Source organism: Castor canadensis, chromosome 1 (assembly GCF_047511655.1).
Source record: "Castor canadensis chromosome 1, mCasCan1.hap1v2, whole genome shotgun sequence".
NCBI lineage: Eukaryota > Metazoa > Chordata > Mammalia > Rodentia > Castoridae > Castor > Castor canadensis.
Window position 1 is genome coordinate 15,036,731 of NC_133386.1, and position 144,179 is coordinate 15,180,909.

At 44.9% G+C, this 144,179-nt stretch overlaps 2 protein-coding genes across 5 annotated transcripts in view; one reads left to right on the forward strand and one right to left on the reverse strand.

Moving 5' to 3' along the window:
* Zbtb2 (zinc finger and BTB domain containing 2) overlaps nucleotides 1-18,676 on the forward strand; it is a 21,559-nt gene extending 2,883 nt beyond the window's left edge. For both annotated transcript variants that reach the window (XM_020176004.2, XM_020176003.2), the window contains exons 2-3: nucleotides 10,659-10,843; nucleotides 15,894-18,676. In XM_020176004.2, coding sequence (XP_020031593.2) covers nucleotides 10,671-10,843; nucleotides 15,894-17,265 — 1,545 coding nt within the window. In that variant the 5' untranslated portion in view covers nucleotides 10,659-10,670 and the 3' untranslated portion in view covers nucleotides 17,266-18,676. The remainder of the gene's footprint in view (nucleotides 1-10,658; nucleotides 10,844-15,893) is intronic.
* An 8,517-nt stretch (nucleotides 18,677-27,193) lies between these two features.
* Akap12 (A-kinase anchoring protein 12) lies at nucleotides 27,194-107,769 on the reverse strand. 3 transcript variants are annotated; one of them, XM_020175996.2, is made up of 4 exons: nucleotides 107,433-107,769; nucleotides 62,885-62,999; nucleotides 29,123-34,022; nucleotides 27,194-28,165 (listed from the first exon to the last, which is right to left on the reverse strand). In XM_020175996.2, exons 1-3 carry the CDS (start codon nucleotides 107,592-107,594, stop codon nucleotides 29,131-29,133), a joined length of 5,169 nt encoding a protein of 1,722 aa, XP_020031585.1. In that variant the 5' UTR covers nucleotides 107,595-107,769; the 3' UTR covers nucleotides 27,194-28,165; nucleotides 29,123-29,130. The 3 variants fall into 3 exon arrangements, with proteins under 3 accessions (XP_020031585.1, XP_020031587.1, XP_073928425.1); XM_020175998.2 differs by lacking the exons at nucleotides 62,885-62,999; nucleotides 107,433-107,769 and adding an exon at nucleotides 47,591-47,830; XM_074072324.1 differs by lacking the exons at nucleotides 62,885-62,999; nucleotides 107,433-107,769 and adding an exon at nucleotides 38,885-39,014.
* Between the last annotated feature and the right edge of the window lie 36,410 nt (nucleotides 107,770-144,179).

Genomic DNA, 144,179 nt, shown 5'->3' on the forward strand with positions numbered 1-144,179 from the left:
TCACTTGAGGACTGTTCTGCCTTTTCTTACTCTCCCTTGGGGAGAGGTTTTTTTTTTTTTGTCTTTTCTTTTTTGGTGCTGGGATCGAACCCAGGGCCTCACGCATGCTAGGCAAGCGCTGTACCACCGAGCTACATCCCAGCCCTTTACTCTCCCTTGGTACTTCATCCCTAGACCTACTCCCCTTTCCCCGTAAAAACTTTGAAACTTGGCAAGTAGTATGGTGCCAGACTGGCACAGGAAAGGAAGACTGGAAGACCTGCTAATCTGCTGGAGAGTCTTACCATACATTTCAAAATGCAGCTGGCAAAAGGGCATTTATCACGTTTCTGTTTCCTTATGTCCCTTGGTCCTGAATGACCCTGAAAACCTAAAAGGGAGTTGAAAAAAATTTTTTTCTGAGGGGAAAAATAATTGTAAATATTCTAAGCAGTGAGATTGAGAAAAAACCTTTATTCTCAGGTTATAAATTTTATTAGCAAATTATAAGCTGCTAAATAATATTACTTTGATTTGGTAGTAAATAATATTCCACATTTTTATAATGCTAACCATTAAAATGTGGAATGGGGCAGTGGCTTATGCCTATACTCGTAGCTACTAAGGAGGCAGAAATCTGATTGGGAGGATTGAGGTTCAAGACAATCCTTGGCAAAACATCATCAAGACCCCCATCTCAACCAATAGTTGGGTGTGCTGGGACACACCTGTCATCCTAGATATAGGGATGCTTAAACAGGAGGGTGTCCGGCCAGGCAAAAATGCAAAGACCCTACTCCCAAAGATGATTGTGGCCCAGTGCCGGTAGCCACACCCTGGGGGGCTGAGATCAGGAAGATGGTGGCTCCAGGCTAGGTGGGGCAAGTAATTGATGAGACCCTCTATCTCCAAAATAACCAGAGCAAAATGAACTGGAGGTGTAGCTCAAGCGATAAGAGTACCTGCTTTACAAATGTGAAGCCCTGTGTTCAAACCTCAATCCTCCCACCAAAAAAAAAAAAAAAAAATCCCCTCTCCAATAAAACATACAAATATATACACACACCAGGCTGAGCATGCATGTTGTAACCCCAAGACTGAGGCAGGCGGATCATTCTAAGACCTTGTCTCAAAAAAAAAAGAATTTCTTTTCCAACTACATATGTAGGTGAAACCGGATTTTCTTTAAGACTGAAACAAAACAAATACCACATCAGTACATTGGGAAACTCAGTGCACAATCCAGTTGTCTTGAGTTATGAAAATACAAAACGATGCCACTTCTTTGTTTTTGGAAAATTAAATTTTTCATAGAAACGTGTTCTTTGTTAATGTGTAATGGGTTGTTGGAATTGAGTTAGTATTGTTTCTGTTCCTAATAATGGTAAATATCAGTAATTACAATATGTATAAACAAAAGTTCTTTGAGCCTCCAATAATTTTAAAAAGCAACGTGGCCCTAGCACCAAAAGCTTTGGGAAACCCTGCCCTAAAATACTGAAATATGTCATTTAATTAAGGCTTGAACACTATTAGAACTCACCCAGAACTAGACCTGTAGGTGATGGTAATTTCTTCAAATTAATTTTTACAAACGATCATGTACTGTTATAAAAACGGAAGACAATCTCTACCTTGGTGGGTTAGTAGGAAAAGGTCAGATTTTTAAATTTTTTCTGGGTGCGATCATATGTAGATTTCCTTAAAGCTGATTGTAGTATAATGTCTTTAGAATCTCACTCTAATAGCAACTATCTTTATTAGCCATAAATTTCTGACCTGCTTCTACTTGATACCTCAGATGTCATTGTATCTGACCCCAACTTACATTTGGAAATTAAAAACCAATTTAAATGTTAACAGAGGCAAAACATAATTGAAAGGGCATCTCTTTTTACATATGCAGTGCTTTTCAATATGAAAATAAGTGCAATTAGGTTATGCCCCTCCTTCTTCTAGTTACTATGGAAGAGGGTTGAATAAAGAAATGTTAGGAAAAACTTACCTGGGAGGGTTGGAGAGAGGAGGGGAAGGGAATGTGATAGAGGGTTGAACTTGTTCAGGCTACAGAGTGCACATCTGTGGAATTATCACCTTGAAATCCTGTTATACTGTTATGTATGCTAATTTTAAAAAGTTACTGTACTATCAACTAAATAGGATTCATTTCCTACCTTTGAACTGCAATTTTAAAATATATTGAAATTCAAATGACCAGACTCATTGAGGTTTAGTTCATGGGCTCTACAACATTAATTTTTAATAGCACTAATTTAAAAGGCAGTTCTTATCCTGGTAAGTGGTCTAAACCACTTGAAAGAATCCATCCTCCTTGGGAGTAATGCTCCTGGTAGTGAAGTGCCCTGCGCATTACAGTATTCATTTATGCTTTACTTAAATAAAGTCAAGGACTTCAGAGGACCCTTTTAGTGCCCTTGAAGTGGGTAGTCTAAGTGGTGTTTAGTGTGTTGGAGGAGCTGTTATCTCTAGAAAGTGAATCATCAATTCCCAAAAGCTATTTGGGCTTTAGTTCTTATTCCAGAAGTGAAAGAGGAACTTACGTTGTCACAATGTAAAGGGACTGTATCAGTGGCACCTCCCAAGGCTCATCACTGACTGAGGCCCAGCCACTGCTAGCACTTGACCACTAGGGAGACAGTGCTGGAGATTAAAAAAAAAAAAAGCTTTAATAGTCTAAAATATATTTTATATTTGGCTTAGGAAAATGTTTACTTATTTTGACATGAATGTATCTTACAGCCTGTGAATTTTAAGCTCCATTTAACAGTGTTAAATGGTTGGGATTTTTATATAGGTCTTTCGTGCCCTGTCTCATTGTGGGCCCTTTGTGACTAGGATCTGTAAGAAGTTTTAGGAACTATGGAACTGACATGAACTGTGCACCAAGAAACAGGCTTCAGTCCTGACTCATTTGTTCGCCATTCGAACCTCTGCAGCAACAGTAACTTAAGGACACTGCTCCAGAGTCAGGTGGCCTGGCTTCTCTGAAGACCCTCAGGCACCAGTCACTGGACTTCTGAGCCCCAGGCCAGTGTCAGCAGGAGGCCTGGAGGGTGAGCAGTCTCCCAAACCCAGCTGCTCTTCCCCACCAAGCTGGGGTTTTGTGCTGGTCTTCTCAGGTGGAGAGTTCCTACACCCACCCAGCTGTAGGACTAAAAGACTAGGAGTTACTTGGGACTTTGACCTTCCCTACTCTCCCCCACCTCCACCTCCACCTCACCCACTGGCCAGTGCTGTTGATCTTTTATCTTCTAAATATCTAATCCTGCCCAGCCCCTCCTTCTTGGTCCCCACCCACCCCCTCTCTTAGGAGGAATAAAGAGCTCTCTTGCCTGTGCACCTTATGCCTCCTCCTAGCTCAGTTCTGCAGTGCCAGGAGGGCTGGCATAGATCATTACATTGTGGACCTCCCATTGTATTCCATGATGAGAATCCCTTCAGAGGCTTCCCGTTGTTTTAAAGATAATGACCTTAGTCTCCAGCCTGAGTTTGCCTCATTCTCAGTCGCTTTGCCCTTCGGAGTCATGGTAAAACCTGAAGTACCATTCAGAACTTAATGAGTAGCACTGGAAACGCCAGGTAACATTTTTTAATTGAGAAATTCTTCTAAAATATCATACACATTAAATTGAGTATTTTTTAGGTCAGTCAGTCTAGAATAAAAAGAAACAGCTTTCAGTGTTTTTCATTGTGCTAAAAAAAAGAAAAGAAAAAGAAACAGCTTTTATCCCAAATACCCAACTAGTCACGTGCTGAACCATGACTGGAACTCAACACTCTTGCGTTCTCAGAACATCTAGTTATTAGTTTACTTAGCAAACATTAGACATTACTCTGGTCAGCTACTAGGCATGGAGGGTGAAGTAGTGCGTGATAAAGATTCAAGGGAGCTTTCAGGAAGCATCGGGCAGGCTACGTAACTGGCAGGTGATACTGAGATCAGAGAGGCAAATTCGAGCACACACATCCATGTGTGAGCAAACATGGAAGTGTGTGACCACAAGGGTTCTCAGCTCTCAGTGCTCCTGTGTGTCAGTGACCAGCTTCCCTGAAAGAAGCATGTTAGAAGGTCCAGCAGAGGTTCTGCATGGAACCTTCCTGTCCTTGGTGAGTGAAGATGAGGCAGCCAAGTGTGACATTTGGAAAGTAAGATTGGGAACTGTGAACCCTGTAGACTGGAAGGGGCCATAATGATCCCTGTCCTGGGAAAGAAACTGCCACAAGCTTGTCTTAGCTCCTCCAGAAAGGTGAGGTGGCATCATTGTCTCCCAGCCATCTACTCGGATGGAACAACATTTGTTTGTATTTGTGTTTTTGCGTAGCCCAGGCTGGCCTCTGGCTCATGACCCTTCTGCTCTGTCTCCGGAGAGCTGGGATTTACAGGCAGTCGAAGCAGAGTTTTTGGTAATGCTTAGATTTCAGAACAAGCCAGACATTGCTGATCACTTTGAAAAGATCACCCAACTGACAATCTTGTGTCAAGAAAATAATTAGATTAAAAAAACTAAAAGATAACATTTTATGTTGCAGTTTGTTCACAATTAGAAAAAAATTTTCCTGTTCTGAATACAGTGCCAAGTGTCTTTCCTCTGGGAGGACATACTGTGGATTGTATCCTTTCTGCCTATTGATGTGCAAAAGCCCCCGCCCTGTTGGGCCTGTGAATAGCTTCTGTTTGCTGAATGAAAAGAGAGCAACACTGTTGCAGCCCCCAGTGTAGAGGTTTGTTTGTTTTTAGTTAAGTGTGAAATTAAAACTTCTGGAATCCTTCCACTTGGGTCAGCTCTAGAGTCCAGTGTAGAGTTAGTGGTGGTTACCTGGCGAATGGTTTAAGGCCAGAACTGGTGATAGGGAGCGTGAGGTGATGCAGGAAGCCGTTGCCATTGACTTGCAGACTCTGAGAATGAAGGCTGAGTTGAGAGCTCTGGCTTGCTCAAAGGTTGGATGGGGGTGCCTTGCCCCAAGCTGGGGATATAGAACAAGTTTGTGTCCCAGGGTCTCGCTGTCATTTGGAGAAGTAAGTCCAGTGAGGGAGGAAGAAGGAATTTAAGTTGACTTTTTTGTTGTTTTGGGGGTTTTTTGGTGATACTGGGGTTTGAACTCAGGGTCTCATGCTTGCTAAGCAGATGCTGTATCACTTGAGGCACTCTCCCAGCCCTAGGTTTTTTCAAGATAGGGTCTTGTGAACTATTTGCCAGGGGATGACTTTGAGCTACTATCCTTCTGGTCTCCTCCTCCAGAGTAGCTAGGATTACAGGTGCAAGCCACTGGTGCACAGCTTGAGCTCACTTTTACCTAGGTCAGGCTTAAGGTTCCCGAGGTGCCAGGCCAAGGCCACTGAGTCAAAGTGGATGCACTCATCAAATGGACACTTCAGAGAGAAAGAGTGAGTAGCAAGACGAATCCTGGGGGTGGAGTAAGATGCACTAGCGAGAAGTGAGATGCCCCCAGAGAGCAAAGTTGCCTGGATAACAAGGGGTGAGTGTTTATCAAGGAATAATGAAGTGTTTCAATGCCCAGAGAGGGCAGTAAGCTACCTACTAGGGGCCCCACTGAGCCAAACTGCAGTCTGGTGGGTGAGCAGACAGCCATTCCCCCAAGAAGGCACCCTGGTCCTCAGCCTGCACGGTAGGCCATTTTTGGGCAAATTAAGCTCATGGAAGTGAGCTTCCTCCTCATGAGGCCAGGAGGAAAGAGGAGAGGGAGGCTGGAAAAGGCAGTCCTGCCTGCTGAGCCCCTGAGAGTGGGGCTGCCCTGAAGGTTGAGGTGCCCTTCTCCACCTCTCACCCCATCCTCAGGCTAATTCTCATGGAAGGGTCTAGGCCGTTCTTTTTGCCTTTCTCCCTAAGAGATTTTTTTGGTGCTCAGAAACAACTTTTCTTAAATTGATCTGTGTATTTTTCTCCTGTGTGAATTTTGAACATATGACTGGTTCTGTGGTTTTCCTCCTTTATTTTTTTTTTTTTCATTCCTCTTGAAAGCCATGCACATGTGTTCTTCCTTCTACATTTGAGTGCTTCTGTTCAGTGTGATCCTGATCTAAGAGATGTTCCTAGATTGAGGTAGACTCCCTTGAAAAAAGAAACATTCAGTGTTTTTAACCAAGCTTCATTCTTATGACCTGAATAGAACACTTGTTAGTCTGTTTATGGAAAGAGAGAGAACCAAACATTTTGCTGTCACAGACATAATACTGTATATACCCACTGATATAAAAACAAAGTCCTCCAAAGATGCTGGTACGTTTGATGCCATGAAAACATAAAATTGCATACATCAAAACTCTTGGAGTTGGGCGTGTGGTTCAGTGGTTAATCTCTTGTTCAACATGTGGCTTCAGGACCTCAGCACACAAAAATAAAGATCTCTATAAATAAAGTCAAAGGAAGATGAGGATGATCCTAGCAACATATGTGACACCATGCTTATTTTCCTGTGTACAATGGATGTTAAGAAGAAAAGGACAAAGCTCATGAAGAGAGGTACTAAAGGAAATAGAAATGGTCAATTAATATAATGTGCTTCACATCGTCATTAAATTCACACAAAGTAAAAAAGTAATAATAGCAACAATTCCTGAAAAAGTGGTAATGAGCCAGGTGCCAGTGGCTCACGCCTGTAATCCTTAGCCACTCAGGTGGCAGAGATCAGGAGTATTGTGGTTCGAGGCTAGCCTGGACAAATAGTTCACATGGGTGTGGCAGAACATGCTCATAATATGAGCACTGGGGAGGCTGAGACTGGAGGATCAGAGTTGGAGGCCAGTCTGGGCTACATACCAGACTATGAAAGAAGGGAGGGAGTGAGGCCCACACTTCAGTGCAGTGCTTTTTCTGACAAATGAATCTCTAGTTTATCAACTTTATTTTTTGTTTATTTTTATGTGTGTGGTTCTGGGGTTTAGAACGGAGAGCCTTGCGCTTGCTAGGCAGCTAGGCAGGCACCCTACCACTTGAGCTACTCCGAGCCCTTTCAATGAACCCTAGTTTGAATCCCACTTTTTGAACTTACTGGTTCTGTAATCTTGACTAAGCCACCTCTCGTGCCCTTCTCCTCATTTATGAACTTGAAGAGGAGATACCTCAAATATTTCAAATCAGGTAGTGTGAAGTTAAATGAGTGTCATTTAGAAATGAGTGGTTACTGGTAAGCACTCCAGAAGTAATAACCCTGTCATTATCAAGGGATAAATAGTAGCATGGTGTTGAACTTGAGGCTCCTGTGGACCGTGACACCTGAAGGTGTGAGACTCGGAGCTGTCCACATGTAGGCAAGCCTGAGCAGTCAGCCCGCACAGGGCAGCACAGCGCAGTGGGACGCAGCAGTGTGGCTTTTGGTAGCCAGAGGCAGGTTGATAGGATGGAGAAGGACGAGTTCTGACGCTTGAAAAGAGAGCAGCCTCGAAGCTTCTGCTGATGTCCTGGTTAAGGTCAGGGTAGAGTGATGCATCCCTGCAATCCCAGGCTGCCATCGTAAGCCCATGTCTTCTCTGTGTCTCCCCTTCTTCACCCTACTGTTTCACCTCCTCTGTACAGAGGTCCCAGTTTCCCCTTGGGAACATTTTGCAAAACTGTAGTACTATGTATACCACAGGACAATATTGACCTTGACACCATCCTGCTGAAAACATTTCTATATCCACAAGAATTCCTCAGAGCCTGGTACCAGTGGCTCACGCCTGTAATCCTAGCAAAGATCAGGAGGATCGCGGTTCAAAGCCAACTCTGGGCAAATAGTTCATGAGACCCTATCTCGAAAATATCCGTCACATTAAAAAGGGCTGGCAGAGTGGCTCAAGCAGTAAAAGCACCTCCCTAGCAAGCACGAGGCCTTGAGTTCAAACCCTAGTGCGACCAAAAAAAAAAAAAAAGGATCCCTCAGGTTGCCTTTTGGTAGTCACCTCCTTCTGCTTCCCCTCCCCTGCCATTGCAAATCTGTTCTTCATTGCTATAATTTCCAAGAATATTATATCACAGGAATCACACACTATGTAACCTTTATGGATTGGCCTTCATCTCTGAGCATAATTCACCCAACTTATTGTATTTGTCAGTAGTTCATTGCTTTTCCATCATTGTTTTGAGACAGGATCTCACTCTGCCCAGGCTGACCTTGAATTCAAGACCCTCCTGCCAGGGCCTCCTGAGTGCTAGAATTACAGGCATGTACCACCATGACCACTACTATGGTTCATATTCATGTGACTGAGAGGATTTCCACAGTAGGAATACACCCCAGGGTGTGTATTCAATCACTGAAGGACACCTGGATCATTGCTAGTTTTTCTTACTATTGGGAGTAAAGCTGCAGTGCACTTGAATGTGCAGGTTTTTATGTGAACCTAGGTTTTCATTTCGCTGAAATAAATGTCCGGGGCTATGTGGTAGTGACATGTTTTGTTTTTAAAGAAGCTGCTCTTTCAACTCTAACATTCCCATCAACAATGTACGAGTGATCCAGTTTCCCCATATTCTCACCAGCACTTGGTGTTGTGACTATTTTTTATTTCAGTCATCCTGACAGGTATATAGTGACATGATGGTTTTAATTTACGTTTCCTAATCTTTAGCATCCTCTTAACAGCTAAAGCTGTTCGTTTTGATGAGGGCCATATATCACTCTCTCCTTAAGGATTCTACCTTTGATATCAAGTATAGGAACTCTTTGTTTTGTTTTGTTTCATTTTTAAGTGTAGGAACTCACTGCTTAGTCCTAGTACCCTACAATTTTCTTCCAAAAGTTTTGTGCTTTTGTGTTTTACTTTTAAGCCCATGATACATTTTTAGTTCATTTGTGTATAAAGGATGAGACAGGTCATGGTTATTTCTGTCTTTTTACCTACCTCCATCCTTCCTTTCCTCTCTCCCTCCCTCCCGTCTTGCTTAAGAAGTCCAGCTGGTTCAGCACCATTTGTTGAGAAGGTTTTGCTTTCTCCACTGAGTTGCTTTTGTGCTCTTATCAACAATCAGATGTTCGACTTTACCTAGATCTACTTCTGGGCTCCCTGTTCTCTTGCGTCAGTTTGCATGCCTGTCTCTACCAACACCGCCATTGAGTTCTGTACCAATACAATACATCTTGAAATTGGGTAGACTCATTTTTCCCACTTTATGGTTCTTTTCTAAAACTGGTTTTGCTATTCTAGTTTTTTGTCCTTTACATTTGGAATAATCTTGCCTGTATCTACAAAAAAAAAAATCTTCCTGGGATTTTGATGGGAATTGTGTTATCCTTCTATCAACTTGGAAGATTGCTGCCTCTATTGAGTCTTACTATACATAAACATGGTGTCTGTCCATTTATTTAAATCTTTGATTTCATTCATCAGCGATTTGTAGTTTTTCACATACAAGTCTTACATGTTTTGTTACATTTATACCTATGTATTTCATTTTTGAGTGACCGTAAATGTATTTTGGGGGCAGAGCAGTACTGTAGTTTGAATTCAGGGCGTCACACTTGCTAGTCAGGCACTCTACCACTTGGGCTACTAGGCCAGCTAATTTCAATGTCTGCATGTTCATTGCTAATATATAGAATTACACTTGGGTTTTTTGTGTGCTTATCTTGTAGGCTTATGGCTTATGACCTTGTCAAACTCGTTTGTTAGTTCTCTGAGGTTGTTTTTTTTTTTTAATAGATTCCTTGGGATTCTCTACCTTCTAATCATGTCATCTGCAAACATGGACAGTTTTGTTTCTCTCCTGTCTTTTACCTTTATTTTCTTTCCTGATTCATTGTACCTCTGAATGCTTCCGATGCTATGTTATAGAGAGAGCAGACTTCTTTGCCTTGTTCCCAGTCTTAGGGAAAAAGCATCCACTCTTCCTCACCATAAAGTACAACAGTGATCTATGTGTAGTGGGTTTTTTGTTGTTGTTTTTGGTTTTGGGGGATTTTTTTGTTTCTATGGTGGGGATTGAACTCAGAGTCTCCAGCTTTCCCTGAAAGTGCTGTACCACTTGAGCCATGCCCTCAATCCTGTTAGTCTTTTATAAATGCTGTTTAGCTGTAGAAAAGGAACATTTGAGAAATTTGATGAACCAGGTAATATCACTACTGTGAATAGATTCAGACTACGGTAGTTTGCTAGGTGCTGTGTGTGAGTAGTGGAAATCATAGAATTTGAAGTTCATTTCCAGGTGGAAGGCCTGGGGCAAATTACTTACACAGCTGAAAGCCTATTTTCTCCTCCTCCAAAGGGAAGACTAGACCCAATCCTAGTGGATTTGTCAGCGTTGTATCAGTGGCCCATTCAAGCGGAGGAGCTGGAAAAGACAGAATTTTACCCTGCGTTGCTTTGATTCCACCCAGCACTTTAATTGACCTGTGGAAATTTAGACAAATTCTGATGGCTCTTTAGAATTTGCACTGGGGTCTTTAAAAGACTAAGTGGTCCAGAATACTTGCAGTATCAAGGACTTGAAGGTAGACTCTCTGGGTTGTGACCTGGCATCTCCGCCATCTCCGAAGCCTGAGCAAATGCCACAGCCCCTTGAGGGCCAAATGAATCCTACACATACCATGCTTAGTTAGCAGTGCCTGACACATTAGCTGTGCCCATGTGTGAGTTAAGATTGGTACTATTGGTAGCTATAAGAGGACACATTCTTATTTGTGAATCACCTTTCTTAAAAATAAAATTGTTTACTTTGCAGATTTTTAAAAAAATGGATTTGACCAACCATGGACTTATTCTACTGCAGCAGTTAAACGCTCAGCGAGAGTTTGGTTTCCTGTGTGACTGCACGGTTGCAATCGGCGATGTGTACTTCAAGGCACACAAATCAGTTCTTGCTTCATTCTCCAATTACTTTAAGATGTTGTTTGTCCATCAGACCAGGTAACTAAAGTGGGTGATAATACCTAATGACTGTCGAATTCTTCCCCCCCTAGCCCCGGGTCCCTCTTCCCCCAACCCACTCTTTGCCTTCATCCACCCATAAGTCTCTCTGCCTCCACCTAGGCTCCTAGGTGCCCAGTTCCCTTGTGACCAAACCTGTCCTCTACCTTTGGCCTCTTGGTTTCTCATGCCTTCAGTAGCACTTGAGAATCACCAGACTTGCCTGCAATGCACAGCCCCTCCTGCTCCAGATTGCCTCGCTGGGTGTCACTTACGTGGATGGGATTGGCAGGAGCGGTCCTTTACAGACTCAGCCACAGACCTCCAGGGCCTCCTGTCAGTAAAGCGTGGATCCGCCTTTGCTCCTGCAGCCCCGGTCCCCGAGTAACCTGCTGACTTTCAATACTTGTCCTTGTCTCCTCCTCTAATGAGAAGCTTGAGGACACAGATTCCCCCAGTTTCCCTCTTTTCTGTACTAAGACACTTGCTCATCCATCTACCCTCAGTGTCTTAGAGACAAGAGCCTCCTGGGGTCTAAGGAAATGATGTGCCTCCCCCTCACAGCTCTCAATTTTTATTTTGCACTCTATTTTATACTTTTCATCCTTCCTTCCCTCACCCCAAGCCCTACACCCGCTAAGACAATGGGGACTTCCTTGACTTTGTCACTGCCCTAAGGCTCTATTCTCTATTTTACTATGGAAGCTCTTACACCTCTGTCCCTGTGTGCACTCTCCTCATCCCACATTCTTCCTGTCCATTTGCACTGTGGTTTACCCCCAGCACTCCACTGCAGACCTGTCTCCAAGGTCACCCTCCCCAAACCACTGCCTTCTCAGGCTCACCCTGTCCTTGCAGCACTTGCTGCTGTGTGCTTCCTGCTGCAGCAGCTGTCACCCACACTGGAACTGGCCGCCTCACTCTTCTGCCCTCTGCCCTGGACCTCCTGAGCTCTGGTCTCAAGCCCTCTTCACTCTCCTCGCACACTCCTGTGGAGGCCCATCTTCTGCGGAGGTCTTGCCTTTGTTGCTGGAAACTTGCATTTATAGTTCTGGCCTCCATCTTTCTGTCTCCAGAGCCTTGTTCCTGAGCCCCCAGGCTGCCTGCTGGTCATTTGAGCTGGCCCCTGCTTCACTGTTTATTTCATCAGGCACAGTCACAAGCCTTTTCCCTGATGGCCCCCTATTTTCTTCTCTTCCCAGCTGAAATTCTCTTACAAATCATTTTTTATCACTCCTCAGATCATATTTTCTTTAGAATACCTTTCACATTTGTCCTTTTCTCCTTTCTCCCATTTTCTAATCATTTATTTCCACATCACAGTTTGATTAATATTCCTCCATGCTTTGATCATAGCGTGCCTTTGATCAGAATCCAAAAGAACACTCACTACAATACCGCAGTGATTCTCATGCCCTTCATTCTGTCATTCAGGGCCCCACAGGCTTGGAGCCTGACCCTCTAGCCTCATTGCCTGGATCCCTCTGGAACACCCCGCCCAGTTCAGCTTGACCTTGCTGCCTTGTGGCTTTCTTACCTGATCTACCCCTTGCTGGTGTTCTGCCCATTCCCTAAGTCTCAGTTCTCACAGCCCTCTGCTTGCCCCTTCTGTAGTCAAGTGGACAGAGTAATTAAAAGTGAGCCCTTCTTTTCTCACGGGTCACAGCACTTTATTTGTGTCACTTAAAAGAGCTCTACGTTTTCCCCAAATTGTTATTTGTTTGCTTACCTTCCCTCCTTGTTTGTAAGTTTCTTGAGAGCAGAAACTAGGTTTTACAAGTATTTGTGGACCCCACAAGAGTATATCTGAGGCGTGTGTGTATGATAGAAAAGCCACTTGATAAACATCTGGAGGAACAGAGGGGACAGTGATGGGATTTCAGCCTTAATGGCAAGGACAGGTTTTTGTCCTGCAGCACTAAGAATGCACCCTTTAAACTGGTTGGGAGGCAGAAGCAGGAGGATCACAAGTTGGAGGCCCATCTGGGCTGCCTAGCAAGACTGTGTCAAAAAAATGCACCCTTTATCTTCATTGTGTTAGAGCTTTGTACTTAGTCTCAGTACAGTAAATTAAATAACTCTATAAAGGAAAAGATTCTAATTTTAGGAATAAAAGAAAAGAATCTAATGGACTTTTGTTAATTAGAAACTCCGCTTAAATGTAAGGGCGTGAATGAATGTCTTTGTAACAAGGGAAGGGGTCTTTACCAGTAGTAATGCACCAAAGGTGGCACGGGCCACTTGGGCAGCCTCCTGGTGGCCAGCATTGTGCACATCCACATGCAGGACTCAAGCTCACTGAGGCAAACACTGGCCGGAGAGTGGGGGCATGTTTTTAAGCGAGAACACAGCCATGTCTGAGACAGAGAGCAGGACTGGAATCTTCAAGTTTAGTTAGATGGTATTTTATGTCCTGTAGTTACCACTAGATGGCTCTACCTTTTGTCTCAGACTTTTAGCTCCCAAAAATAAAAGCACTAAAGGATAGAGAGGCCTTGCTCAGCATTATCTTAAAATTCTAGAGAAGGAAAAATTGAACCTGAGAATTATACGGAAGGACTTGTATGTGCACTAATACTTTTTTCACTTTTTCTTGCATAAAAGTGTTCTGTCAAGCAGATATGTGCAGATAACATTTGATGGAATGACTCTGGGAAGTGCCCAGAGTCCTGCCCCCACTGAGCTGAGAGGTTAAGAGAGGAGGCCAAGCTGCTGGGGAGTAAAAGCAGTCAAGGGTGGTGGTGACTGGAATGTGATGGAAGGAACTTTAAAAACTCCACCTATTTTTCTAAATGTGTATGTACACATATGCTTCTGCTTTTTAAAAAAAAAATTTTGTTAATTTTTTTAAATAAACAAACCAAAATAAATTGGTGCCTGGAGTCCTCCCTGGGCTCTAGGGCACTGGCTGTGACCTAGGAACTTAACTGCTTTCCTCCCCATGGGCTTAGCCAATTCTGCCTGGTTTGAGAGCCCTTCTCTTCCCAGGCCTAGCAAAAGTGTGGAATGTGGACTCCATAGCTCCTTCCTGTCTTTTCCATCAGGAACTGTACCTAAGTTATCTAAAAACTTTGAGAGGTATATTGTCAAGTAAGTTCACAAGCAATAGACAGGACAACCTATCCCGTGGGAGAATTACAAAACCCACATGAAGGATTTTCTGCTAGGTAGGCCTTTTCATGGATGCTAAGAAACAAAGCCACCTTTGGATTCCTCCCTTCCCCTTAGGCAGGGAGGGGAGAAGAGTAGGGGGCTCCCTAATTCTCCCTCCTTTTCTCCTGAGGACCAGGTCCCCCTGAGGACCACAGGTCCTATGGACCTGCTAGTCTGGGGTAATTTGCATCTCTGAAGGCCTAGAGTTTCCCAGGCCTCTTCCAGAGCCTGGGGGTCTGGCAGTCCCTTCTTCACCTGGAGTTGATTATTTACATTACTGAAGTCCTCTTCCCCACACGGAATCCCTGAAGCTTTGTTCTGACTATTGGATTCCCCCACAGTATCTAAACGTGTTATATACCACTCATAGTATTGATGGAACTCATCTTGTGCTGAAAAGAAAAACCACCTGTATTTGCATTCCCATTGCAGGGGTGTAAGTGACCTAAGGGAATATAAAAGACTCCAAGGAAAGACAGGAGCAGCTGTGCCTTTTTTTAAAAGAAATGGAAATAGTTATCCTCTTCCCTTTGTTCTGTTACTCTTGCTTTTCACTCTTTAGCCTCCATATTTCCATAGTCAAACAACATTTTCCTGGTGATTGATTTGTGTTTGTATACCTTCTTCACTGTTAAAATTGCTGTGTTGTTTTCCTTTTTTTTCCTGGTGGCACTGGGGCTTGAACTCAGGGCCTTGCACCTGCTAGGCAGGCACTCTTCCATTCCAGTCACACCTCCAGCCCTTTTTTTTTTTATTTTGTCTTTAGTTTCTCACAACTGTCCTTTTTATAAAATAGATTAAAATGTTAAATTTAGAAGAATACGATATGCTGTTAGTATTTTATTAGATTGAGAAATACCTGTTTAAACAATGAAGGGGAACAACCAAAGAGAGTTACAGTACCAAGAAGTTGTATAATTAAAAGATTATTATAAATTCTACAGCAATTCAAGGATGCTGTCTAAAAATGCATTGTCTCTGGAAGGTTTGCGCTCTGGGTGATGACATGTGCCTCACCATGTGTAGCTACATATCTTTGGTTTCCAGTGATGCATTAGAACTCCTGTCGTTACTGCTGGTCTGCAGAGTCCGTTCCTTCTGGTACTGGTGCTTGCTCAGGATGACCATGTTTCTGAAGAGTCTAAAAGCTAGAAAACTAGCTGTGCCACCTAGCACACTAGGTGCCTCTGATAAATCACTTAGCCTTTAGGACCTCCAGTTCCCTACTGTCAAATGGGAATCACCAACCATTAGCTCCCTTGTATCTCCCGCACAGGGTGCTTGTACTGCCCTGAAGGATCTTGGTATGGCCTAGATTCAAATCCCACTCCCACCACTCACCAGCTCTGGTATTGAGCAAGGCATTGCACCTCTGAGCCTTGACCCTACGTGTAAAATTGGTGGGTTGGTGGCAGTTAGATGGCAGAGTGGCTGTATAGCTCCACGGCAGATGATACCGATGAGTGTGCTGTCCCCAGCTAGCAGCACCAGGACCGTGGCAGGCCTTGCCTGTTCTCCCCACCTCTTGCCATGCCTCAGCCTTCATGCTGAAGAGAGTCGCATAGCTCCGGGAGCTGTGTGCACAGTTTTGGCATGGTGCTCTTAGACACCATTATGCTAGCCAGCTACCCTGTGTCATCTTCTAGATGAAGACCTCTCTAGTCAGATAGGTTGTTTGACTTACCTTAAAAGATTTGTTGACCTCTGGATTGGATCAGTAAAGACCCAGGCTTTTAACTCAAAGCTTGGCCTGGCCAGTGAATCCAGCAGTCAGAAACAAGAGATGTTCTTGTTTCATTTGTTTTCCAGGGTCCAATTTTTTTTCTTTTTCAGGCTTTTGTCGTTTGAGACATAGATTGATGTTCACTCACAGGTTTTTTTTGCTCGTTTCTTCCAGCGAGTGTGTCCGTTTGAAGCCCACTGACATCCAGCCCGATATTTTCAGCTATCTCCTGCACCTGATGTACACAGGCAAGATGGCACCGCAACTGATCGATCCTGTCCGATTGGAGCAAGGGATCAAGTTTCTGCATGCATACCCGCTAATCCAGGAAGCCAGCCTCGCCAGCCAGGGCACCTTCTCCCATCCTGACCAAGTCTTCCCTCTGGCCTCTTCCTTGTACGGCATTCAGATCGCAGATCACCAGTTGAGACAAGCCACCAAGATGGCCTCAGCACCTGACAAACTTGGGCGGGAACCCAGGCCACAGGCCTCCAGGATGAGCCAGGAACAGGTGCCAGAGGCCTCGCAGCTGTCCCAGCTGACTCCAAACCTGGCCCAGGTGAATCGGACAAATCTGACCCCCGCAGACCCCCTGCAGACTTCGTTGTCTCCCGAACTCGTCTCCACTCCCGTTCCTCCCCCACCTCCCGGGGAGGAGACCAACCTAGAGGCCTCCTCCTCTGACGAGCAGCCTGCAACCCTCACCATCGCCCATGTCAAGCCGAGCATCATGAAGAGGAATGGAAGCTTTCCCAAGTACTATGCTTGCCACCTGTGCGGACGGCGCTTCACCCTGCGGAGCAGCTTGCGGGAACACCTGCAGATCCACACAGGAGTCCCTTTCCCCTCCAGCCAGCAGGGAGAGAACCGCGTGCCCCTGTCTCTCTGCAGCAATGCAGCCGACCTGGGCAAAGATGCCATGGAAGTGCCTGAAGCCGGCATGATCAGCGACAGCGAGCTGCAGCACATCTCAGACTCCCCAATCATAGACGGGCAGCAGCAGTCGGAAACCCCGCCCCCCTCGGACATTGCTGACATTGACAACCTGGAGCAGGCGGACCAGGAGAGGGAGGTGAAGCGGCGGAAGTACGAGTGCACAATTTGTGGACGCAAATTCATCCAGAAAAGCCACTGGAGGGAGCACATGTACATCCACACCGGCAAGCCTTTCAAATGCAGCACTTGTGACAAGAGCTTCTGCAGGGCCAACCAGGCCGCCCGCCATGTGTGCCTCAACCAGAGCATCGACACCTACACCGTGGTGGACAAACAGACTCTGGAACTCTGCACATTCGAGGAAGGAAGTCAGATGGACAACATGTTGGTGCAAACCAACAAACCTTACAAATGCAACTTGTGTGACAAAACCTTCTCCACCCCCAGCGAGGTTGTCAAACATTCATGCCAAAACCAAAACTCGGACGTTTTCGCCCTAGACGAGGGCCGGTCCATCCTCCTGGGCAGTGGGGACTCAGAAGTCACGGGACCTGACCATCCGGTGTTAGCTTCCATCAAAAAGGAACAGGAAACTGTGTTACTAGACTGAATGTTACTTGTCTTTTTAAAAACTGTCATTTTTACAAAAATGCTCTCCCTTCTCCCAATTCAAAACCGTAGTTCTCTGTGGCATGACACAAACAGGGCCCTGTTCCCTTCTCCTCTTCCCTTCTCCCCAGCCCCACTTCTGTAAAGGCCTTGTGCGTTATAAACCTGGAATCTATTTACATTAATTCAGGGGCTGTTGGAAAGATAATGGTCAGTAGTACTTATAAACTTAATAGGTTTTGAGAAGTTTTAAGAGTATTTAAAAGCATACTTGGAACTAATTAAGGGTATATAACAAAACAAAACAACTAGAATATAATTTGATAAGCTAAAATTATGACTTTCCCTGGGTAATAAGTCTTCCTTGTCAGAAAAACAATGTCAGAAAATACAGCATGTTTCTTAGAGAGAAAGCTGGGCTCTGTACTATGCAAAAATCTAGAAAGTGTGGGGAAACTTTAAACCCAAGAAAATGTTTTTAGTATTTATCCTCAAGGTGTCTTATTTCAGAATGTATCCTTTGAGATTATGTGCAGTTAAGAAAAATCACTAGGTAAGAAAGCTACTGTAACAAAACACAGAAGAGACAAAGTGATAATGTGACGGCAATCTTAATTTTGGGGTAACCACAACAAGCTGTGAGCTTGTGTGTGCGAGAGGAAGCGTGGACACCTGCTGTAAACAGGTGAGTCAGTGCGCATGCCTTATCTAACTGCTGGCTTCTTTCCAGGTTCAACAACAAGATGCTGTGTTTTAGTTTCTGACAAGTGTGTTGTTTCAAAAACTCAGACTTACAAATACTATTCTGTAGATTGTCTTTCTGAGCAGAAAATGATGTGCTGTTCTCTAGCAGGTGCCAGTGGTAAACTTGTTTTCATACCACCCAGCTGTCCTTAAATCAGTGTGTGTCACAGGGAGAGGACTAGAGGAGCGTGCATCCTACATTGGAAGTTGTGAGAAGATGTAACTCCAGTGACTGTAAGTCAGTGCTGATAGTTCACTAGCACCATGCATTGAAGCATCAAAATGACAACGAGAAATCAGGACAAAAAAATCTAATTGCTGTTTGGGGAAAAAGAAAAAGCTTGATTTTCATGTGTGTTCTTCAGTTTATTTTTTTTTTCAACACCTGAAATTTTCTCCACTGGCCTAAAAGCAGTAAAAGTTGTCCGTTAATCTTCCCTTAGGCCAATAAGAGAAGGGTGTTACAGGACAAAGTAGGAGCCAGAAGTAAGGACTGAAGGGGAAAGGGAAGGGGAGAATAGTTATAGCTATACAGTATGTATATGTTAAAACCTGAATATCCTGTCATCCTATTGTATGTATAGTTGAGTTCTCAGATTTGTAAGTTTTTATACATCCTTTCATTGAATAAACATTCAATTAAATGGCATGTGATTTTTATCTGTATATTTGTTACTCAAATGGATGCTGGAAAGGGGAATGGAGAGCATTGCGTTAGGGGTCATTTTCTGGCTCTATCATCTGTCTGGTGGAATTCGGGCGATTCCAGTCCTAAGTGGAGGATTCCACATCGTCAACTGAATGAGTCGGTGAGTGATTGCATTGGGCTATGAAATTGCAGGAATCAAATGAGTGGGCTCTGTGAAGATGCTGGGAGCAGTCAAAGGTTGACCAGGGATGGGCGGAAACACCATCTTAACAACTTTCTGTACAGAAGGAAAAGGCCAGGAAGTGCTTGCCTAAAGATGTCACATAATAAAAAGAGCCTTATACCAAGCTAACGTCCCTATCTGAAAGAGTAATTCAGGTTACGCCCTGCACATGACCCCTGTGAAGCCACAAAAGGATTCAAGATGCAGCTAAAAGGCAGGGTACTGGAGACCAGAAAATCCCAGGAATCACAAGTGCAAGGCTGAGGGCAAGATGTCAGTCATGCCTAGTACAGCTCGATAGTTGGCAGAGCGGGAAGAGCAGGCACTGTGTGCATCTATTAGTCCTTTGTGGTAAGCAGTGACTTTTAGCACCAGCTTGTGGCCACCTTCACAGAAGCAGGCCTGCAAAACTCCATCTCCCTCCCAAAATGAAGAAAAGAGCTCAGTAGACACCCCAAAGCCCACCCTATCTCTGAATGCTCACTGCCTATTCCAACCCCTATAGGTTATAAATTTAACCATCTATTCTGAGCTTTTGATGGTACCCATTTTTAAAAGCTTTGGAAATCACTGCAGTGGCATAATTAATGTGAACACGTACACTTCAAAATTAATTTGAACTGTCATTCTAGGTCTACCTCTTACTAATATTACCAGTGCTATTACTTTTCCTTCACAGGGAAACCAATAAAGAGGTACTCACTTTTTTGTGGCATATTTCTAAAGAGCAGATTTTGGAAAGCACTGTAGGGTTTTACTTGTAGGAATGAGGCTTTAGCAGGGAGAAAGCTTTGCTGTTCAAAAGTAGCTGTGGATGATATAAAGTAATGAGGCAGAATGGAGTCCATTCACCTTGCAAGAAAGGGAAAGAGCTGAGACATCCAAAATAAGCACCAAGCTGGGCACAGTGGTGTGTGCTCGCAGTATCAGCATTTGGGAAATAAACAGGAGGACTGAAAGTTCTTGGCCGGCCTGAGACCCTGTCTCAAAAACAAAACAAAACAAAACCTAATGAGCCAAGCTGCTATTCTCTGGAAAATGAACAATACCTGCCTTGACAAAATTCCCATCATGAAGATGGCCCCTTGTGAAGATCCACTGTCACCTGGAATTCAACTGGGGGAAGCGAGATCCTGGATTTGGTGTCTGCCTGCCAGGTAAATTTACTTCTTCCCAACAATCCTGACAGACATATCTCCCAGGAGACATGAGAGAAAACAGGCCCAGAGAGGCTAGGCAACTTTTCTACCCAGGCAAATAGACAGCTAGGATTCAAACCCCAATGTGGCTTACTCAAAAAAAGCAGTGTTCTTTCTATTTAACACCCAAACATAGGAAGTTAGGAAGTCTGACCGGCACTTTCAATTGACAAACCTGTGTCTTGCAATTGACAATTGTGTGTGTGCGTTACTCAGTATTGAACCTAGGGTCTGGCATATACTAGGCAAGTATCACAAGAACCATGCCCCCAGCATGAGTTTGTTTGTATTTTGTTTTTTAGATAGGGTTTCTGTAACTTAGCTCATTCTAGCTTCCAACTCCCCATCCTCCTGTCTTCACCTCCCAAGTAGCTGAGATTATAGGCATGTGCCACCTGCCCAGCAACAATTAACAAATCTTTGATTCAACAACAAAGGAAAGGAAGAAACGAGTAGAAAGCATGGCTTTTCTTGCTAATCCAGTCTATTTTTGTGGCACTCTACAGCTCGAACACCACCACCAGCCATTTTTTACTTTACTTATTTATTTTTTGGTGGTACTGGGGTTTGAACTGGCCTCACACCTGCTACACAGGCACTTGAGCCACTCTGCCAGCCCATTTTTGTGTAGGGTATTTTCTAGATAGGGTCTCAGGAACTATTTGCCCAGGGCTGGCTTTGAACCACGATCCTCCTGATCTCTGCCTCATGAGTAGCTAAGATTACAGGTGTGAGCTACCTGCTCCAGGCCATTTTTTGCTTCAGTTATTTTTTGGATAGGGTCTCACATTTTTGCTGCGGCCAGCCTCAGACTGTGGTCCTCCTACCCATGGCTCCCCATAGCTGGAATTATAGACATGATCCACACCCACTCCCTTTCCTCCTTTAAATTAACTCAGGTAATTGTGTGTGTGTGTGTGTGTGTGTGTGTGTGTGTGTGTTTAGCTCTACACCTAGATTTGTCCAAATTATAAAGCAAGAAAACACTATTTGCCCAAATATGCAAGCATTTCTGTGAGCTAGACATATTGGAGGGAAGAAAAGGGGAAGGGAAACTTTTTCACCTATTAATCTACTTATTCTGCTATTGAGGCAATTCCCTTGAGGCCACAGTAACCTTAAACTTCAGTGCCACCCAAACTGGAGGGCTTGATGAAGCCCGGCGCCAGCCCTGGTCCCGGGGGAAGAGTCTGATTCAGTCCCAGTCAGGTGGTGCCCAAGGCTTTCTAATAGATTCCCCAATGGTGTGGATGCGAGGAGCCCCACTTTGAGAACCATAGAATTGCTATGTCATTTCTGCTACAAAATTACTGTCCTTTCTTGGATCTACTTGCTCCTTAGAATAAAACCCAGAGAGACACACTGATAAAGGGATGGGAAGGGCCCATTCCATTGCTACCATGCTTCTTTCTTTGTGACACAGAGCTCCACAATAAGACACGTGCAATGTACACTTCTGTACCTGCACCTCAGAGGAAGTGTGTGGTTGAAAGGCTCTGGAATTTATTCCAATCTCCTCATTCCAAATGTCCTTGTAATCTGTGAGCACAGAAAAAGAAAGAGCTAGGGGCATCAAGGGGTAGAGCGCATACAGAACAAGCACTAGGACCTGAGCTCAAACCCCAGTAACGAGAGAAGAGAGAGGGAGGGAAGGGGAGAGGACAGGAGGGATAAGAAAAGAAAGAGAAAGTCGGGGCTTACACACCTGTAATCCTAGCCACTCAGGAGGCAGAGATCAGGAGGATCACAGTTCAAAGCCAACCCCAGGCAAATAGCTCTCAAGACCCTATCTTAAAAACCCTTCATAAAAAAGGGCTGGCAGAGTGGCCCAAGGTGTAGACCATGAATTCAAACCCTAGTACCGCAAAAAGAAAAGTTAAAAAAAAAATTTAATTTCTCTTTTCAGTTGGAGATGCCCCAAAGCAGACAAAGGTCACAGGCAGAGAACTAGGAGCCTGCATGACACTTGGTCTGTGGAGACCTGGGGTGCCCACAAGATACTGCAGGTTTGGCTTGTTCCTGCCCATGATGTGCCTCCCACCCTAGGGAGATGCCCTAGCTGGCCACCACTGCCGAGAAGGCAACCAGGCAAGGAGGAAAGAAAACGGCAGGTGACACAGTGTGTCTGAACACCGTATGTATTGCACAGTTGCAAGGAAGATCAGTGCCATTATTCTGAATCTTCCAGAATGTTTGTAGAGACAGCAGCAGTTTATCAGCCAACAAAGTGCTTCAGTGTGCAGTTCATCCAGATGTCTTTCCTTCTAATTACTAATACATTTCAGTGCATTTCGTTATAGGACAACTTGGGAAGTATTTATACATCTTGAGATAAGGAGCCGGCGGAGACAGGATAAGTGTATTTTAAAGCCTTGTTTTTTTCAGTCACCAAGCCAAAGTTTGTGTATGAGACTTCAAGAAACTTTGTAAGGGCCCAGAGGCTCACACCTTAATCCTAGATACTTGGAGACTGAAATCAGGAGGATCTCAGTTTGAGGCCAGCCTGGAGCACCTGCTTTGCCAGCATAAAGCCCTCAGTTCAAATCCCAGACCCACCAAAAAAAAAAAACAAGCCAGGTGCTCACACCTGTAATCCTAACTATTCCCTCAGGAGGCAGCAATCAAGAGGGTCATAGTTTGAAGCCTGGGCAAATACTCGCAAGACTACCCCCCCACTGCCCCAAAAACAAAAGGAAAAAAAAGAAACTTTGTAAGGAGCCGAGAGTGTGGCACACACCTCTAATCCCGGCTACTTGGGAAGGTAAGGCAGTAGGATCCCAAGTTCGAGACATGTCTGGGCAACTTACTGAGCGCAAGCTCAAAATTAAAAAATTACTGGGTGTAGCTCCCTGGTAGAGCACTTGCCTGGCATGTGTGAGCCTTGGGTTTAGTCCTCACATCCCTTCCGCTGCACACAGAAAAAGAAAGTTCGCAAGGATCTGTGCAGTTATTTTCCATCTCCATGACAGCGCTCTTCATGTCCCTCCAGTTCAAATTCTCTTCTGGTTATATTCAGCTGTCAACATTTTGCATTCACCCCTGGATATCTCAAGTTGAGCCTTTCTTTTTTTTTCCCCGGCAGTACTGACTGGGGTTTGAACTCAGGGCCTCACACTTGCTAGGCAGGTGCTCTACCACTTGATCCAGCCTTTTTTGTTTTGGGTATTTTCATGATAGGGTTTTTCAAACCTCATGTTTTCTGCCTCCCAAGTAGCTGAGATAACAGGTGTGCACCACCAGCACCCAGCTGAGCCTTTTCAAAACTATTCTCTCAGCCAGGTGCGGTGGCTCTAAGATCAGGAGAATTGCAGTTCAAGACCAATGGGGTGGGGGGGGCAGATTTTGGGAGACTCCATACAAACAGAAAAAAAAGCTGGGTGTGGTGGCACGGGCCTGTCATCCCAGCCACAGTGATAAGTGTAAAACAGGAGAATGGGGGTTCAGGATAGCCTGAACAAAGAATGAGACCCTATATTCAAACTAACCAGAGCAAAAAGAATTAGAGGTGTGGTTCAAGTAGTAAAGTGCCTACCTTGCAAGCATGAAGCCCTGAGTTCAAACCCCAGTCCTACCCAAAACAAACAAAAAACTGTCTCCCACACCCCATGTAAGTGGCTCCAGCCAACTCAGAAACGTTGTTCAACCTGCACTGTTCCCAGGACAGATGGCTGCTGTCTGCTGAGAGCTCGTGGTCTTCCCCATGGTCCTCCAGCTCAGCTACTCACTTTACTAGAAGCCATGGCCAGCTCTGGCCCAAATCATTACAACAGCATGCAAGCCAAACTCCCCACCTCGTCCTGAAGTCCAAACACTGGGGACCACGGGCATTTTGGGTAGAAACTCCTTTTCTTTGCAAGGCTGTCCTTGCAGGATGGCAAGTATCTGTGACCCCAACTCATAACATACCATTGGCCCCTGAGCCCTTGTGATGGGCGGCACACATAGGGGAACAGAGTGGCTAGAGTCACAGCCTCAGCTCCAGTGCCTGGAGAATCACTAAGACAAAGGACCCCTGCTCAGCCTCTTAATGACGTCACAGGATGAATCCCACTCCTGCAGAAGCCCTGGTCATCCGGGCACTATCACTTCTGGAACATCTTTAAACAGAACCCAGCTTTTTCCTCTAGGTTTCTAGTTCCAGGAACAAGGTAGGCCCCAAAAGTGAGCAGGGATAAACAGAATCAAACACAGCGTGTGTGTATGTGTGTGTGTGTTTTGGTGGTACTGGAGTTTGAACTCAGGGCTTTGCACTTCCTCAGCAGGCATTCTACCTCTTCAGACATGCTTCCAGCTTACAATGCTTTTTTTTTAAATTAGCCAAGTCTACAGTACTTCTATGATACCAAATGATTTGGGATTGTTAGCACAAACAGAAGAAAAAGCATAGGGTGGAGTTAGCACGGGAGCTTTCTCCACGCTGCTCTCCAAACAGGTTACGCAGAAGCTCCTCTTAACTGAACCACCCCTGTCCTGCTCACAGTTAAGCAACCTCTCTCATCACTGTGGAATGCCAGTGAAGCTGTCTGTCGTGCTAAGCTGGAGGTGTGAGGTGTGACTATGAGAGCATTTTAAACAGTTAATGACACCACCAAAACCTGAGTCATCACTTAAAAGTCTCAGCTTGCTCAGATGAAAATTAGGGCAGATTATCCTAATTCCAATGACGGAAACTAGAGGTGGGGGAGGACGGTGGGGGTAAATTGGATTTGTATGAGAATTTTGCCAGGTGCACTGGGTTCCAGAGACCCATTGCTGGATTTGGATTACCTGATACTGGTTTTGTGTTCAGGTTCCAACCTCTTTCTATCCAGGAATCCTTGTATGTCTCCCATCTCCTTATCCCCAACCCGAGGTGGTGGTGGTGATATTTTTGAGACAGGGTCTCACTGTATAGTTCATACTGGCCTGAAATTTGTGATCCTCCTCCCTCAACCTCCCGAGTGCTGGGATTATAGGCATGAAAGACCATGCCTTTCTGGTGGAGTTGGAAAAAGGGATTATAACTCCAGTTCTGGTTATTGGCTGGCATTTCAGAGACGACTGTGACTCCCCAAAAATTACATAAAATTGTGTTTGTATTTAGAAACTCAGCCAGAAGTTTAATGAGAGTCTAACGAAGAGAGCCAGGACCCAAAAAATTAAGAATTACTGACAGAGACTTTTGTGAGTTCACCCCCATCCCAGATTCATTCATTCCACACTCTCGTGATGCTCTGCAGACAGCATCACGAAGGAAAGTAGTGAAAACCTATGCCAAATATTGCAACAGAGAAGAGCAAACACAACCAAATCCAGGCGGAATTACAGAAAGAAAATACATGGCATTTAATTAGACTGTATTTTATTTAATGAAAATTGGCCCCACAAACAACTAGGTATCAAATATTGTTCTCAGAGTAGAAGTAACTGCTATGCTTGAAGCTTATGCTGAAGCTAAAATCTCTAGCCCTATCTGTAGTCCCAAACATTAAAGAAAAATATTAGGACAAATTATCTCTGAGATTATTTGCCTTCTAGTATGCAGGGCTCCATAGTCATCATGCCAAAAAATTGCGAATTTGAGGCACTTTGCTCTGACTTCTGCAGTTCACATTTTACGTTCATATGGCTAACAGCAGTGTCAGACTTAGAAAACAGAAGTGTATTGAAGGCTACCGTTGGTGGTCATGTTAATAAAACAGTGTTGCTACACAGACCTGGATATAGAGGGATAAGGAAGCGATCCAGGGCACATTAGGTGGTGACTGTAAGAAAGCACAGCCAAGCAGCAGCTACCCACTGGAAAGCTGACAGTGATCTGACCGCCAGTCACTTGGTGGCCTGTGGGGAAAAAAGACAACAGCACACATTTAATCCATTCAAAGCAGCTTTGTCTCCCTGCTACACAGAGGAAGTTCGTGCACTGGACACCTTACAAATTGCTGTCAGCACCAATACTTTTTCTTCATCTTCAAAACTTGATACCAGCACTTGGATTTGTCTCAATTGGGAAAGTAAAAATGGAGGATTTTAAATCTAGGGATGTTAATGTTTAATAATTGTGCACAGGTAAGCTGGGTATAGTGCTGCATGGCTGCACTGTAGTCCCAGCTACTCTGGAGGCCGAGATGGGAAGGATCACTGGAGCCCAGAAGTTCAAGACCAGCCTGGGCAACATAGCAAGAACTCCCTTACTCCCGTCTCAAAAAGAAAAAAAAAAAAAAAAAATGCATAGGTGCCTTACTATATATTTGTGAATAACTTCTAAAAGAATATTAAATGTTTTCCAACTATGTAAGATCATATCGTGTCATGGGGTCAATTATTTATACAGTCAGACTTGCTAATATAAGAGAAGCTGTGTTTGATTTCAACAGCAAATTTTCTTGATGCTAATAGTTTTTCAAGAATGTTATGCTTTAGCCAGGCACCGGTGGCTCATGCCTATAATCCTAGCTACTCAGGAGGCAGAGATCAGGAGGATCACAATTCGAAGCCAGCCCAGGCAAATTGCTTGCAAAAAGGGCTAGTGGAGTAGCTCAAGGTGAAGGTCATGAGTTCAAGCCCCAGTACTGGGAAAAAAAAAAAATTCATTAATTGTCAAACATAAAATTCTTAAACTGGAGTACTGAGGTTGAGGCAAATTTAAGTGTATTGTCCAGGCCAGTTCTATATGTGAAAAGGTAAAACTTTACAGTAGTTAGGTGACGGTCTGTTGTGTAATTTTGTCCAACAAAATCCTTTATGTATGAGCATGACTTACCATGTTGGCATTTAAAAAAAATTTCCAAGATCTTTTAGGAAAAGCATTTGTAAGCCTTCTGAAAACTTCCTTCTAGAGACATCTGTCATAGTTTTAAAACAAAACTATAAACAGAAAACTGAGTTTTTCAGGAATTACCAGATGTAGGACTGCACCAAATTGTCAAGTCTGAAAAACTACTGTTTTATTTTAGCAAACGCGTCTCTGCCATGGTTTCCTTTAACCATCTGACTCAAACCAGTGTGAAGTGATGTCTCCATGTAGTTACTGAATTACAAGGTGCCAGCTTGTCTGTCGTCTTGTTGTCATTAGCTTACTCTAACAGAGTGAACACGGGTCCTCGGCTGCCTAGTAACTAATAAAATCAGTAAATCTAAGTGAAGCAAATGTTTTATTTAAATCAGCTGTCAAATCACAATTTATTCAAATGAACAAAATGCAACATTGCTCTTAAAAGAAGGGGCAACACATGTGACACAGACACAATCCAGTATCTATCAAAATACCATTTGGAAAGACCGGGATTCATTTTGTTCTCTGGGTGTGAATTCAGTCTAGCATATAAGAGTAGAATCAAAAACTTATAAATCAATTCTTCCAGCATAACATAAAAAACATTTTACTGCTCTGCGTTAAGAGTAACCTCCAAAGGACTAGAAAGAAAAGTCACAGTAACTAAGTGCATCATTCTCTCCATTTTAAAATGAGCTTTATTTTTTAACTCGCGGTGCAGAAGAAAGGGGCCAGTTTCAGAGTCCTACCACGCAAGAACCTAAGCATCAGTGAATTTCAAAAATAAGAATTGTACCTTCTTGTCAGCAATGCTATTTTCTCACACGTTGTCTTTATAAGTCAGGTTATAAGTGAGGCTTGGAGCTTCCCAAGGCTTCCCCATGGCTACAGGCCCATCATATATTGTGTGATACAAAGGACAGGTGCTATACTGCCTGTGGTCTTAGACATTAAAGAAAAAAATATACAATAGATACAGAAGAAGGGTTACTTAAAACATACATATAAATACATAAAGAATGATACTCCAGTTCGAGAAGTAGAGCTAGGTATTGCCAATGTCAGTTCCAGGCTAAGACTTCAGGATCTTAAATCAGGAAAATTATATGGTATCAAGAGAAATAATAGGTCGTCTTGAAAAAGGAAATGTTTAGCTGGCTCTCGCTCCTGATGAAGCCTCAGGATTGTCAGGGCACTCTAGAAGTGAGTTTGGTGGGTCTTCCTGCTCCAGCTCTCAGAGTTCTGTGACATTGGTCTTAGACTCTCATCAGCAGCGTTTTCTTCCTCGACTCGTCTTCACATTCTGGTCTTGCAAACGCCCAATGCGTGTACCTGTAGAAGGAAGTAAGGCAGAGTAAATGCAATCTCCTTTTTCTCCCTCATTTATGAACAAGTCAAACTACAGCCACCAGCAACCATCATCTAACACCATTAGAAAAAAAGACAGTGATGTTGGGCTGTCACAAAACCAGTGGCTTCAGTGACACTTCCTGCCAGGCTCACGTGCATTGCAAAGTTAAAAATAAAAAAATACTTGTTAATACTCAAAGGAAAAAACTCCACTGTTTCCTAAAGAACTATAAATTTCAAACAGTGTGATAAAGACTTAGTTTGGGCTACTAGTAATTTAAAAAAAGAAAAAAAAAAACTAGTTGAAGTTGGCTCCTAGCTACTTGGGAAGCAGAGATCAGGCAGATCATGATTTGAAGATTTGACAGCCCTGGACTAATAGTTCCCAAGACCCTATCTTGAAAATACTAAGCACAAAAACAGGACTGGTGAAACAGTAGAGCCACTGCCTAGCAAGAGTGACACCCTGAGTTCAAGCCCAAATACTTCCCCCGCCAAAAAAAAAAAAAACCTAGTTGAAATGGTGCTGAGAGAGCCCAGTGTATTTCTTATGCCCCCAGCTACACACAGGCACACCCCGTTTTTTCTTCTAAAGCAGTCATGTGAGAGGTAAAACAAAGCTATTATTTTCATGACACCAATGAAACTAAATGGCATTGGTGAGCAAAAAAAAAAAAGGAACTCTAAATCTCTTAGTGTAGTTGAAGTTATTTCCCCTAACTGGAGGGTCTACACTGGGCTAGGGCTGGGGAAGCACAAGTCCCTGAGTTCAAACCCCAGTACCACCAATGAAGAAATAAAAATAAAAATAAATCGGAGGGTCTGCATAAAATCAAAATTATCAAAAAATCCTAATGATTTGAACTTCCAATTTCTTTGTGACAAATATGCCATGTAAGGGCAAGAAGGAGAAAACAATTCGTAAGGAAGCTTACTTACACCACGTCTTAGTGCTCTGTAAGTTTGGGTTTTGGTGGCTCACTCTCTCGATTCTCCAACTCCTCCTCTTCTTTTTGGGGTTTCATCTCCTTCTCAGGCTCACTGTGCCCTTCTCCTTCCTGAAGCCCTCCTTCTTGGGAATCTTCCTCCTGTGTCCCTTTCAGTCCGTTGGCACCAGAGGACTCTTTGGTTCCACCTCCACAGGCATCGGTGTCTGACAGAGCTGAGAACTGGTTGCCAGGGTGAAGGGTAGCTTCCCCTGTCTCCTTTTCTTTGGATTCAAAGGATGGCTTCTCAACTCTTTCTCCTAACTCGGCCTGACCATCATCTGGCACAAGTTTGGCTTTGGTTCCATCTCCGTCTGTGTCTGATGGAGGAATCACCTCTTCACACTGAGGGCCATTTACACTGGAACTTTCCACCTCCACCATCACCATGTTTTCTGAAGCTTCACTGGAATCTTCGGGGATGTCAGAAGGCGCTGGTCCCACAGTGGTTAGCACGAACTCATCCTGGGTGGCGATGGCTTGTGTTTCATCCTGGGCAGGGGCCTGCTGTCTGTCATCTTCTGTCTTCTGTCCAGCTCCCTGGCTGTTGGATTGCTCTGGGGAAGCCTGTGTCTGTAAATCAGGTGTTTCAGAGGCTGCTGCTTCTGTTTGCCCAAACTGGTCAACAGCCGTCTGGATTATGTTCTGTACCAGCTTACTGCTCTCAGTCTCAAGTCCCAAAATCTCGTTGTCAGCTTCAAGATCTCCCTCCTTGACATCAGTCACATTGCCTTCTTGACAACCAACCTGCTGGTCACCTTCATCTGGCCCCTGTTCCTGGAATGCGCCTCTCTCTCCTTCCAGATCACAATGGCCTTTTTCGTGAGTGGCGGATGCTGTTACTGTTACTGATTCTGCCCGAGACTCAGGCCCCTCTGGCACAGTGTCGTCTCCTGGCTGAGGGGTCCAATCTTCGTCTTTTTCAGAGAACTTTACTACTGGTGTTGAATGTGCACCTGCGGACTCCAAAGTTTCACCTGTTTCTGCTAAGTGCTCCTCCTCCACTGCTGCAGTTAGTGTAACTGATGCATCAGAGCTTTGAACTTGAACCTCTATGCATCCTGAGTCCTCTTGATGTTCAAGACTGCTTACTTCCCTTCCCCTGTCTGAGACAGGCCTATCCACTATCTGAATCAGCTGTGGGCTGAGCTCCTCGCAGATGGGAGCAGCTGTTTTTAGCTCAAGTTCTTGGCCCGCTGGTGTTGGCTTTGTTTCATTTTTCTCCCTTTCTGCTTGAGTTTCTGTCTCTTCCTCCTCTGGGCTTGGACGCTGGGGTTCAATATTGTCATCCTTCTCACATTCCACTTCGCCATCGAGGGCAATTTCAGTGACCTCCTCCTGGCGATCGGTTCTGTCTGTGCTTGTAGAGCTTTCATGTCCTTCAACACGTGGTTCGTCTTTCATTTCCTCATTAACAGACTGGCGAACCTCTTGAACCACCTCAGTCGAAACCGGTACTTCTTCCGCTGTTTGCTCTTGTTCTGTATATTCTAGAACGTCTTCTGTTCTTGATTGTTCTTTATTTTCTTCCTGCGATTGAAAACTAGCAGATGCCTCTTTGTGGGCTGGAATGGTCTCTGCCTCTGTGGCCTGGGGCTGGGTACCAGGTGCAAATGTGTTTTCTTCATGACTTTTCATAACCTCATCATCCTGAATTGTATCTAGAGCTTCCAAATCTGCCACGGGGGTGCTTCCGTTGGTCTCACTGTCTGTCGGGGTTTCAGCCGAGTCAGGGGGAACAGCCTGTCCCACTTCGCTCTCCTGGGGCTTTTCAGCCTGACTTGGGATTACAGGCTCCCCAGACTCCGTGCAGGCCGTCACCTCAGGAACTTCTTCCAAGCTTTCCAGGGTGGGCTGCACCATGACAGCCCCTTGAGTAAAACGTTCAGTGTTAGCTTCTTGTATGTGTACCTCCAACTTGACCTCCCTCTCTTCCCTTGGACCTGGCGCTTCACCTTCTTCCACATCCTCCACTTTCTCTGATGCTTTCAGCTCTGCTTCTCTCGTGGTCTGAATCGCGGCTTCCTGCTTTAGGGTGTCGGGCCACTCTGATTCCTCTTTCACTTTTTCTGCCACTGCCTGGAGGACGGCTTGAGTCTGCCTCTCCAGGTCTTCTAGATCTGGCACACCACCTTCCACCTCCTGAACTGGAGTGGCCTCCTCTGTGGTGTCTGGGGAGTCAGTTAGCTGGGAAACAGCTGACACCATTTCTGTGGTCTCTTCGGCACCTGATGCTTCGGTGGCTTCTTCGGTACCGATAGCCTCGGTGGTTTCTGCAGCTATCACTGCTTCAGAAGTTAATTCTGCCTCGCTGAGGATGGTAACCTTATGGACCTCTCGGCTCTCTGGCACAGTCTGGCTAACCACGGGGGTTTCTTCTGCCACGATGTCTCTTTCTATTACCTCCTTGGCTAATGGCACAGTCTCATCGTCCACTGGTTCAAGAGGTTCTGTCACGGAAGCAGATATCCAAGAAGGAGACCGCTCTTCCACAATGGTGACTGCCCGTGTCCCGTCAATGACAGCCACAGTCACTGTGTGAACCAGAGTCTTGCTGATCTCCTCGGACACAAACCCCATCACCTGTTCTTCGGGCTTCTCTGCACTTTTCTGGGCTTTCTGGGCTTCGGTTTTCTCCCTTTCTACTGCATCGTACTCAGACAGAGGGACCACAGCAGGGACATCAGAGTCATCTTCATTCACTTCTGTCGGTCCCGCGTCTTCCAGGGCGGCTTGCTCTTGTTTCCCGTCGGATCTTTTCTTCCGCCGTCCAGGAATAAATTTCTTAATCGAAACCCAAGCGTCTTCTTTCCCGGGCTCAATATCGGAAGCTGAATGTTCTATGCCCAGGTCTTCAGTTTTCTCTTCCGGTTTTGACTTGGGTTTTTTTCTTGGAGTGACTAATCTTTTGAATGATTCCCAGGGGGAAGCGCCCTCCCCTTCGGAAGGGCTTCCAGCTGCCTCCGGTGAAGAGCTTCCCTGCGCTTGATCTTGCTCCTGGGAGCTGGCAAGGACCACGTCGGCTCCTGGCTCTTTGTCTCTGGCGGCCTCCTCTGCTCTGTGGGCGTCTCCTCCCATCGATTTTGGCCCCCCCTCTTCATCAGAAGAGGATGCTTTTCGTGCTCTCTTCTTGGACGACCCCACGCAGATCAAAGCCTCCCAAGACACCGAAGTGTCAACCTTGCGCTTTGGTTCTTCTGGTTTTTGCTCTTCTCCAACTCCTTTGATTTCTTCTTGCATTTCAGAGGCTGTGCTCTCGGTGGAGGACAAGGTGGCACTCTTGATCTTGTCCAGCTCGTCTTCCTTATCACTTTCCGAAGGCCTTCGAACACGTTTCTTGGGTGTCACCATCTTTTTGAAAGATGCCCAGGGAGTAATACCTTCTCTCTTTTTTTCTCCATCAGAAATAGCTCCTTCTTCCACTTCCCCTTCCTGCTGTCCTTCTGCCACCCCCTTTTCCAGACCTGTGATCTCCTCGGGCTCATCAGGGGAGGAAGCAGAGCTCTCACCCTTCTGCTCGTCCCCACTGTCTGGGGACTCTAGAGGAACTGGATGCTGCTCCCCTGGCTCCTCATCTCCTCGTTTCCCCTTCTGCCTCTTTCCCGAGAGCTTCTTTAAGCCAGTGCTACTGAAAAGTTTCTTTAGGGGACTTCCCTGAACCTTGATTCTCTCTTGTGAAGACAGCAAGTCTACCTCACTTACGATGCCTTCTGGGTGTTTAGACAGCACCTTTTCATCTGGACTCAGATCCGTGGGCTGGAGATGGTCTCCTCCCGAGATGCACAATTCTTTGAGCTTCACCTCTTCAGCAGGCTTAGCTTCCTGAGGTTCAACATTTGCTTCAACCAGCTTTTCAGGGGACAAGGATTCTACTGTTCCTTCCACGTCTGCCTCTTGCCCCTCAGTTTCCTTCTCTGTGGTGCTGATGTGGACTTCAGCAACAACTTCTTGGTGAACTTCTATTTTTTCATCAAACACTTCTGTTGCCAGTGGAGCGCATTTCTCTTCGGCAGATCCCTGAAGGCCACTGGCTGGATCTTCCAAGGGCAGCTCCACCTTCTCATAGTCAGCGGACAGTCTGGCCTGGTCCACGCCTTCTGCAGGCTCCTGTGGCTGCTCGGAGGCTATTGGTGGCTCACAGATCTCTTCTGTTTTTTCATTTTCCTCCAGGTCTACCTTTTCTGTCTCTTGTTCCTTTTTCTTTTCAGAAGCTTCCAGCTCATCCTCCTTCGGCTTTCTGAAGCTGGTCTTTTTGCGCCAGCCAGCCCAACCGTGAGTGAAGAATTTCTTGAAGGGCGATGCGGTCTCAGTGGTGACGGGGCTGGTTGCAGATTCCGGAGACTTGGCAAGTTCTTTTTCTGGCCTCTCTTCTCCTTCATCTTTGCCTTCCTCTGCTGCTTGAGCAGACTCAGCTCGAGGATAAATTTCAGTGTTGCTTTGCTCATGCATAAGGGTGTCTTCTGACGTCTCTGTGGATTGTTTGAGTTCAAGTTCTTTGGTTGCTGTCTCCTCTGTCTCCATGCTGGGTTCTTGGTGATCGCCAGCCCCTGCTCCTTCACCTTCCTCTTTTTTGACAGTGAGTAGCTGGACAGTGTCAGACTTCTCGTTCTTATCCTTTTTCACAGTGAACTTAAAACCAACAAACTTAAACACCTTCTTAAATCCAACGTCGCTAGTCTGGGACTCGGAAGGTTGTGCAGTCTCTTCTAAGTTGCTTGCAGAAGAAGGAATCTGTTCTAGTATTTCAGGTATCTCCTCTTGCCCGTCCTTTATGTCCTCCGTCGCTGTGCAGTTGGTAGCCATCTCTTTATCTGAATCTTTTTCTCTCACATCTTCAGGTCCTCTCTGTCCAACTATTAACAAAAGGAAAGAAGGAGAAAGGGAAAAGGATTACAGTTCAGAAAAGTAAATATTTTAAAAACATGACCAATTAACATCCTCATAAACATCAAGCAGAGGACAGGAGAAGGTAAAGGTCATTTGGATTTTTGCAAATGTTAACAGATTGATCAATGTCTACTGTTTTCAAATGACCTTCAGAAGCTCAGGTTCAAAGTACTGCTCTGCTCTGCTCTTTTTGTTCCCTCGGAAATGCCACAGCATCACCAAGGTTAGGTTGACCAGCTAGCCTATCCTCCGTTGCAAGGTCAAATGAAATCACATACTACATGCATGGTTTTCAACCACAATCCATCACGTTTTAGATATAACTTCCACTTTGTAGGAAAAAAAAGGCGAGAAGGATAAACTAAATAACAGCACAAGTCTCTACTCACTCTTACTCTATGTTGTAACCAGCCTCATCTCAATAGGTCCCCCAAAAGGGAGCACTCCTTGTAGAAAGCTAAGTCATGGAGAACACAGAACATCTAACTGTGAGATAAAGGAGGTACACCAAAACTGACAGGGGGATGTGAGAGAATAGAAAAGCCAGCTTGAAGGGGCTCCCTCCAGCCAAACTTGGAAGCATTACAAAGAGTAATGATGGTCCTGAGTTCAAACCCCAGCACCATTAAAAAAAAAAAAAAAAAACAAAGAGTAATGACACTAATTGATCACAATACATGGAGCTTAAAAAATAAAAACAATGAAAAAAACATGAATTAGTGATGATGCTAAGAAAAAGTAAATGGATAAGTAATTCTCTGTGGGGGAAAAAGTCAATAAACAGATATATCTTCCACATTAACCCTTATAGTCATTCTCTTTAGAATTCTAGATATAGAAAATCACAATGTATAAGTGGCATTGTAATTAGTTAAGGCTGGGGGTATAGCTCAGGGTTGGGCGTACTCTAGGTTTGACCCCCAAGACTATTAAAGAAAAGAAGAAAAAAGGGAGAATAAACTTGTTCAGTCAAATCAAGAATTACTAAAACTCTGGGTGAAAGGTTGTCAGGAAACACACGGCTTCAAAGTATTACCACCCGACAACTTAATTTAAAAAAAGTACCTTTACAATGGAGAAATGTGACAGGTAACACATTAACAAAGTGTTTAAACTTGACATCCTCAATAATGGGGCAAACTGTTTGATGGAATTTAATCACAGGAAACAATCAGCTGGATCCACAATGAAGGACATTCTGCAGAACAACCTGGCTTGAAATGCAATGTGACAAAAGGCAGAAATCAAGAAAAAAGGACTGTCTACAAGAAACCTTCAATAGTTTAAGAAGAGGGAGAAAATTTGTACGATATCATAACTGGTGAGTTGAGTCAACAGAGAGAGATGTTTGCTACATTTTCCAGTAAGTCTGAAATTCTAAGAATCTTGGGGATAAAAAGCAAGTCGATGTGATTTAATGAAGTGGGGAGGGAGTAACTGGGCTAAATTATGAGAATTAAGTCAGGCGCTGGTGGCTTATGCCTGTAATCCTAGCTACTCAGGAGAGGCAGAGATCAGGAAGATTGCAGTTCCAAGCCAGCCTGGGCAGAGCTCGTGTCACCCTATCTTGAAAATATCCAAGACAGGGCTGGTGGGGTGGCTCAAGTGGTGGAGTGCCTGTTTAGCAGGCCTTGAGTTCAAATTCCAGTACCACCAGAATAAACAAATAAAAATAAAGTAAGAGATTTAAGAAATATAATGACCTGAGGTGCCTGCATGGTCCTGAATTGGAGATTCACTTTTGAGTCTTCTGGGGGAAAATGTGAATATGGTTTATGATGAATGAATTTTTTTTTTGCAGTACCAGGGCTTGAACTCAGGGTCTACACCTTGAGCCACTCCACCACCCCTTTTTGTGTTAGGTATTTGAGATAGGGCCTCTCAAACTATTTCCCTGGGCTGGTTTTGAATTGCATGCGATCCTCCTGATCTCTGCCTCCTAAGTAGCTAAGATTAGAGTTGTGAGCCACCAGTGCCCAGCTATGAAGTGACTTTTTACTGAAAGAAAAGGGTAGAGATTTTGACTGAAGAAAACACTTAATCAAACAAATGACGCCATTATGGCTTTAAACATCCCCTTTCTTCCCTTCCCCTTCTCTTTGTCTCTCTCTCTCTCCCCCTCATGATCCAAGGCCAAGGGAAGGGTATGTTATCTTAGTTTTTGCTTGTCTCAATGTTCTGATTTTAAATACATGCACTGCTTTCTGTAATAAACAAAACTGAGGCAGGAGGATCATAAGTTCAAGGCCAATTTGGACAACTTAATGAAACCCTGTCTTGAAATAAAAAAATACAAAAGGGCTGGGGATATAGCTCAGTGGGAGAGTGCTTGCCAACATGGTCAAGGTCCTGGGTTCCATTCCCAGAGCTGCAAAAAAAAAAAAAAAAAAAAAAAAAAGGCAGGGTGGGGTGTAGAGCACGTAGCAAAGTTTCAGTTAGCTGGAGAAATAAGTTTTAAGTGACCTACTGTATCATATAGTCCACAATTAACAAGGCATAATTCAAAATTGCTAAAATGGATTGTAAGTGGTCTCAACCAATGGTAACCTGATGAGAGACAGTAGTTAATTAGCTGAATAAACTTATAATCCGCACACTGACCAAAAACATCACTGCACTACATACACACAAGAATTATTTTTCAATTAAATATTTCAAAACTACCAAACCAAACCCCAAAGAAAATCCTGAGAACTGAATATTTCAGATAAGAGGTTTGGAGGAAAACCCCAAGTCTCATCACTTCGATCAGAATATATTTCCTAAAGGGTTTCCCTTTTCTTTTAAAAAAAAAATTACTATAAAACACACATTTGCAGAAGGCTGAGGTAGGAAAAGCATGAGTTCCAGGCCAGTCTGGGCTTAGATATAGCAAGACCCTGCCTTAATGAACCAAAAAGAAAATGCAAAAAAACCTCAGATATTTGTTCCAGACGTGGTGGCACACTTAGAATCCTGGCACTTGGGAGGCTGAGGCAGGAGGAGGTGAATTCAAAGCCACCTTGGGCTACATAGTGAGATGGTGTCACAAACATACATTTGTGACCAACTTTAGACTATAGCAATAAAGAAAAATTATCACCCACATTAAACATTAAGGCAAATATTTGAAGAGAAAGAAAGATTCAGGCGTTATTAGATTATCCAGAGCAGTTCTACATTTTACATATTGTATATACTGTTCCCATTATTTTTCAAAGCGTGTATGATCAAAAATGAGAAGAAAATATGGTAACTTTTCATTTGTTCATCTTAAAAACAACACTGATGAGGTGGCTTATAGTTAAATCTGAAGATTTCCTTAAATTAAATGCACTTCCATGAACTATTTCTTTAAAATCTTCCCAATTATAAATGAATACTCACAAGAGAACATTTCTAATGCAACACTAGAAATGTGACCTTCTTTTATTATAGGTGGATGACATCATTGGGAATATAAACCAAGCCCTGATACCAAACTCTACCTTAGTACAGTGTTACTAGTAATGAATACAAATCTAAATCAGCCTGAGCCACAAGCCTGAAATTAAAAATGTTCTCTGGAATTAGGAGCTGCAGATGTTTTTGCCAGCAAGATGGGAGAAAGCAGGGTGAACATGCTAACAACATTCAGTTACTTGCTTTATAGAGGTTTTTTAAGTATCCAGGAAATTTAAAAATCATAGCTGGTCAACTAGTCTTTTTGTTTGCTTTTAGTGGGAGGTACTGGGATTGAACTCAGGATCTCCCCTTGCTTGGCAGAAACTCTGCCACTTGAGCCAGCCCTGTTAAGTCTTTTTTTTTTTTTTGGTCTTTTATTGTTGTGCTGGGTGGGGGTACATTGTGGCATTTATACATACAGGTTCTTACAATGTATCAAATATATCACACTTGAATTCACCTCAACCATTCTCCTTCACACACCCCCACCATAAGTGTCTTTTGATGTAAGCAATCCTGGGTCAGGGGGAAGACAACGACAGGGCTGGCTTTGTGATTTGTGCAGTTTGGACACCCCAAGCTCTGCCCAATCTCCGTCTCCTACCTTACAGTAAAGGAAGGCCTTGCTTCCTAAAAAAAAAAAAAAAAAAAACAAAAAAAAACACCACATTTTTTTTTTCCTACCACACCATTAAGCTGTCAAATGGCTAAAGGCCCCAGGCCTTTGAAACTACCTGGTCTGGCGGCAGTTTAAATTGAGTTCCACCGTGAAGAATAACTGCTTCACACACCTGCACTTGCGCGTTCCAGGCCTGACCCCACAACCGCACGCCCTCAGGAGCCTGCCCCCGGGTCTGGAAACCACCTGGACGCTTAGACCCCATTTCTCAGCCCCATGTTCGGGCATGTCGAGCCTGGTGCATCCCCTTGCGTGCCCCACACTTGCTGGGTCCTCGCTGTGCAGGGAGGGCATGTCTAGGTCATTTTCTACCTCCTCTGCCACCCTCCCCATAGCCATTTCTATCCTAAACCCTACTCCGTTTTCAAGCCCCAACCCCAAGCTTGTGCCGTCTGTCTGGAGAGAAGTGGCATCAGCCCTGGGCATCCCTGGAGCTGCTTCGTCTCCTCTCCAGGTTAGATTACGGCCGTGTGAGCGAACAGGACCCTGAAGAAGGCCTTGCCTTTCCATGGCCAACACTGTGACAAGTTCAAGTACAGGGTTCCCATTCTGCATCCCCGGGCAGCATGCAATGGCCGCGTCCTCATCCCTGACCCTTCCTGCTCTCTGCCCCAAGGCAGGGCAGAGAAGGAAACCGCAGCCAGGTCTCTGGCTACCACTCAAGGTCACGGTCGCAACCGCTGGGCGGTGGAAAAGCGAACGGCCGCCAGGGGGCGCGCTACTCACAGCAAAAGTTAGTCCACCAGGGCAGGGCATCCGTCGCCGGCCGGCAGGGGCAGCGAGACAGCGGCCCGAGAGGACCCGCCCGCCTCTCCCCGCTGCCCCATGGCGGGACGGGGACTGGCGGCTGCGCGGGCGCCCTGCGCGTCACAGAGGCGGGCACGCGCCGAGGCAGCCCCGCCCCTCCTGCCCGGGAAGCCGGGCCCCGTCCATCCCGGGTCTGCCCCAGCCCAGCCACCTTCCTGCAAAACACCAGCCCGGGATGCACGTGGGCTTCGCTTGGTTCTAAGAGCTGCAAGGTCTTGAGTATGACCAACTAACTGCATGTCCCCAGGACAAGGCCACCACCGGTAGTCACAGAGAACCTCAGAGCTTGAAGACGGCACCCACCTGGTCCATCCCACAGGCTTACAGGGAATGCCACACTCTACGGTCACTAGGCAGGACAGTTTGCAGGTTTCTTATAGTACCAAACACTTTCTGGGCATATGATCCAGGCGTACGCCTTGGTGTTTACCTAAATGAGCTAAAAGTTCATTTTTAAAAACTACACAGGGATTATTTATTGAAACTTTATTCGTAATTGACAAAACTTTGAAGCGACCAAGATGTGGGTGGGTGGATTTGAACATGCAAACAATGGAAACGAACTACTGAGACATAAGGAGACCTGGAGTAACCTTAAGTGCACATCAGTAAGAAGAAGCCTACCTGGAAAGGCTACATGTGTGATTCTGACTCTGTGACATTCTACAAAAAGCAAAACTATGGAGGCAAAGATGACTGGTTGCCAGTGATTGGGGGAGAGAAGGATGAACCATGGAATACAGGGGATTTTTAGGCAGTGAAAGAAGCCATGCTATATGGTACCATAGTGGTACCACGATGTATGTGTCATCACACTCTGTGTGTGTCATCACACAGTTGTCAAATCAATAGAAAGTACACGACTGGGCCTTAATACAAACTATGACCTCTGGGTGACAATGACTGTAAACACAGGCTTGTCCTCTCTGATAGGAGATGTTACCGTGAAGAAAGCCAGCATGTGTGGGGAAAGGAATGCATGGAGTCTGTGCTGTGAATCTAAAACTGCCCTAAAAAATAAAGTCTTTTTTTTTTTTTTTAAATAACTACATGACTTGGCCAGTATCATACGATAGGTGGATTCCAAATACTTTCAACTTTTTAAATGTCTAAACATTCTTTCTGTTTTGGTTTTGGTTTTTGGCAGTACTGGGGATTGAACTCGGGGTCTCGTTACCACTTGAGCCATGCTTCTCACCCTTTTGCTCTTAGTTTTTCAGATAGGGTCTCCAGATTTTGCTCAGCTGGACTTGAACCATAAACTTCTTACTCCCGAGAAGTGGGGATTACAGGCATGGACCCCATGCCTAGCCTAAAACATAAACACTTATTTCCCATAAATCACTGTAACTTTTTTCTTGGATGAAAATAATTGCTGTATGTCTGAAGTGGACAATTTGAATTCTGTTTTGGTGTTTAAAGCTTATTCATCCACACAGTTATGCTATTTTCAAAAAAGGAAGAATATACACCTATGCCATGCCTACCTGCCCACTGAACCTGACTCCAAAGACCTGACCATCATTTTGAAAAAGTGGACAGAACAATCTCTGAATGCTAAATCCCATTTACATCCCACAGGAGATGGGCAAGCCACTATGTCTGTTAGTTGAAGGTGGAGCTAATTCCACAATGGAGAAGCTGGGCAGTACCTTAATACCACCACCAGGGACAGGTGGCCCTCAGGTACAACAGAAAAAGACAGCACATCACTTCTATGTATATTGGGTAAGAATGAGTAACCTAAATTGAATTGAATGACGCCAGCACAAAATTAGAAAAGTGATGGAAACATTCCACATTAAGCTAAGGAGACATGACAGATCCCAAGGTGGATCGTGTAATGCAAGAGAGAAATGCTAAAAAGAACAGGATTTTAGCCAGGCGCCAGTGGCTCATGCCTGTAATCCCAGTTACTCAGGAGGCAAAGATCAGGAGGATCACGGTTCAAAGCCAGCCCAAAAATAGTTTGAGAGACCCTATCAAAAAAAAAAAAAGTCACAAAAACAAAAGGGTTGGCGGAGTAGCTCAAGCAGTAAGAACACCTGCCTAGCAAGCATGAGGCCCTGAGTTCAAACTCCAGTGCCACAAAAAAAAAAAAAAAAAACCATGATTTTATTAAATAGCAAGATTGGCCTATGCAGATACACTATGTAAAAGTGCAATTAGTGTAAACATAAGGCACTGAAGTAAGTCTTTAGGAATGGACCATGGCGCACCTACTCTCAAACTTCCTCTTAAATGGTTGAGTTCAGAGAACTGTGTATCTAATGCCTACAAAAGACAGAACAGACACCTATGTTCTGGTGTTTGCTCTGTTTTCTGACAGAGAAGCCAGCCAATGAGGGACGATGTTAACAGTAGGTGAGTCCAGGGGAAGGGTATATAGGCATTCCCTGAACTGTTTTTATTGTTGCAATTTTCTGTTGGTTTGAAGTCATTGTTTAAAAAAAAATGTTAAATGCAGATAACTAGAAAAAATATATAGAAAACAATAAATTTTTTTTTTTTGAGACAGAGCTTCATTTCACTATGTAGCCCCAGGCTGATGTGGAACTCAAGATTCTTCTGTGTGACACCACACCTGGGTCAGTATGAACTTTAATCATACTGACATATAACAGTAGAAAAACAGTACCTTACCCCTCTCCCAAAAGAGAGGCAGGATTTAGGTGAAGGGCAGAAAGACTTTAAAGAAGTCTGGAATGCTGGGGACTCAAACCCAGGGCCTGGCTCATGGTAGGCAAGTGCTCTACCACTTGAGGTGCACCCACAGCCCTAGTCTGGTTTTTACATTTTGGCCATGACACTATTTTTTTTAAAACTGGGGTTTGAACTCAGGGCTTTGTGCTTGCAAGACAGGTACTTTACTGCTTGAGCCACACCTCCAATCCACTTAACTCTGGTTATTTTGGAGATAGGGTCTCAAGAACTCTGGTTACTTTTGAGGCCAGGCTGTCCTCAAAACTCCATCCTCCCAATCTAATCCTCCCAAGTAGCTAGGATTACAGGAATGAGCCACAAGTGCCTGGTTGTGCCACTATTCCTTATTCATTTATTTATTTTGTGGTACTAGGGCTTGAACTCAGGGCCTACACCTTGGGCCACTCCAGGAACACTTTTTTTTTTTTTTTGAGATAGGTTCTCAAGAACTATTTATCTGGGCCGGCTTCAAACTGAGACCCTCCTGCTGTCTGCCTCCTGAGTAGCTAGGATTACAGGCATGAGTCACGGGTGCCTGGTTGTACCACTATTCTTATATGCACTCAGCTATGTGTCTATAAAATAATAATAAAACAAAAACTAATGGCCTTTTTTGCTTCATTTTTTTCTTCAGAATAGGATGCTTATTTTTAGTTAATTTTATCAGCTCCCAAAGTAATCTATGTAAATTGTGGAAGCCTGTAAAACACAGAAAAGAGGGAAATTCTGTAAGACAATGGGCAAAGATTGTCACTGTTTATGCCTTGTTTAGATGAGCTATTCAGCAGATTCAGAACTATGACATAATGACTGCCTAACTTATTTTTATGCCCCCACCCGCAATGTGGGTTAGTACAATCAATCTTTCGCTGTCACTTTACTACATTCATGTGTATAAAATCATTATTTTAATCCCTGACCTTGTTCGGACAGAAGAGGGCAGTATTGACAAGCCTTCAGCCACTCAACTAGCCAGCCCTTCAGGATCAGAAATCCACCAAGACATGAAGTTTGGGTGCACTTCCAAATTCTGTTGCGCCTGTTTTGACCTCTTTGACTTCCAACAGAAATATCTCATGAGGAGAAAGGGGCCTACATCAACTTAGCTCTCTCTCCTCTCTTTTTCTTTATCTGTGCCATGTCAACACAGAGGTCCTTTACCCCTTCTTCTACCAGTGTGGGTGGGATGTGACCCCATGCTTTCCGTGTTGATCTCCCATTCCTCACTCCCCTCCCTCACTTTCTTCCCTCTCCGCAGCCCAACTATGCAGGTACACCAAAATCGTCCCATGTTTCCCACGGTCTGGCTGGACCCCAGATATCACTGTCATCTTACAAGTGGCCAGCAGAAACCTCGGAAAGGTTACTTCTGCACACTCCTGCGTGAAGGTGCTGACGAGTTACAGACCACAGCTAAGTAAGCAACAGGGAGCCGTTAGCAGCCTAGAGATGTGGCTGGCAGGGAGGAGGGGATCAGACCAGCAGATTGGCTGCTGAAGTGAAGGGAGTAGGTGACTGATTAAGAGACGTCCTTAACAATAATGGAGCAGGCATGTGGCGGGGGGAGGGGGTGGGGAGGGGGGGTACGGTGGAGGGGAGACTCACTGTTGTTCACCTTTCAGACTTAGTTAAGTAGAATCCACTCACAGTGACACTTCACTGTCACCTTCCCTATCACTTTCAGCAGATCAGCTCCATATAGAATTTTCTGAGCACTGGGGATTGAACCCAGGGCTTCATGTATAGCAAGCATGTGCTCTGTCACTGAGCTGCACTCCAGCCCCTCTAGAATTGTCACCTGCTTTACATTTGCTGATCACTTAGTAAGAGCAAAGTCAAAAGTCTCAATCATGAAGCAACTCTGAGTTGGGGATATACATTCTTGGCTTCCCAAGCGTTCATCCACAGACACAACTGCTTTTACAGCGGGCCATTCTCACCCTATGAGCCCTTCTCAATGATCCACCACAGTGAAGAGCACTGCTGTCAACCCAGCAAGGATCAAGTGCCATGGAGTCCAAAGACGGTGTTCACTGCCACCAAGTTTAAGCAAGGAAGATACCATGGTCTCCATAGGCTCAAGGATGGCCAAATCATTAGAAGTGGAGTGGTCAAGGTGTCCCCTGGAAAAGGCCAAATTGTCCCAATGAACCAGCAGTCTTCTCCCACCCATAGACACTGAAAAGGGTGGGAGAAAGACTCTTAGTCCCTTCAGAGGTCCACAGAGCCTTCTGCATCACCCCAGACACATGTTTTTCTTCCACACAATTTTACACAACTACCTCTACTGGAAGCAGATCATGCATGTCTTGCTTCTCAAAAGGACATTATCACAGGCAACCCCTGTATCCATAGGATTTACTTCCGTGAGCTCAACCAGCCTTAGATCAAAAATTCTTGGGGAAAAAGGTGTATCTGAACTGAACATGTACAGACTTCTTGACCTGGTCATTGTTCCCTGAACAATACAACTACGATTTACATTGTGTTAGAAATTAAAAGTAACCTGGAGAGCACTGAAAAGACACGGGAGTCTGTGCAGAAATTACACAACAGTAACATGCCATTTTATATAAGGGAGCTGAGCAACCTAAGATTTTAGCATCGGAACGGGTCCTGAAACCAAACCCCAGGGATGCTGGGGACACTGCACTTAGAGATTGAGATGACGGGATACTTTGTTTTACTTTAGAGTCTTAAAAATTAGGAAATGTGTCCTACTTTATTTTGCAAAATGTTAATGTGTTCATCCAAACTTTGCTCTGGTGACATCATTTTTAGCAGGAAAAAAAAAGTGCAATTTTATAGAAACTACAACACTCATTTTTTTAGGTTTAGAATAAGCACTGCTCTTCATCCCCAGGCACATCAGGACGGCTTACTGTGACATCTGGAGCTGGTTAACCCACCCCCACACATACACCCTATTTGTAGCATTGTCCTGGAATTTTTCCAGGAATTCTCTGCATTCTAAATCCACCCCTTATATCCTAACACACCCAACTCCACGTGCTCAGTAACCAGGAAACCTGCAAGAGATGTTTCACTGGGATTCAAACTCAGAGGAGCAAATTCCTGCCCAGGAGGATCCAGAGGGCATCACCACTGTCCCTGGCCTTGACAGTGATGTTTCTCCACCCTTCAAACCATTTGGGCAGGGATGTAAAAGCGTGGACATTACAAACCAAACGCTAGCAACTTCTCTACCATGGGCAAGAGGTCTTTTACATGGTGCTCCCCAGCTATGCTTCTCACTAGCTGTGAAACCTTGGGTGAATTACAAACTACAAGAAACAGATAAACATGATAAAAAGGGTTAAGCAACCACATTTTGCAGGGTTGTTGGCAGGAATAAATCACAACCTGCACAAAGCACTGACATGCCTGACCAGGAAGTGGTAATTCTTCACTGAGCAGTTGCAAGTGAGTCAATCTCCTGCCTCCAGACAGTAATCAGCCTCCAGCACTGGAGGCTGGGTCTTTCTGCTCTCGTACAATGATTTGCATAGGAAGTGTGTTGTAAATAATCTGAAATGTGGACTTCTTCCTCAGTTTACTTTAGAGGTAAAGAATAATGTTGCCCGGAACTTTTCACAATGCAAAGCTTGCCAAATATTATCTGTTAACCTCAGGAATAGGAGAGATTTTCCTAATTCAACAGTTTATGCTGGCATGCCTTTGATGTGTGGGTAGGGCAGGGGGAACCCCTCTTTTCCTCATGTTTTCTAGTTTTTAGGCTAAAGGGGAAGAACCCTCAGAAATGTTAATGGCACTTAATGTGAATAAAAATGGCTTCCTAATTCAAGTAAGAATTAGGAAGTAGTTTCTGGTGTTGGTATGCACGGCAAGAGGAGGAGAGCTAATGGCTACTGTTCTGTCACAGTTGTCACCTACTTTTAGAAAAGAAAACTTGTTCCTAAGTAGTTCCTACAAAAACACCCTTGGACCTGTTAATGGTGTGTGAAATCTAGGCACGGCCCTCCTCAAAAACAGCAGCCCTGACTTCAGAAACTTTCTTCCCTTCACTTAAACGAGCAATCCCAAGCTGCAAGAGTTGATGATACTTGTTTCAGCCTCAACTCAGTTCTTAAAGACCTCTGTTGCACTTCAAGATTCTGACCAACTATTATTACTATGACTACTGATTATAAATCTTCCTTACCAGGATAATGGGCAGAGAAAAACAACCACAAAAACACAGTGAACCTTCCTTCTTTTCCTTTCTTTTTACTTCTTCCGCTATGAAATATTTGCTTGCTGTTACATTTTTGGGCAGTTCTGATTACCAGCAAAAAGTGCCTTTCTGTGCCAAGGTACGCCCCGTCCACAGTACAATGAAAGTAGGACTCAAAAACATAGGTCCGATCACTTGAGATTTCCCTAAAAATTAGACAGTCCTTCCAATCACTCATATATCATTCCATTGGGATTATCTGAGCCATTGTTAAAAGCACCCCCCAAGTTTGTTAACCCTTAATTACTGGCAAAAACGACCGTTTCCCCACAAGAAACTCAGCATGCAACGAGCTGATCAAATAGTAAATATAATAAGTATACATTTCTTCAGCTCTATCGGAAAAAAGGCAATCCATCATGAGCTATAAGTATATTGTATACAAAAAGTGTCCAGAAGAAAATGACCTCTCAGAGACCCCACCCTTCAAGGTGGCTCTCAGAAACATCACAGGGCAGGAAGCCTTTGTCTTTGCATATTTCATTCATGGGAGAGAAATCAATGTCTTGGGAAAACGGAGGCTTTGTGTTTTTCTTTTTTTTTTTTTTTTCCATTTGGTCTATTTAATAAAGTTTCTAGGTCAACAGTAGAAAGGTTAGCTTGCCAACTTGGGGAAGGGACCTGAGGGACATCTCAGAGTAAACAATAGGAAGTGAGGGAGTTTTTGGATTTTTTTGGCAGCACTGGGGTTTGAACTCAGGGCCTCTTGCTTGCTAGGTAGGCGCTCTACCACTTGGGCCACTCCGCCAGCAGGAGATATTTTTGGTTTTTCTAAAATGTTCACATTTATTTACAATTCCACAAGAGGACAAGGCTTTGCTGAAGCAGTTCTATTGAGAAGACGTTTAAGCCTAGAAATTCTATATTGTGCTTTTAAGAAAACAAGGAGATCTGGCAGCCCTGATCTAAATATTTAAATAAAATTTTTTCAGTGTTCTCGATGGGGGGCGAGGAAGAGAAAACCCGAGTGGAGGGATCCAGGCCACAGTATAATAGCATCTGATTCAAATATACAAATGTCAGATCAGGAGTTGTAAGTGTATGCTTCAAGTCTGATGTAGGTAACTTATTTTCTATCAGAAGTACTAAAAATAACAATCTATACAGCCAGATTCCTAGAAGGAAAGCTTTAAAAAACCACATTTTTCACTGTGTGCACTAATATGCCTACACAGTACTGCCTGCTAGCAATCAGCTTTATAATACAACCACTTACACCAGGGATAAACTTCAGTCTCCTCAACCTGTGTATCTCTAATGAAACGGTTTAATAATCAAGTGAAATGCCAAACACTTGCAGTGTCTCAAACACAGGCACTTTTTAACGACTACAGCAAGAGATGAAGCTTTCAGAACCTGCTGTCAAAGTCACACAGATCTGACAGTTTCTATTTCACTGGCTGCTGTGGGTCCTCTCAACAACCTCCCAACACCCCCAAGGCAAGGGTCAATCCATAAGATTGCACTGCCAGGAGGACTTCTGCTTAGGCCAAAAAATCAAATGTCGGTTTCATTTGGGTCTTGCTGGAGGAGAGAATGCTCTTCTGATGAAAAAGTCAGCGGAGGGAGAGAAATGAAGACCAGTAAATGTCCAGCACTGACTTCCCTAGCACACGAGGGAAGAAGGCACTTTTCTGGCCTCATTCCTGTCACCGAGGAAGAACAGAGCTGATCTGGCTGCGCCTTACCTGTGATCGTAATGGTCCCCAGCATACTGGAACAGCACTACTCCAAGGACAGTCAGCGGGGATAGTCCTCACCCTCCTTTGGTACCTGGCAGAACCCTCCACACCCCCTGGCTGCCAAGCCGATGAAGTCTTAGTGGGACCAGAAAGAACTAAGTCCCCGTCACCCTCGGAGGGCCGGAGGATCTAGAAGGGCCCAGGAGAGGCAGCAAAGAACAGCCCGGGATGCACTTCCCGGCTAATTATAAGAAGACCCCCCTCCCCTCGCCACCACCCGCCCACCCGCTGGGAGGGGACTGTCCCGCCCCTAGCTGGAGCGGGCGTCCACCTCTCCCAGACTTGGCTCCACACCCAGAGAGTCACGTGTTCCATCCAAAGGCGAGCCGCCTCCAGAGCCAGTCTCTCAGTGGTCTGCAGGCGCTGCAAAGCCCCGGGCTCCCAGCATTGGATGGAAGTAGTGATCTCATTCTTAGACCTTCCCATCCCAACTTAAAAAATTATGCAAAGAAAATCACGGCGCAGATAGTAAATTCTCCTTCACTTTTTTGCACTGTGAACAGCTTGTTTAAGGCTGATGAGGTGCAAACCCCCGTTCCCTTTTTAACACCTATGGTATTGTACATTTCACCATCTGTTTCCTACACACGCACACAAGTGCGCACTGCCGGACCCAACTGGCCCTCTCCGGAGTCCTGTTTCCTGAAGTCTTTGAGAAAGGCTGTTACAAAGCCAACTTTGATCAAGGCAAAGTTAAAAAACTTGAAAGAAATAGTTGAGCATAAGGTCTTTTTTTTTTTCAGTGCTAGAAGTTGCCTACACATTTGGACCAAACGCTGCCAAACCGAATACATAGACACTATCAAACTCCCAATGCACCAGCCTAGGGCAAGGAGGCCCATCAGCGCCTGTACTGAAAATGCAGACAGGCCAGGAATCTCTCAGTTCTTTGTCCCTGAAGCCTAGGTTGGTTCTCTGAGAAGCACAATGATAAATGAGCTGGTGAGCGCTCACTGTTTTGTGTGCCAAGTTCCTGGGAGGAAGGCCCATTAGGCCCTTGGGTTTCTTCCCTTCTTTTCATCTCTTTCCTATTTATCACTTCATGCCTTGCCTGTCTGACCCCGTTAGCCCTGGCTTTTCCCCTAAACAAACAAACAACCCCCAAAAAGAGGATGCAGTGTGTGTGTGTGTATGGGGTATTATTGCTCTTTTCTTCAGACCTGAAGCTCTTGGTCACTACTGCTTGGGGGAAGGGAGGAGGGTGGGGTGGACTAGAGTCACACTGCAAAGACAAATGAAGGAAAAGCTGAAGCCCAGAGGAGCTGGCTAGCATAGCATGTTATTGTGCTTTCTGGCCACCAGAGGGCGCGATTTACCATGTTCAGGCCCACAGGGAGCCCAGAGTGAGCAAAGTTAAGATCACTTCCCTGGCGACCCGGCAGTCAGCCCATGTAACACAAATCAGTGGGGCCAGGAGCAGTGGTCTTGCCCTGCCTGGGTAAGATACTGTCTGGAAGCTGATTCCCAGTCAGAGCTCCTCCCTAGTGAAGTCTTCACTTCACATATCGCTTCAGTTATGAGTCTGGTGTGTGTGCATTGCTGCAGACTTAAGGGTCCCCGTGCAGTCCCCCTGCAGTGGGGGCAGGACAACTGGGCATTCCTCTCCTCCCAACACCCGTTCTAGCCCTGGGTATTCTGGCTGTGCAGATCACAAATGAAGATTCTGGAGGCTGCATCAAAGGTCTACATCAAAGGAGCCCCTTCCCTGGAGGGTGCCAGGAGCCCCCGGGGACCTGACACTTCAGCTCTGCACCACTTCTCAGCCCGAGCTGTTGGGGATAGCACATGGCTATCATTTGGTGCCACCAACGAACATCGGACCCAACTGATGGGCTCAGACCATGCACAGCTGTATCACCAGAACCTTCCCTTTCAAATTTTCACAACAGCACAAGCAGCAGCTGTGCCCTTGAGCTGGACAGGAGAAACAAAACAAAACAAAAACAAACACCTCACTAGTTGTTTCAGGCCCCCAAACATTTTTAAAAGGTAAATAAATGTACCACAGTTCAATTCTGACACTTAAATTTTTTTCCTCTTTACGACTTTGGTGGTGAGGTTAACACATCTGATCGGAGAACAGAGCAGTAGAGCGAGTGCAAGCTGCTGACGCTTAGCAGCTAGCTGGCTCTCCTTTGATGAGGCCAGGGTGCCCGGTGGCTGCTCCACAGGTCCCTTTGGACTTACAAGGCACTGTCATCAATCAGGATAAGAGTGGGAGGAACGGTCAGACCTGCGGTCAGCATATAGTGCGCGCAGCTTTCCTTTGCTGGGCACTTCTATCTTCTGTTTGCTTTGGTGAAGTCAGAAGTTTTAGAGGTAGACATCACCAGCAAATATTTATACTCAATTCTTGCTCAATATTTATGGTACTAAGCACCCTCGAAGACAGTCAGATTGTCCCTGGCCTTGACAGAGAGGTGGGCATGCTCTGGTTTATTAGCTCGTTAAGGTAACATTTGAGCTGGTTTCTGAAAGGCGGGGGACATCCCTACCTGGGGCAAGGGGAAGGCAGAGGACACGGCAGGGGCCAAGCTGCAGAAAGGGTGACGCTCTCAGGTATCATGAGTGTGTTCCTTGAAACTTCGAGCTCAGTCCACAGGGCGAAGCTGGGCGAGGGGAGAGGGTGGCCAGAGATGACAATTGTGAATGAGCCCAGGAATATTACACTGTGAAGGGTTTCAAATGGCATCTTTAAAACTTTGACTAATCCAATCTAAAAATGGGCAAAGAATCTGAGTGGCAGATATTTATCTCAAGAAGACACACAGATGGCCAGTGAACATACGAAAAGGTGCTGACCATCACTGGCCATGAAGAAAATGCAAATGCAAACACTTCACGCCCTCTAGGATGACCAGAACCAAAAAGAAGCAATGGAGAAATTGTCCCCCACGAGGCTGGCAGGGATGGGAAATGGGTCCTCAGACAGTTTGCAGACAACACAGCCGTCCGAGGTACACACCCCTGGGAACGAGAAGTCATTGTATCTCTACAATGGAGTTGATTTAGCCAATAATTAAAATGAAAAAATTTAAGCTAAAAAAAGAAAAGAGGAGCTTGCAGAGTGTTTCAAGTGATAGAGCTCCTTGCCCAGCAGGTGCGAGGTCCTGAGTTTAAACCCTGGTACTGCCAAAAATAAGAGAAAAAATTAAGAAGCTAGTCACCAATGACATCCTGCTTAATTCCATTTGTGTATGAAATGTCCAGAAAAGACAAAGCTTTACACATAAAGTGAATCCTTGGCTAGGGTGTGAGGAGAGGGAGTGACAGCTAACAGTTCTGGGGTTTTTCCCTGAGGTTAAGACAACATGCCATGTTCATTGTGGTGATGGCTGTCCATACTTTTAAAGCCACTGAATATCCTTAAAGCCACTGAACTGTACACAGCATAGCCTTCTGCATGCAAAGATTTGCATCTAAGATTCAACCAACAGCAAGTTCAAAAATAAAGTTTTTTTTTTTTTAAATTACATATGTGCACCTTGCACCGGTGGCTCACAGCTGTAATCTTAACTACTCAGGAACCAGAGGTCAGGATTTGAAGTCAACCCAGGCAAATAGTTCGAGAGCCCCTATCTCAAAAAAACCCAATACAATAAAGAACTGGCGGAGTGGATCAAGCAGCAGAGCACTTGCATAGCAATCACGAGGCTCTGAGTTCAAATCCCAGTACAGCCAAAAAAATTACATCTGTGCTGAACCTGATGCAACTTTTCCTTTGTCATCATTACCTAGGCAATGTAGTAAAACACATCAGGTATCATGGGTAATTTAAAGATGTGAGAGGATACAGGTTTCACACAAACATGTCATAGTGTGTCAGAGATTTGTGTATGCATGATTTTGGTGTCCAGGAGGGTCCTGGGACCGATGCCAACCGATCCCAGATACCACAGGATGACAGTACTGTGTGACTCCACTTACACGGGTGTCTAAAATTCTCAGAACAGAAAGCACAATGACTGTCAGGGGCTGTGGAACAGAGCTGGTAAATGGGTACTTGAAATCCTCCTATCTCAGCTTCTTGAGTGCTGGGATTACAGAAGGTCACAACCATATCTGGCTCTCTTCACTATACTTAAGTCACCTCCAGACTACTTACAACAGGTAACGCAATGCCAGTACCGTGCAACGGTTGTTACACCGTATTGTTTAGGGAATGTGCAAATTCAGTACACACATACCTCCCCTGCCCCAGAATTTGTTTGATCCAAGGTTAGATGATTCTGTGGTTGGTTGACTCCATTATGTGGAACCTGGGGACACGGAGGGCTGAATACACCAAGCAAAGTGTCTAAATGACACAGATTCTGGTGTATTCTCAGATCTCTGCACATATGCTGTGAACACAGACAAACATCAGCTAATTGAATTTTATGGTCGAGAGGAATTGGACATGCTTATGGTTAATTCAATTCTAAATTCCCATATAAATAATCTGAAGAAAGGAGAACTTTAAAAAAGCAAGGAGGGGGGAAAAAAGAAAAGCATTAGGAAATCAATATAAGCCAGGCACAGTGGTGTACACCTGTAATCCCAGCACTCAGGAGGCCAAGGCAGGAGAATTAAAAATTCAGTAATTCCAGGCCAGATAGTGATCCCTGACTCGAGAGAAAGAAAGGAAGGAAGGAAGGAGGTGAGGAAGGAAGGGAGGAAGGAAGGGAGGAAGGGAGGAAGGAAGGGAGGAAGTGAGGGAGGAAGGGAGGGAGGAGGGGAGGAGGAGGGGAAGAGGAAAGAAGGTAGAGAGGAAGGGAAGGAGGGAGGAAGGGAGGAAGGAAGGGAGAAAGGGAAGAGGGGAGGGAGGAAGGGAGGAAGGAGGGAGGAAGGGAGGAGGGAAGGAGGAAGGGAGGGAAGAGGGAAGGAGGTAGAGAGGAAGGGAAGGAGGGAGGGAGGAAGGAGGGAGGAAGGAGGGGACGGAGGGAGGGGAGCACAAGTGAGGACCATTTTAGGAAGTCTAAAATCTGAATGATTCCGAGGGGAATGAAGAAAATCATTTCCCAGAGAAGCAGCACACGGGTTCTGGAACGATCTTGGAATGGACATGGATTCGGTGGACACTCGGCACCCCAGGAGCTCTGAAGCCGGAAGGACTCCACGTGCCACACTTGGGATGAGGGCTCACAGGGCACTGTGATGCATCTGAACACATGAGGGAAACTGACACACAGGGCCAGGGTTCTGACAAGCGTGAGGAAAACTCGGTTCTTCTGTCACGCAGGCATGTGTCAAGGTGCTGGAAACCCGGTACCTTCTGAACCACCAACACTCAAGAAAGATAGCAAGAGTTCACTGGGGTTCCTTATTTTATTTATTTTTTGGTGGGACTGGAGCTTGAACTCAGGGCTTCATGCTTGCAAAGCAGGCACTCTATCACTTGAGCCACACCTCCAGTCCATTTTGCTCTGGTTATTTTAGAGACAGAGTCTCACAAACTATTTGCCTGGGCTGGCCTCAAACCATGATCCTCCAGATCTCAGCCTACAAAGTAGCTAGGATTGCAGGTGTAAGCCTGGCTTCTGGGATCCCTTTTATAAGGCACTAACCCCATTCTCCAGACCTGATCACCTTCCAAATGCTCTACCTCAAATACAACCACGGGGGCTAGGATGGCGACATATGAACTTGGAGGAGGAGAGGGGAAAGCCATTCAGGCCATGACACTGAGTTCATACAGTGAGGCCACAGAGAGTGAGGTTGGGGTGTGCGGGGGAGGGGAAGGGGGGTGTCCTGAAGGAAGCTGAATGGGGACGAACTTGGCTGGAGAGTCTGAATCTTCCATTTCACTTAACAATAGCTTGGAAGGTGGGACTTCTTTTTCCCCTGTAAGGGCATCCGCTCATGATCACAGTGAGGGAGGTACAAAGGGACACAACAGAAATCCATGCCAACATATGGTGACATTTTCTTCACTGTGGCATTGGTTCACTTAGGAACATCCTTGGTCAGAGAAATCCTTTATACAGCCAACCGCAGCCTCCAGTATTGACTAATCACCTTCTCCAGTCAATTCCTGTACATGACACCTGGCTAAAAGCAAACTAAGATAGTCTCGTGCTTTCCAGAGTTCAAGAAATAAACTCTTCTCAAAACCTGGGAACATGGAGAGCGAAATCCAGTGGAACTTGGCACATGTCCCAAGCACATTCCTGCTGGAAATATATGTACACGCTGGCATTTTTCTTTTAATGAGAGACAGCCTATTTTCTCTGGAGGTGTTTTGCAGAGAAAGAAAGATGAAAGGAAGACATGATCGATGTTTTCAAATACTTACAGCGCTGGTGAGTGGAAAGAGGAGGTGCCTGTTCTGTGTGGCTCCAGAAGGCAGCACTGGAACAGGGGCAAGGAGAGGGAGCATGTTTTCTCTCCAGTGGAATAAATGACCACCTTTTAAGGAGAAAACTCCCCAACTCTTCAAGTACATACACAGGAGGGCCTGTGGCCTGGGCAGGGGCCGTCTCAGTCAGCCTCCCAGCTGCCTTCCAGACAGGCTTCCAGGTCTCAACCTTATTTTGTCATCAACAATCATAAGGCAGCGTTACAGGCTCAAGTACACCCCACCAACACTCACGTGGTGAAGTCCTAACGCTCTTACTTCACAATCTGATTGATGTGCAGAGAGGGCTTCTTTGGGGGTCCGGAGTGGTGAATGCAGGGCCTTGCACTTGCTAGGCAGCCTTGTTTCCACTTGAGCCACACGCTTCCAGCCCTTTTTTGTGCTGGTTATTTTCAAGATTAGGTCTTGAGAACTATTTGCCTAGGCTGGCCTTGAACTGTGATCCTCCTGATCTCTGCCTTGTAGGATTACAGGCGTGAGCCACCAGCACCTGGCTTATACATGCACTGCTAACACTGGGGGGTCAAAGGACAAATACTTGATATCCAACCATACTGAAAAAATTCAGAACACAGCATCCAGGATGAGTCACAATTGGCAAGGTAAAAAGTTGAATTTAAACCCAGAGAATAGATCTTCAGAAGTTCTCAAAAGGTCTATTTCTACAATATAGGTAGATGATGGTATAAAATATATCATTACCAGAACCATTTGGAGGTTACTGTGCCAGGGAACACTAGATCTGCTTCACTCTGAATGTGACTCAGTCCTTGAGAAAACACCTACAAGATTTTTCATTTAGCGAATAATGACTGTCCTGTCTGAATGTTTGCATCCCTTCTAAATTCCTGTGTTGGTAGGATTAGAAGTCAGGATCGTGGGGGGTGATGAGGCCCTGAGGCAGAGCCTGTGACTGAGATTAGTGCCTTCATTAAAAAGGCATGGGCTGGTGGAGTGGCACAAGTGATAGAACACCTGTCTAGCAAGCATGAGGCCCTGAGTTCAAACCCCAGCACAGAAAAAAGAAAGAAGGAAGGAAGTTGGGGGGAGGAAGGGAGGGAGAGGCACGGGGTCCCTTGTTAGTATATTTGCACTTCAGCTGTTCAGGACTCATAGATGGCGTCACCCATGAGCAAGCAGGTCCTCACCAACACAGAACCTGCTGGAGCCTTCATCTTGAACCTCCAACTTACAGAACTGTAAGAAATAAATTCCTGTTGTTTGTAAACTACCCAGTGTAAGGTATTTTGTTATAGCAGCCCAAATGAACTAGGACAATGGCTAGAACTTTTCAGTTAACTACTTTGTCACTACTGGGAAGCCATTCATCATGGGCTACCTTAGTCCCTCCAAAGAAAAGGGCTAAATGTTGGTGTGTAACTTGGACAAGTTTACAGGCAGGCTTGCTACTACAGTCCCCAAAGGCCATGTGCTGAAGGTATGTTCCTTCAGGTGGTGTTCCTGGGATGTGTAGTGATCTTTAGGAGGAGAGGCCCAATGGAAGGTCATGGAAGGTCATTAGTCATTGAGGGCAAGCCTTCAGAGGGAACTGTGGGATTCCATCTTCCTTCCAGGAAGAAAACTTCTTGGCCATGAGGTGATCACTTTCATCTGCCACATGTCCCCTGCCACGGCCATCCAGCAGTGCACACCAGAGGCTCAAATCAGTGGGCTGCCTGATCCTGGACTGGAACCTCTACAGCAGTGAGCAAAAATAAACCTTTTCTCTTTATAAATGAGCTACCTCAGGCATTTTGTTACAGAAAACACAAACTCATCTATGCTTGCCTTCAAGGACACTGCTCCAGAGTGTCAACCTCTGTGGGCTGAATACTCAAAACTACTGAAACCCATAGATGGTATCCCTGAAATCAACTGACGGCCAGTGGGGGAACTATGACATTTACTGATATCTTTCACACTGATCCCTCTTCCCCAGTTCTGACCTGCCAGAAACCCAGCGGAACTAACACACACTGGAGAGAAAAATGATACTTTGTGGCAAATGCATCTATACAGTCTTATTCTTTCATACCTAGGTGACTATATTTTGAGATACTCTTGAATACAATTTCCCTTCTTGAACATTTTGTTCAAATACATTAAAACTTGAAGTCTAAAATACAGTAAAAAACTTCAAGTCTAGAAAGTAGTTTTTAAGATCAGATTAACAAGAAAAAACAGAAATATCTTATAGGCCCCAGGTCGCTTTAGTAGCTAATCCACTATGTGGTTTGTTTTTTTTTTTTTAGTGACTATGACCAGCAGTGTTGATGTTAGTCAGAGAATTTCCCAGATGGGCAGAAAAACTACAGATGAAAACTGACCCTCGTGAGATTAAGGGATGTACTCCAATGAAGGTCCTATGGAAATAGTGATTAAGCAGCCTAACCTGTGTTTAGCCCCCTGAAATTAAGTGATTTAGAAGGAGAAGGGAGGACGAACAAAAGTCTTACTCTCCTTCTTCCCCCATGCCCAATCTTTTGTTAAGTTATAAGGAAATCTGGCGCTCCACCATCAGATTCGGGTATAGTTCAGAAGAAAAACACTCTTTCCTCTCAGTACCTGTTGGCTCTTGATTAGTAAAAAAATAAATCTATCTCCTTTAAAGGCAAAGGCAGTAGAATAATTGTAGCACAAATTTGTCAGTGAGATAAGTGACCTCAGAGCACCTGAGCTAGAAATACTACAAAGGACCAAGAGACTGGATCAAAACCAGCCCGCCCGCCCCCCGCAGGCAATCCCTACCTTGGTCCTTTCCCTTGAGTTCAAGGCCTATTCTGTGTGTCCGCTCTAGTTTTCAAAACATACCAAACAGGAAACAGCTTGAGAAAGCATCATGCAATAATACTGTATTTGAAATAACAAAGTGTGTGCTTTGTCCCCTGGGCTCTTGAACTTCACAGCATTACTAAGACTCCTCATGTAATCTCAGGCAGGTCAAGGTCAGATTTCATGTTTCCAGGCAACACCTGGATGCCAACAGTACGCACCTGTGAGGGCCCAGCCTAGCACACTGAAAAGGACCTGGCTTTGTCACTGCCCAATGCAACAAAAGAAAAGGAGCCAGTTAGCTGGGCGTGGTGGCTCACACCTGTAATCCTAGCTACTGAAGAGATGGAGATCAGGAGTATCAGGGTTCAGGTGAATGGAGGGTAGGAGAGGGCATTTGGGAGACCCCCATCTCAACCAATAAAATACTGGGTGTGGTGAAGAATACCTGCTAGCTACTCAGAAAGTGTAAATAGAAGGATTGAGTGTGGTCCAGGCGTAGCTCAAGCGGTAGCTCCACTGTCTAGCAAATACAAGGCCCTGAGTTCAAAGCCTAGTACTAACCAAAAAAAAATTTTTTAAGCTGGACACCGGTGGCTCATGCCTGTAATCCTAGCTACTCAAGAGGCAGAGATCAGGAGGGTTTCAGTTTGAAGCCAGTCTGGGCAAATAGTTCACGAGACCCCCATCTCCAAAAAAGCCAGAGCAAGATGGACTAGAGGTGTGGCTCAAGTGGTGGAGTGCTTGCTTTGCAAACTTGAATCCTTGAGTTCAAACCCCAGTTCCATCAAAAAAAAAAGTATGTGTGTATGTATATGTATATGTGTACATATACGTGTGTGTTTGGTGTGTGTGTGCATGTACACCAAACACATACATATATATATATACATATATACACACACACACATATATATGTAAATATTGTGAACTCTAACCTCACCATCGCCATCTGGTTCAGAGAGAAAGGTGAAAACAGAGGACAATGAGGAGGGTGACAGGTATGTCTCCTGAAAACACGAATGAGATACCAATTATGTCACAAATTGAAGTAGAAAAAGAATCAAACCATAAAAACATTTCTTCTCAGTAAAGAGAGCAGCCTACTGCAGAAAAACAACTCTTTGGGGATCACCTTTAAGCAAGACAGCACAGGGCTCAGAGCGCTCACTACCCAGATAAACGAGGAAGAATTACTTTCAGTTCCAGAATGGATTTGGGGTACAGTAGCGAGGTCCCCAGGGAAGGCTGATTATTTGGCAGTCACCTTTTGCCCTTTGCATATCCCAAAGGCATTGCACTCAGGAACTGGGGGGCTCGAGTTCAATAAAAGCCAACACAGTGACATTCGGCATCATGAGAAAGATGAACTTCTCCATAGTTTTGCAAATTAAATTATTAGGTAACTGAGCAGGGAGCCCTCCAGCGAACCTGGGGGAGGAAGCTTGGTGTGGGAAAGTGTGCACTATAGGAATACACCCTCTGTATAAGACTGCTGCAGTAAGCAGTGGCACAGGGGTCTATGTTTCTTGGGTGTGGCTGGGTGTGCCTCAGGATCGGCAGGTGTGACAGTGAGACTCGGTGTGCAGCCCTCTGCATTCTCCGATGAGGGCTACAAAGCCCAGCTCCTCTGCTCTAAGTGGCCCATACCTGCAAAGAGTGACAAACGCCGGGCACAGAGTCCCCAATGGCAGCTGCCCCCTGCATGCTCAGGCATGCAAGTAGCATGATGCACATATGAACAGACTTTATTCCAATCAAGGGTAGGAGCACCACTGCTCGTCTGCTCACATGGACAACGAACGTGACCCAAGGGATGCAGAATAGTTTCCAACGATTTTATAGTCTGGTCTGCACAAAGACAAGTCTCAAGAAGAAAACAGAGGAAGCAAGCTAGGAATGTAGCTCAGAGGCAGGGCACCGGCCTAGCATGCATGAGGTCCTGGGTTTGATTCCCAGCACCACAAAAACAAACAAAAAGCAGAAATAACTGCTTTGTAAATGATACATTCAAACATAGTTAGACCTGATACGGCCACTTGATTGCTTATATGTGACAATGAGCTCTGTAGGCACTTGGTTCAGCAAACAAATTGTGTTGCTAAAAGAAATAAGGACTGCAGGACTGGCGCAAATGGCAGAGTACCGGACTAGCAAGTGCTGAAGCCCTGAGTTCAAACTCCAATACAAGAAAGGAAAGAAAGAAGTCTTGTTGTTTGTTTGTTTTTGTGGTACTGGGGTTTGAACTCAGGGCCTACACCTTGAGTCACTCCACTAGCCCACTAGTCTCACAAACTATCTGCCTGGGCTGGCTTCGAACCATGATCTTCCTGATCTCTGCCTGCTGAATAGCTAGGATTGCAAGCATGAGCCACTGGCAACGAACAGATGTTAAGTTTTTTGATTGAGTAAGATTCACTTTTCTTGTGTTTGGGGGAAAAAAAATCCGTATCAGGTATGAATAAGAGAGAAAGCCAGACTGCATTTTGATATAGATTATGCATGTATGTGCTTGACTGTTTGTTTGTTTATTTACTTATTTATGCTAGACTTTGCTGTAGCTTATTTTTCAGTTAGGACCTTGCACTTTTGCCCAGGCTGGCCTCAAACTATGATTCTCCCATCTCCGCCTCCACAGTAGTTGAGATTATAGGCATGTATCACCACACCCAGCTCAATACACACAGTTTTGATAAATTGATAAATCACCTAAGAGAGTGCAGGTGAAAGGGACTGAATCTCTAAGGCTAAAGGAATTTTTCTGGGATTGTTTTTTGTCATTGTAAATAAAGGTCATGCCTGATTATGTGCTCTTAAAAATAGTCCCCAAAATTTTCAACCTCCTTCCCAATCTGCAGGCACCTGACCCTAGTTTCCCATTTAGAACAATTTTCCACAGTTCCCTCTCTCTGTCATTTAAAGAAGTTTACGAGGAAACAGAATTCCATTTTACTTCTGAACTACTGGTCTTTCTGGTTTCAGAGAAGGCAAGCAAGTGTAGGAGGAAAAACCATTTCCACTTACTGTTTAAATCTCATCTGCCACCTTTTGGGGGTGAGTGGGGGTGCTGAGGGTCGAACCCAGGGCCTCGAGCAAGTGGCTCTGCCACTAGGACCACTGAGCCCCAGCCCACCAGTATTGTCTGCTACTTTGAGGTCAACGCCCCAGCAGGACCCCCTGTAGTGGGTCTTGCTGATTGAATGTCTGATGCCACTGCTGTCCAAACCTCCCAGGGACCAAGGCGGTCAGGATTGTTCTTGTTCAAGTGGACAGTGTAGAAGCCAAATCCTACAATGAGGTGTTCACATAGCAAACTATGATTTTATTTACACGACGGGGGGGGGGGGCGGGGGGAGAGGGGGGAGAGGGTTAGAGGACACTGGCCTAAACACTGACATCAAAAAAAAGTATGAAAAAATGCTGTTTAACAGTTGAGCATGAAGATTTGTCATATCTACATGCCAGACAAAAGGGAGAAAGAAAAACAAACAAAAAACCAAACATAGGAATGGCAACAGGGAAGTCACATTCTACACTTGGCCTCTCAGCCCCAGGCCACTTGGGGGACCAGCTAGCCCTTCCTAGAAGACCAGGCCTTTCAGGATCTGATGAAGGACAAGATCTATTAATTACCAAGCTTCCTGTGAGTAGCATTTGGTATTTACTCAGATCCCCTAGGCCATGCCTGGTCAGGAGCTCAGAGACAATGGAATAAGTCACAGGAGGGACAGAGGCTTTCTGTGAAAGTCAGTGTTGACCCATGCACTAGAGGAAGGTGCCAGCAAACCTCCAGGAAGTCTGTCCCAGACCGAAAGGACCTCCGCGCTCTCTGGGAGTATGTGGCACACGTATCAGCCCTAAGCCTTCACCCACCCGCCCTACACATGAGCTGAGCCAGAAGAGGACTGCTGACCCCAGGCCCCCTGGGTGACACTGTCCAGGGGTCCTTTGGAACTACCCTCTGTTCCAGCAACCCCTGAGCCAGCCTTGCCCTATCTGGGCTTTCACTCTACAGCCTTCAGGAAAAACTGCTGGATCATCCTGTTCCTACAGCCAGCTCCCCATGCCCTGCACAGGGACAACTCAACTTTGGGAATCTGCTGATCTGGGCTTGAGTTAGGCACGACACCTCAGTGTAGTTGCAACTATTAAAAATGAAAATGCACAAGCCGGGTGCCGTGGCTCATGCCTGTAATCCCAACTACTCAGGAGGGAAAGATCAGGAGGATCGTGGTTCAACGCCAGCCCAGGGAAAAAACACAAAAAACAGGGCTGGTGGAGTGGCTGAAGTGGTAGAGCACCTGCCCAGTAAACACTAAGATCTGAGTTCAAACCCCAGTGCCAAAGAAAAAAAACAAAAGAAAAGAAAATGCACAAAATACACAATTCTGGGCCCCATGCTAAGAGTGCACGGAGGCTGGAGTGTCGCTCTGCGGTACAGCACTTGCCTGGTGCGTGGAGGCCTTGGGTTCAATCCCCAGCACCGTGTGGGGTAGGAATTGGTGCTTATGAGCTTTTGGCTGTTCCTGTCATTTCTGCTGGCATCTCTTGTCCTCACTTTTTTTTTTCAGAGCCAGGATTAAACCCAGGGCCTTCCATGAACCACTAAGCTACAGCCAAGCCCAGCCCCGTCTTGACACATCTAAGTCGTTAAACCTGAACTCTGCGTGGCGCTCATCTCTTGCAAACTTGGTTAGGCAATCCCCAAGTGGCCTCTTAGCCTTACTTAACCTCTGCCACCTGCAGTGTCCCTGCTGGGAAGGCCTGGGACCCATCTATGACTTGACCGTAGTCAACGTGGCTGCTGCTTGATTTAAACCAAAAGTGAGCACAAAGAGGCAAGCCTGGGGCTCGGGTGGGATTCTGAGTTGGGTCCATTCCAATTATTTGGGTGGATGTGATTTAAATCACACGAGGTCAGGCAAATGCTCTGCCTCGAGACTGTGTCTATTTCTAACTTGCTGCAGTGCCTGTGGTGCTACATAAAGATGCGTCTTCCCATGTCCAGCGTGGGGACATGGGATGGAATGGCTTCTACCTGTGCCAAGAGTCCCATCCGACGGGGACTTTCCTCTCACTGGTCTCTCTTACTCTCATTACACATAAGAACCAACTTACTGCATGCTAAGTCATCATTTTATCTATCTTCAATGGTGAAGAATAAAAAGAAGGTACTTCTTCAAAAATGGAGCTTTCACTTTTCACAGAATCAAGGTCTAGGTGCTTGAGTCTGGCCCCGAGGTGTGGTTCTTCACTCCATGAGCTAAAAATCAAATGAGCAACACTGTGACAAAAGACGCTCTGGTCGGGTGCCAGTGGTTCACGCCTGTAATCCTAGCTACTCAGGAGGCAGAGATCAGAAGGATCAGGGTTTGAAGCCAGACCTAGGCAAATAGTTGGCGAGACTCTATCTCGAAAACCCCATCACAAAAACGGGTTGGGGGAGTGGCTTGAGCGGTAGAGCACCTGCCTAGCAAGTGTGAGGCCCTGAGTTCAAATCCCAGTGCCACCAAAAAAAAAAGAAAACAACACTCTGTCCAAAAACCATCCCCAGGACCTCTAGATTCAAAAGCTGTAAGACATGTAACACATCATAGTTTAGGCAAAGAGACACTGTGCGCCATGCAACGTACCTACCAGGAAAACCTGTGAGTTTGGTAGGTTTCTCTCTAGAGTGACCGAGTCTGGATTGTTACTTCCATTTCTGTTTGGGGCATGCTGGGGACTGAACCCAGGGCCTCACACACACTACCATTGAACTACACCTCCAGCCACACTCTGCTAAAGCAACCCTGACTTCAGGATTTGCAACAAGAATTCAGTCAACACCAGACAAGTTATTTGGACAAAGCAACGATAATTTTAAAAACAGCAAGTTCTAGGTAAAAATGTCTACAAAAGAGGAAACATAACGTCAAGACCTAAGTATAGGGTTATGAAAATGGCCTGCTAAATGCTTCCTTCTGAAACCAACTGATTGTTTTTTTTGCTGACATCACCCACCACCAGCCAGTATGACAGTGTATTTTCTGCTGAAAATATGTGAGAACAGAGTTCTCCACAGTTCACTGAAAGTGCTGTCTGCCCTTCAGCCCCCGGTGTCCTGCCCCAATCCTGGAAGGACCGCTTACCATCTGTGACAGTGACTTCTTCCTCCTGGCCTGTTGGGGCTCCTTCCTGAGAGCTGAGATCTCCTTGCTCAGATAAACCATTGGCGGTGGATAGCTGGCCATTCTTCTGAAGGAGCTGTGGGAAAGACAAAGCCATGTAAACTTAGCCTCAGTCCTGTGTCCAAGTTAGGAGCAACACATCAACTTCCAGAACACGAACTATCCAAAGAAATGGAGATTCCATGACAATGAATATTTACCTGAAAATTCACCTGAAAGACCCATCTACCTTACAAAAGGTCCTAGCTGCAATCATCAAGCAGACTGAGCAGTGTATCTGGGTGAGTGTGAGTTCATCCATTCTTTCACTCATTCACCTGAGTGAATGCCACACAGTCCGTTCCAGGCCTTTTTCATTTATTGTTAAATGGGTAAGTCACGTGTGGACCTGCCACTCTGACTTTCATACTAGGGAAGCCAGATTTTTTGTTTTTCTTTTTTCTTGCAGTGCTGGATGTTGAACTCAGGGCCTCACACATCATAGGCAAGAGCTCTATCACTGAGCTGTATCCCAAGCCCTAAAAATATCTTCTACTTTAAAATAAAGTCTCCTTCTGATTAGATATAATTAGCATAATTAGCTGGGATATATAAATGACAGAATGACCTTCTCAGGTTAGGACGTTTAAACAAATGGTCACTAAATTGCAAGTTCACAAACTGTCAGGAGAAAGAGGTATACAAAGATCAAGTGACCCAAGGACCCCCCAGAGGCTTGGGGTGGATGTCAGGGCTTCTCTGAGGAAGTGTGGGCAAAGCCGAGACCTAACTTCTCCAGGCAAGGCTGTGGGATAAAAGGGAAAAGAGAATTTGAGGAAAGGAGGAGTTAGAAGGCTTTGTGTCGGGGCGGGGGGGTGAAAGCCAAAGTGTCTGGAGCCCAGGGAGCACAGAAGAGAGATGTCACCTAAGCATTTGAGTGACTCTTCTTTTTCCTTAAAAATGCTGCTAGCAGCTGGGCGCCGGTGGCTCATGCCTGTAATCCTCACTACTCAAGAGGCAGAGATAAGGAGAATCATGGTTTGAGGCCATCTGGGACAAATGGTTTGAGAGAACCTATCTTGAAAAACAACCATCACAAAACAGGGCTTTCTCATATAGGAGAACGCTTGCCTAGCAAGCATGACATCCTGAATTCAAACTCCAAGTGCCGTGCCAAAACAAAACAAAAGAAATTTATAGCCAGGCACTGGTGGAACATTCCTGTAATCCTAGCTACTTGAGAGGTTGAGATCAGGAGGATTGCAGTCTGAGACCAGCCTGGGCAAAAAGTTCATGAGATTCCTATCTCCAAATAACCAGAGCAAAATGCACTAATGGTGTGGCTCAAGTGGTAGAGCCCCTACCTTGCAATCATGAGGTCCTGAGTTAGTTCAAACCTCAGTCCCACATCCAGAAAAAAAAAGTTGCTAAATGGCCACTTACAATACCCTCTCCTGTGGCCTGTGCAATCAATTGATGCTAACAGCTGCAAAACATAGTAGGTCTGCAGGCATAATCTGTCATTTTTAATCCAGAACACAGAGGTTAAGAGTTCTAAGTCAAATAAGAATAACACAATAATACCACCGGGCGTGGTAGTTCACATCTGTAATCTCAGCTATCAGGGAGGTGGAGATTGGGAGGATCATGATCTGAGGTCAGCCTGGGCAAAAACTTGAGGCCCTACCTAAAAAATAACTAAAGCAGAAGAGCCCAGGGTAGAGCACCTGCTTAGAAAGGTTTCAATAATGCTTTGTAGGTTGTACACACTTCTCATTTGTCTTCAAACCAGTGTAGACCGGTGCCATGACTTCCATTTTACAGAAGACACAGGAACACAAAGCAACTACCATAGGGCAACTCTGTCACCAACCTGAGGCCAGTTCTTACCAACTACCTCCAGGGTTTTCCCATCACGCCACAAATTGTTTACAACCCCACATCGTTCTCTCTGCTTCCTGGTGGCCATAAGGCAAGCAGTTTTCCCTGCCACGCCCTTCTGCCATCATGATTCTGCCTTGCCAAGGTGCTGAAGCAATGGAGACAGCTGACCATGGCCTGAAACTGTAAGGCCACCTGATGGCATCTGACCAATGACTTGTACTCAGAAGTGTCAGACTTTCGGAAAGGCCAGACTTGTCCTGCCTGGAAGGTGAACATGACTGGAGTTTGTGTGGCCATCCTGAGCCATGGGGGGACTATGTGCTGAGAAGGATGGGGCCATGAGATACTGACAGGCTTGGCCACAACTGTCCCGGACTGCCAGCCAATGGGGGAGAATAATGGACACTTTGCTATGCATGAAAAATTCCATGTAAAGACAGGTACCACATTTTAGAGGAAATGCTACTATACCTCAATGATAAAATGACTGACCGACCATTCTACTGTCCCAGACCTGGGAGGGGAGGAAGGAAGGAAGGAGGGAGGAAGAGAGGGAGGGAGGAAGGAAGGAAGGAAGAAGGGAGGAAGGGAGGGAGGGAGGGAGGAAGGAGGGAGGGAAAGGAGGAGGGGAGGAAGGAAGGAAGGAGGGAGGAAGGAAAGAAGGAGGCAGGGAAGGAAGGAGGGAAGGAAGGAGGGAGGAAGAGGGGGAGGAAGGAGGGAGAGAAGGAGGGGAGGAAGGAAGGAAGAAGGGAGGGAAAGAAGGAAGGAAGGAAGGACGGAAGGAGGGAGGAAGGAAGGAAGGACAGTCAAAGCTGACTCTCCATTTCCCACCATCCTGTCCTGCTTACAGGCCAGCAGGTAACTCTGGCCACACCACAGGTAAGTCTGAAGGCACAGTGGGCTCAAGACAGCCTGCCCAGAAGCCTTGCGTCTAGTAAACTGATTCCACCTGGCTGCTCCCTGCTCCCTGGAGCTGCCCTTCACTGGCAGCTTTGTCCCGAGACCACAGCACAGAACTTCAATACTGACACTGCAGACAGGACCGCTGGCTTCAAAACGCCCATGCTGAGTCCATTTATTAAACCGAATACTCGGGTTACATTTCCACTTAAAGTCTTCTCTTACCAAAATATGAAAAGTGAGAATATTAAATGAAACCTAAGGACAAAAGGAGGACAAGCGAGGTGTCCCCACGAGGCCTGTCAGCAGAAAGGTCAGCGTCCCTTAACTAAGTACCAGTGATGGGCGTGAAGGGTGGATCTGGATTCATTCATAGTGGGAAGACCCGGGGTAGGGAGGCAGAAATCACATTTTGTTTGTGAGTCACGTGGTCACACGATGGCCCTTCCTGAAGAGATGTCCCTGTGTACCTCATGATATGCAAACTCGGCAGAGCCGGTGAGAAAGGCCCTCGCTTAGGAGCCAGAACCCCGATGATCCGGAGTTTGGGGTTCTACAGGGTTTCTGTAATTCTCAAATCTTTAGCTGGAGCAAACCGAGTCTCTCTAGAGGGCACATGACACAAATGTCCCTCTACTCTGGCCTGTTACACGTCCACAGACAGCAACATCAGCTGGCAGAAGATGAGCCTTAAAAACCAAGGTCGACAGCTAGGCATCCTGTCCTAAGTGTGTCATGGGTCATTTACCTAGTGGTCACTGCAATGACACACACAGGGCAACCGTCTGTACTTCAGAAAGGCACTGGATGCATGATTAAGTTTGGTAGCAGACAATTTATGACCGTGATGTCATCGAAATGGGTTTTGAGTCTATCTCATTACGAACATAGCTGGAGTCTAGCGAGTATACCCAAGCCGTGACCCCAGGGGTGATGTCTGGAGTGCACATTCAGAGCTCGTGACGCACTGACATTCCACACTAAAACGGGACTTCACTGCAGGACTGGTGTCTTATTCAGACATTCCCACCATTCTGTCCTCATTACAGACACTTCCACAGAATCTTTTGGGTCCTTACAGATGAATAGAGCATGTTTGTTCATTTTCATTAAGTGACTTTTTTATTTTCCTTCCTGCCATCAAAATACTTCACACTATTTTTAAAAATTCAGGTACATCTGAGAGTTATTAATAGGTTAAAATCACCCCAAATCTAGTATAAATACATTCCAGACTTTTCTATATGTGTACATGGACACATAAGTGTTCCCTTTCTTAAAACAGAAAAATAGAGAATTCAGGCTGGTTTATAACCTTGTTTTCATACAATTAGGAACACATTCTTTTTTTGCAGAAGTGGTGGTGATACTGGGGTTTTGAACTCAGGGCCTCACACTTGCTAGGCAGGCATACTACCACTTGAGCCACGCCACCTTCCCTTTTTTGTGTTGAGTATTTTCAAGAGAGTCTCACAAACTATTTTTCCTGGGCTGGCTTTGAACCCTGATCCTCCTGATCTCTGCCTCCCAAGTAGCTAGGATTTCAGGCGTGAGCCACTGGCATCCAGCAAATTACAGACATTTCTTTTGGTTGTCATTGTTTGTCTTTGTATGCCTGTGTTTTTGCTTTTGCTTTGTTGTATTGTGTTTTTCTGAGACAGGGTCTCACTACAGTAGCCCAGCTCACAATCCTCCTGCCTCAGCCTCCCTGAGTACTGGGATTACAGATGTGTGCCACCACACTGGCTTTTGGGACACATTTCTTTATCAATAAGCATACCTCTTATTCATCTTAAGTCAGTGAGTCTTTTCCCTATGACTCATGTGGCTACAAAAGATAGGATTAATACACAGCCTCAACAGACCCTGAGAGACACAGCCCTCGGGATGGGAAACGGTGGAACTTGGGGGCATCCAGTTCAGGGAAGAGAATAATGTGGTCATTAAAGTTCCAAACAAGAAGGAAATTCATGTTCTTTTTTTTTCACTCTGAAGCTTCCTCACTCATCTTGGACTGAGTTTTATGGATACGTTTATTTCTTTTGAAATAAGAATTGAACTTGAAAGATACCCTCCTCACACTAAGACATGGTGAGCACCAGAAACCCAATCTTCCCCCTGGATTTGGGCTTCAAAAACATAAACGCCTCCTTTGAACAAATCAAAACCTTAAATGTTTTCAAGCTTATATCCTTTGAGGGGTCAGCCACAGTTTATTCCTTTAAAGTATTACCAGATTACAACCAAGCAGCACAAAAGAAAAAAAAAAAAAAAAAACCCTCAGAGCTTCAGCCAACAGCACTTTCCTCTCCTTTCTGTAAGACTGACATTGGACAATACCGGAAATGGTAGCCCTGACCTTGTAGGAGAACTCCCAGACCTCTCTCCCCTTCCCCTTCTTCTCACAGAGTATCCGCAGCCTGCTCTGAGCCCCTAAGGAAGCAGGGAAAGGCTCGAGGTCCTTAATGAACGTCTCAAATGCTGAGCAAAGCCTAAGCTCCTGCAGCTGCAGAATGCTTAGAGCAGGCCACAGAAGCAGTGCCTATCTGCAGTCTCACTGGTGGACATGGGCCACCGTCCCCGTGGGCCACCTGACAGATGCTGCTCCGGCCACTGTAATTCCTCCCAGTTATGACAATGAAAGCCAAGATGCACAAGTGTCAGGTGGCCACAACCACGAGGGAGCCAGAAGACAGTCAATGTGACAAGGACAAATACACACACACAATCAGAATCAAAAAGATTATCTGCTATGTTGTGTGTGTATGTGTGTGTGTCTGTGTGTGTGTATCGTGTATCTGTGTGTGTGTATTGTGTCTGCCTGTGTGTGTGTCTGTGTGTGTATTGTGTGTGTCTGTGTGTGTATTGTGTATGTGTATCTGTCTTGGTGTATTGTGTGTCTGTCTCTGTGTGTATTGTGTGTCTGTCTGTCTGTGTGTATTGTGTGCGTGTGTCGCTAGACTTTGAATCCAGGGACTTTTGCGTGATAGCGTTTTACCAGCGAGCTATACCCCTAGCTCCTCTGCAGGAATTTCATTTTATTTATGTTTTGTTTGTTTTGTTTTGAGACAAGGTATCTTCCTATTTAGCCCAGGCTAGGCTCTTACTGTTAAGTCTCCCAAATGCTGATAGACATGAACCACTATGCCCAGCCTGCAGGGAATTTTAAATCCTGTGACAAAACTCTTCAATGCTCTCCAACCCCCCTCCCTATTCTAATAGGAAGTGTTATGAAAGTAAATCTTTTAAAATGCAGAATAGCAGAAAATAAAAATTCGAGTATAAACCAGTAACCAATGTGGTTGGAGAGCCATTTGGAAATGCTTTAAAATGTGTGTACTCATTGGCTCAATCATGCCATCCTGACAGATATGGCTCTCCATACTTACACAGGCACTGATTCTGTGATGTGCAATACACAGCAATTTATAACAGAAAAAAAAGCTTAAATCTATCAGTACATGGGAATAGTCAAACTTTGACACATCCATACAACCACATCAAAAGGAATGTGGGCTGGGCGCCAGTGGCTCCCATCTGTAATCCAAGCCACTTGAGAGGCTGACATCTGGAGGATTGTGGTTTGAGGCCAGCCTGAACAAATAGTTGGTGAGACCTCCATCTCCAAATTAACCAGAGCAAATTTGGACTGGAGGTGTGGCTCAAGCCATAATGCTCCTGCTTTGCGAGCATAACCAATACCACCAAAAGAAATAAACAAATAAAAGTCACAGAGGGAAAGGGAAAAGAGGAGGAAGAGAAGGAGGAAGTACGAGAAGAGTCTGGAATATTTGCTAAATTTCTAACAACTATCTCTGTGGAATTGCTGTTATTTGGTTTTATCCTTTAGGGGTGATGGGAGTTGGGGAAGAGACAGGATTTTCTTTTCATATACTTTTATCATTATAAAAACAAAATACACCGAACCCTACCTAGAATCCCTGGATTGTTAGATTATAGGTACAACAAAGAACACGGCTTTTCTGGATTCATCAATCTTTTAAGATCATCTAAGCCAGTGGTCCAAACTGTTGGAGCCGTAACTCTGTCCTGTTTCCAAAAGCCACTAGCAGTTTAAGTCAAGCCATTCATCAGGAATATTGGTTGACCAGGGCTGGGGGTGTAGCTCAGTGGTAGAGTGCTAACTAACACACACAGGGCCCTGGGATTGGGCCTCAAATGGCAAAAATAAATAAAACAAAACAAAGAACGTCTGCAGCATCGCCTGGCATATGTCAAGTTCTTCATAAGCCAACTAGGATGTAAGTTTCAGTTATGTTATTTCCTTACACCAGGGACTATCAACAAGTAGGACCTGGTGGCCATGACCTGTCCCATGCCTCCTTCCCCTCTGGAGGGGACTCCAGGAAGGAGTTCCAGCACATGGTGTTCAGGCTCTGTGCCCAACAGGACGCCTGGCCAGCAGTGAGGCCTTCCAATCTTTCTGGCTTCCTGATGGTGTCAGGAAGGAGGTAAGCTTCCTGAGAGTTCGCCTTTCTGTTTTCATTTTTGACCCAAGGATAGGAGGAGGACACAGCAGACAGGCGGCTACAAGATCTGAGTTCAAATCTCAGCCAGGAAATCTTCAGTTCACTTTCCTGATTACAAGTGCAGACTATCACTGCCTCTGTTTTCAGATTGTCCAAGATTCAAGTAGGATCATAAATGTCTGGGCACTGTGTAAATTGCAAAGCATTCTACAGCCACCTTGTGAGTCTCGTTCCCTCTGATCAAATGAAGGTGTGCGTTCTGTTTCAGTCTTTTCTGATCCATGTATCACACCGAGGTCACCTTTCATAAACTGTCCTGTTTGTGTGGAGGAGGGTTTCAAAGGCAGCAGCTTGGGATATGAGCCCTAGGGTTCAGATGACAAAGGAATTCAACAAAATAGGACCCAGCCTGTGAGGAGAGCTCATCCCACTGCACACAAGCACACGTATTCCTGGGCAATGGGTCTCCCACCACAGGTAAGTGGCAAGGGCCTTGCGACAGACTTGGTCACAAGAAGGAGAACAATGGAGATGCCACAACCTTTTGCTTTTTACTTTAGGGCTGATAGCTTATTTCATACAAGTGAATATCTACAGCTCCAAATAATATAGTCACTCAAAAACCAAATAGTCCTTAGGGCTGGGGTGTGGCCCAGCAGTAGAACTCATATCCTAGGGCCTGGGCTCTATTTCCAGGACTCCCCACTCCCCTTTCCCTAAAAAACCCAAAAGTCAAAAACCAAAAAGCAATACAAAACAGCTCATACAGTAACTCACGCAATGGTAAATAAAGCAAAAAATGTCCTTCCCTGTTTTATTTAAACAGAAGGTACAGGAAGGATTTTTCCAACGTGTTTGAAATTTCTAGAAATCAACTGGGTATAAGATAGAGGCTAAAGCAGAAACATAACTACATCAATAATCCAGGTTCATAAAAATATTCCATGAACAACAATTCTCAGTTTTGTAAAGAAACTGGAATAAATTTTAGTCACTCTGTTTCATCCCTTAGCAAGAAGTTTGGCCTTAAGATGCTGGGGGGGGGGTGGTAGTGGAAGGGTGTGGGAGGGTGAATACAGTGCAAATACTGTGTGCACATGAATGTAAATTGAAAAATGAGACCTGTTGAAACTACTCCAGAATTGGGGGAAGGGGGCCTAAAGAAGAATGATGGATGGGGAGAATTCAACTATGATGTATTTGATATATAAGAACTTTTGTAAATGACACAATGTAACCCCACCCAGCACAACAATTAAAAAACAAAAAAAAAGGTGCTGTGTCTCCATGTGACACTGTCCCACCACAAGGGGTGTTCCAAGGTTGAGATGCTGAAACAAACCTTAGGGAAACACCAGTGTTAGAGAACTGGGGAGTGGCTCAAGTGGTAGAGTGCCTGCCTAGCAAGCGTGAGGCCCTGGGTTCAAAGCCCAGTACAAAACCAAACCAAAACAAGACAAAGACATCGCAAGCAGTGTAATGAAGCCCATGAAATACTGCTGGGCGTGGGGGGAAGGAGAAGATGAACCCGTTCAGAGTACACTGTGTGCATCTGTGAAATTCCCACAATGCGCTCCCTTGTACTATTAATGATAAGTTTTCTATTAATAGTACTATTAATAGAATAGTACTAATTATTAATAATAGTATTATTAATAGTATAGTACTAATTATTAATAATAGTATTATTAATAGTATTAATAATACTATTAATAAGTACTATTAATAAATAAATAAAATTTAAAAAAGAATACGCCCCCAAAAATTATATAGCTGATAATGTTTCAGAATTTTTGTTTTTGCTTTGTTCATGCGTTAGTGAAGATTTGATTCTCACTGGCTCAGGTAGGAAGCGAGCAGTGCTGAGAGTCAGGAATGCAATCTCATGAATTCGAAATGATCAACCTAAAGGAAAGAGGCCTCTTCTCAAGCATGGTCTTCCAGAGAGAAAAACGACATGCTTATCGCTTTCAGAGGTGTTACGAAAGCCAAATCTCTCTCCAACCCCTGAGACAGAAGACATGAGTCCCGGGGCGGAACGAGTCTAGTGACCTCTACAATGAGAAGTCCTTATCTCAGAAGTTGACCTTGAGAGATGTCATCCCAAGGTCCTGCTGAGTGGCAGCAGGTCCCACCCCTCAAAATGCAACTGCCCAGGAATCCTGAGCTCCAAGTAAAACCACTGCTGGTTTCACTTTCATGATAGTCTCTCCAGTCTTATACCTAGCAAAACAAAAGAAAAAGACCAAAAAAAAGCCCTTGACTGGTGACATTAAACACAACTGAGTTAATCTGAAGTACTCAGAAAAGGAGTGCAGATTGCGGTACTGGAACCCCATGCTGCTGCTACCCACCAAGAACCACAAGTTACAACATTAACCAAGCAGTGATTTTTACCCAATTTCAACACTTCATCAGCTTAGAGCAATTCCTATGCTTAGCCACGCGCCAGTGGCTCATGCCTATAATCCTTGCTACTTGGGAGGCTGAGGTCAGGAGACTCATGGCTCGAGGCCAGCTTGGGCAAAGAGTTTGTGAGACCCTATCTCTGAAATAACCAAAGCAAAATGGACTGGGGGTGTGGCACAAATGGCAGAGAGCCTGCTTTGCAAGTGGGAAGCCCTGAATTCAAACCCCACTCTCAACAACAAAATATGTATCTGCCTACTATTGGTTAATTTAATTAATCTTGGTGTGAAAATTGTGATTTTTGGAATGGAAAGATTAATCTTATTTTGCTTTTTGGAGAGAGGGGGCAACTGGAGTTTGAACTCAGGGCCTTGCACTTGCTAATCAGGTGCTCTACCAATTGACCTGCTCTGCCAGATTTTTTTGGTTATTTTTGAGAATGGATCCAACTTATGCTTCCCCATGTAGCTGGGATGACAGGTGTGCACCACCTCGCCCAGTCACTGATTGAGATGGGGTCTCATGAATTTTTTGCCTGGGCTCGCCACGAACCACGGTCATCTTGATCTCCATCTCCCAAGTAACTAGGATTATGGGCTTGAGCCAGTGTACCTGGCTCTTACTTTGCTTTTGAAATTATAGTGTTTACTATTTAAGAAATATCTAGAACACTGTGTATGGGGCACATGAGCTTGTAGGTGGAAAGCACACTTGGGGAAGGGTGTGTATACCATACAGAGTCTTTGGCCACTGTCTACAAATCTCTGACTTTATTGTTCTGTAGCATTCTCAGCAGAATTCACCAAGTTGCTTCCCAGGACTAGCTTGACCATCTTTGGACACGAGAATAATGCACACTAAGAGGTATCCACTAAAACCACCAGTTTGCTTCTAGAATGCAAAATTAATTTTCAATTCAGTTGGACATTAATATCCAAATATTCAAACCTACAAAATATGTCTTACAAAATAATGTAGCTCATCTTTACAAACCCCAAAGGACTTGGTCGCTGAAGATGAACTCACTTAATCAGGAGTGCTGGCTACAAGTTAGGCCTTGCAGACTCAAAGGCCAGCATTTTTCAAACTGGAATCCAAAAACTTCAGTACAGCAGGTGTGCCAGTGCCACCCTGGGAGGTGGTGTCTCACACGTGTCCTGGGCTCAGTCAGCTTGGGGAACTCTGATCCAGACAGAGTTGAGCCAAGTGACCTGGAATTTATGTGCATTCTGACCTAGTGTGGCATCACCATGGCATTGTCTGAAATGATTTGCCCAAAGGACTCATGTGAATCACATCTATTAACTGCATCCAGAACTGAAGCACCATGGACTCAGGCGATCTGTTTAAACCCAGATTTCAATCAAATAGCCCCCCCACTTTAAAATGGTACAGTTGCTTTTAAAGTATTTTAAAGTATTAAAACTCCTGAGTTCTCTGGGAAACTATGCAAAAGAAAACAAAGAGCTGTAAATCCGCTGAGGTGGGAGCCCACCAAGCTGAGTTCAGGCAAAGGGATTTATAAGATCTCAGCTTGAGACAAGAGCAATAAAAGACACCACCTACCAGCGACTGAGCTCGCTGGGAAGAGGGTCCGCCTCTGCTCCCACGTAATGTTTGGAACAGCCCAGACTTTGGGTCTGCAGGGAACTTAGGACAGAGAGATACTCAAAAACACACTGAGCCAGGCACTCATGCCTGTAATCCTAGCTACTCAGGAGGCAGTGATCAGGAGGATCGTGTCCAGCCTGGGCAAATAGTTCTAGAGACTCTATCTTAAAATTACCCAACAACAAAAATGTCTGGCAGAGTAGCTCAAGCGGTAAAGTATGTGCCTAGCAAGCGTGAGGCCCTGGGTTCAAACCCCACCAAAATAAATAAATAGCTGAGAGGCAACCTGTGAATCTTATGACCTGTGGCTCCAATACCACTAGCATCCTTCCTTGTGTGGGCACTGCACCAGAACTGCAGGACATCACAGGGAATCCCTGGTCCCCCAGAAATGAATCACTTCTTGTGAACCGGTGATCATAAGACCCCCCCAGTAAAAAAAAAACCCCACCACTCACAACATGGTAAACCGGAAAAGAAGGGAGGATGGTGATGCCCACCTGTAATTCCAGCAAAAAAACAGGCCAGGTGCTAGTCAAGACCAGGAGGATCGAGATTTGAGGCCAGTCAGGCAAAGAGTTGACAAGACCCGATCTCAAAATTACCCAACACAAAAAAGGGCTGGCAGAGTGGCTTAAGTGGCAGAGCGCCTGCCCAGCAAGCATACAGCTCTGAGTACAAACCCCAGTGCCGCCAAAAAAGACAAAAAAGGCTGAAGGCCGAACTTGAAGAACTGTACTTTTTTTTCTCTCCCAAACTTCCCTTAAGCCAAAAAGACGTACTTCCTGCTTGTATTATACTGCACCCTTTGGTATCTGTCCATACATTAGCCAGGTTTCTGTTACTGTGACAAAACGCCTGAGGTAGTCAACTTAATAGGAAGAAAGGGTTTATTTTTGGCTCACAGTTCCAGAGGTTTCGGCCCATGTTTGCTTGGCCCTGTGGTGGCATAGCTCAACCTGGTAAAAAGACATGGCAGAAGAGGCCTGCTCCTCTCATGGTGGCTAGAAAGCAGAGAGAGACAGAAGAGGCCAGAGGCCAGCATTCCCTTCAAGGGCACCCCCAGCACCCAACTTCCTCCCACCAGGCCCCAACTCCTGAAGGTTCCACCACCTCCCACAGCACCTCCCAAGCTGGAGTCCTGGAACTTAAGTTAGCACACAGTACAGAGCCCTCAGGCTTTCTGTTCTAGTGTCATGACGTCTATGGAACGTGTCTAAGACGGGTTCCCCACCTTCTGAGCTGTCCCACCTCCACACAAGCTGTCCAGGGAAAATCAACTGCCTTCTTGTGCTCCAAATGCAAAGTAAGCAAAATAGTACTGTGAGGAGCAGAGTAAGAATGAGAAGCCGCTGGCCAGCCACGGTGGTACACAGCTGTAATTCTGGCACTCAGGAGGTAGAAGTAGGGAGACTGCAAGTTCAAGGGCAGTCTGAGCTTCATGGACAAAATCAAACAAAGAGCAGCCTCAAAGCACAAATTGGGGTTGTGGTGGCTCCTGTGTCCAGCCCCTTTTGAGCCCTGCATCCACAAATTCATACGCCAAGTTTCATTTGGAGCAGATGTCAAAGTCAAGACCCCAATTCCCATGTAAACTCCTGCATACCTCGTCATATGCAAGTAGTTACTCTCATAGCACTGGGGCTTTTCTCAAAGGGACCTGCCACTTTGTACTCAAATAACAGCATCACATCCTTACTTAGGAAACATGAATATAAAATGTTTGAAATCCACTGCGTGCTGTCAAGTCTAAACAGCTTCTTAGCTTGACAAACGAGTTCAGTCAAGGAGGAAGTCAAGGCCATCCCGAGTGAGGCTTAAATTTTAAAGTGTGAAAAATGTTAAATGCCAACATTGTTTCTTCAAATCAAAGTTTGTGTCCCTAAGACACAAACTTCAAAAACTGCATCTTGCAGGGAGTCGGATGTGGAAAACAGAGTGTGACCAAACTGCGTGTCCGTGGCGGCAACGATGACCTGTGGGGAGACATAACAGGGTCTCTTAACAGAAAGTTCTTCCCAGCCAGGTGCTGGTGGCTCAGGCCTGTAATCCCAGCTACTCAGGAAGCAGAGATCAGGAGGATCACAGTTCCAAGCTAGCCCAGGCAAATAGTTTGAAAGACCCTATCTCAAAAACTCCCATCACAAAAGAGGGCTGGTAGAGTGGCTCAAGATGTAGGTCCTGAGTTCAAACCCCAGGCCCAAGAAAACAAAGTTCTTCCCAATCCTGAGGGAGGATGTTTGTTTAAGCTGCCCAAGGCAGCACATCACCTACTCTTGTGGGCATGTTTGTTATCGGTTCCAAAACAGAGAGAGGGGAAAAGAAGCTACTCCAAACTTCACCAGACACAGCAATGCATCATTCAGTTAATTAGATAAACTGAGACCTTTATTGTCACCATTAAATGTCACCATTAAATGCCACCCAAGTCAGCTCATGGCTAAACCGCCTTTGAACCTTACTGCTTGAGAAACTAAAGCAGATACCTTAAAGCAACTGGGGCCAATAGGAAAAGGGGAACAGGTACTAGAGAAAAGGTTAGATCAAAAAGAATTAACCTAGAAGGTAACACCCACGCACAGGAAAGCAATGTGAGTCAATGCCCTGTATAGCTATCCTTATCTCAACCAGCAAAAACCCTTGTTCCTTCCTATTATTGCTTATACTCTCTCTTCAACAAAATTAGAGATGAGGGCAAAATAGTTTCTGCTGGGTATTGAGGGGGGGGAGAGGGAGGGGGCGGAGTGGGTGGTAAGGGAGGGGGTGGGGGCAGGGGGGAGAAATGAACGAAGCCTTGTATGCACATACGAATAATAAAAGAAAAATGAAAAAAAAAAGAACCTTACTGCTTAAAATGACTGCAGATTTTTTTCAAACCCAGTTAGAGAGAATTTGTTGATCGCCCCTGCTACTTCAAATTTTTAAGTCTATGGTCCATTTTGATTGGAAAAGAAACAAGCAAAATCGCTTGTCTTATTCGGCACAGAACACACTTAATTTGCGTTCTAAGGCAGTGAGATTTAGCCAAGGATCAAGTGTCATCCCTGTTGTGCTCTCCAAATATTTCTAGACAGTTGCCAAAAATCTTAAAAGAAAAGCAGCAAATCGTTAATCCACAAAGCCTGGGGTCTTCTTCTGAAGCCTGCTGGGCAGGGGCCACCCTCGGGCACCTCTCTCCTGGCTGCAGCGGGCAGGACAGAGGCACCAGCAGACCAGGAAGGGGGAACAGCCAGGGCCTCAGCTGGTGGAGGAGCTATGTTAAGCCATCCCTGGGGACTGCAAGAAATGCCTCCTTTTATGCGAATAAAACTAAAGAAAGTTTCCTATACACCGAGGCCTGGATTGTTTACTAACATCATGAAATATTTAGCTCTGGTAATGGACTTGAAGGTGCCATTTTGGTGGACACACTTAGAGCTTGTGGATGGGAACAGCAAAATCACAATGCTAAATGGAAATGGGTTTGGCTGGCAAGTAGGCTTAGCTTTGAGCTCCATGGAAGCCAGAGGCTGCAAAACCTAACAAAAGTGGCCTCAGCCTAGTGCTGCAGCTGCGTGGGCACAGCCAAGGTTCATGGACGTGGGTGGAGGGAACGAGGAATTTTGCTTTGGCCCACTGGTTCACAGAGGCAGGTGGCGGTCCCTTCTGTGAGCTCTCACCACTTTCCCGAGGCTCCTCGGGATCCAGCACAGCCCGATGCAGTGATGAGACCGAAGGGGAAGGAAGCACAGCTTAGCCACACAGCAGCTTCGGGACATAGGAGCAAATGTGTCACCCTCTGGGCCTCAGATTCTTTACCTACAATTTAGGGAGGATTCTTTTGCAAGGCTGTTACTGTGGCTACACTCGAATCCCCTGAGAAGGGATGTTTGTTGCAGGATTCATGTCAGTTTCTGTGCAGGTAAGTTTCTAGCAGGAAAACTTCTAGAAGGAGTGACTTGAAAGAGGGGAGTGGGGACCTAGAACCTATGGGTGTCGAAGTCACCACCGCAGGGAGTGGAAGACAAAGGTGGCTTTTGAGAACTGCACAGACCTGAAGGATTATCACTGTCAGGGCCCTGCAGATTTTCCTCTGGGGGCGCTCAACAGTGTGGCCATACCAGTGGAGAGGGGACGGCAGTGGGTGAGGACTTTCATAGAAATGACGACAGCAACCATTCTCCATGATGTGTGGCCAAGTCCAGCCTGGGATCTGGCTTCTCTGGTTGATGTCCCCATGGGGTGACTGAGAGATCAGCCCTTCCTTTGCCTAGCAAGGATGCTACTTTGCCTTCCCAGACATGCCCAGTGTTCTGTCACCTAATGGCCCTGATTAGGCTACTTAAACTCAGCAGAGAAGGAACTTAACAAATACGAGACCCTGCAAGCATTAATAGGGGCTAAGCCAATTTGTTCCATAAAGAAAGATGTAGTGACTCTTGTCAAGACACATTTATGTTGGTTGATACCTTTTTCCTCTCTGCACAGTGCTGGGATGAAGCACACAGCTTCCTGCCAGTGCTCCCCACAGAGCCCCAGTCGGGGACACTCAGTCTTACCCACTGTCTCCACATTTGGGTAAAAGTAAAGTCACCCTAAAACCCGTTTTCTCTATGTTTGGGTGATAACATCAAAACAGGAACTTAGCAAAATGATTAAAGGTTGCTGGGTGATATGAACACTTATCTAGGAAAAGTTTAAACCAGATTCCCCAGCTTAGTCTAGAAGGTACAACACTCCTGGGGTGAGGACCGCCATTTTCAATCTCTTTCACCTCTACCATGATGGAGGAATGCTCTTTTTTTTTTTTTTTTTTTTTTTGGTGGAATTGGGGTTTGAACTCAGGGCTCCATGTTACAAAGCAGGTGCTCTATCCCTTGAGCCACACCTCCAGTCCATTTTTGCTCTGGTTATATTGGAGAAGGGGGTTTCGCAAACTTTTTGTCCGAGCAGGCCTCAAACTACAATCCTCCAGATTGCAACCTCCCTAGTAGTTGGATTACAGGTGTGAGCCACTGGCCCCTGGCTCCTTTCTGCCTTCTATCCCTACTCTACTAAATAAATTTTTGCTAAATTTCAAAAAAGGAAATTACTCTTAATGGGGAAGGGTCCACGCCATCTTATTCAGATACCTCTTTCCATCCAGTACCTTACTTTCTGAACAAATGACAACACATTAAAAACAGCTGAGCGTGGCGTCCACCTACACCAGTTACTCAAGGTAGGGCAGAAAGATCATAAGTTCAAGGTCAGCCTGGGCAACTTAGCAAGAGGCTGTCTCAAAATAAAGTAAGATGGGTTGAGAGGTAGCTCAGTGGTACAGTGCTTGCCTAGTGTGCATGAGGAGCTGGGTTCGATTCCCACCCCCTACACACGTGTGCACACATGCACACACACGCACACACGCACACACGCACTAACCTTCACACAAGGACCTAACTCATCATGAGAAAAAGGAAAGATACTTGTAACCAAGCAGGCCTTGCATGAAAGGAAAAAGCCCTTGAAGCCACACTGACTACAAACAAGATGAAAGTGGGGCTTCCTGCTTGGTTGGTTGGTTGGTTTTTGCTACCAAATCCGTCTCCTCACGATTCTGCTTCTGAGAAAATGGACGGGGCAGAGTAGTCACTGATTTGCTTAATTGAAAATGCATCCACAGTGTGGCCAAGCACGGTGCATGGGAAGAGGCCTTAAAAACTGCAGAACCTTCTCTTAACTGGAGGGACAGAGGGCTGGTGCAGTGGCTCAAGTGGTAGAGTGCCTGCCTCACCCAGTGTGAGGCCCTGGGTTCAAACCCTAGTACTGCCAAAACAAACAAACAAAAACCACATTATAATGGAAATACTGACACGAGTCTCTCATTTCTACTCACGTCAGTGGTGGCCAGTGTAAGTTCTGCTGGGGAAAGGCAATGACTATGGTGGGTGTGCTTTTTGTGTGTGTGGTGCTAGGGAATCAAACCCAGGGCCTTGCAAATGCTAGGTGAGCATTCTACCACTGAGCTACACTTTTAGTTTGTTGCAAATCTAAAAAAGAAATGACAAGCGGGGCACAGGGGCTCACGCTTGTAATCCTAGCCATTCAGGAGGCAGAGATCAGGAAGATCGAGGTTCCAAGCCAGCCTGGCCAAAAAATTCATTGAGACCCTATTCTAAAAAAAAAAACATCATAAAAATAGGGCTGGTGGAGTGGCTTAAGGTGTAGGCCCTGAGTTTAAACCCCAGTACCACCAAAAAAAAAAAAAAAAGAAGAAAAAAAAGAAATGACAAACAAACCTATATCCTGTGATGTCTACTTTATCTTTTGTTGTTTGTTTATTTGTTTTCATTTTTGAGATTGGGTCTTGTTATAATATAGTCCAGGGTAGCCTCAAACTTGTGATACTCCCACCTCATCCCACATGCTGGGATTATAGATATGCACCACATTACCAGCATCATGTCTACTTAAAAAAAAAAATCCTTGCCAATGCCTGTGGCTCATGCCTGTAATTCTAGCTACTCCGGAGGCAGTGATCAGGAGGACCTCGGTTCAAAATCAGCCTGGGCAGAGTTCACAAGACCCTAACTTGAAAAACCCATCACAAAAAAGGGCTGTTGGTGTGGCTCGAGGTGTAGGCCTTGAGTTCAAACCCCGGTACTGAAGAAAAATAAAATCCTCCAGAAAAGTACAAGCCTAAGAGAAGCAAGTATTGGCAGTAGGTCCTCAACTATGACTTGAATATAACTAACTGATCTTACACAAGTGCATTTTCCATTTGAAAAAGGAAACCATTAAGGTAATTTATAAATCATAACTTACAAATGTCAAAGTAGCTTTCAAAGCTGCGTGCTATTACAGAGATCAACAAGGGACACCCATTTACACCCAAACTTTTAGCTTCATCAGTGATACTTTGCTCCCCACAGAGGCACATCAAACAATCTCGTCCTGATTTAGGAGGGAGAAGTCACTGTCCTGGAGAGGGGAAGTGTTTACCTCTGCATGGAGATGGACTCGGGGTGGGAGGAGTGCCATGACTCAAATGTTCCCAAACCCAAGGGAATGTGAGTTGAGAATCTCAGAGCTGTCTGCAATCGTGAGCTGATGTCGCTTTGAGAAGCACATGCCACTTATCATCTCCTGTTTGAAAAGTCACTTAAGCAGTGTGCTGTGACTCTTTAATGAGGTGTATGTGCCTATCTGTGCTGCATAACAGCTGTGGGGCCCTGGTCAAGTCCACAGCGGTGGCTTGGCTTTGGTTTTCTTACTGCTTTGCTCTATAAATGATTTGCCCTCAACTGGAACTCTGAGCCCACATACTCAGGGCTCTGTCAACAGGGGCCACTTTGGGTTTCAAGTCTGGATGGACAGAGTTGAAGGTGGCTTGTTCAGTCCACACAGGCAGAAAAACAGACATTTCAGTGGACACACTCTTTCCTTAAGGACTTGGTTCAAGACCTGTAAGCAAAGCAAGTGACCTGAACTGCTGGTGAAATGGTGTGCTCACATGTGAGGGCCTGGAAAGGGTGGGGTCTTTATCTTGTGTTTCTGTTTGTTTTCTCTCTCTCCCCGCCCCCCATACTGGGGTTTGAACTCAGGACCTTGCGCTTGCTAGGCAGGCGCTCTACCACTTGAGCCACGCTGCCACCCCAGTATTTGTTTGTTTTTTAAGAGTGTAGGTCCACACCTCCTCTAACCTGGGCAGTGGCTCCTCATGAACCAGTGTGGGCGTCTGGGAAATGCCTGTCACAACCTGAACCCTGAATGCAAGCAAAGAGAACACATCTGCCAGTAAGAGCACAGCGCTGGCAGCCAACCTTGTCCACTATCTTAAAAAACCCTTTCAGCTCAATGCTGCTCCTCAAACAAGTCTGCTTCAGTGGAGTGAGCAGCCATGCAACCCCATGCCCATTCTTAGTCTCCTTGCAAATCACCACCTCCAGAAGACGGCACTACTCAGATGGGGATGTCACAAAGCCTTTGCTCTTTCTGGGCCATGGGCTGACTGACGGGAAGTAACAAGCTTTAAATTCACAGCACAGGAACATTATCTTCAGGAACTAGGAAACAAACCTGGCTTTCTTCATCACAACTCATGCAAATGATAGACTGTAATGCTTTGCATGGATTTTTGTTTGTTTTCTTTTTCTTTCTTTACCTTTTTTGGTGTGTGTGCAGCTGTGGTTTGAACTCAAGGCTTCATACTTGCAAAGCAGGCGCTCTACTGCTTGGGCCACTCCTTCAGTTCATTTTGCATTTTGCTCTGGTTATTTTGGAAATGGGATCTTGAGAACTATTTGCCCAGGCCGACCTCAAACCTTGATCCTCCAGATCTCAGCCTCCCAAGTAGCTGGGATTACAGTTGCCACTGGCTCCTGGTGACTTTTGTTTTCTTTATAACGCCCCCCCACACACACTCACACACTTTTTTTGCATGAAATCAGTTTTTTCCTAATCTAAGCAACTACAACTGAGGAAACTGCTTCAATAAAAGAAATTTAAGATTAATTTGCCTCAAAATTGCCCATTAATGTTCTAAAAAGCCAAAATTCTCTCTCTTCCATAAGCTCTCTGGTCAACAGTGGTTTGACAGACATAAAATGAAAAATGGTTCCTGATGTGTGCCTCCCGGCAAAGCAAAAATAACCCAACGGTAAACTCAGTGGGAACAGAAACTGCTGAGGTAGAAAACCGACATGCATTCACCCGAGAGTGACAAAACACTGAAGAGATTTACACGGCTTCGTATCAATGAGGTCAGGGACCGTCGTGAGAAACTGTTCGCAGGTAGTGCGTCTGGGGAGCATGAGGACAACGTGTAAGATTTTGAGACAGCATTGTACTATGTAGCTTGGGCTGGCCTTGAACTAGCAGCATTCCTTCCTCCTCTCCCTCCCGAGCACCGGGAGTACAGGTGTGCACTACAGCACGACGCCCAGAGTCACAGGGGAGCTACACAGATTCATGCACTGTGCTCCTCACTCCACTTTTCTGGCTGTGGTGAGGCTGTGACTTCACCATGTCCCCCAAGGTTCATGTGTTGGAAGCTTGGTCCCCAGGGTGCAGTGTTGAGGAGGGGACCTTTGAGAGATGGGGTCTAATTCAAGATAGGTCACAAGGAGTCACCTTACTAGGAGACTGATGCTGCTCTCCACAAATGAGTTAATTCTCATGAGATTGGCTTGCTACAAAGTAAAGCTGCCCTGTGCCCTTGACCCCTCTGCACACAGCCCACTCTGTTTTTCCAGCACATTGTGGGGCAGCTCGGGAAGGAGGGAGTTTTTGCCAGGACACCAGTGCCATGTTGTTTGGATCCTCCAGCCACCAGAATTATGAGTCAAATAAATCTCTTTACTTTATACATTACTTAGCCCAAGGTATTTTGTCATAGCAACAGGAAACATCCTAACACAATTCTTAAAATAGAAGTCCCTGAATCTTGCCTCCCAGATCACCAAACACTCATATTCTATATCTTGCATCTTGCTCTCTTTGTTGACCTCTTGTGTTTCAATCTCCAAAGCCTCTGAACATTCATTTTTCACAAGCCCCCAACCCCACCCACCACCCTGAGTATTATTAAATACTTGATTCATCACTGTGATACAACACCATCAAGAAATGGTGCCTGCTGGGTATGGTAGTACACACCTGTAATACTAGCTAATCAGGAGGCTGAAGCAGGAAGACCTTGATTTTGAAGCCAGCCTGGGCAGAAAAGAATTTTGAGCTTGGTCTTGACAAACATCTAGGGCAGGAAGGAGGGCGGCAAGGTGAGCAGCTCTTTTCATCTAAGGTCAGACAACACCCACAGAGTGCAACACTGCTCAATGTCAAGGAGCAAGGGCAATGGGCAAGTCACTCCACCCAGCAGGAAGCCTCTTGGAGTGACGACTGGTGGAGCTCTGAGGCGGCTTTTGGGGCGATTGTCACTGTCAGCAACCCAGCCTAGGAGATGACTGTGAGAGTTCCCTCTGCAAGAATTCTCCCAGCCAGACACTCTGTTTGCTTTACTCCATCAAACTGATCAGCCAACAGCTCGAAAACCCAAGCCACCAGCCATGCTGCAGAGCAAAGGACCTTAGTGACCCCCATTATGGACTAAGCCTAAAAGAGATGGGGCCGGCTGAACAGCCAGGGTGCAAATCCGGGTGCCATTGACTGGAGCCATGGCCTTGGGAAAGCCACTTCCCCAGGCAAGGAAGCCTGGCACCATGACTCGTGCCTATAATCTCAGCTACTTGGGAGGCAGAGATCGGGAGGATCATGGTTCAAAGCCAGCCTGGGCAAATAGTTCGTGAGACCCTATCTCAAAAATACCCAACACACAAAAAAGGCTGTGTAGAGTGGCTCAAGTGACAGAGCGCCTGCCTAGCAAGTGTGAGGCCCTGAGTTCAAACATCCAGGCTAATAAACATTAGATAAATTGCATTTTATATAACAATTTTATTTATATTACATAGGAAAGGACTCATCTCAGCATTTTTGGGGGGGATTGGGGGAGGACTTGGGATCTGAACTCAGGGCTTTATGCTTGCAAACAGGCACTCTACTGCTTAAGCCACACCTCCAGTCCATTTTTCCCTGGTTATTTTAGAGATGGGGTCTCGAGTTTCATTTGCCCAGGCTGGCCTTGAATGGCAATCCTCCCAATCTCTGCCTCCCAAATAGCTAGGATTACAGATGTGAGCCTCAGGCACCAGGTCTCAGCATTATTTTTAGTAGCAGAATGACACCAATCTAAATGTCAATCAACAAAAGCACTGATGTCACTGAACAGGAAGCTGCTATGCTTTGAGCCAGGCCTGTTCACAGCGAACACAGGGTCCTGAGCTACACTTGAGTAGGGCTGGGGTGTAGCTCAAATGGTAGAGCACCTACTTAACAAAAGCAAGGCCTGGGTTCAATTCCAGTACCACAACCACCAAAAAAAAGCAAATTGCAGAACATTATCCTAAATGCATGTTTTATTTCATTTTTGTTCTTTTGAGACAGGCCCAGGCTTGCCTCGAACCCCAAATCCACTTGCCTCAGCCTTCTGAATGCTAACAGTACAGGCATACACCACCACACCCAGTCTATAAGTATGTTTTTGAAAAGTCAATAGAGACAGTATACTTTTGTGTGTCTAAGAAAGCCTCAGATGATAAAGCAAGTGGGGGTGAAGACTCTCCCCACCGTGCTGGGATTTGCATGGTGATAAAGCAATACTTTTATAATTTTATATAAGGTTTCCAGGTGGGGGCCTTCGCTCAGTCGTAGAGCACTTGCCTACCATGTGCAAGGCACTGTACCAGAAGGGGGGTGGTACACCATTTTCCCTCCTTTTATCATTCGCTCCTATTTCCTCTCGAATACACAATGCAGATTGCTATTCATTTTTTCTTCATGGAGGAGTTGCATATAAATAAAGATCACATAAAATTCTATCACCAAAGCACACAGCAGAGTTTGAAGGGCACCTCTTCAAGGTCATTACCCTGAGAACCAAGCCCTGAATGCATGCAATTGTCTAAGGTCCAGGACCTTGTTAAGATTAGAAACCACACTAGAGACAGTCCCTACATAAAAAAAAAAAGACAACATTTTGCGAAGACAATGGTGGGCCATGTCACCCCTGAAACCCTGGAACAATGAGTGCCTTCCTGACACTCTGCGCTGGGGGCCCTGACGGCCACTACAGCAGCTTGGTAGCTGGATATGGCCGGCACCAGTTTCAAATCCTCCACAGCTGTGCATGGAAACTTTCATTCGAGGAATGAACACTCTAAAACCAGTTGTTCTCACCTCGGTCACTACAGGCGCCACCTCTTTGTTAACTACAGCACCAAAACCACATTGCCAAGAGAAATGACCCCAATTCAAACCACGCTTCCAAGAGTGGCCTTCCCCCAAACCAGACACCAAGGTGTGACACATGCACACGACACTGTGACTCTTCTTAGATAACAGGGACATGCATGGCTTCTCCCTCACAGGGGGTCTACCCACATCAGCACATTGTAGTCGCAAAGATCTTAAACCTAGAAGTTAACGTAAAATGACCCATGGAATTTTCAAGTGCTCTCTTAAAGTGATACATTTTCATCACTGTAGACGTGGAAGAAAACACAGAAGGGAATGTAGCAAATTCTATTACTTCCCTTGAGTCCTGCTGGAAATGCCCACGCACCCACACCAGTAGCTATTCCCAGGCCGCTGAGAGGGCACAGCACAGCAGCCTACCAAATTCAGTGGTAATGCTAACACCAGGGAGCCATGGGAGTGATCAGTGGTAGCGCGCAAGCCCTGGGTTTGATCCCCAGCACTGAAAACACACACACATACACACACACAGCACCCAACAAAATCCAAACAACACTCCTCAAATTTGTTCCTATTTATACTCTCAGAGTTTAAACAGCCTTTGAAATTTGCTCAAAGAGAACAGAAAGGCCAAAATAAAAACTAGGGTTGCACACCTTTGTTTAAATATAATTTAGCAAATAAAATGACTAAACAGAAGACAATGGGTCTACTCACTTTGTTAAGGGTGGCTGGTGTCACTGGGACCTAACAGCATTCAGCACTATTTATGTATCACTAAGCAAGCATTAATTCCAGTTAATAAAGGAAGTTAATGTATTCCAAATTATTTCACTTCTACAAATTAGTCAGTTCTCTCATGATACACATCTAGACATTTAGGGGACAACATGACACTAGTCCCTGTCACAACCAATGTGCATTTAACAACGCTTCCTGAAAACAGCAGATCCAGAGACCAAGGGTTAACTGTCTGGGTGTGGTTGTCACAGGAATGTCCCATCCCCCCCAAAGGGAGCATCCAGGCTTCCTTTCAAATCAGGAAGCCCTTACAGGCTTACTACCCTAGCCTATGTCACAGTCACAAGTGACAACCCTAACAATTCCCCCACTCCCCCCGCCCTCTGTTATGTGGAGCCCCATTGTTTAAGCCCATCTTGAAACAGTTGCAGTCCTAATTCCTCCTGGGGCTGGACTATGGTCTTCTGTGTCTTCAAGATTATATGGCTGGCTGTGTTTGTTTCCTTTACATGACCAAGTGCAAGGTTTGATTTAAGCTGGTTAAAAGGAGTCTGTGCCCTGGGAAAGAGCACACAGAGAATTCCTCTTGCAAAAGGACCAGGAAAAAATGCAGTGCTCCCACAGGATCCCAGAAAGGCCGCTCTTTTGTTTGAGGTCTTAAGATTGCTAGGCAGGTGCTCTACCACCGGAGCCACGCCTCCAGCCCTAAGTCCTCAGGATAGTATTTAAAGAGCAGGTCACCCTTCGTTCTTATTATTGAATAGATAATCCAATAAAAAGGAACAGAGACATCAGTGGACGATCTGAATCTTTCATAAACGTACAGGCTTCATAAACGTAGAACACAATCAGTGACTTCCTTGGGGAAAAAAATACCCAATAAGCAAATCAGTTTGTCCCATTCCTGGCTCCCCTGTGAGCCGAGCATCTGGAGCCACACCCAGTCCTGTTGGCTTGTCTGTGTGAGGCTCTGTCCCCCAGAAGACCAGCTGCAGTTAGGGAGTCACATCCAAGCTAAGGGAGCTGCTCCCTTCCCATGCTGGCCTGCCCGCTGACTGAGCAGTCACTTAAGTGAGCCATCCTTTCTCGCTTCAAAGCCTCAAGCAAAAAACACCACACCTACGAAAATGTCTTCATGGCTTTTGCACAAGAAGCTAATTCTTAGAGGAAGAAATGGAAAGTTTTCAGCTCATTTCTGGCTCTGCTAAAGTGTTTGCAACAATGACCGGACACCATGCTATTGAAGTTAATTTTAGTTTTAGCCTCAATAATCCCTCTTTTATTCAAATTCTTTTTTAGGATATTCAAGAACGTGAATTTTGAAAAATAAGATGTATTATTCTGCACTGAAAATGGGATTTCAAGGTCTCCTTTCAGGCTCAACATTGCAAAAATTATGTTTATACACAGAATTTTAGTCTGACTAATTTGTTAATCAAAAATCATTTGCCGGGCGCTGGTGGCTCACACCTGTAATCCTAGCTACTTGGGAGGCAGAAATCAGGAAGATCGGGTTCGAAGCCAAACTGGGTAGAGTCTGCGAGACCCTCTCTAGAAAAACCTTCACAAAAAAGGCTGGTGGAGTGGCTCAAGGTGAAGGTCCCAGCACCACAAAAAAAGAAAAAAAAAAATTGGGGCAAATAGACGTTTATTGGTGTCCTCGATTGATAATCACACACTATCCAATGTTTATTTAGCAGGAACTTTCTCTCTGCAAACACAAAATTTAAACAACTAAAACTAGCACAGATGACAAGATAATAAGAAACAACTTTCCAGGTCTACACAAAATCATGTAACAGAAATAAGAGCAAAAACAGCCTGTGTGTAATCCTATGATGGAGTGGGAAATAAAACGCCCAGCTTGGAAAGGTAGTCACACGTTTCATGGAAAGAAAATGAAGTGTGCAGTTGGTCCTGTTGACAGATGGCAAGAGAAAAATCCTAAAAAGCCTTACTCCTCCCGACCATCGTGCCATTAAATAAGATTTCGCAGTTTGCTGTGTAAGGAGGTGCACACCTGTAATCCCAGCACTTGGGCAGCTGAGAGGAAGGAGAAGTTCCAGGCTACATAGTAAGACACTGTTTCAAAAACAAAGAGAAATTCTCCATCTTATACCGAAAGTATCCTGATGAAAAGACTTCGTAACAATCATTGGAATACCTTCTCCAAGAAAATATGAACCTAGGTCATTTGTATACAGTTTACAACATTGATTTAAGATGCACGACTCTGCCATAAGCAGGATGGAGTCTTCAAGATTCTTTTTTCCCCTTTTCTGTCCATTGCTCCCTTTGACTTTCAGCTGCTTTTTTGTCACGGCTTTTGTGTATTATCTAGGATATGACAGAAATGAGACCTTACTTTATCTCTGGCTGTGTACACGCAGCACGGTGACCTTGGAGTTAGCTCATTTTGTGGTTTGTGTTAGTAGTTAGCTTCTCTTCATGGCTGAATAATATTCCATCCACCTTTTGTTTCTCCATCACCTGTTGTGAATATCTGAATTGTTTCCAATTTTTGCCAATTGTGCCTAAAGATGACATAGCTTGTTTCCAATTTTTAGTTATTGTGTGTAAAGCTGCTGTAAATATTTCGGTACCCCCCAAAAAAGAAAAAAAGAGCCTAAAACTGACCTGTCTCCTCCATAATGGAGTTTCCAGACAGGGAGGGGCTCCTCAAATTCCTTTTTTTCCTTTTTTTTTTTCCAGGAGATGCTAGGGATGGAACCAGACAAGCACCACACCCCCGCCCATGTTCCTTTAAACCTGGTCGGGGGTGTGACTTTCTCCCTTTCTCATCATGGAGGTTACAAGTCCCTTCTAGAAAATATTCTTGACAAAGTATCTCTGATACGCTAATGAAATTAAGCTCCATTGTTCTAGTAAACCATTTCCCTGGTGGCAGCCCCGTCCCACCTCCCCACAGTCACCACATCCCCTCAGGAGGTCCTCAGAGGCTGACAGGCCCGTCCAGAACTGTCCAGACACTCTCTCCATAAAATGACCTAACAAGAGGGTCTTTGAACTGGCCTTTTCCTGGAGGCAAGTTTGAAGCACAAACTGAACGTGTCCTCATCAGTTTAAGGGGAAAACAGAGAAGAGGGTGAAAAGGGAAAACTTACCTGTGCAGAAGAACGCCAGGTGTAGATGTGAAGGAGTAACAGGTGAGGGTGGGCGGGGCTCGGGGTAGAGCACTTGCCCAGCACGTCTAAGGCCCTGGGTTCAATACAAGCAAGACTCACTGACAGAGTAAAACATTGTTTGGCCACAAAGTAATAGTGTCTGACGTCACGTTACTGCACACGGAAAAGCATGACTTTCTACTGAAGCAAGCTGGAAGCGACTCAGCCTCTTTGACAGTGGATGGGGCAACCAGGTGTTCTGATTCCTGATGTGATACAACGAACTCCAGCTTGGAGGCATTCTTTTTTTTTTTTTCCCATACTGGGAGTTGAATTCAGGACCTTCACCTTGAGCCACTCCACCAGCCCTATTTTTGTGATGGGGTTTTTTGAGATAGGGTCTTCTAAACTATTTGCCTGGGCTGGCTTCAAACTATGATCCTCCTGATCTCTGCCTCCTGAGTACCTAGGATTATAGGCGTGAGCCACTGGCACCCAGCTGCTAGGTGGCATTTTTGCTAACATTGTTCTCCCTGCCCTGACTAGAGAAAAAGACATGGAACAAATCTACATGTGAGAAAACTGTCCTGGACTCTTCATAAAGACAAATGCTAGGAGAAACAAGAAGCAGGGGACGAATTCTACTTTAAAGGGTCTACAAAAGAAACAGCCAAATGTTGTGCGAGAACTCGATTAAGTCCCGGATCCTATTTAAGGAACCGCAGGTGCAGCCGAGTGTGGGATGACGCGACATTACAGCTAAGGAGGTGCGGTGTAGTTCAAGTGGCAGAGCACGAGTCCAGCAAGTGCAGGACTCTGGTTCAATCCCTATACTTAAAAAAAGTAGTATTTCCCAGGCATGCTAAAGACCGTAGTTAAGCGGAAGAATGTAGGAACTCCGCCTTCCACGATGGTCAGGTACCCAGGCATGAAGGTTTTCAGATCTAAAACTTACTCTACACAAGTTCAGCAACGGAAAGACATGATGCAAACAAGAGAAAGAGAAAAGGGCAAGTGTACAATGTTAGTAACTTGTGACAAACAGAAGAAACCACTCGCTTCTGTAAATGTGGTTACAACCATCCAACCAACAAATGCCACCTCTCCCTAACCTGGAACAACTCTCCCGGCTGGAAAGGCTACTTCCTCTCTAAATAGTAGGTCTCTAGCTAGGGACGTGACTTCGAGGTAGGATTCGTGAGGCTCAGCTTCCATCCATTGAAAATAAGTAAATAAATGATTGTGAAGTTCAGACTCAGGGAGCGATTATTCAGAGGCCAGGAACGCTCGGGGCTCAGTTGCCAAGCTTGCATCATGCCCCTGTGGCCTCATCCTGGCATTCCTCTCAGGAGCCATCTTCAGTTTTTAGCTTTGCTGCACTGTGTGAGAATGCCAGGAATTTAGTTCACTAAAAGCAAAACTGCACCACTGAGGTGCAAGTCAAAACCACAGAGTTGACCCCACTGCACACCCACTGGGACAGCTAAAGCCAACAGGGCAGGTGACAAGTGAAAGCAAGGGTGTGGAGAAAGTGGAGCCCACGTACATGGCTGCCTTATGGAGAACACTTGCCAGGTCCTCAAAAGGTTACACAAGGACTTAAGATGTGACCCCAACATTCTACTGCCCAGGAGAAATGAAAACCCTGCATGGTTTATAGCTAGAACTGGGCAGCAGTGTTCAGAGATGTTATTCTTAGCAGCCAAAAAGTAGGAAAACCACCCAAATGTCTATGCACTGATGCTTGGGAAAAGGGTGGGCATATCCACACAATGCAATGAAAGAGAAATGGGCTGGGGGGTGGGGGTGTAGCTCGGTGCTTGAGCGTTTGCTTAGCACTTTCCAGCTCCAAAACAAAAGAAACAAAGGAAGTCCTCATAGATGAACCATCTTGCACACACACTACACTAAATGAGAGAAGCCAGACACAAAAAGCCACACAGTGCATGCCACGTGAAGTGTCCACGACAGCCCAATACATACATGCAGAATGCAGCTGAGTTGGGGGAGGGGAGGAGGAATGAAAAGTGACTGCTAACGGGGATGGGGCTTCTTTTTTGAGATGAAAAGTGTTCTAAAATTGTGACAATGGTAACATCATTGTAACTGTGCTACAAACCAATGAATTATGCACTTTTAAATGATGAGTTATGTGTAACTCAGTGCTGGTGGCTCATATCTGTAATCCTAGCTACATGGAGGCTGAAATCAGGAGGATCATGGTTTGAGGCCAGCTCAGGCAAAGAGTTCTGGAGACCCCAATCTCCAAAATGACCAGAGCAAAATGGACTGGAATAGAGGACCTGCTTTGCAAGTGCGAAGCCCTGAGTTCAAACCCCAGTCTCACTAGAGAAAAAAACAAAAGATGAATGATGTGGTGTATGAACTATATCCCCCCCTTTTTTTGGAGGGGACTGGGGGGAGGGTTATAAAGGTTTGAACTCAGGACCTTGCTTTGCTAGACAAGTGTTCTACCACTTGAGCCACAGTGCCGGTCCATGTATTTGTTTCTTTTCTTTTCTTTTCTTTTTTTGGTGGTACTAGGGTTTGAACTCAGGGCCTACATCTTGAACCACTTCACTAACCCTGTTGTGCTGGGCATTTTCAAGATAGAGTCTCAAGAACCATTTGCCCAGTCTGGTTTCGAGCCTCGAGCCTCCTAATCTTTGTCTCCTGAGTAGCTAGGATTACAGGTGTGAGCCACCAGCACCCACCTGCATTGTATCTTAATAAAGCTGTTCTTTTTTAAAAATCCAGAGCAATTAATAGATTTCTGACAATTAAAAAGAGGAAAGATCTCAGAGGAAGTCACACAAAGATATTTGTAGGGTTATTACATCTGTTCCAGAATTTTCTTTTCCTTTAAATCACAATGCTTCTTGACCAACAGTAAAATGTCATGACAAATCCAATTCAAGGGGTGTTGATTACCAAAGGAAATAAAATACATTCTTTAATTATGAAATCCTCTCTTGGCATGTTTTTGTGCTAGAAACTTTTTTTCCAATAAATGTGGAAGGAAAGACCAAATAGTATGACAAACAAGTCTAAAGTACTATTGGGAGATAGTCTGCACTAAATAATAAAAATTCACACAAAAATCCTAAGACTCACTGGGCACAAATGACTCGTGCCTGTGATCCTAGCTCCTTGGGAGGCTGACATAGTGAGGATCGAGGTTCGAGGCCAGCCTGGACAAACAGTTCATTAACACTCCATTTCCAAAGTAACCAGAGTGAAATGGACTGGAGGTACGGCTCAAGTGGTAGAGTACCTGCTTTGCAAGTGTGAAGCCCTGAGTTCAAACCTCAGTTCTACCAATAAAAAACTCAGTTAACCTTTGGGATTCTCATTCATCCTTGGATGGACAGTTACTGATAGCGCCAGTCTTCTTCAAAACATCCACCCCAAAAGAGTGTTTAGCAGAAGCTACACTAAAATGTCTACAGAAAACATTTTTTGGTTTTTGGTTATTTTTTGAGGCAGGGTCTCACCATATAGCACTGACTGGCCTAGAACTCATGTTCCTCCTGCCTCAGTCTCCCACCACCTCCTTGCCACTCTTCCCATCACATTGGCCTTGCAGAAAACATTTATAAAATATTTCACCTAAAACTGTACCGCTTTCATCATGACAATGAGACATAACCATCAGACAAGAAAGTATCTCGTGCCTGGTGATGGGGATGGGGAGATCACTTCCTTCCAGCACTGGGAGCACAGCATTCACATCATGGTAAGATTGGATGGGCCTCAAATTTCACATTTCCTTTTATAAGAGTAAAGCAAAGGGCCTGGAGTGTAGCTCAGGAGCAGAGCACTCGCCTAGTATTCTCAAAGCCCTGGGTTCAATCCCCAGCAACCCTCCCCCCACAAAAAAGGAAGGAAAAAAAAGGATTTGAAGGTTGAAGTTTGATTAAATTATATTACAACCTACGAATTATACATAAACATAGGTGTGTCCCGAAATGGAACACTGCACAGAATTGAAATTTCCATATGGTATAGATATGGTGAGATGTCAAATCTTTGTTTTGTTTTGTTTTGGGGGTTCATGGGGGTGCAGAGGGATGACTGTACTCCAAATGCACTGTAGTACCGTGATCTGACTACTGTAGACCACAGCTTGAGGTGTCTCTGCTGCTGCAGACGACTGTGCACCTGAAATATGCTCTATGTGACCTGAAGAAAGATATTAGATGAACTAAACCCCCAGTTTTTACTCCATCATGTCTTATTTGTTTCATCCTCAATTTCCTCCTATGTTAATTTTTGGAGGTTTTTTTGGCTGTTGTTTTTTTTTTTTTGTGATGGTACTGGGGTTTGAACTCAGGACCTCACACTTGCTAGGCAGGCTCTCTATCACTTGAGCCACTCCACCAGCCATTTTGTGTTGAGTATTTCTGACATAGGGTCTCTCAAACTATTTGCCCAGGTTGGCCTTAAACCTAGATCCTTCTGATCTCTGCCTCCAAAGTAGCTAGGATTACAGGTAGGCTGTTGGTTTTGTAATCATCTTAAAAGGGGGCAGTGCAAGTTCTGAAAACCTGGAATTATCTGACACCTTCATTCTAACACCTCATTTTGGGGTGTGCCTTTCAACTTACCTTTTACTCACATGAAGCTAATGCATTGGGTGAGATCAGCACAGAAAGTTCCATGGAAGGGTCTGAGAGGGGGGGTCCAACATGTACGCATGCCACTTTTTAAATACAATTTACTAGGTATTTATTAAGACGCAGGAATCCGTAGAGTGAGTTGCTTCTGTTTATGTGTCTGAAGTCATTTTCCAAGAACAGCCCACCTCAGGAGGCTGAGTCAGGCTCAGTCTCCAAAAAAAGAGGGGGTGGGGGAAGAGAAGGACTGGGGAGAGAAAAGGAGGAAGGGGGGTAAGAAGAGAGTGAGAGAGCCCTACACCAGTTTGTAGGGCTTACAAAGGAACAAAGTTCTTAAAAGTTTAGTTTAGCTATAATCCCAGAATTTGCTTTTCTAGTAATCAAACTATAAAGCTTTCGGTGATCAGACTCAAGGAAAAAATAAATCAGGGCCCTTTCCAAGTTCATATCTGAAGCTGAAATAAGCCAGCTGGTCGGCTCACAGCAAAGGAACCGTGAGCTTTGGGGATTTTTCCTTCTTCATGACCATAAAAAGCAACAACCCAGTGACACTCCGTTTAACTCAAATTTGCCAGAGCAAGAATTTGCAACTCTATTGGAGCAGGCTCCTTGACCTTCGCCTGATCGTCCTCCAGTTCACAGATATCGACAATACTCCAGTATTCCCTGCTGGAGGAGCACAGTCATCTGCAGCTCTTAACTCCACAGTGGTCCAATTGTCTCAGGCCCAGAAAGCAAGGTCAAGGCAGAGTGTGAGGGCTTAGCACGGCTTGTGGGACGATTAGCTCCGCGAGAAATTAAGTGCCATAGAAATTGAGTCGGTAAACAGTTATTAATGCAGACTGAAAATAAAAATGAAAATCTGGCGCAGTTATCTGATTATTTGAACAATGAAATTAATGGAAATTAACTCACTCCAAGAATTTTTAATTATTCTATTGAGACCCTGTCTCAGAAAAAACAACCAAACAAACAAGCAAAAAAAAGATGAAATATCTTATCTTGGGATAACCTGAGAAGTTTCCTGAATAGTGTAAATGTAAAGTTGAGGCATACCCCATAGTCTTGCATTTTAGCCAGGGAGTAAGAATCTCTCCATGCTTGGTTAATTTTAAAATTCCATGTAAGGGGCCTGAGGATGATGACACAGGGCTTGCCTGCGATGCACAGGTACCTGGGTTCCATTAACCAGCACCAAAAAAAAAAAAAAAAAAAGAGATAAACAAAAAATTTCTTTTTTCTTTTGGAGACAGGCTCTATGTCATCCATGCTGGACTCCATCTCCCCTGTGTTGGGATTATAGGCGTGAAATACAAATCATTTTTATATGAAATGAAAATCTACCCTCCTCTCCCTGACCCCTCCTCCCCCCCAAAAAAAAGAGAGAGAAAAATTTCCACAACATGTTAGAACTATCCTTTTGGTTCCAGAGTAGAAATATAAACTCGGGTTGGGTGTCCCCACACACACACCAGCCATTTGCTATTGGTGTCACTTGCCAATCACCATCAAGCCAGGAGTCACATCTTGGACACTCTCCCTGGCACCCTGGTACAAGGCACCCACCTATCCACCCCATCTCCCACACACCCTCTCGCCTCATGCCCACCTCGGAGCCCTGAGCTACGATCCAGGGTAAAATACAGTTTCCATGGCCCTAGTCTCGTGAGTCCCCAGAAGGGGCAGTGCTGGCAGCAAAGACCCCCACATCCTTGAAAGGCTGGCCCTCCTTTTCCTCCGGAATGTCCTCCCACACCATTTTCTACCACTTTCCTGCTGTTTAAATGGTCTCCATTCCAAGACTGTGCAATGAAGGAAAACCTAGCTGCCGGTCACACCAGGGACTTTCCTGGCCATTCGCCCATGGTCCTAACTATTCATTTTGGTGCCTGCGGTGAACCAGGACTTTGAGTCTAGCCCGCAGAGACAGAGAAGTTAATTCTGCTGCCCGATCTGCCTGGTGCTGAACTCTGGGAAAGGCACCTCGGGTTCCAGGGATCCAGGGAACGAGGGACCCGGGACGGCTTGAGAAACCCTCTCTGGCCAGCACAGAGCTTCAAACCATGACCTACTTCCCTGAATGCTGGCGCATTCCTGTCATTCCTGCCGGTCATGGAGGGATTGTTTATCAGGCGCAGTTCCAGAAGTGACTTGAAATCTGTCACTTGCAAGTCTAGATAAAAATGTAGGTCTCTTCAGTCACACGGAATCTCTACATAAGACCAAAAATAATCTTCTGAACATTAAAAACTTCAGTGCGTCTTTAATCAGTATGGAAGGAACAATGGATCTTCATTTTGATCAAAACAGACCAAGTTCTTTTTTATTATAAATAAAACAAACACTTGTCCAAAACCACCATGAAACTGCTTTCAGTGTAAACTTTCACCAGTGATCTCAGCACTGGAGAGGCTGAGGCAGGAGGATAGTAAGGTGGAGACCAGCCTAGGTTACACAGAGAGGCCCTGTCTCAATAAGGGGAGGGTGGAGAGGAAATCATGGTTCCTGAAAGTTTTTCAATATAAAAAAAAAGACATAAAAATCAATCAGCTTGAGGGCTGGGGATATAGCTCAGAGGCTCTAGGTTCGATCCCCAGTACCACAAAAGAAAAAAGAGAAACAAAAACACTCAGTTTGGATGTGCTCAAGTGGTAGTGAACTTGCCTTCCATGAGCAGGACCTGGGTACCCCCCAGTACTCCCCTCACCCGACATACACACACTTTGCTTAAGTTTTCCGCACTAGCTTGTGTCAGCACTGGGGAAAATACAGTGGTAAATGGGCAGATCCAGTGAACTTTTTACAACATTCTCCACTGCTTTTCAATAATGCATTTCATCAAAACAGCAGTCTGAAACACAAACCTCCGTTTACATATTTGTAGCAATAATACAGGAGCCTGGAGCTCAAGTCAAGATACTCATTCATCATGCCACTTCTGAAGCAATTAAGGGCTGGTGGAATGGTGCAGGTGGCAGAGCGCGTGCCTAGTCTAGTAAGCATGAGGCCCTGAGTTCAAACCCCAGTACCGCCAAAAAACCAAGGATAGTCAACACCATGGAATGGCTACAGGAAATTAATCATGTAGCAAGAGCCTGTAACCCAAAGCCTGTAATGGCTCCACCCAAAACGCAATCATACTCTCAGACACAAGGGAAAACAGCAAACCATCAACTTTCACCTGAGCGACAGCCGCAGGGCAGACACTGAGATGGGAAAACTACAAATAAGACGAATGTTTCCAAGAAACCTCTTCCTCCGCTTGCAAACAGAAGGAGCTGGCCACCCTCGGGCTTTCTGCTTCTAGGTGGACCAACACAAGATGGCATGGCTCAGTTGCACTCTGCCAACCCCTCCACCCAGGGCCATCCTATTATCTGTTCTCACAGTGCTGCCCCTGCCCCACCCATCCTGCCCCACGCTGACTGCAGGTTATCCTTATATACTTGAGCTTGGAAGGTACCTCCGACAACCACCCTCTGCTCTGATGCACACCTCTATTAGAGGAATGTCACTGAGCTCCTGGATGTCTCTACTGCCCAGAGACAGTGTCTCTTTTCTTTTTTTTTTTTTGAGACAGAGTCTCACTATGTAATGAGGCTGGCATCCTCCAGACTCCACCTTCCAGTAGCTGGGAGATCCCAAGCTGTTACCATCAAGTGATAGATACCTCCCGTCTAAAGAAACCACGCCTGGCACACACCTGTAGTCCCAGCTACTCAAGATATCCTAGGTTTTGTGTGGTTTGTTAAACACCAATAAAAAACTGAAATCTGGGCAGGCTGGGTGTGATGGAGTACACCTGTAATTCCAGCACTCAGTAGGTTGAGGCAGGAGGATCTCAAGTTTGAGCCAGTCTGGGCTATATAATAAGACCCTGTCTCAAAAAAATACAAGTAAGGAAGGGAGGGAGGGAGGGAAAGAAGGAGGACGGAAGGGAGGGAGGGAGGGGAGTATTGTGAAGTAGACATTCTCGTCTGGCTATTAAGTCCTGAAGCCTCAGTTTTCATCTATTTTCCCCACCAGGTGGGGGGAAGTGGGGTGAGACTCTCTATACTTTGCCCAGGCTGACCTCCAACTCTCAATCCTCCTGCCTCATCCTCCCCAGTGCTGATCATAGGTATGTACCACCAGGCCAGGGTGAACTCAAGAGTCTTTTGTTTATTGACGTTTTGATTTTTTGAGACAGGATCTCACTATTTAGTCCAGGCTAGCCTCAAAATCACTGTGTACCACCACTCTGGCTCAAACCCCACTTTTTTTTGACTGCTCCCACATCGAGCCTATATCCTGAACAAATCCTTTGAGCCAACACCGTCCTGTGCCAATGTTTCCTGACAGCCTCTCCGTCCCTGCCTCACTTCCCACCTGTCTCCTATGATGTCACCTCTGCCTCATCCAAGACATCTTCCAGGAGTTCATCACCCTTGCTAGGGTCCTCTGCCTCTGGCTGATTGTCCAGCTCTTTGCTGTCCTTGTGGCTTTTACGCCATTGGCTGAGGCTTGGTTTATCAACCTCTCTCCACAATTACCTTAAAAACATTTGGCCCCCTTAATGTGCCTTGTCCTCTCTGGCCTCCTCATTAATGGCCTTTTGTCTGTCTAGCATACTGTCTAGAATGCTTTTACAGCAGCTATCTGCAGCATTCGCTGACTAGATCTGTACCACTGATGGCAGTCCTAGTATCCACGGTCTGTGATTGACCATTTGTCGGAGAGGCTCCACCTCCACTAGGAGAGGCTCCAGCATTCCTCAGTGTGTTCATTTCACTGTCCCAAAGCCTCTAGACTAGACCAGTGCCTTCCAGGTGTTAGTGGGTAGGTAGTTACCTACTTGTATTGGGGGCATGGCTCACACACAGCCCCAGCTGGGGATTCAGCCCAGGGCTTGGCAGGTAGGTAGGTGGTCCCGCTATCCCCTCCCCCCAGCTACACCTGTAGTAATTGACTTCCTTGTTTGTTTTGTTTCTTTTTTGGTGGTAGTGGGGTTTGAACTCAGGGCCTCACACTTGCAAGGCAGGTGCTCTACCATTTGAGCCACTCCACCAGCCTTCTTTTTCTTTGGACACGATCTTTCTATGTAGCCAGCCTAGCCTCAAGCTCTTGATCCTCCTGCCTCAACCTCCAGAGTGCTGGGATTATAGGTGTGTACTACCATGCACACGTTATACTTGGCTATTTTAAATACATAATATATAATGTGCCAAGAACACAAAGGAAGTTTAGGAGACACCACCTGCTTTCTACTTTTTTATATTCATATATGTCTGAACTCACCACTCACCTCTGCCATGAAAGACCAGAGTAGATAACACCTGAAACATGGAAGATAAAAACCTCCTAAACATGGTTTTGAACTTCTTACATTCACTTAATGCTTTTAATTTATAAACTGTTAATTTAATTTCATTTATAAGTAAATTCAGAAATATAGCAGGAATATTTTTGGAAGTATTAGAGGCATTGTGCTTCCTAGGAGTTTTTCACAATAAAAATTAGATCAATAAACAGATTTATGCATATAAGATGTGTTTTAACAGGAAAGACTGTTTGCTCCATGGCACTCAAACAATAGGTAACCTAAATGGAAAATAAATTAGATCTTTCCTTCTAGATGTAAAATAATCACTTTTGAGTAGATTAAGGTGGAAATCCGATGGGGGGGGTGGTGCAGAGCCCAGTGTGGGGCCTGTGTTTGCTGAGCATGTGTGAGGCTCTGGATTCAAGCCCCAGCACCAAGCAACAAACCCCATCTAAAGAAATGACAAGTTGGTAGACTAACTTTGTTTTCACCAGTTTCCAGTTTAGCCCCTAGAATACAGTGGTTGGAATCAGAATTGAATAGCAGCAAGTGCTCAAAAAAGCTAGAAGCCCACATGGACGGCTAATGATTTGGTGAGGTTTTAAGGTTTCTTTAAAGGTTTAACCTAGGACCTTGTGGTTGCTGAACCAGCCAAATGCCAATGCCATAAAACAAAGTCCTGGCCACTGCCTACTTGTTCAACAGCAGGGAGTCTTCAGGCCCACCAGAGCACACTGGTGTCATGTCCAACCTGGGAGGAGAAAGGGCTGACAATATGTAGGATGAATTTTTCCTAGTTTTCTCTTCCAGGGGTGTGGAAGAGGAATACCTACTCTTCTAACACCCTCTGAAGCCAGCTCTCCCTCCCTCTGCCCACACAAGCTCCAACCTCAGTGCATCTGAGCTGCCACTTAGGCTTGGACCACCTGGGCTTCCTGAGCTTGCTAACACAGGCACATGGGAACACCTGATGGTCTTTCCAGACAACAGAGTCATGGACTGAGGTGCCTGGGAATCTGACTCAGTAAATCTAGCATGCGGCCCAGGAAAGTCTTTAAAAAGCTCCCCAGGTGATTCAATTGCATAACCAGGTTTGGGAGGCAAGAAAAATGTAATCAATATTCAGTTTGCACTATCTTCATATAACAAGATCAGCCAGTGGACTGGACTGATCTCTAGTCTGTGGGCTTATCTCATTTACAAATCAAAAATAAAATCGACATTTTGCTCACAATGGGATTAAAATTATGCACAATGAAACTATGCCTGTAATTCTAGCTGCTTGGGAGACAGAGATCAGAAGGATCATGGTTCGAAGCCAGTCCCAGGCAAATAGTTCTTTGAGAGACCCTATCTCAAAAAAATCCAACACAAAAAAAGGACTGGCAGAGTGGCTTAAGTGGTAAGAGTGTTTGCCTAGCAAGCATGCAGCCCTAAATTTAAGGCCCGGTGCTGAAAAAAAAACTCTCACAGAAACCCTAAGGAAGACAAAAACCTTCAAACTTGAGTATACTTGCACTAAGAGGAGACTGACAGTGCCTAGTAGGAAACCCTGGTTTGCAGGACTTTGAACACCTCCATTTTCCTGGAAAAATACATGCATCCCAGTTGACAGGGCCAGGCTGTTTGTTAGGATACAGAAATGAGTCCTAATAGCCACAGCCTGGAGCAGCCCCAGGACCTGGGTTTCCGCTGTCCCCAAGTGTCTGACTCCAACTCTTCACGGATCACAAGTATGAAGAAATTTCTGGCAACTAGATAATTTTAAATTGTTTTCAGAGGAAACATTTTAACATTGATAGATAAAGAAATAGGTCATTGCCCAAACAAAAAGCTAAGAGGGGTGGGGCTGGGGGGTGGGAGGTGTAGCTCAGAAGTAGAGTACTTGCCTAGCATTCAAAAGGCCCTGGGTTCAATCCCCAACACCACCAAGAAAGAAAGGACGAATAAAAAAAGAATGGGGAGGATCTTTATACCTTGAAAAGATATCCAAAACCTAAACAGGGTACATGCGATATGATCTTCTTGGTTAAAAGAAAAAAAATGCAGCTGAGCATGGTGGCACCCGCGTGTAATCCCAATACTTGGGGAAGCAGAGGCAGGACTGTCACTGATTAGAGCCTTGGATACTTAATGAGACGCTGTATCAACAACAATAAAAGAAGAGGCTATTCCTACCTACGTTCATAGCATAAACTTCTAGAAAGGATAAGTAACAAGCAATCAACAATGCTTTAAATATCTGCCAATAGGGGAGTGCCTGGGAATCAGGGAGGGATTGGAAACTCCAGTTTTTACTCTACCTACAAATTAAATCCTCAGTCATTAACACTAATAAAACAAGTAGACACTGGTGCTGGGGATATAGCTCAGGGGTAAAGGGTATTCTTAGTAAAAGCCAGGCTCTGGATTCTAGCCCCAGTGCTAATAAAAACTAATTTTAAATTTTTAATTAAAATAAAAATAAAAAGTGGCCTTATTTTTATTTTTGACATATGAATGTACAATTGGTATTTCTTACAAATTATTACTACCCTCACGCCAACCCTTCTACTAGATATACTAATGAATAAAAAAACAAAAGAATTATTACAGGTATAAAATCCTACCTTATATCTTCTATTAGGGTTCTAATTTGCAGGAAAATGGCCCAAGACCTACCTAAATAAGCAAGTCAATAGAGCTGAAGGTGCAGCTCAGTTGTAGAGAAACTGCCTAGCAAGCACAAGACCCTGAGTTCAAACTCCAGTACTGCAAAAAGGAAAAAGAGAGACAAAGGAGAGCCAGGCATGGCGCACACCTGTAATCCATGCACTTAGGAAACTGAGGCAGGAAGAGTTCAAGTTCTGGGCCACATAGTGAAATCCTGTCAAGGAGAAAGAAGGCAGGAGAGAGGGAGGAAAAGGAAGAGAAGGGAAGGGAAGGAGGGAAAAGAAGAAAAGGAGACATAAGATATTTTTCTCAGAGCGATGAACGCCTGCCGTAAATTCTAAATCTTTTACTTCACGAGTGACTACAGTACACAGAAGTACAGAGGTCAAGGATGAAGAATGAGACCACTTATCGTGATTTTCCCTGCACTGATATTCGCTAAGCACTAAGTATGTTTTAAAGGTGATGAAGACAAAGACGAAACAATTTCATAGCATCTTTTAAAACAACGATCTGTGTATGTGTGTTGTGTGTTGTGTGTGGTGCTGGAATGGAATCCGAGGCTCCCACACACTAAGATCATACTGCACTACTGAGCTACAACCCGAGCTCTGAAACAAAACATCTTAATTTTTTTTTGTTAATTGATCCCTGAGACACCAAATCGATGCACACTGGAAGCCTGTTCTTCAGAGAGAATAGTATTTCATGTGGAAATCTACTAGCTTAAAAGCTGTAATAAACTCATCAAGGGATGGCCCTGTGATCCTCAGGCTATCACTGGGTAGATTGAGAGAGCATGAGGCTCTCAGTTGAAACCTCAGTTTCACCAAAAACCAAAAAAAAATCTATTCTGTAAGAGATGCTTCCCAGTTCTAGAATCACAGATAGAAGTGTTTAGTAAAGCTGAATGAACGGCAGGCCTGAAGCCACAGCTACCAGAGAAGCTGAGGCAGGGGAGTTACTTGAGCCCATGAGTTGGAGACCAGCCTAGGCAACACTGTGAGACCCCCCAACTCAAAAAAAAAAAAAAGCCGATCAAGTATGTTGTAATTGTCTTTTGGCAATCCTAAATGACCATCCTCGTGCTCATCTCCACTGTTTGGTCTTTCCTACTCAGAGAGCAACCTCTTGCAATCTGGGATACAGATATACAGACAGGTAAGGGGACACACAAAACACCATTCCACTAACTAATTCTCTCTTAATCACTTTTTTGTAAAAAGTGGTAACAGTCCCACTGAGGCCAGCTTCATCTCCACTCCTCTTTAGTGGGAGAGGAACTGTGAAAAGCTGGCCACCTCCCCTGTCCAGAACCCAGCCCTTAACCTACCAGCCTTTAACCTACCGATGGAACAAGGGATTCTTCTACTGTGTGCATCTTTGTTTTGGTGATTTTGCCTCAAGTAATCAAATGGCCAGCACAGCCTTCGTCCTTGCAACTGACCAGTATTCATTTCCAACCTGGAAATCACTGACCAAGCAGAAAACACAGAAAAGGTTAATTCAGAGGGATGATGACTGTCTAGACTTGAGGTGCAGATCAGCCTCAGAAATCAGGATTGGCCAGAGCCAGGGAAGTCATTTGTCATTGGCCATTCCAGGGTCTGTTAGCAGCTGAATGAAAACACCCTTACAAATTCAAATGTTTTGAAAAACCCAAAGATGGGGGCACTGCTATAATCCCAGCACTGAAGAAGCTGAGATAAAAGGATCATTCGTTTGAGGCCAGCCTGAGCTGCACAGCAATTCCAGGCCAGCCTGAGCTATGTAGGGAAGATGCTGAATAAAAGAAAAGGAAAGACAAAACACACGCACAGAGACAGCTGAGGAAAGTGGAGCTTATCTTCCTGCTCCCAGCAGAGGCCAAAATGGCGCTATCCTAACCCTAGCAATAGCCTCCCTCCCCAATTTACATATGAAGATTGACTAGCAGACGACTTCCATTTTATTGGAATGCACCAGAGATAAAACCAAGACTTCTGTCTCAGTGCCTTTAAATGTTAAGCTTGAGTATCAATGCTGATGTCTTTTGTGATAATGGCAACAGGACTTAACTAAAAGCAGAACCAGGCGAAGGGTGGAGCTCAGTGGCAGAGCAGGTGCTCAGGACTCAGCTCTGGGCCCCCAACCCCAAACAAATAAATAAGTAGAAAAAAGGAAAGTGACCGTGTTTACTAAATAGCAGCACACAGGGTATAAATATCAGATATTAGGAAAAAATGTGCTAACAACCTGTAATTAATGGTCAGCATTCCATCTGTACACTAAACCTCCTCCAAATGTCCACAGACCCATCAAGCAAGTCCAAGGCTTATTTCGGAACTCAGGGCACAAAGTGGTTTCATGAGTCATTTGTTTTTAACCTATTTGTCTAGGTGAGAGTAAAAGTTCAAAACAGCAAAGCTCTATTTTAGAAAAATAGAAACCCAAGTCCCCAAATTACCCCCAAATCTGAGGTGTTTTTAATTTGTATTAGCATATATTGGCTGTATTGGGGGTTTCCTTATGACACTTCCATATATGTTTACAACGCACCTCAGTTGCTTTATCCCCACCCTCATTCTCCCTCATCCTCCTTCCCCCTACTTAAAATGATTTCAACAGATATTCTTGTTCTGTTTTCATACAAGTACCAAATCTGGGTTTTTTTGCAATACCATTTACTTGATCTATTGATAACCAGACTTGGGACACAGCCACCATCTAATACATAAAACCAATCATTATAAGGTCAAAGGTTAAGTAGGAAAAGCAGAAAAGCCAATGTATTTCCCAACTTGAGAGTCTCCAGTGAAAAACAGAGGGCCACTATCATCACTTCCTTCTGTCCACAAATATTTGCAAGCTTAGTATGTGCCAGGCGGCCCGCCACATGTGGGGGAAACAGTTTGTGAGCAAAACCAGGTAAGATCCTTGCCTCATGGAACCTTTGGACCAGCCAAACAGCTACTAGTCAGAGACACAAAGCCCACAGCCGGGAAGGGCTCAAGGTGCTATGGGAGCCGGGTGTGGCACACGGGAAGACTCAGGGCATTGTACGTAACAAGGTGGAGCAGGAGGGCAAGAAGTATGTGTGCTGAGTCACTCTTAATTCCAGGGTCATTTTGAAAAGACAGATCTTCAAAACCTGAGTACTAAATTCTGCTAGCTGAAATGAATAACTACCTATACACCAAGGATACGTGAAAGTGTATTGATTTGCCTCCAAATTGATAACTAGGAAGTATGCCAACAAGTTGGGTGGATGTCATTTAAGTAATGAAAGGAGGCTCGTTCAATGTTTCAAGATGGTGACTGACTAGGACAGAGGATACCATTATGGAAGAAGGAAATAGAGACCAGAAGGAATGTTTTAAAGTGAACAAGTGCTTTTATTGGCAAGGGGAAAGTTCTATATTCAGATAAACAGTTAATAAGACCTGAAAGAGTATAAAAAAAAATGTCCTCTGGCTGCAAATTTGTAGCAGTTATACTTTAAAATTACTTGCAATGGTAGGCTCTAAACTGGAACCACTTCCATAGAAGTTAGCATCAAAACATGATACATACTAAGATTTGGCTTAGACTTCAAAAGGATGTAGGTTCTAAGGACCAGCTTAGGCACTACTTAGAAAACCTATACATCTGAAGCACAGTTAGTAAGTGTCTAGGGACCATGGATTTTACAAGTAGTTATGAATTAAAGGACTGGAAGTTAAAAAATGTTACTAAAAGCAGTCTCAATCCAGGGTGTGGTGATGCATGCCTGTAATCCCTATACTTGGGAGGTTGAGGCAGGAGGACCTCGAGTTCTGGGCCAGCTTGGGCTACATAGTGAGACCCTATCTCAAAAAAAAAAAAAAAAAAAAAAAAAAAAAATATATATATATATATATATATATATATATATATATATAAAATAATACTCTTTCAAACCAAACTAGACTAGGACAACTATAGAGGTCAAGACAATGGGATCACAGTTCTGTGTAATTTACCACTGAAAACCGTCTACACCTTCTGAGACAACTCTTAAGGTCCTGTTTATGCTGTATCCACAAATTCCCCAAACTGGCTATTCTTTTTTAAACTAGTAAGTATAGCTACCCACATCTTTCTATAAGGATATCACAAATCCGGTTGGGTGGAGTCTCGCTCATGAACACACAGGCTGGAAAACAGGTCTGAAACGCAATGATCACAACAAACCACAATGGTGGATGCTGGGGTGGCCCAGATGAAGTATTCCAGCCTCGAAGCCCGAGGCTGTAACATGCAGCATTTCCAGGAGTTTCCGCGCTGCCTGCACTGGGGAAAGAGCACTGGGATGCTGGCTTGCACCTGTGACCGCATCCTTGGGGAACTTGCAACTATTGCTCCAAGGTTTTTTTATCCAACGGGGTCCGCAGACAGTGAACTGAGCGAAAACAGGGCAGGACGCGGGCGCGTTTGTGAAACCTGTCATTCCTCTTGGAAGCGCATGGTCTGCCCAGGTTTTCCCCGGCTGGAAGCAGCTGCACCCCGGGCTCGGGCCATCAGGAAGGTGGCATCTGCCCCAGCGGCTGCCGCAGGAGCGCTGGGTACCAAACCCGGCAGCACCAGCGCGGGGCGAGGATGCCGGCTGCTCCCACGCGGGTCGCGGCTCGCCTGGGATTTGGGGCGGGGGAGCTCCGAATGCTCGGTCCTGCACGGATGCTCCAAACAGCCATCCGCCCGCCGGGTGACTCCCACCGGAAGAGTATGGACAAGGGCTGGGGAGCAGCGGGCAGGGAGGGGGGCTTTTATGACTGCGGATGGCGCAGTCACCTCCCCTGGAGACCTGCGACAAAGATGCGAGCCCCCCACCGCGCTCGCCGCTGATCCGGCCCCGCCCCGGCGCGACAGACCCAGAAAAGCCTCCAAAGAGGGGTTCGCGCTCACGAGTTTGCAGATGGGCTGCATCGGCCGGGAAGTTGTTGCCGGCGGAAATCAGAGGGGACCCCACCCCACTCTCCGCCTAGTCCCCTCCGCCCCAGCCTCCCCAGAGCAGGTGGCCCAGCGCGCCCGTACCTTGGTGGCCGGGTCCGCAGTGGCGATGGCGGGGTCCCCGGCCGTGCCCGGTGTCGCCTCCTCCTCGGGGCCGCCACCGCTGGGCTCGCGATCGGCCGGCGTGTCGCTCTCCGCCGGTGGCTGCTCGGGGCTCCGCTGCTCGGTGGAGCTGCCGGCGCCCATGGCTGCCTGGGGCTCTCCCGCTCCTGGCCGCCGGGTTTACGCCTCGTGGATCCGCAGGGACGGGGACAGGAGCGCGGAGACAGCGCCCGCGAGGTCCCAAGACGCCTTGCTCGCCGCGGTCCTCCTGTGGACGCGCCCAGACTGCGAATGGAGGAGACGCGCTCTCGGCAAACTCCTTAAAAGAAAAAAAAAAAAAAAAAAAAAGCCACCTCTTAGCCTCCTCCCCCCGCCTGCTATCCCCGGCTTCATCACATGAGCGCCTCCCGGACACGCCTTGCAGCAGCATCTGCCCCCAGGCTGCTGCTGGGACCCGCCGAGACGCCACCCAGGTCCAGGCGGCCACTCGGTCCCAGGGCACCTCCCTCCAAACAGGGGGCAGGAGCTGCGGCCATAGCCCAGCCTGCTCAAGGTGAGGGGACAGCAAGAAAGAAGGGGCTCCAAAGGCTTCCCGGGGACATTAGGGTGACAAGATTTTATTCAATGATTGATGACCCAAGGCTGGAGCTTCTGCAGCAGCGGATGTGCAACTCGCCCAGGAGCCAGGAGCGCGCCCAGATCCCCATTTGCTTTCCCTCAGATTGTGTTTGACTTGAGACATTTGTCCCAGCCATTAGCAAGTGCTCCCGGGCTCCTCCCGAGCCTCTCCATATTAGGGCGGCTCACGTGGCCGCAGCCGGGAACCGAGAGGTTTAGGCAGTCGGGCCACCGGTGAGGTGCGCCACGGGACTCGCGCCTCGCCATCATCCAGAACCAATGATGTCAGCCGACGCCATCAGCAGTACTCGCCGCCTTCCTCCCCCTGGGGCGGAGGGGAAAATGAGGCTGTTATTGGAAATATGCCTGTCCCTCTGCGAGGGCGTGATGCTGGAGGTTATCCATTCAGGCCACTTGTCTCGCGTGATAGTGACAATGTCATAGGTCTGCACATTCCCCATCAGGATACTCAAAAGACCAAGACGTGCAATAATACAAGCCCAACGGCCTTAATTATTTTCCTTCCTCTTAGGGATAAAATATTTATTATACGAATGCAGCAGGCAGTCAAATGAATGTTTGAGCTAAATTAAATTGTAGCTAATTATTGGCAGATAAGTATGAAGGTTAAAATTACCCCAGTTGTAATCGGCAACTAAGTGCACCAGTTTCCACAAATTGCTGAAAACTGTTATAAAGGAAGAAACTTTGGGAGCACTGACTCCAGATGCCAGACAAATATCCCAGTCCCAAATCCAGTACAGGTTAATACAGTTGATGTAAGCAGTGGAATATTTTCTGCCTAATTCATTGTATGTAATTAAGGACATCTTGGGAACAATTAATAATCCAGCATAAAATTTGTTTTCTGAATTTGCTATTTTTATTTGAAGATGTACACAAACACCAGTTTCTCTGAAATTTATCCTTTTGGAAACAGATTTGTAAGCTGCTTGGTTTTAGGAATTTATAAACATTTCACCCATCTCAATTCAAATTGTTAGAACATTAGCGATCTCATTTTTTTTTTCTTTTGCACTTGCAAAGCAGATGCTGTACCACTTGAACCAGTCCATTTTGCTTGTTTTTTTTTTTTGGAGATGGAGGTCTCACAAAGTATTTTCTGGGTTGGACTCAAACCTTGATCCTCCTGATCTCAGGTAGCTACAGTCACAGGTGCTAACATTCTCATTCTGTACTGGGCACTGTTCAAAGCGGTTGGAATGTGATCCTTACAATAACCGCATGGTGTTGGTGCTGTCACTTTCATTTCATCAGTGGAGAGGGGGAGGGGAGTAGGCTCAGAGCAATGTAATCATGTCAGCCCAGCGTAGTGGCACACGCCAGCAAGCCCAGCATCCCCGGAGGCTGAGGCAGGAGAATCACACGGCCAGCCTGGACTGCATAGCCAGACTCTGTCACAAAAACCAAACAAGCCAGACGCTTTGAACTTTTTTTAAATTGCTTTTATCGCTCGAGTGTCAGGGGGTTAATGACAAATATTCCTCTTCTGATTCCTACTGTTGGTCGTGCCTGCGTTCACCAGGCACCGTGGCTCACTTCTGTAATCCTAGCTACTTGGCAGGCAGAGATCGGTAGGATCACAGTTGGAAGGCAACCACAGGGTAATAGTTCCTGAGACCCCATCTTGAAAATACCCAAAACACACACACACACACACACACACACACACACACACACACACACACACACACAGACTGGCAGTCTGGCTCAAGTGGCAGAGCGCCTGCCTAGCAAGTATGAGGCCCTGAGTTCAAACCCCAGTACCCCCAAAAAAAGAAAAAAAAAATCAAATCGTGTGCCTAAGGTTTCAGTGCTGGTAGGCAGACAAGCAAGGCATCCAACATCCAACAAGCATCTGACTCCAGTGCCTAACCACTGCACATCACCTTTTCTATAGGAAGCTTTTGTACCTCCCTTAGGATGATAAGAGCGTCAGTGCTGTGGAAGTCTATTTGAGGGCTGGAGAGTAGCTCAGTGGCAGAGCACATGCTTATGGGTGAGGCCCTGGGTTCTATTCACAGAAGAAAAAAAGAGCCTATTTAAGAAGGATTAAAGTCAGCACATTAGAAAATGTATCAGTAAGAAGCACAACACTATCAAAAGTGTCCCGTTTTTAGAGATAGCATTCACATCGTTCTTGGGAAATTCTTGACAAAGCTTTTCACAACACCAGGTTCAAAATGTTCAGAAAGGAATACAAGGTTGAGGGCATGGATTTCAAGGCGAGTGCTGAGGAAGACATCCCTGTGTCTGCTCAGATCAGCAGCTGCTTGCTTTATGTGTTTTTCAAGCTCATTTTCTTATTTTGTTTTGACTTTTGTTCTTTCTCACATTCTAATTTTGAAAAAGCGAAATTGTATTTTAAGAGGCCATCGGGGTGTAGCTCACTGGTAGAGCACTTTCTTAGCTCGATTAAAGCCCTGGGTTCAATTCCCAGTACTGCAGAAAAAACAACTGTATTTTAAGAGATGTGTAGCCAGGCACTAGTGGCTCACACCTGTAACCCTAGCTACTGCACAGGCAGAGATCAGGAGGATTGCAGTTCAAAGCCAGCCCTAGGGAAATAGTTCTGGGGACTCTATCTTGAAAATTCCCAACACAAAAAAGGCTGGCGGAGTGGCTCAAGTGCATAGTGCCTGCCTAGCAAGAGTGAGGCCCTGAGTTCAAACTCCAGTACTGCCAAAAAAAAAAGAAAAAGACAGAGAGAGATAGAGAGAGAGATTCAAACTCGTATTCTGCCTAAAACAACATTAGGACACCACACACCATGGTTTCAGGATTCAGAACTGTCCAGCAAATCCATTCCATCTTACCTACAGACTAAGCAGTTATTTTTTAAAAAAATGATGCTGGGGATCAGCCCCTGGGCCTCACACAAGCTAAGCAAGAGCTCAGTCCTGGGAGTTACTCTTTATCAAGTTGTCTATTTGTTTTTTGGGTTTTGGGTTTTTTGGGGTTTTTTTTGGGGTTTTTTTGCCATATTGGGACTTGAACTCAGAGTCTTGTACTTGCTAGGCAGGTGCTCTACCACTTGAGCCACTCCATCAGCCCCATTTTGTATTGGGTATTTTCAAGACAGGGTCTCCTGAATAGGATTAGGGCTGGTGGAGTGGCTCAAGTGCTAACAATGCATGCCTAAAGCCAGTGGTTCACACCTGTAATCCTAGCTACTCAGGAGGCACAGATCAGGAGGATCACGGTTCTAAGCCAGCCCCGGCAAATAGTTTTCGAGACCCTGTCTCAAAAAATCTGTCACAAAAAAAGGCTGGTAGAGTGGCTCAAGGTGTAGGCCCTGAGTTCAAACCCCAGCACCTCAAATAAGTAAATAAATTAGAATGCCTGCCTAGCAAGCATGAGGCCCTGAGTTCAAATACCAGTGCTGCCAAAAATAAGGGGGCAAAAACAACAACAACAAAAAACCTAGCACTGAGTAGCTAGGATTACAGATGTAATCCACCAACCCTCCGGCTCCACTTTCTTTTTGTTAAGGTGCTTATGCTGTTAATTATCCCTAGGAAGGAGGTATCCCAACCTTTGATATGCTACCTAGTACTTGAAGATATCTCAAAGTTCATTCATTCATAGACTCATTCTGTCAGCCCAGGTTTACTGAGCATCTGTTACGTGCCCAGCACAGATGTACTCCTGCACCTGCCACAAAGCTCTACTTTTAAGTCTCTGCTTTCTTTCCTGGGGTTTCAGAGACACCTGCAGAATTGCTCTGGCTAGCCTCTGTTCTGCACTCCTGAGTCCAGCCATCAGTTACTCTGACTTCTCACTCACATCCCTGCCTATCTCCTCCACTCAGCAGGGTGCTGGTGGCTTCACACATCCTCTACCACCGGGCAGGCATGGCCAAATCAGTTCTCTGAGAGGGTTAATTCTCTCATAAAAACAGTTTCAGATTTCTCAAAAACAAATGCACTTGGCCCATGTAGGAGGCTGAACTTGTACTTCTGAAGCTTGATTCTCATTGCTCATATGAGGTGTACCAAGAAAACTGACATAGTTGAGCATCTTATGTGTGTCATTGTCAGATAGCAGGAGTGAGTTCTGGAGTTCTCTTGTTAACAACAATGGTGCAGTCTCTGACCAGAAGATTTCCAAATTCTTTGCGTCCCACCTGGAAGAATCCACGGCAGGACACATTAGTATAGAGGGAGTTTATCAAAAGTTAGGGAAGGGAAACACAAAAGGGGACATGGTGGGACCAGGAGGAAGCTGGAAGGAGAGAGAGAGAGAGAGAGAGAGAGAGAGAGAAGAGAGTCTTTCTCCTTTCCAGGTGCTTTTAAAACTTAGAGAGAGAGAGAGAGAGAGAGAGAGAGAGAGAGAGAGAAGAGAGTCTTTCTCCTTTCCAGGTGCTTTTAAAACTTATGCTAATCTATGAGAGGGAAGAACCTGGTGATTCTCAACCAATAATTGATGAGTGGGGCGGGGCATGGGTGGTCCCTGGGGCATCTAAAGGTGGGTTGAGTTGTTCCTGAGCTAGAGTGTGAATGACCTACACACATTCGCAATAGAGAAGAAGGCTCAGAGAAAGAATGAAATGTTCAACCCAAAATACAATATTAAGACATATTTTTTTTAAGAATCCTAAACTTTCCCTAAGTCTAGCCTGCCTTACTCTGACACACAGGCTCTACGTAGTTCATACTTCATAGGTCTCCAAAGAGTTAGAAGAAGATGTGGGGTGGGCAGGGGAGTGGATCAAGTGGTAAAGCATGTGTCTGGCGAGCTCCAGGCCCTGCGTTCAACCCCCAGTACCACAAAAAAACTTTAAAGTAAAATAAAAAGCAGTTAAAATAGAAGAGAGGAATTTGGATGTACTCACCCTAAAGAAATGGTGAGCGTGTGGTTCAGTGGGTAGAGCACTTGCCTAGCAAGTGCAAGGCTCTGAGTTCAAACACTACTACCTACCTACTACCAAAAGAAGAAAAGAAATGATAAAAGTTCAAGCTGAGCTGGGTACCGGTGGCTCATGCCTATAATCCTAGCTACTCAGGAGGCAGAGATCAGGAAGATTATGGTTCAAAGCCAGCCTAGGCAAATAGTTCTCAAGACCCTATCTGGAAAAAACCATCACAAAAATAGGGCTGTGGAGTGGCTCAAGGTAAAGACCCTGAGTTCAAAACCTAGTACCACAAAGAAAAAAGAAGAAGAAGAAGAAGAAGGAAACTAGATACACTTCTTCCCTCCCTTCCCCCAATGGCATACTTCTGTCCAAGGTCCTTGGGAGCTCAACAAATCACCAACAAAGACTCCAGACCTGCAGCTGCCTCCACTGCTGAATGGATGACTTTGGCTCAGAAAGAAATGATCCCGTGGCTGCGTGTCTTCACTGCTGTTGTACTTTTGGAACTGTTGGAAATTACCAGTAAGGTGTCGGGATTTTGCTTTCTGTGGGAGAGTTCGAAGCACTGATTATCTTAGGGTGTGAAATTATGGAAGTTTTTCCTAAGTGCAAACGATTTGTTAGTGAAAATACTATGTCCCAAGTGATGGCCACATCCACTACATCAAACGACATCACGGTCGCTTGCTGGTAATCAGTGGTCCGCTCGAACACTTCTGATGACTTCATCCAAGTGTAATTGATATGAAAGGAATGGCGCACATTCAAAGCATATCTACAGGGCCTCACTATGTAGCCAGGCTGGCCTTGAACTCAAGACCCTTCTGCTTTAGCCTCCGGAGTACTGGGATAACAGTCATGCATTACCACTCCTGACCCTGAAATATTTTTAAATATAATTAAATGAAGTGTGTGTGTGTGTGTGTGTGTGTGTGTGTGTGTGTCTAGGAAAGACTACATTGTCACAATAATTCTCTCTGAATGATAGAATTTTTTTTTTTTCTGCTGAGGATGGTAGCATATGTGTGTAATCCCAACACTCAAGAGGCTGAGTGAGGAAGGAGGAGATCTAGTTAGAGGCCAGCCTGGGCTATATAGCCAGATATTATTAAACAAACAAACAAACAAACAAAAAACCAAAAAAGGCTATCTCAGTGGAAGAGCACTTGACTAGCATTGGATAGCATTGGAGGCCCTGGGTTGGATCCTCAGTCCCTCAATTAAAACAAAACAAAACAAAAAGTGATCTCAAACTCTTGATCCTGCTACCTAAGCCACACTCAGTTTTGGTGATTTTTTTTTTTCGCTTCACTATGCTTTCCTGTTTTCCCCCCTGTAGTATTACTCTTGCCAACAGAATTAAAGGAATGTTAAATTTTTTTAGTTATCCAAGGAAGGCTAAAACTTGAAAGAAATGTTCTTTTTAGTATATTATGACAGCCCAGTACACTGTGTTCTCATATTAAAGGATAAATTACAGTAATTCTTTTCAAAAGAGAACCCAGCCCTCGGTAGTGGCTTTTTAACCTTGGCTGAACACTGAAATAACCTGAGAGCCCGAGCAAATACCAAAGCCTGGACCCGACTCAGAGATTCTGCCTCCATTGATCTAGGTGCAGTCTGGGTACTGGGATTATAAAAACCCTCTAGATGAGCTGGGCATGGTGGTGCACACCTGCAATCCCAGCACTGGGGAAGCAGAGGGAGGCAGGAGATCAAGAGTTCTAGGCCAGCCATGCTACTTAGGAGACTCTGTCCCTAAATAAAAAACAAACAAACAAGCAAAAAGCAGTATCAAAAAAGCTTCATAGGTACAGCTAAGGTATAGCAGAGGCTGAGAAGCACGTTCTAGTACCTTGACACTGAGCTCACCTTGTTTCACTACCTGGCTTTGCCTCATGGGAATCCACAAACAGTGAATTCTACAAAAGTACTGCAGGAAGCAATTTCCTTTTGGCCCAGGTTTTTTTTTGTTTTAACGATAGTAGGGGAAGGAATTTATGTTCTGGAATGATCAGAATGACGTTTATCCAATCTGGTCCTTCCAAGCAAACCAGCCCACCTGGAAGGGGTTCAAACCCAGCCTCGTGACATAATGACTGTTGCACAGCGGGAATATCTTCCAGTGAGACTGACTTTTAAAAATTATGCCAAAGAAGATAATTATTCCAGACTGAATGTAGTCACAGATAAATATAGAATTATCTAGATGCCATTATCTACTACTTACCATATTTCTAGGCAGGAACATGATTCTAAAATACTGAGCATTTGCTCCTAAGAATGGGACTTAATAATTATAGGAAATATGAGGTCATTTAAAACCACATGCCTTCTGTCGTGAAATGATCTGCCATGAACTGATAAACATCCTAACAGGAATAAATGAAGGAAAGGCAGATAATCTGAGCTAACACTTCTTTTTTTGTTTTTTTGTTTTTGTTGTTTTGCAGTACTGTGGTTTTACACAGGGTCTACACCTTCAGCCTCTCCACCAACCCTTTTTTGATAAGGGTTTTTCAAGATAGGGTGTCGAGAACTGTTTGCCCAGGCTGGCTTTGAGCCTCGATACTCCAGATCTTTGCCTCCTGAGTAGCTAGGATGACAGGTATGAGCCACCAGCGCCTGACTTGTATTCCTTTAAATTGGCTTGCTAAATCCTTCTAAAGGGACTGGTGGAGTGGCTCAAGTGGTAGAGCACCTGCCTAGCAAGTGTATAGGCCCTGAGTTCAAAACCCAGTACCATCCAAAAAAAAATGCTTGTACAGTAAATGTAAAATAACAATTTGTAACAGCAATAAATTCTTAGAACTATGTCCAACTGATTTCTGACAAAGGTGTAAAAGCAATTCAATGGAGTATGGGAGACAGACTTCTAACAAAGGGTACTGACAGACCTTTTAGAAGAAAGCCTCACCAGGGTCGGGGTATGTGACAGTGTTGGAGTGCTTGCCTAGCATGAGCAAGACCCTAGGTTCTATCCAGGAACACAAAAAAAGGAAGAAAGCAGGGGAGGGAGGAAAAAAAAGTCTCACATCTTATAAAAAAAGTAATTCAAAACAGATCACAGACTTAAGTGTAAAGTAAAAACAATAAAGCCTTTAGAAGGCCAAGTGAGTGGCATATGTCTGTAATCCCAGCACTGGGAAAGCTGAGGCAGGAGAACTGCAAATTTGAGGCTAGCTTGGGCTTTATAGTGAGAGCCTGTCTCAAAAAACAAAACAAAGCAAAACAAAAGACAGTCATGCATGGTGGTCCATACCTGTAGCCCTAGCTACTAGGAAACCGAGGCAGAAGGTTGGCTTGAACCCAGGAGCTCAGGGCTAGCCCAGGTAGCATAGCCACATTCTGTCTCCTAAACAGCAAACTAAACCTGCATCTCATATGCCCTCTCCATTGCATCCTGGGGCTTCAGAGACTTATGTTCACACACAATCCTGGATCCACGGGCTTCTAGCGGCCTCATTTGTGGTAACCCCAAGTGGAAACAACCCTCACAATGCTGAGAAATAGAAATAGCACTCAACAATAAAAAGAAACAACCTGGAAGATTCTCCAGAGAATTCTACAAAAGAAACCCATCAATCCCCAGAGGCTGTGTACTGTATCATTCCACCTATATGACAGTCTTTTTAATTTTTTTTTTTTTGGCAGCACTGGAGTTTGAACTCAGGACCTTGTGCTTGGGCCCCACACTTGCCAGGCAGGCGCTCTACTGCTTGAGCCACTCCGCAGCCGTGTATCGACTGTCTTGAATTCACAGAAGTGGAGGAGACGCATGGGGTGGCAGGAGGTGGAGCGGCTCTCAGAGGGCAGCAAGACGCATCCCTGTGGGACCGGAGTGCTCTGCACCTTGGCTGTCCCAAGGTAAATAGTGTGCTATGTTTTTGCAAAATGCCCCCATCTGGAGGAACTAAGTGACCGGCATATGAGCACTCTCTGAAATATTTCTCACAGCTGTATGGTATTCTACAATTGATTCAAAATGAAAACGTTTCATTAAAAATCCTGTAGCAGTCCCTAGCACAATTCCCTTCTCTTTTAGTTGTTTGTTTTTCAGACAAAGTCTTGCTATGTAACACAGGCTGACTTTGAACTCAAGACCCTCCTGAGGCAGGATAGACCAGGGAAACAGCAGTCAGGAATTTACAATATTGTGCTAATGAATAGCTTGATTAAAAACACAGAGATTCTCTTTTCTTTGCTTGAAGCCTTACATCCCCTCAATAAGTTGCAGTAGTTGGTAAAAAGTAAAAAAAAAGTGGTTGCAGGCCTTCATTCTAGCAGTTTCCTTCCTGTCTCTGGTGTCATCAATTTCTCCCTCTCTTCTGGGTCATTCTGAGCATCGATTCATGAGTATCCCACAGTTAAAAACAACCGACCAACCAGGTGCTGGTGGCTCACGCCTTAATCCTAGCTGATCAAGAGGCAGAGATCTGGAGCTTCATGGTTCAAAGCCAGCTCCAGGAAAATAGTTTGAAAATCCTATCTCAAAAATACCAAACTCAAGAAAGGACTGGTAGAGTGGCTGAAATGGTAAGAGTGCCTTCCTTGCAAGTATGAGGCCCCGAGTTCAAACCCCAGTACTGCCAAAAAAAGAGAAAAAGGGAAATGGAACCCCTCTCTCCCTCTGATCTTGCCGCTTACCCAAACAATAGTGCACTCTGAGAACTCAGCAAGGGTACCGTAAAGAAAGACACTGAACCTGGGAAAGAACACCTGGAAAGTGACTCCCCTGGGCACAAGAAGTGTTTACAAAAACGACATCTATCTTCTGGGGAGCCTCCTTTGAAGTCTCAGGGCCCAGTTGATGCAACACTATAACGGCAAGAATTACGAATTATACCAGATGCCAGAACAAAGAGGAGCACTTTTCCTAAGGTAAATTTGAGCCAAACCCCAACCTCCTTTCTCCCCATAAATACTCTTGATGGTAAAACCCTCGCTGCACCTGTTCTCAGATGTGCCCACACCATGTCTGGGCTATGCACGAAATTCTTTGCTTTGCTTTGCTTTACCGATATACTTTTTGGTCTCTACCTCGATGTGTCTTAATTAAAATTCTTTTTTTTTTTTTGTGACATCATCATGAACTTGGTACCCAAGGGCCAGGTGGAGGTGTCCTACCTTTTGGAGACCTTCTCCCTGGAGTGTCATTGGTTCAGGTGACACTACTGCCTCAGTCTCCCCATTGCCGGGATTACAAGGCACACACCGCCATGCCTGGCTCTTTGAGTTCTTTCTAAAGCTGCAGTTGTTCAGTTTGTTCTGAGCAGTTCACTGTCTCTTTTTACTTTTCCCTCCCTGTACAGTCATTGTGGGAGCTGCTGATTGAAGTCCCTTACCTGTCACCCCCTCCACCCAGCCACCCACTTCTTGCCCCCTCTAAGTCTTCTCCGCACAGTCCTGGGCTTCCCTGGACAAGGAGGGCTCTGGCTTGGAGGGCCAGGAGGGCTCTCCCTTTTGCACTTTCTGGGGCCTCTGAGGCCTGAGTTAAGTGTCCTGAAGATGCTGTTGTGTATCTGTTTGCAGTAGGAGTGGGTTGTGGAGAACTGGAGACCCAGCCCAGGATAGGGCCCAAGGACAAGAAAGTCATTCTGATAAGCCAGACACATTTAAATCATTGTCTTTTGTTCTGTTCTAACTTTCCTTTTTGACTGTGAATTAGGGAAATTAAACATTGTGATTTATTTTACTGGCCGTTGAGATGAAAGGATGATGTCTTCTAGGAATTGTGGGTGAGAGGTATCCATGCCACGTAGTGGATAAATAAAGAGATGGATTACTATTGCAGGCTCAGCAGCATGGGCTTCTGATCTTCTAGAGGAAACATTGATAGAACCCATTTAATCTGCCCTTAAAACCTGGAAAATGAGAACTTTGTGTGGGCGTGGGTGTGGGTATGGCGCTGGGGATGGAATCTAGCATTTTTTGCATACAAAGCAAGCCCTCCACCAATGAGCTGCACCCTCAACACTTGGGTATTTGAGACATGGTTTCACTATGTAGGCCATACTAGACTTGAATTTGAGATCCTCCTGCCTCAGCCTACTGAGTGCTGGTATTACAGGAGTGTACCACCATGCTGGGCTTACTTGAGCAACAATTCTGAGGGGTCACAAAGGCCCTCCGCAGAGTAATGGCTGATTCACAGGTTTTAGAAGATTCTGTGGGTCAGGAAGAAAAAAGGTAGCTTCTATTTTTATGTAATTAATCTCATTCTGTTTCAATTGCTAATTTCAGTATATTATATGACTTACCTAGCATATTAGTGTTATGGGTATAAGTATAATTTTTTTAGTCAGGGTCTAGATATATAGCCCAGGCTGGCCTTGAACTCGAGCTCCTCCTGCCTCAGCCTCCTGAGTGCTGGATCACAGGTGTATACCACCACACCTGGCTCTTACAACTATAATCTTCACAAATAAATATAAACATGTGTATTAAATGTGAATGCTCAATTTTTATTTTTTGCAGCACTGGGATTTGAATTCAGGGCCTCATACTTGCTAGGCACGTGCTCTTATGGTTAACCCACTCCGCCAGCTCTTTTTTTGTGATGGGCTTTTTGAGATAGGGTCTCCTGAACTATTTGGGGCTGGCTTTGAAACCTCGATCCTCCTGATCTCTGCCTCCTGAGTAGCTAGGATTACAGGTGTAAGCTGTAATCCTAAAAAACTGAATGCTCAGTTTTTTAATTGATAGAGTATACAATTAAGAAATCTGGAGACTGCTACCCTAAGGCAAAGATTTCATTCTTAACAGAGTCCATAGTGGATGAGTTTTGTGTTAGAAGCATTCATTGAGGCAGCACACAACTCCTCAAAGGGCAGGACCCTATGTCTTCTTTTACCAGTGTTGAACCAAGTGTTTAAAACTCTAACATATCACGTTTTGTTTGCTTTTGGTACTGGGGTTTGAACTCAGGGCTTCATGCTTGCTAAGCAGGAGCTCTTACCACTTTAGTGGTGTCACTTTTGAGGGTGACTTCAGTCTCCATCTTGATTTCTCTATCTCTCTCTCTTTCTCTATGCTATCTTGTGGGCAGCCTGGCAGAGAGGCCCGTATGGTGAGGTGAGGGGCTGAACCATCTGCCATAGATAGCTGGGAGCTATTCCTACAACAGCCTTGAGCCACAGCAGAGAACTTAGGGCTCCATGTCACCCTTGTTAGGACAGTCTTCAGGCCTGACAGCTTGGATGCAATCTCTGGGGGGACCCTGAACCAAGGCCACCCAGCAAAGCCATTTCTAGGTTCCTGATCCTCAGAAACTGAAATGTTTGTTGTTTTAAGTTATTTTTAAAAACATGCTCTATGTTTGTGTTTAAAGGACAAATAATTAGATGTGAACTGGCAAGTCAAGCATTGTCAGATGTTTAAAAAGGAACTTTCGGTAGTTTTCCACAAGTCTACATTGCCAGTGGCCACTGGGGCTTTCTGAGCAGAGACCTGGGTATTCCTGGTGTCACAGTTTGGCTGAAGCTGCTTTCTGGTAGGCAGCTGCAGGGCTTGATTTCCAAACAAGGTCCAAGCAAGCTCCCAGAGCAGAGGAACAAGAAGGGTATGAGTTGTTCGATAGATAGTCTCAGAACAATTCTGCCACAAAGACCCTGCTACAAAGAGAACTTTCCAGGGGCCCAGCAGCCCATGCAGTTGTGATGACCCTAACATCAAGTAAGACCAACTGAGGCACCAAACAGGGGAGGCCTTTTTCTATACCCAGGGGCTGCTCGAGCTCCCAAGTCTTAGAAGATGACCAAACACTTTCTGTTCTGAAACCTAGGTTTCTTTTTGTCTTTCCTTGCAGTGCTGGGGACAGAACTCAGTGGCCACGCAAGCTGGCTAGGAAAGCACTCTGCCACTGAGTGAATCCTGGGTCCCTTTCAAATCTAACAATTCGGAATGAAAATCTTAATTCTTTGCTGCAATAGCAAATTTAAGTATGCAAAATTAAATATGGAAGATTAATGAGGAGTAATCTCAGGTTCTGAGAGATGTTTCCATTTGTGACAACAACAGAGAGAGAGCCCATGGTAGCAAAGGAGGCCAGGCAAAGTTTTGAGTTTATTCCACACAAATAGACTACAAAGCCCTCTAATGTCAGCAGTAGCTGACATTAACGTACTTATAGAAGACACAAGGTTGGCTTGAAGACGTGAAGTGTTGGTCTTTCAGATCTATGTGGGAAATTTTCACGCACTAATAATTTGAGGAGGCAAATTCCAGCACCTAAGAGGTCTGGCCTTTTCATTGAAAAAAGTGCTTTAGCAGTTTTACACTTATCCCAAAACCAGGCACAGACACTTCCAAAAAGGAGAACTCTAGGCCAATCTCCTTAATGAACATTGATGCAAAAATCCTCAACAAAATAATGGCAAACCGAATTTAACTACACATCAAATAGATTATTCACCACGACCAAGTAGGCTTCATCCCAGGAATGCAGGGGTGGTTCAACATATGAAAATCAATAAATGTAATAAACCACATTAATAGAAGCAAAGACAAAAACCACTTGATCATCTCAATAGATGCAGAAAAAACCTTTGATAAGATCCAACATCATTTCATGACAAAAGCTCTAAGAAAACTGGGAATAGAAGGAAAGTACCTCAACATTATAAAAGCTATATGACAAAACTACAGCCAGCATTATACTTAATGGAGAAAAACTGAAACCATTCCCTCTAAAATCAGGAACCAGACAAGGATGCCCACTATCTCCACTCCTATTCAACATAGTACTGGAATTCCTAGCCAGAGCAATTAGGCAAGAAGAAGGAATACAAATAGGTAAAGAAACTGTCAAAATATCACTATTTGCAGATGACATGATCCTATACATTAAAGACCCAAAAAACTCTACTCAGAAGCTTCTAGACATCATCAATAGCTACAGCAAGGTAGCAGGATATAAAATCAACATAGAAAAATCATTAGCATTTCTATAGACTATTAATGAACAAACTGAAAAAGAATATATGAAAACAATTCCATTTACAATAGCCTCAAAAAAAAATCAAATACCTAGGTGTAAACCTAACAAAAGATGTGAATGACCTCTACAAGGGAAACTATAAACTTCTGAAGAAAGAGATTGAGGAAGACTATAGAAAGTGGAGAGATCTCCCATGCTCATGGATTGGTAGAATCAACATAGTAAAAATGTCTACACTCCCAAAAGTAATCTACATGTTTAATGCAATTCCCATCAAAATTCCAATGACATTCATTAAAGAGATTGAAAAATCTACCGTTAAATTTATATGGAAACACAAGAGGCCACGAATAGCCAAGGCAATACTCAGTCAAAAGAACAATGCTGGAGGTATCACAATACCTGACTTCAAACTATATTACAAAGCAGTAACAATAAAAACAGCATGGTACTGGCACAGAAACAGACATGAAGACCAGTGGAACAGAATAGAGGACCCAGATATGAAGCCACACAACTATAACCAACTTGTCTTTGACAAAGGCGCTGAAAATATACGATGGAGAAATAGCAGCCTCTTCAACAAAAACTGCTGGGAAAACTGGTTAGCAGTCTGCAAAAAACTGAAACTAGATCCATGTATATCACCCTACACCAATATTAACTCAAAATGGATCAAGGATCTTAATATCAGACCCCAAACTCTAAAGTTGATACAGGAAAGAGTAGGAAATACTCTGGAGTTAGTAGGTATAGGTAAGAACTTTCTCAACAAAACCCCAGCAGCACAGCAACTAAGAGATAGCATAGGTAAATGGGACCTCATAAAACTAAAAAGCTTCTGCTCAACAAAAGAAATGGTCTCTAAACTGAAGAGAACACCCACAGAGTGGGAGAAAATATTTGCCAGCTACACATCAGACAAAGGACTGATAACCAGAATATATAGGGAACTTAAAAAACTAAATTCTCCCAAAACTAATGAACCAATAAAGAAATGGGCAAGTGAACTAAACAGAACTTTCTCAAAAGAAGAAATTCAAATGGCCAAAAAACACACGAAAAAATGCTCACCATCTCTAGCAATAAAGGAAATGCAAATTAAAACCACGCTAAGATTCCACCTCACCCCTGTTAGAATAGCCATCATCAGCAACACCACCAACAACAGGTGTTGGCGAGGATGCGGGGAAAAAGGAACCCTCTTACACTGTTGGTGGGAATGTAGACTAGTACAACCACTCTGGAAAAAAATTTGGAGGCTACTTAAAAATCTAAACATTGATCTACCATTTGATCCAGCAATACCAGTCTTGGGGATATACCCAAAAGACTGTGACACGGGTTACTCCAGAGGCACCTGCACACCCATGTTTATTGCAGCACTATTCACAATAGCCAAGTTATGGAAACAGCCAAGATGCCCCACCACTACGAATGGATTAATGGAATTAATGGAATTTTATGCAGCCATGAAGAAGAACAAAATATTATCATTCGCTGGTAAATGGATGGAATTGGAGAACATCATTCTGAGTGAGGTTAGCCTGGCCCAAAAGACCAAAAATCGTATGTTCTCCCTCATATGTGGACATTAGATCAAGGGCAAACACAACAAGGGGATTGGACTATGAGCACATGATAAAGTGAGAGCGCACAAGGGAGGGGTGAGGATAGGTAAGACACCTCAAAAATTTGCTAGCATTTGTTGCCCTTAACACAGAGAAACTAAAGCAGATACATTAAAGCAACTGAGGCCAATAGGAAAAGGGGAACAGGTACTAGAGAAAAGGTTAGATCAAAAAGAATTAACCTAGAAGCTAACACACACGCACAGGAAATTAATGTGAGTCAACTCCCTGTATAGCTATCCTTATCTCAACCAGCAAAAACCCTTGTTCCTTCCTATTATTGCTTATACTCTCTCTACAACAAAATTAGAAATAAGGGCAAAATAGTTTCTGGTGGGTATTGAGGGGGTAGGAGGGAGAGGGAGGGGGCGGAGTGGGTGGTAAGGGAGGGGGTGGGGGTGGGGGGAGAAATGACCCAAACCTTGTATGCACATATGAATAATAAAATTAAAAAAAAAAAAAGAACGCGGTGATCAAGGAAGTGGTTGTTAAGAAGAGAGTTACAGGCTCACCCCCTCTGCAGCTGGGTAGAAGACTCAGGTGGACCCAGGATCCTAGGACCTTCCCAGGGGTGCCACAGTCTTGATGGAGGTGTTAGAAATATTTTAAGATATTGGAATGTCATGAGAGAGATGACACAACTCAGAAGTCAACAGGCCAGGCAAAATTTAATTCTGCAGAAGGGTGCACCACAGACAAAAAGCAAGCACACTGAGCAGGGCGTCCACTGGGGTTTTAGCTCTAATGCAATGCTGTCCCTCCCCTGAATCAGGCTGGCTTTGGGTCAGTCTATGCAGGTGGCTAATTGGATAGAGGACATTGGGAGCGGGGCTTTGAAGACAAAGAAGTTTTAAAGCTCAGAGAAGCAATAGCAGTTTCGGGTTATCAGCTCCGGAATCAGGGCATCTAGCAAAATTTTGTCTGGCTGGGAATAACAGTCCTTTGTTCTTAATAGAAAGTTTTATCACGTTAAGCAGAGTCCATGGGAAGCCAGACTAACATTTGTAACAGTAGTGATTACCGATTAAATCCTTTGACAGAAAAAAACCCAACCTAAGTTGATTCTCACAGAGGGATTTGCACACACCGCTCACCTTCCAGAATTCTTGTAGGCAATCCATCCACTTTAGGGAAGGCCGCTGGCATCTGGCACCTGGCCCTTGCCACGTTAAGGGATTTGCTGTGGATCCATCTTTGTGTAAGGTACCTGGCCCCAGGATGTCACTGCACTTGCGCACACGGAAGTCCCTGTCTCCGTGCCTTAGCACTGGCACCTGTATTGGAAGTTTGGCCCAGGCTTGCGGGGAGTGAGTTCATTGGGGAGGGGACCCCGTGTCTCTGCACTGAATTTCTCCATCTGTGTCTGTACGGCCCAAAATGACAGTTTCTCACTAGCAAGTCTTCCTTGCTTCCCCCACCTCATCACTTTCAAAGTAAATCCCAGCACCTAGGGCACACAGACCCTTCTGGGTCTGCACCTGCCTTTCACTCCCTTCTCTTTCCCCACCTTCCCCACCTACACTCTGCACAGCCTCACACTAACACCGACCCAGTGTGGCAGCCCTTGAACCTGGCCTTCTCCACCTCCCTGTCTTCTCTGCAAAGACCTTTGGTTCTCTTCCTCCTCCCACACTCAGGCTTTTGGTTAGGATGAATACAAGGGTCCCAAGTCCCTCCTTTGCAGAACAGTATCTAGGCCTGAAATTTTACCTTTGTGCATGATACTTTCAGCAGCAATGAAAGCATTCAGTCTTTGTAGAAAGAAGGAGGAAGTAGACAAGAAGAAACAGAGATGGTTGCTCAGAAAGAGACCCAGAGGGCAGCCTCCTTTGTTCTGTAACTGGTCCACTTCCCTGCTCCCTTTTCTCCCCAGAAGCAGCTACCCCGCAGTCCTTGGGCTCTGGGAGCTGGTTTGCAAGGTCTTTTGTAGCCAGTTGAGTCTTGACCAGGCCACCAGCTTTGTAGGCTTTCTCTTACCCTGGCCAGTCCCTACCGACAGGAATAGGTCTGGGCTTCTGTATAAGGGAGCTATGGCTAGACCCAAGTCCTCCCAGGGGTGGCCCCTTGGGCAGCCTGACCCCTCCACTTTTAGAAGAACTGGTTTAGCAAACTGGCATCTTAAAGTCAAATTAGGTAACCTGATTTCCATTCAACCTGTCACCAAGAAAGATTTTAAAAGCTGAAAGTCATTGTTCATAGTTTCTTCAAGACTCCAGCACTGAAATACTAACAATAACAGCAGTATCAGTGATAAGTTCTTTAAGATTAATAATAAGTTCTCAAGAGAAAACAAGTGAGGAGGAGCACCCAAATAATAAGGGAAACTGCATAAGGATCATCTGCTAGGGATAGGTGAAGCTGAAAGGACACAAGTCACGTTGACACAGGATTTCCTCGGGTGAGCGAGAAAGGCACTTTGTTCCACCATCATTTGTTTTCTCTCCAGCCCAAGGCTCTTTTTCAGGAGCTTGGGTAAAACTGGAAATCCGAGTAAGCTACACTTTGGACATTTAATTATCATTAATTTTGTTAAGGCAGAGTTTCACTATGCCCAGGCTGGCCTTGAACTTTTGATTGTACCTTAACCTCCTGAGTGCTGGGATTGTAGGTGTGCACCACCATGCCCGGCTATTTAACGGCAGCAAGAAAGAAGATTGCCCCACGCACCCCCCCACGCCCTGCAAGCTGACTTACTGTAACACCAAGGATCCTGGTAGAAGTCAGGGGCAGGGCTCCTCATCAGATAGTTGTGGGGGGGGCGCTTGGGGGAAGGAAGGTGGGGTAGGCACCTGGGTAGGATGCCGAGGATGAGTGGAAATAATCCTGAGCGCTGTCTCCATTACAGTTAGTGTCAGCACCAGAAAGCAACTTAGGGCAGAAGGCAACATCTCACCTGCCGGGACCTGCCAGCCACAGGGCCAACCCTGCTGTGTACCTATCCTTAGTCCCTGACTCTAGCCCAATCTGAAATAGAAGTTCAAAGGCTCTTCCACTCTGTCTTCTTTGACTCTCTCTCTCTCACTTTTCTTTTCCCTCCCTCCCTCCCTCCTTTCTTCCTTCCTCCCTTCTTCTTCCCTTCCTCCCTCTGTGCCTTCCTTGCTTCTTTTTTCTCTCTCTTTCTTTCAGACAGGGTCACACTACATAACCCAGGCAGGCCTTCACCTGGAGGTCCTTCTGTCTCTACCCACCAAGTGGTGGGATTATAGGTGTCCACCACCACTCCTGGCTTCTCCTTTGCTTCTTGATTTTTACCTTTTGTTCTGCAGTCTCTGTGAGTGTATTCTGAACTAATAAAATATGGCCAATTAATTCAAGAGAAAGCTTTGGTGAGTCTGAGCAACATTATTGTGACTAATAAGAGGACAAGCAGAGGGTAAAAGGAGGTTGAAATTGGCTTTCCTTGTTTTAGAAAAGCCTATTTCCTTTTTAAAAAGCACTTATCTTAGCTATGCATTTTTTTAAAGCCACTTGAGTTAAAACTGGGTACAGCGTTATTTCTTCCACACATGTGGAATAACAGAGATTTACTGTGTGGTTTTAATGACTACCTGTGTGTCCTTTAATAAATCAGTGCAATCTCTAAATCAAAGTGTTCTGAAATCAACAGAAATGTTTATTCTTCAATCAAATAACCCATTTGAGGTCTAGTTTGTGGAACAGGTATTTTCTTCACCAGGAATACTAGCTAGGTTGTGCTATTCTAAGTGTGGTGATGTGACTTAGGCAGAGCTTCTGCTTCTCCTCGTCAAGTGGTGGGTATCTCATAGGTTGAAGGGGAGAGAGAACGATTGTAGTGTCAGAGATGAGCCTTGTACCTGGGGGATTGTGTGTGTGTCCAGTGAGTAGACTTTGTTGGGAGAGGGATAGGTGGTGACCCTCTGTGGCCAAGGATACAGCCTTCACTATCAGGCAGGCTGAGGAACTGCTGTGTGAAGTGAAGATACAAAAGCCAATTTGCACCAGATCATCAGGAAGAATGCCATGGGATCATAGAAGGAAGCCATTAAGCCCAGGGAGGCTGGGTAAGGCTGTGGGAGCTGGGCTCCTGATGGGCAGGATTACTGTGAGGGTGAGCACACAGAACGGAGTGTGGAGTGCAAGGCACAGCATTGGACGTCAAGCTCACTGTTTCTTGCCAACCCTTACTCCCTTCCTGGGCTCAGCATCCAAAGGAAACGAACCTTCCCATCATTCAGATTTCTCTTCCAGAAGTACCCATTGTACCGAGAGCCCCATGTCAGAACTGGGCATGGAGTAAATTTTTTTAATAGCTGGGAGCTAGTGGCTTATGCCTATAATCCTAGCTACTTAGGAGGCACAGATCAGGATGATCAAGGTTCAAAGCAAGATGAGGCCCTGAGTTCAAACTCCAGTACTGCCCCCCCCCCAATTTTTTTAATAACCAGAAGTTAGTTAAGGTGTATATGGTACTTTTACATTTGTGGTGCTGGGGATCAAACCCAGGGCCTCGTACCTGATAAGTAGGTTCTCCACCACTGAACCACACCCTTACCCTTGGTTATGGAATAGCTTAAAACACCATGTTCACGTTACCCTCTAATGCGTTTGGGTGGTCTTCATGAGGTTAGGAAGAGCATCACTTATGTATTCGTTCCTCAAACTGTAGCAACCTGCTCCCAGGTTCTGGTCAGGTACAGAAAATACAGAGGTAAACACCAGCATCTGCCTCTAGATGTTCCCATTCTGTGGGTAGGTGCACAGGACTGCAGGACACAGAGACAGAAATGGGCCAGGGTCCACCAGGCTTCCCAGGAGGGGCTGCTCACATGGGTAGGGAAAGGTGAGCCCGAGGAAGTAACAGGCTGTGTTAGTTTTATCATTGCTGTGACCAAATACCTGAGAGAACCAGCTGAAAGGGAAGAAAGGATTTATTTGTCTTAAGTCTTAGAGATTTCAGTCCATCTTGGCAAGAGGGTGTGGCTGAGCAGAGAAGTTCACATCACAGTGGCCAAGAACAGAGAGAGAGTGTGTATCTACGCTAGCTGGCAGTCTCCTTTTCCTTCTTTTATTCCATCTAGTCCCCAGCTTGTGGGATGGCGCCACCCACATTCCCCTTGGTTAATCCTCTCTGGAAACACTCTCCTAAGAGAGTTGTGCTGTACAGTCTCCTACGTGCTTCTCAACTTAGGAATCAAGAAATCGTTGGCAATCAAGATGAATCAAGCCACAGGCCACATCCAGAATGGTGCAGGATGAAGAGTGAGGCACTGACTGGCCACCTGGGTGAAAGGTACCACAGAGGAAGGGTGCGTGCAAAGGCAGGAGAGGAGAGAGCTTTGCGTCTCTGGGCAAATGGTGTAGTTAGATAGGACTGAAAATCACAGTGTGTGTGTGTGTGTGTGTGTGTGTGTGTGTGTACATGCTTGGGGGTGACAGTTTGTGGGGCCCCAAAATATGCCATCCTGAAGTATATTCCAAATGGCTAGACTGAGACACTGCAGACAGGATAAACTCTGAAAAGACTGCCCTTTGGTAAAAATTACATCTATGGAGGAAGTCAGAGTCAGTGATATCCTCGGCCAGCAGCTGTAAACACCCCCTTCCTGCCTAGGACAGGCCTTTCCACAGGAAAGGAAGAAGAGAGGGGAATCTGACACCGGGTGGGATACCTAGGAGACTTCATCTGAGTGACAGGACAACCCTTGCTGGCTGTGTACCTCCTCCTCTCAACCCTTCAGCATTTTCTGCCCTGCCCCCACCCCAGAAGCTGGAGCCATTTCCCTCAGTTCTGGATGAGCTTCCCATCTAGCCCCACTTTGAGTGTCATGCTTTGTGTATGAAAACAAATTTGCTATGCTTTCTTTATCATCAGTTTATTTCACAGCCAGAAATTATTGAAGCTTTAGGGGTGTATAATTTAGATTTCTCATCACTGTGATCAAAATCCCTAAGAGAACAACTTAAACAAGGAAAGACTGATTTTGCCTCAGAGGGTTCGGTCCATGGTTGGCAGGTTCCCTGAACTTGCTCGGAACCTCATGGCGGCAGGAGCGTGTGGCAGAGGAGGTTCTTACCTCATGATGGACAGGAAGGAAAGAGAGAGGAGAGAGAGATGCCCTGAACGAGATACAGTGCCCAAGGATGCCTCTAATGACCTACTTCCTCCACTTCTTCCAGCTAGGCCTGCACCCCAGTGCAGGAGGTGGAGATGGGGTGAGGGAGGGCACAGACATTGCAAGTCCGAGGTTGTTAATAGTCCATTAATTAAATTTAGAAATAAATAGAAATTTCATCATATTTATTTTTTAATTACATATCAAAAGTCACCTTTTGGGACTGAAGGCATAGCTCAGGAGGCCGAGCACCTGCCTAACAAGCATGAAGTCTTGAGTTCAAACCCTAGTATCATAAAAAACAGAATGACCTTTTTGAGAGTGTATAGTGCTATGACCTTCACCACGAGTACCGTTTCTTGCAATCAGTGCCACGGGACACCCCCCCCCGCCCCAATTCCCTTCTGCTGCTTTCTTGGAATAACATCCTCCTCCCACTCCAACCCCTGGCAACCACGGATCTGCTTTTTCACTACAGGTTTGTCTTTTAGGATGTGATAAAAATGGAAGCAGGGAGCATATCAGCTTTAGAGATTAGCTTCTGACGTAGGCTAAGGTCTTTGCAATTCATTTGTATGAATTGTTCATACACAGCTGTTCCTGTGAAGCATTGGGGAGTGTCTGCTGTGTGAACATATTGTGGTTTAGTTATCCATTCCCCCATCAAAGACCATTTCTTTGAAGGATAGTTAGCTGTTGGGAGAAGAGACAGAAGCTGATCACTGGTGGCTCACGTCTATAATTCCAGCTATTTAGGAGGCTGAGATGGGGAGGATTGCAGTTTAAGGCCAGCTTGGAGAAAGAGTTCTTGAGACCCCCATCTCCAAAATAACTAGAGCAAAATGGACCAGAGGTGTGACTCAAACAATAGAATGACTGCAAGTGTGAAGCCCTGAGCTCAAACCTCAGCCCCATCCAAAAAAAGAGGAAAGAAGAAAGAAAGGAAGGAAGGGAGGGAGAGAGGGAAAGAAAAAAGTGAGAGAGGGAGGGAGGGAGAGAAGCAGGGGAGAGAGAGAGAGAAAGAAAGAAGGAAGGAAGGAAGGAAGGAAGGAAAGAAAGAAAGAAAGGAAAGGAAAGAACGAAGCTCAAAAAAAGGAAGTGGAGGGTAAGTTGGAGGCCCACACTATACGGAGGGGTTGCTGAATTATCTAGTTTGGAAAATCCCACAAACCAACTTCAGTCACGTGTGAGAACACAGTTGAGATTTCTAGGCTCTCTGGATATGAGTCATTTGGGTAAAAGAAAAAAAGGGGGTCTGGATTGGCTCAGGTGGTAGAGCACCTGCCTAGCAAATGTGAAGCCCTGCTGCGTTCAAACCCCAGCACTGCCAAAAAAGAAAAGAAAGCAGAAGACAATCCCAGATGCCTCTGTTGGGAAGCCAGGGTAAGCTCAAGAGTATGGAGATGCTTTGTTGCAAGACTGGTTGTGGTGCCTTGGTTTCACAGCAGAAGGTAAGAGCTCATCTCACCACCACCAGCCAGTGGTCACGAGGAGCTCCAGCATGTCCTTACTCCTGAAAATCAACTGTGTTAGCCAGCTGGGACGGTCACAATGAAGGGCCTCAGCCAGGTGGCTTAAGCACAGGCATTGTTCTGGAGGTTGCGGCCAGTGATGGAGCACATACCCAGCATGGGCAGGGCCCTGAGGTCATCCCCAGCACCATTAAAGGTGCACTTCACTCCTTTAATCCCAGCACTCTGGAGGCTCAGGCAGGAGGACCACGAGTTTAAGGCCAACCTGGGCTACACAGGGAGACCCTGTCTCAATAAAAATGGCGAGTGCTCAAGCTGGGAAGTTCAACTCCAAGGTGACATCAAATTTGGTCCCTGGTGAGGCTCCTCTTCCTGGTGTTCAGATGATTTCCTTCTGTGTCCTCACGTGGACAGAGCAACCACTGGAATCTTCTCAAGATTAGTGTCTGCAGCACTGGCCTGGTCACAGCTCTTCAGCTCAGCGAGAAAGGGTTCCTGATTCATGTTCAATTTTTTATCTCATGCATGGGAAGAAAGCAGTCCACTGACAATGGAGGGGAGTTTATTAAGAGAAAGGCCAAAACTCAAATGTGAGACAGGGAGGGACCAAGAACGGGTTGCTGGTGAAGGGACATGGGCTAGGGCTTTTAACCTGTCTGCTCCTGGGTATTGCCAATCTCCATGGTAATTAGGTGTGTAGAAAGCAGCGATCTGGTTGGCTGTGGTCATTATGTCCCGATTGGTTGTACCCTTTAAACCATGGGGTTTGAAATAGCTACTAGTCCTGTAATGTCCTCATTCTGGTCCATCCTGCTTTCACTTCTTTCCACCCTTCAAGGTCACAGGGAGGTCATAATGGTGTTTGTCCAGGGGCTCCTCTGTTCTAGACATACTGTATAATATTAGCTAATTGCCCAGCCTAGGTACTCATAAGGACATCACTGCCATCACCATCTCTGACCTCATCTAACCTAATCACTCCCCAAAGGCCCATCTTCAAATGCTGTCACACTAGGGTTAGCAATTTTAAAAATACATATTTTGGGAGGACACAATTGTAGTTCATTGCCCCAACTCCAAGAACAGGCTCCATTTACTAAGGGTTTATCTTTTATAGCTAAATAATCTCACATTCAATGAGAAAGCATGCATTAAATTCATGAGTTTTATAAAGTAGCATCATAGCTATGCTTTTTTAAATTCTTACTATGTATATAAATAAAAATTCTTCCTTGTTCTAACAGCTGGAGAGGTAATTGTGAAATAGGCCCATTGTTACTTGTTCAAGGTCATACATCTCCCAGTGGCTGAGCTGTCAGACTAGAATTTCATTCTTTCCATTATATCAAATAAATGGCCTTGAAAGATTGTAATAAGTACAAGCATACTTACTGGCAGAATGGCTCAGGTGGTAGAGCACCTGCTTAGCAAGTGTGAGACCCTGAGTTCAAACCCCAGTACCACCAAAAAAAAAAAAAAAGAGTGACCAGTCAGAAAAATGGCAAGGGGACCAATAAAAAAAAAGGAGTGTGACAATTAAGTGCATAATAAATTGAGGAGGGGGAGAACATCATTCTGAGTGAGGTTAGCCTGGCCCAAAAGACCAAAATCGTATATTCTCTCTCATATGTGGACATTAGATCAAGGGTAAACACAACAAGGGGATTGGACCTTGAGCACATGATAAAAGCGAGAGCACACAAGGGAGGGGTGAGGATAGGTAAGACACCTCAAAAATTTGCTAGCATTTGTTGCCCTTAACACAGAGAAACTAAAGCAGATACCTTAAAGCAGCTGAGGCCAATAGGAGAAAGGGACCAGGAACTAGAGAAAAGGTTAGATCAAAAAGAATTAACCTAGAAGGTAACACCCACGCACAGGAAATTAATGTGAGTCAACTCCCTGTATAGCTATCCTTATCTCAACCAGCAAAAACCCTTGTTCCTTCCTATTATTGCTTATACTCTCTCTTCAACAAAATTAGAAATAAGGGCAAAATAGTTTCTGCTGGGTATTGAGGGGGTGGTGGGGAGAGGGAGGGGGCGGAGTTGGTGGTAAGGGAGGGGGTGGGAGCAGGAGAGAGAAATGACCCAAGCATTGTGTGCACATATGAATAATAAAAAAAAATAAATAAAATAAAATAAATTGAGGAGAGAGAAATGACCCAAGCATTGTGTGCACATATGAATAATAAAAAAAAATAAAATAAAATAAATTGAGGAGGGAAGATAACAAAAAATAAACAAGTGAAGGATTAATGAATAGAATTTAAAGCGACCATCATAACAAAAGAGAATAAAATGTCTGTGAGAATATGTTCTAAAAAAGAAAACAATAGACCCACAATTTTCTGACTTGTGTTTAGATGTGTGCAAGACACGTATCTGTAGTTATTCTTGAATACTCTTTACCACACTCCAGGAGTATGGTAGTACAGCGGTATTTTTTGCTGTTGTTTATTTGCGGTGATGGGGATTGAACCCAGGATCTTGTACGTGCCAAGGAAGCTCCCTGTCACCCAGCTGCACCCTCTGTCCTCTCCCAAGTTTTTTGGCAACAAGAAAATAGGTCTCACCCCGGTAATCCTAGCTACTAAGGAAGCAGAGATCAGGAGGATCTCGGTTCAAAGCAGCCAGGGCAAGTAAGTACTGCAGACCTTCTCTCAAAAATACCTAACACACCAAAAAAGGGCTGGTGGAGTGTCTCAAGTGGTAGAGCGCCTGCCTAGCAAGTGTGAGGCCCTGAGTTCAAACCCCAGTGCTGCCAGAAAAAAAAAAAAAGACAAAGAAAATAGGTCTAAGGGATGACTTCTGTCTTCTGCAGCAGCCCCAGTGGTCTATGAAATCTTAGGTTCTCTGGAAGACTCATTGTGCCAAGCACAACTTCACCCTGTCTTGGATTGTATGGGGGGTGAGGGATGCTGATGGTGGAATGCAGTTTCAGGGGTACAGACCTTGACCTTCACAGCACACTGACGTATAAAATACATCACACATCAGCTCACACCCGGAGGAAGGAGGAAGAGAAGCACATACATAACTGGTAAAAGGTTATGAAAGGGAACAGAGACCGAGAGCGGGGTGACCAAGGGATGGCTTTCAAACAAGCTGTGAAGGTCATCGTTACAGAGTTAGCAGCTCTTTCTGTTTTCTTTTTCAACTATGTCCCAAAGAAAGAAGTTAGGACTGAGGACAAGCTCAGTGATAGAGCCTGTGCTGAGCCCTGGGTTGGATGCCCAGCACCAATACACAAACATAACCTGGAATTTGGGTTAGATATAAGAAAGAACTTGCTTGGAGAAAGCTTTATTTAGTAAAGGAAAAAATTACCGACAAGGTTACACAGGTCACGTTGCCTGCAAAAGGTTGAAGCATAACTGTAGTCAGGCACCAACTGCTAGCTCGGTGGTGTCCCCTACATCCTAAGCACATCTGTTGGTTTATTTATCTTGGTGCTGGGTGCTGAGTCCAGAGCCTCGCACATGCTAACCGTGCGCTGTACCGCTGAGCTACACCCCAACCTTCAAGTGCATTTATCACCTCCTATAATATTTTTAAGAATTCCCCAATGTGAGTGACTATTCTTTTTTTCCCCTTTGGTGGGCTGGAATTTGAACTCAGGGCTTCACACTTGCAAAGCAAGCACTCCACCACTTGAGCCACACCTCCAGTCCATTTTGCTCTGGTTATTTTGAAGATGAGGTCTCACGAACTGTTCATCTGGGCTGGCCTCAAACCTCAGTACTTCCAATCTCAGCCTCCCAAGTAACTAGGATTACAGTCATGGGTCACCAGCACCTGGTCCCAGTGTGACTATTATTTATTTTTTGGTGGTCCTGGGATCTGAATTCATGGCCTGCATGCTTGCTAAGCAAGTGCTCTACCACTTGAGCCACTCTGCCAGCCCTTTTTTTATGTGGGAAATTGTTTTTTGGTGGCACTGAGGTTTGAACTCAGGGCCTCATATTTGCTGGGCAGGTGCTCTTCTTGAGCCACTCCACCAGCCCTTTGCGTGTGTGTGTGTGTGTGTGTGTGTGTGTGTGATGAGTTTTTCAAAATAGGGTCTCATAAATGATTTGCCCAGGCTGGCTTCAAACCTCAATCCTCCTAATCTCTGCCTCCTCAGTAGCTAGGATTACAGGCGTGAGCCACCAGCACCTGCCCATCATATTTGACAGGCAGCTGGAGTAGTTATAATAATATTAGACATAAATATACTTCAAGACAAAACATTTACTAAGGAGAAAAAGTACATCCATCTAGGAGCTATAATGATGATAGACTTTCATGGGCTAAGTTGCATCCCCTTGAAACTCCGATTTTGAAGCACCAACCCCTAGCCCCTTGGAATACGACTGTGTTTGAATATGGCTCTTAAAATGAGGCCCTTAGGGTGTGCCCTAACCCAGCAATGACAGGTACCTCTATAACATGAAGACATTAGGACCCAGGGAGAGAGAGCAGGGACACGTGCACAGAGAGACGACCAGGTGAAGAAGCAGCAAGAGGGTGACCAGAAGCACAGGTGCCAGAATCTTGATCTGGATGTCCAGCCTCCAGAACTGTGAGAGAAAAAAAAAAAATTCTGTTGTTTAACCCACAGAGTCTGCGGTATTTTGTTATGGCCTTCCTAGTGAACTAGTACACAAACATATGTGCACCTAACAACAGAGCCCCAAATAGATGAAGAAAGACAGAAATGGAGGAATAGATAGTTCAACAGTAGTCAGTAGAGACTTCAATATTCTACTTTCTTCTTTTTTTTTTGCAGCACTGGGATTTGAACTCATGGCCTACATCTTGAGCTACTCCACCAGCCCTTTTTTGTGAGAGGTTTTTTTTTTGAGAGCTATTTGTCTGGACTAACTTCAAATCCCCATCCCCCTGATCTCTGCCTCCTGAGTAGCTGCGATTACAGGCGTGAGTCACTGGTGCCTGGCCAATATTCCACTTTCAACAGTAAACACAGCAACTAGACAGGAGCTCAACAAGGAGCTAGATTAAAAACCACCACTGTCTACTTAAAACTAATAGGTGATGTGAGAACACTCCAGCCAGTGGCAGCAGAAGGCACGTTATTCTCAGGTGCACATGGAACTTTCTCCAAACTAGGTAAGGGTAGACCACAAAGCAGTCTTCATAAACTTAAAATGACTGAGGTCGTACAATATATTCTCTAATCACAATGGAGTGAAATTAAAGATTAGTAACTAGAGAAATTTTGGAACATTCACAGTACATGGAAATTAAAAAACACATTCATACATAGTCAGTGGAAATGAGGAAAAAATAGCAAGAGAATTGGAAATTTGATATTAATGAAAATGAAAATGCAATATGCCAAAACTCATGGAATACGTTCAAAGCACTAATAGAAGGAAATTTATAGCTGTAAATTCCTATATTAAAAAAGAAAGTGAGTGTAGGGGTACGTGCCTATAATTCCTGATGCTTGGAAGACAGGCAGGAGAATCTCAAAAGTTCAAGGCCAGCCTGGGCGAAGTTACTGAGATCCTGTCTCAAAAATGAAATAAAAACAAAAGGGCTGGAGGTGCAGCTCAAGTGGGAGAGCACTTGCCTAGCACACACAAGACCTTGAGTTCAATCCCTAGTACTGCTAAATTAATTAATTAAAATAAAAATCAATGATCTAATCTTCTACTTTAAAACACCACAAAAAGAAGAGCAAAGTAAACCTAAAGCAAGCAGAAGTAAAGTATAATAAAGATGACCATGCAAAATAACCAAAACAGTCAGCACTGGCTGCTCACACCTGTAATGCCAGCTACTTGGGATGCTGTGATTGGGAGGATCCAAGTTCAAGGCCAGCCCAAGCAAATACTTTGTGAGACCCACCCCCATCTCCAAAATGACCAGAGCAAAATGGACTGGAGGTGTGGCTCAAGTGGTAGAGCACCTGCTTTGCAAGTGCGAAACCTTGAGTTCAAACCTCAGTCACACCAAAAAATAAATGAAATAAGTCAAATATAGAATAGACAAAAGATAGAGCTCCAACAAAACCAAAATTTAATCTGTGAAAACATCAATAAAGCTGACACAATATTAGCAGACTGACCAAGAAAAGAGAGAGAGAGGTGACTCAATTTACTAAAATTAGGAATTACATGACTCCAGACCCTACAGAAATAAGAGAGATTGTAAGAAAGTACTTTGGACAATGTGTGCTAGCAAATCAAAGATCCAGATGAAACGGACACATTTCTAGAAAGACACAAGCTGTCTGAATGATCCTAGATGAAACAGAAAGTCGGAACAGACCTATGTCAAAGAGATGGAAGACAGTGAGACAGACAAAAGACAGCACCTTCTCATGGAGAAAAGCACAGCACCAAATGAAGGAAAAGAAAGGAGAGTGAACCAGAGAACTGGACATCCAAGCCCTTGATTGTCCTGCCTTTTTGGTTTGTTTGTTTGCTTATGGTAGCCTGGTTGACCTTGAACTCTGATCCTTCTGACTCAGTCTTCCAAATGCTGGGATTACAGCAGTTCACAGCTGTGCCCTGCTTTTTTCATTGTGGTAAAACACACCTCAAATTTACCATCTTAGCCATTTCTCAGCGTGCAGCTCAGTAATGATAAATATATTCACAGTGTTGTAAAACAGGCCTCCAGAACTTCCCCATCTTCCAAATTTAAATTCTATATCTGTTAGACAACTCGCCTTCTCCCAAAACGACTTCCCTCCCTCCCACTATTCTACTTATATTTCTATGAATGTGACTACTTTCTACATCTCTTATAACTGGAATTGTAGTGTTTGTCTTTGTGTGATAGGCTTATTTCATCAGCATTTCTCAAGGTTCATCCGTGTGACAGTATGTGACTGATTTCCTTCCTTTTTAAGGCTGAATGATATTCTGCTGCAGGGATAGACCACATTTTCTTTACAGTATGTGCATTTTTTTGGGTGATACTGGGGATTAAACTCAGGGCCTCACACTCGATAGTCAGGTCCTCTACCACTTGAGTCACATCCCCAGCCCACTACATTTTTTCTATCCACTCATCCATTGGTGGACATCTGAGATGCTCTCACCTCTTGGTGGCTATACTGTGACTAGTCTGGCTGTAACTACAGATGTGCAAATATCTGTTGGAGACCCTGCTCTCAATTCTTTGGATGTAAACCCAGAAGAGGGGTAGCTGGATCTTATGATAAAGCTATTTTTAATTTTTTGAGGAAAAGCAATACTGTTTCCTATAGAGACTGCACCATTTCACAATTCCACCCACAATGCACAGAGGTTCCGGTTTCTCCACGTCCTTATTTTCTGGATTTAAAATTTGTTTTTATGTCTTTTTTTTTTGCAGCACTGGGATTTGAACTCAGGGCCTCACACTTGCTAGGCAGGCGCTCTTACTGCTTGAGCAACTCTGTCTGCTAAAATTTGTTCCTAATAGTAGCTGTCCACTAACTGGTAGGGTGTGAGGTGGTCTGCCATCGTGGCTCTGATCTGGGTTTCTCTGATGACCACTGGGGACGACTGTTCTTCATATTATCTATGAGGAGTCTCTATTCAAGGCCTTCACCCTTTTGTAAACTGGGTTATTTTGATTTTTTTCTTTTTTTAGTGCTGGGACTAAACGTAGGGCTTTGAGCATTTTCTCTACCACTGAGCTACACCCCCATCCTGTTTTTAGGGTTGTTACTCAGTTGCAGAAGTTGTTTAAATATCCCATTATTAATCTCTTTTCAAATTCATGATTTGATATTTCCTTTCATTCATAGGTTGCCTTTTTACTCTATTGATTGTGGAGTTTGGGGATTGTTTCTTTTTTTTTTGAGATAGGGTCTCACTATCTAACTCAGGCTGGCCTCAACTTCTGATCCTTTTGCCTTTGCCTCGTATGTTGGGATTGCAGGCGTGTGCCACCCCACCCAGCTGATTGTGTCTTTTGAGGTACCAAGGGTTTCAAGTTCGATGTGGTCCCATTTGTCTATTTTTCCAAATTTCTATTAAAATGCTTTTTCTTTTATTAATTGCAACCTTACTATTTATTTATTTATTTTGAAACAGGGCCCTGCTATGTAGCCCAGGCTGTCTTCAATCTCAAAATCCTCCTGCCTTTTAGCTTCCTGAGCTCCAATCTTACTTTTTTGTTATTATTATTATTATTCATTTATTCACATGTGCATACATTGTTTGGGTCATTTCTCCCCCCTGCCCCCCTCCCCTAATCTTACTTTTTTTAGCCAGGCAAGACATTCTGATTAATCTACTTTTTCTTTTTTTTTTTTTTTGTGGTATCCAGGCTTGAACTCAGGGCCTACACATTGAGCCACTCCGCCAGCCCTTTTATGTGTTGGGTATTTTCGAGATAGGGTCTCATGAACTATTTGCCTGGGTTGGTTTTGACCCGCAATCCTCCTGATCTCTGCCTCCTGAGTAGCTAGGATTACAGGTGTGAGCCACTGGGGCCCAACCAATCTTAGTTTTAAAGCTGACTTCCTAGGTTGTGTATCCTATTTCTTGATCTAGTGATTCAACTGTCTGTCAGTCCACCTGGAGATCCAAGAACGAAATAGAGGGAAGGAACAGGGGAGGGCTGAGTGGGGAGGGATAGCCAGCTCTGGGCTCTCTACCTCTCACTCCACCCTGGTCTTCCCAGATTTACTCCCTGCTCTGTTGGTAACCTGCTACATCCTTTCCACCTCCGTCCTGCCTGTAAACTTGACAGGAGGTGCTAGTTGAGTTTCTGCCTACTGGTGACTGGCCTCAATGTGCCTAGACACTCCGGAACACTCTTGTCCTCACCCTTTCTTCCCCAGGCTTCCTCTTCTCCTAGTGGGAGAGCCAAAGACTTGGGTTGGCAAGCCTGGGAAGATACCACCTGGACAGCCAGTGCTCTTAGGGCCTGAGAAGACCAGTATCTCTGTTTGGGGACCACCCAGTGGCTGATGTTCCCTTGGCTGCGAGTGACCCCTCCCTCCCGGGATGTGAGTGGAAAACCTCAGACTCTGTCCCTGACAGTACCTAGAATCTCAGAATCTCAGAGCCCCTGAAGGCAAGAGATGAAGTTAAAAATAGGAACTACCTGTGAAGACACAGGCAGCAGCGATTAAGGAAGGGCAAAATCAACAGAGATGGAAAAGGGAGGGAATAAATTTGAGGATGCCGAGTGAGTGGGGTGGGAATACTTTCCAAACTTGAATTTTGTTTTGCCAACTAAATGGAAAGCAAAACTAGACCAGGGCTTCCCAGCTGCTCCAGCTGTCTGTTTACTTGCAGCTGTGCTAGGAAAACATTAAAAAAAAAAAAAAAGTGACAAAAACCATTTTGGTTCAAATGGCTAATCACTAGACCTGTAGGGTTTTTTCAACTTAAAAAAGCAAGAAAGGGAGGGAGGGGGGAGAGAGAGAGGGCGGGAGGAAGGAAAGGGTCAGTGATTTTAACTCCCAAACCCTTTGGTGTAAATTCAGACGGAGGTCATGTTTTGTACTTTTTTCATCTGGTGAAGGAGACAGGCCACTTGCAGTGGTCAGCAGCTATCACCAGCTACTCAGGAGGTGAAGATCAGGAGGATCGACACTCAAGACCAGTCCAGGCAAAAAATTAGTGAGACCCCATCTCAATCAGTAAGTAGGGCATGGTGGTCTGAGCCTGTGATCATAACTGTCTGGGAGTCTGTAGGTGGAAGGATTTCAGTTCAGAGTGGTCTCAGACAAAAATTTGAGACCTTACCTGAAAAATAAAGCAAAAAAGGCCTGGGAGCATGGCCTAAGCAAGTATTGAAGAGACAGTTATGAGCTCTAGAATTAGTTGTATATGCGTAAAAAGTTTTTTTCTGCTTGTTTGTTTTTGTGGAACTGGGGCTTGAACGCAGGGCCTCACACTTGCTAGGCAGGCGCTCTACCACTTGAGCCACTCCACCAGCCCTTTCTTGTATTAGGTATTTTCGGGATAGGGTCTCTTGACCTATTTGCCTGGGCTGGCTTCAAACCATGATCCTCCTGATCTCTGCCTCCTGAGTAGCTAGGATTATAGGCGTGAGCCACTGGCGCCTGGCTAATTCTTCATCTTTCAAAATCATTTCTAAATGGTATGGGCACAGCTGGAGGAACTGGAAATCAAGCACTCAATTATAAGCCTATGAGTTTATGAAGTGAAACGTGCTCAAAAATTAATCATTTTTTTGTGGATCAAAGATTTTAATGTAAGGCATGAAACTTGTATAGGAAAGAATAGGGAACACCCTGGACCACACAGGCATAGAACAGAAAAAGACTGGCAAATGGGACTGCATGTAACTAAAAAGCTTCTGCACAGCAGAGTCACTAGACTGAAGAGACAGCCTGCAGAATGGGAGAAAATCTTTGCCAGCATTACATCTGACAAGGGATTAGTAATCAGAATATACAGGGAGCTCAAAAAACTAATCCTTCAAAGAATCAACAACCCATTGAATAAATGAGCAAATGAATGAACAGACGATTCTCAAAAAAAAGCAGCACAAATGGCCAAAAATACATGAAGAGATGCTCAGTGTCCTTGGCCATAAAGGAAATGCAAATCAAAGTGACACTGAGATTTCACCTCACTCCAGTCAGAATGACTGTCACCAATAACACAAACAACAGCAAATGCTGTCGAGGGTGTGGGGAAAGGAACTCTTACAGGCTATTGGTTCTTACATGCTGGTAGTGGGAATGTAAATTAGTGCAACCACTGCAGAAAGCAGTATGGAATTTCCTTAAAAACAAAAACTAGACTGGAGGATGGCTCAAATGGTAGAGCACCTGCTTTGCAAGTTCGAAGACCTGAGTTCAAGCCCCAGTTCCACCAAAATTTTTTTTGAAAACCAAAAACTAAAGCTAGACCTATCATATGATACATTGATACCGATCCTGGGCACATATCCAAAGGAATGTAAGCCGGGATACAATAGAGGCACCTGCACACCCATGTTTATTGCCGCACCGTTCACAACAGCCAAGCCATGAAACAGCACAGATATCCTACAATTGCTGAATGGATTAAGAGATTGTGGTATATATACACAATGGAGTATTGTTGAGGTATAAAGAAGAATGAAATTACGATATTTATGGGTAAATGGGTGAACTGCACATTGTTGTGTTAAGGGAAGGTAGCCAGGTTCAGAAAAACAAAGGTCACATGTTTTCTCTCATATGTGGAAGATAGACCTGTATGAAAAATATGCAGATAAATACATCGATGACTTCATTTACGTATGCATATATGGAGGGTGGGGGAGAATGTGATTGTAATCGTGGTTAGTCTGAGAGACTACAGGGTGGTGGAGAGCAAGAGAGAGTGATGGAGAGTGAATAGTGTTGAAACGCAATGCATCCGTGTGTGAAGATGCTAAGATGAAATGCATGGAACAATAGGGGAGCAGGCGAGAAAGAGTGAGTAATGGAGGCTAATCTGATTAAAATATGATATGTGCAAGTGTGAAATGCCAAGGTGAACTCCCTTGAATAATCACTATACACTTAAAAAAATGAAGGACAGAAAGGTAAACAGGTCCTGTCTGGGGGCTGGGTGCCAGTGGGAGGGGGCAGGGTGAAGGACGTATGGCAGATGCACTTGTGTAAGTGTGTGAAAATAGGAAGATAAAACCCGTTGAAGCTGTTGTGAGGAGGGGGAGGGGAGAGGGAGAATGATGCAGGGCGTGAGTCTAATGAAGACGCCTTGTGAGCACATGTGTAACTGTCACAGTGAATCCCCACCCCCCACCCCCGCCCCGAACATCCAACAAATGCTAATAAATTAAAAAAAGAAACTAATCATTTTTTCTCATCTCTCCTGTGAGTGATATCTCACCAGTCCAATTGTCTGCTGCTGGTGAATGAGATCTAACAAGAATTTGGAAGCTCTTACTAACAGCCTTTATACAAACCCTGGAAATAGCTTCTTTGCATTTGTATGCAAATTGATTTCAGTTTTTTTCCTACCTGTGAGGAGGGAGAGGATGAAGATGTCTTAGGGGCTCTGTGTGTCAAAGTGAGGACCTGTGTTTTTTGTTGTTTGTTTGTTGTTTTTTTCCAGTTAGTGCCTTAGGGAATGGTGAATGAAATTTATCCCAAATGCTGAAAATTTTGGAGGAAAGCAGTTATACCAAATGCAAACCTGATCTCAATCAAGGTGAGCTAACAACTCACCCTGAGTAACTTTGCACTGGACGTCAATAGCCCTCACCGCCCCCCCTCCCCTCCCCTCCCCTCCTCTTCTCTCCCCTCCCCTCCCCTCCTCTCCCTTTCCCTCCCTTCCCCTCCCCTCCCCTCCTGTCCGGTGCTGGAGGTTGAACCCAGAGCTTCACCTGCTAGGCAAGCCACTGAGCTACATCCTCGGCCTGCCTAGTTTTGAGAGCTTCCAAAACATGGAGACCATGTTCAGCCATAAGTCAGACAGACAGAGATGCCGAATAATGTTCTAAGAGCATAAACAAAACTGGGGGGAAGAAAGATTTGTTTTAGTATGCAAAATTCTTCTTTTCTTTAAAAATGTTGTTACATTCTAAAACTCTGGAAAATAAAATCCATAACTACACTTAGAGTGAATATGTTTTGTTCTATTTTTCTTTTTTTAATGATTTTATTAGCATTAATAGCTCTACCGGGGGTACATTGTAATATTGTCATATGTGCTTACAATATTTTAGTTGGATTTAAGCCCTCTGTCATCCTACCTCTTCCCCCTCCCCTGTTTTGTTTTTCTTGAGAGACCAGGGTTTGAACTCAGGGCCTCAAGTGAAGTACTCTACCACTTGAGCCACACGGTGTCTTTCTATTTTTAAGTTTGTTTTTCATATGTGGTTTCATGCTAACTTTGCCCTGACCAGCCTCAGATTGTGATCCTCCTTCCTCTGCCTCCTGAGTAGCCAGGACTGCAGACATGTGCTACCCCACTCCGCTTGGACATATATTGCTCTGATCTTTCTACCTTCTGGGAATTGCTCTGGTCTCTTCAAGTATACCATTCCTGTGGGAGCAACCTTTCCCATTCATGGCCTGGCCTCCTGCCTGTGGTCTGTTAAAGACAATGTAGTGTCAATGATTCACCTTATTCACGTGAGACTCACTCCAGGACAGTGACAAATGACAACATCTGTAACAGCCAGGGAGCCCGGGCCAC

Bases quoted from the DNA above. Each gene is read 5' to 3' on its own strand.
- Akap12 (XM_020175996.2), bottom strand. From the start codon at position 107,594: ATGGGCGCCGGCAGCTCCACCGAGCAGCGGAGCCCCGAGCAGCCACCG. The intron at 63,000-107,432 runs GTACGGGCGCGC...TCTTTCCCACAG, and splicing joins CTGCGGACCCGGCCACCAAG to CTCCTTCAGAAGAATGGCCA. The intron at 34,023-62,884 runs GTAAGCGGTCCT...TTTTGTTAATAG, and splicing joins AGAAGTCACTGTCACAGATG to TTGGACAGAGAGGACCTGAA.